Raw genomic sequence first — 144,179 nt, 5'->3', positions numbered from 1 at the left:
GTCGCAGGTTCGAATCCTGTCTTGGGCATGGATGTGTGTGATGTCCTTAGGTTAGTTAGGTTTAAGTAGTTCTAAGTTCTAGGGGACTGATGACCACAGATGTTAAGTCCCATAGTGCTCAGAGCCATTTGAACCGAACGATGTACAAACAAATGGAGCCACTAGCTTAACATAAACTTCAGCACAACTTGCATATTTTGCAAAAGGAATTAGTCGATTCGTACACTGTGTCTGCACGCCAGCTCCGGTTCGTCGTCCAAACCTCTCTTAATATACTGAAACGTAGCTACTGTAAGACAGATGATCGAATCGCTATATAAAAGACGCATGATCCAAGCTAAACCAAAAACTTTTCACCCTGTACATACAAATGGTGATATTAGCTTAACATAAACTTCAGCACAATCAGAATATTTTGCAAAAGGAATTAGTCGAGTCGTACAATTTGTCTGGGTGCCAGCTCCGATTCGTCGTTCAAACCTCTCTTAATATACTGTAACGTAGCTACAGTAAGAGAGATCTTCGGATGCCTATACAAATGACGCATGGTCCACGGTAAACGAAAAACTTTTCACCCTGTCTTCCTAGCTCAACGATTATCAGTTTTCAGTTGCGTTTCATTCTGGAGTCTCTTTTACGAGACTGAACAATTTCCAATTAAATGACAGTAGTATAGCTTCCACTGGTGGCAACCAAATATTCAAACACGATAATGGCTCGGTTAGTGCCGTTAAAATAGCATACACTGAATGTGGGATTCGTAATGCACGCATATTAGAATTTTCGAATTACGTTGTTTTCCGGTGACTACGTCTCTATGGAACTCCACTTGTAACGAACCGTTGTGCCGGAAGAAGAGACGGTCGTCAGCACGGTGGTGGGGTTTTAGATTTACCTGTGGTAGAGGCCGAGTGGATACTACAACACACACGAAATATTAGATCACTTTTCTACTATAACTTGAACAAGATCAAATACTTAACACTGAAACAACCCACACGATTGTCTACCTACACAGATCGGCCAGACGTTACGTCCAGAGACGTACTGTGATACACTCCTGGAAATGGAAAAAAGAACACATTGACACCGGTGTGTCAGACCCACCGTACTTGCTCCGGACACTGCGAGAGGGCTGTACAAGCAATGATCACACGCACGGCACAGCGGACACACCAGGAACCGCGGTGTTGGCCGTCGAATGGCGCTAGCTGCGCAGCATTTGTGCACCGCCGCCGTCAGTGTCAGCCAGTTTGCCGTGGCATACGGAGCTCCATCGCAGTCTTTAACACTGGTAGCATGCCGCGACAGCGTGGACGTGAACCGTATGTGCAGTTGACGGACTTTGAGCGAGGACGTATAGTGGGCATGCGGGAGGCCGGGTGGACGTACCGCCGAATTGCTCAACACGTGGGGCGTGAGGTCTCCACAGTACATCGATGTTGTCGCCAGTGGTCGGCGGAAGGTGCACGTGCCCGTCGACCTGGGACCGGACCGCAGCGACGCACGGATGCACGCCAAAACCGTAGGATCCTACGCAGTGCCGTAGGGGACCGCACCGCCACTTCCCAGCAAATTAGGGACACTGTTGATCCTGGGGTATCGGCGAGGACCATTCGCAACCGTCTCCATGAAGCTGGGCTACGGTCCCGCACACCGTTAGGCCGTCTTCCGCTCACGCCCCAACATCGTGCAGCCCGCCTCCAGTGGTGTCGCGACAGGCGTGAATGGAGGGACGAATGGAGACGTGTCGTCTTCAGCGATGAGAGTCGCTTCTGCCTTGGTGCCAATGATGGTCGTATGCGTGTTTGGCGCCGTGCAGGTGAGCGCCACAATCAGGACTGCCTAATATAAAGGCACATTTGCATGCCGAGCGTGAGTTTCCTCGGAAACGCGAGATATTAATTAAATAAATAATCAGTGACAAATAAATAAAGCCTATGGCACACAACTGCAGCGCTGTGTCGCTGATAAAACAAAAGTACATTTTCGTTAGTCGTATGTTTGATTAAAAAAAAAAGAAGAGCTCTCGTTGAAGTGGTGCGAGAAGCACGTATTTTAGTTTATTGTCTGGCACACCGCCATATTTCATGATATAGAAAATTACTGCGAGTTGCAACCATACTAGGCACTCGATTCTGTAAAGAATTTATATTTATAAAAGTAAGTAGGATTATGAACTGTAGGCTTATTCATTGAATATATCTGATTTAACTAACTGTGTAATTTTTTGTTTAGTAGACAATCACCTCTGTACGACGTTTTGGCATGGCTGGCAAATTATTGTAATATTGAGATTTAGATTATGAGTCCGCACCTACCGCAGCAGTCTTTGGAAACGATTTAATTACGAAGTCCGATTATTTCAGTTTTATTTCACGGTCAACTACGAGTAACATTGCCTTTACGAAAAAGCCATTGTCAAGCGTCTGATACCGAATAATCAAAACCTGACGACTCATAGGAGAGCCAATCAGACAGATAAAAATAATTAATATTTTATTTTATTTTATTTTATTTTATTTATTTTATATTGGCGACTGCGTGTCGGACTTGTTATTTTGTCATTTGTTACATTGTTCTCTTTGTTTCATGTGAAAAATCAACCTTCTGGTCCTGGACTTGACTATATGAGAAATAAAAAAAAAAATCAGAAGATATTTGCCAATTATAAAATTTTGCGGGAAGACGCAAAGAAGCTTCCAGCAAAATAAGGTAAGACGCAGCATCTTTGCATTAGCAGGCTTGACCAGACGTATAATTCAGTGTATTAGCTTTTCAGTAAAATTCTGTAGTGTTTCTTTTCCGCATAACAGTTTCAGTGATAAATTCCATTCTCAGTATTTTTCCTTAAACAATAACGTATGCAACAATACCAATACACGAGTGTACAATATGGCCGACTTCTGTACGATATCATGTAACATGGCCAGCAGCCATTACCAATAATCTCAAATTCAGTTTATATTTTTAAATTAACAGACAGCCATTGTTGCTACGACCGATTCATACTCAACTGTATTTTATTTTAAAATCAGTGTCAAATATTTTCTGGAAACATATATCACGTGTGGCATGGTAATAACTAGAAAACAATACGCAAAAATGGAACAGCAAAGACGTACTATTCAGACGCAATCCGACTCGGACGAGAGACAAATGTTAGAAAATGACTTTACGACAGCAACCGGTAGTGACGATACATCAAATATTGACGCAAGTGTCAACGGAAATTTTGACAATAGGCCGTCCACCACAAAAATTGCAAAGTCTCAGTCAGAGCCCATGTTAATACATGACGTCACGTCTAATGACGCGGCGGGGGCAGAGACCTTGCAAACAGTAAACATTGCCAACATGTTACAAATGCTAATGAAACAAAACGCAGAAAATATGGCAACCTTAAGGATGCAGAACGCGGAAAACATGGCAACCTTAAAGACACAAAATGAACAGTTAAAGACACAAAATGACGAAATTAAATCTGATCTCATAGCAATCAAGGCATGTAATGACACTTTGTGTAAACGTGTGGAACTTATAGACGCCACACTGACCGAACAGATGACTGAACTCAGTACGAAATTTTCCAAGCTTAATACGAGACAAGAAAAGACTACAAATGACGTAGCACTTTTACAGAAACAATTAAAAAACCTTAATGTCACGTGTGAAGCTCTTACTGAACAAATTCAAACATATCCTTCAGTACACGACAACCTTGAAAAACGAATTACTGACGTGCAGAATAAATTTGACAATGTTGAACAACACCTGACTGACATCTTACAATCTGATGCCACAGCTCATTTTCAAAATATTAATAAAGAATTTCATGATTGGGTAGAGAACAAAGACAAACATTTTGATAGATGCATACGTGAAAATTTACCAACAATTGTGCACGACTCCGTAGCGGAATACATCACTAATAACAAACAGCTGATTAGTGACGCAGTACAATCCGTCACTGCACCCATGAGACAATTCACCGATCAACCACAGTCTGAATGTAACGAAAATATCAGTCAAAATGTACAGTTCAGAAACCAATATACATTCGAGTATGACGCACACATACCGCACACCACAAACACACAAGAACAAAACACACCACGACTACAACACATACCACGACGTGCAACCACAAACACAAGCTATTATCATGGTAAACCACAGCAACATTATCGTAATTACTCGCCAGCTGAGCATTGCAGTAATTACAGTGGAACAAATCCATATCATAATGCAAAGGAAGAAGAAAGCTTAATAAAACACAGGCAATTTCAGGCTTTTATCCCAGAGAAACGAACCATTCATCCGGTGATTTTTCTTAAATCTTTTAGTAACGCATTTCCACGCACTTGGAGTGACCGGAAAAAGATTTCATATATTGTCGGTTACATCCAAGGCGATGCAGCTGTCTGGGCATACAGTCAAGCTGACGTATGTACCACGTACAGTGAGTTTGAGCGTGCCTTTCTGAACAAATTCTGGTCGCAATCCGTCCAGGAGCGACTCAGGAGACAAATTTTAGAACCTGAAACTTTTAACAGTAAAAATGGTAACTTACGCAGATATTTTGAAAAATACTTGAACATGGGACATTTTTTAGACGAACCAGTCGCAACACGTGATATACTCCGAGCGTTGAAGGCCAAATTGCCTTTCAACATTAAGGAAAAACTTCTACATATCCCGGATGACGATTCAGATTATTTTTTAACAGCTTTAGATTCGGTTGACATGTTACTTGAAGATCAGCGCTTCGCGCGGCAAAACAGCAGCCACAATGTTTACACTAGTGGTATGCAAAACATGCAGGCTTGCCAACACAATTCTGGCGCGCCCACAGTTGGATACGCGGTACAACAAAAACAGCAAACTCACATGCCGTCTCAGTACGGAAATCAAAATCAACACGCGTATTCCAATACGAACAATAGTTACAACAGTAATAACATTTCATGCGGCAATCCATACAAAAGGCACCGCGGTAATAACTGCAACGGTAACAACGGATACAAAGGTAATAACAAAAACACAAACAGAAATAGAAATAATAATAACTACGAGCCAAGACAGCATCAAGGTTGGACTCGTAACGATCAGTACTTTCATTCAAACTCTGCTTTACCACAGCAGCCACCAGGTCAAAATTGGAGCATACCTTACGACCGACAGGTTAGTTATAATGCGCAACAGCAACAACAACCGCAAAAGTTTGGAGATCATAATAGGCAATATCCGAATGTGAATATAATAGAAATGACACCTGATGCACAACCTCAATCTGTGTCAGTACCTAGTACAAATGCTAATCCAACAAACTAGAAACAGTCACTACTTTGCCCCAGGTCGTGGCTGAAGAATCCTTGGGGGGCGGCTTCAATGTTAATCAGTTATTTGACACCACACTTGAACAACAGAATAATGATATGCCGAGTAATTCTAAACAAAAACTACCTGTTTTATTTATAAGATACAACCACAATAACAATATATCAGATGAACTTTTACAAGACAGTACACAATGTCGTTTAAACACAAATGAAATTGTTTTAGCATCCACTACTGGTGTAGTAGGTGGGATTCCAACTACTATTATCCTAGATACAGGTGCAGCTGTGAGCGTTTTATCTCTTAATTTTTTATAAAAAGATGTGTGAATTGGAACCTGTGCCTGAGTTTCCTGCCCAAAACTGTAAAATAACTACTGCACTAGGTAATAAGTCATGTAGGGTTACGAAGCAAGTTTTTGTAAACGTTAAAATAGGTAATGGAACCGTACAATGGCCATTCCTGGTTGTACAAAACCTTGTGACTAATTGCATATTAGGAATAGATATTATGAGCGAGAAGGACTGCATTATAGACTTCTCCAAAGGTAAATGTATTTTAAATGATAAAGGCAGTGTAATTATTATTGATTTGGACAGGAGAACTCTAAAGCATGACAAACACTGTACTGGGTACAAGGTTCAGTTAGTACTTAACAAAGACATTCAACACATGCAAACACACTCATCTGACGCAGAGCTAATGGACTTGAAAACATTGCTTGATCATAAGATAAGTGAAGCTACAGCTCTCAGTGTACATGAACGTATAAAACTACAGGAAGTGTTATCCAAATATTTACAAGTTTTTACCAAACGATTAGGTGTTATCAACACGTATGTGTACAAGATTGAAGTTAAGCCTCACAAGATCTTCTACCATAAGACATATAACGTACCGTTATCTCAACGACCTGCTGTGTGGCAAGAATTAAAACAAATGTTAGACTGGAAGGTCATTGAACCATCCACCTCACCTTATTGTAGTCCTCTACTTGTTGTCAAAAAATCAAATGGAAGCATTAGGTTAGTGTTAGACGCACGAGCTATTAATGAAATAATTTTACCGGTTCACACAAAACCTGAAAATTTAGAAGAGCAATTACAGAAATTTCTAGATGCAAAATATTTTTCCACAATAGATCTCGCTAATTCGTTTTGGCAGGTGGGTATCACTCCTGATTCTCGGAAATATACTGCATTTATGTTCGGAGGGCGAACCTATCAGATTTGTGTTCTACCCTTCGGACTGAATGTCAGCTCTGGGGTATTCATTACAGCCCTGGATACCGTGCTTGGCGACGATTTAGTTGAGACAGTCACACACTATGTAGATGATATACTGATAGCTACACAATCCTGGAATGAACACATTGACACACTTCAAAGAATTTTAGAAAAATTTGCACAAGCTGGAGTCACAGCCAACCTAAGAAAATCAAAATTTGGTTGCAGTGAGATAAAGTATTTAGGACATATCATTAATTCACAGGGCATACGTCCGGATCCCAGTAAATTAGATGCTATCAGAAACTTTCCTAGCCCTTGAACTAAAAAGCAGTTAAAATCATTCCTTGGGCTATGTTCATTTTTCAGACGTTTTTTGCCACAACCACTTTTGAACAGTAAACATCTGCTAAATCTACTCAGAAGGAATCAAGTTTGGATCTGGTCGGAACAGTGCCAGAATGACTTTAATACAATTAAACATGCTTTAGTGAATGCTAACATTTTGAGCCATCCAGATTTCAATTTAGATTTTTGTATGACTTGTGACGCTTCACGTACTGGCTTGGGCTGTTGCTTATTTCAAGTTGTAAAGAATAAAGAGGAGGAACAGATAAGAATTATTGGGTTTGCGAGTCGCACTCTAACTGAATGTGAGCGTACATACTCCACTACTGAGTTAGAAACACTTTCCATAGTATGGGCATTCAAGAAATTCAATTATTATTTATTTGGAAAACATACGGTAATTTACACCGATCACCAGGCCCTGACATTTTTGTTAACTTGTAAACTTGTACATCCTAGACTATCACGATGGGCAGTTACACTTCAGAACTACTCTTTTGAAATTAAGTACATAAGAGGTAAGGACAATACCATTGCAGACACTTTGTCTAGACTTCCACAAGGTATGAATGATACCAACAGTGACTTAGAAAATATAAATGACTACAGGATTCTCTTAATGCAAGACAAGCAGTATCACCAATATTATATTGATATGTGCAGAAACATGGCTGAATTACAAAAATCTGATCCTCACTGGTATAAGATAATAACATTACTGGTAGAAAAACACAACCATCCTTTGACTCAGTATTACAAGTTACACAATGATGTGTTATTTTACCGCCGACATCCAAATGCTACTAACTGGTGTGTATGCATTCCCAAAGAGTCTGAACGTAATCTAATTTGGCACACACACTTAGTTTGGGGTCATTATGGGACGAAAAAGTGTTTGGCAAAGCTCAGTACATACTGTTATTTTAGCAATATGAGAAGAAAAATTTACAGGGAACTAAAAACATGTGTCATATGTCAAAAATCAAAACCTCAGAATTTATCCACAAAAACAGATTTACATTCTATTTTACCTGGTAGACCCCTGGAAATTCTGTGTACTGACATTAGTGGACCGCATCCAGCAAGCTCTGGAGGCGTCAAATATATCTTAGCTTTTTACGATATATTTTCTAAACACGTAAAACTTTATGCTTTAAAATCCGCCACTGCAAATGCTATAATACGAAGATTCTCAAGTGATTACCTGACGCACGTGGGAAAACCTAAAGCAATTCTGTCAGATAATGCAGCATACTACTCTGGGTACAAATGGAGAAATTTCTTGAAGGACAATAACATTAAAAGTATATTTATTTCGAGGTTTAGTCCACAATGTAACGCGACTGAGAGACTTTTCCGAGAATTAAATCGATTCATGAGGACCTATATTTCATCAAAACATACTAATTGGGTGTCCTACCTAAGTCTTTTCGAAGACGTACACAATAACTTAAATATTTACGATACAAATTACACACCTAACGAGATCATGTTCAATTGCAAACAGAACGATCAGTGGATAGAACCATTACCTAAGTTGTCAGACAAGGAAATCACACCTGAACAGAAAATAAAAGAAGTATTGACTACGCTGACACATCACGCACAGATACGAAACAAACATCACAGAAACATAATAAAAAGAAAACAAAAATTCGAGGTAGGAATGCTTGTACTACTTCGTACTCATCATAAATCTGTTGCACTCAAACGACGCAACGCTAAGTGGCGTCTGCTATATGAAGGACCTTATATAATTGTTAACATACCGCACCCTGGTGCGTATCTGTTACAACATCGTAGAACTAACAAAATTATTGGGCTATACGCACACCGAGATCTTAGAGCATTTCATGCTGAATAATGTAAAAGTCATACCCATCAAAATATTGCTAAGCAACTCGAAAAACTCTGTTGCTACAACACAGATAATAAGTAGTATAGAAATTTTCATTTCAGCGTTCCAGAGTCGCAGTTGAAGACAGAAGAACTTTTCTTTCAACGCCGCGGTTCCACCGAGAAGACTGAATATTAAAGTAAAATTTATGATTACGTAGCAGTGAATGATATATAAATTTTTCACGGAACATTTGTGACTGTAGGTACCACTGACTTGCTATGACACCTGACGAACCGACAGACGTCATCTGTGAAGCGATCTTTTACTTCGAGAAATAGATTAGACGCACATCTCTCAGCAAGAAAAGCATCTACCAGTAGTCAAGGCCACACAGACACACTACACACACGCACAAAACGCGAGGAATCGAACATTTTCTCTCTCTTACTATTTTGAATATTTATTGAGTAGTGAAAACGCCTGGTCTTGCCTACTGATGTAATGAATGTTGTGTCTAACCTATCTTAATTTCAGATGACATCACAAAAAACATCGATATTATCCCAGCAAAACCGCTAAAGAGGATGTAAATATCTGCAATTCATGTAATCAAATATGACACAATGTAATAACCTATAGCTATGTAATGATGATGTAAACATGTTTATGTGCAACTGTATTATGTTTATGCTAAGAAAATATGTGACGTGTGTATGTATTATTACTTATGTTTTTTTTTTAAACTGATGTATAATGTAACTGTTACTGTGTGAAAATTTGAACGATAACGAGTGCCAAAATGTGAAAACTTTTTTTAAAAAAAAAAAAAAATTGCGTAGTGAACCACTATTCACGGACATTAACGTACATTACTAAGTCTGCAACTACGCAGAAACCTATGTGAAAGAAACTGTTAATGACATTCATGATGCATCGTACCTTTGTTAACGCGATGAACGATTTCTTCGATGAGTAACCACGAACATTTAGGTGAGCTATATTTAAAAAAAAAAAAAACTGAATATGTGAAGTGCATAATTCGTGCATCGTCTAGCGACATTACTACAGTACCCAACTTCAAGATGTTAACTGGATTAAATGGACACAAAGTGCCTGTCCAGAAAACAACACGACGGGTGGAAGAATTTTGGTTGGAACTTCAGGGAATGAAATGTTCTCGAAATGTGACGGACACGCTTACCTGGACTGTCCAAGGATCGACGCCAGCTATGTGCCGTCCGAGGTTCTGCAACCAAGCTTCCACGGAATATCGAAAACGAACTGCATATGGACTAATTACTCGACGGGTCACGTCTGATCTGTAATAAACAATGCTTTTTGTCACAACGAACTGCATCACAACGACTATAATGGAAATAGGAAATGGACATGCTTATGTATCAATCACGTTGTTATACAACGATGTTACTGTGATCAAAAAAAAAACTTTACCACGACGATACTAACCTGTAAAAAATTATTGTGCAGCAGATGAATATGAACTGTGATAACGACACCATGTGTATAGGTCAACGCACCTGAAAAATACGGACATTTTTCTTTGAAGCATTTCATTGCAATGCTATGTAACTAAGAACATTCAACAATCTAAAGTTGTATTGTATTATAACAAATATTGTAATTTTAAAACTAAGTTACCTGTCATAGAATGTAGTCTTCATATGTAATCTTGGTGGAATATTTTCTTTGTGCAACGACTAAGAAATGCGCGCGCACACGAACAATATGAACTGCAATACTGTGCCGCGTGATCTAAATTTACGAAATAACGGCAGTGCCGTAGTTACACAGACGCTTCTGCGCATGCGCGCACTCTGTTTTGCCAACATAAGAACTTTTTCGGCGCACGCGCGTCAGTCAAATTTTGTGTATAATATACAGTATAATGTAAGTCATGTAAATAGTTGTAGATAACTTAGATTTTCTTGTGCCTTTAGGTGAATTGCTCGCCTGCAGGTGTGTCCTTTCGCCTCGCAATTCAGGGGGCAATATAAAGGCACATTTGCATGCCGAGCGTGAGTTTCCTCGGAAACGCGAGATATTAATTAAATAAATAATCAGTGACAAATAAATAAAGCCTATGGCACACAACTGCAGCGCTGTGTCGCTGATAAAACAAAAGTACATTTTCGTTAGTCGTATGTTTGATTAAAAAAAAAGAAGAGCTCTCGTTGAAGTGGTGCGAGAAGCACGTATTTTAGTTTATTGTCTGGCACACCGCCATATTTCATGATATAGAAAATTACTGCGAGTTGCAACCATACTAGGCACTCGATTCTGTAAAGAATTTATATTTATAAAAGTAAGTAGGATTATGAACTGTAGGCTTATTCATTGAATATATCTGATTTAACTAACTGTGTAATTTTTTGTTTAGTAGACAATCACCTCTGTACGACGTTTTGGCATGGCTGGCAAATTATTGTAATATTGAGATTTAGATTATGAGTCCGCACCTACCGCAGCAGTCTTTGGAAACGATTTAATTACGAAGTCCGATTATTTCAGTTTTATTTCACGGTCAACTACGAGTAACATTGCCTTTACGAAAAAGCCATTGTCAAGCGTCTGATACCGAATAATCAAAACCTGACGACTCATAGGAGAGCCAATCAGACAGATAAAAATAATTAATATTAATATTTTATTTTTATTTTATTTTATTTATTTTATAAGGTCTCCACAGTACATCGATGTTGTCGCCAGTGGTCGGCGGAAGGTGCACGTGCCCGTCGACCTGGGACCGGACCGCAGCGACGCACGGATGCACGCCAAAACCGTAGGATCCTACGCAGTGCCGTAGGGGACCGCACCGCCACTTCCCAGCAAATTAGGGACACTGTTGATCCTAGGGTATCGGCGAGGACCATTCGCAACCGTCTCCATGAAGCTGGGCTACGGTCCCGCACACCGTTAGGCCGTCTTCCGCTCACGCCCCAACATCGTGCAGCCCGCCTCCAGTGGTGTCGCGACAGGCGTGAATGGAGGGACGAATGGAGACGTGTCGTCTTCAGCGATGAGAGTCGCTTCTGCCTTGGTGCCAATGATGGTCGTATGCGTGTTTGGCGCCGTGCAGGTGAGCGCCACAATCAGGACTGCCTACGACCGAGGCACACAGGGCCAACACACGGCATCATGGTGTGGGGAGCAATCTCCTACACTGGCCGTACACCACTGGTGATCGTCGAGGGGACACTGAATAGTGCACGGTACATCCAAACCGTCATCAAACCCATCGTTCTACCATTCCTAGACCGGCAAGGGAATTTGCTGTTCCAACAGGACAATGCACGTCCGCATGTATCCCGTGCCACCCAACGTGCTCTAGAAGGTGTACGTCAACTACCCTGGCCATCAAGATCTCCGGATCTGTCCCCCATTGAGCATGTTTGGGACTGGATGCAGCGTCGTCTCACGCGGTCTGCACGTCCAGCACGAACGCTGGTCCAACTGAGGCGCCAGGTGGAAATGGCATGGCAAGCCGTTCCACAGGACTACATCCAGCATCTCTACGATCGTCTCCATGGGAGAATAGCAGCCTGCATTGCTGCGAAAGGTGGATATACACTGTACTAGTGCCGACATTGTGCATGCTCTGTTGCCTGTGTCTATGTGCCTGTGGTTCTGTCAGTGTGATCATGTGATGTATCTGACCCCAGGAATGTGTCAATAAAGTTTCCCCTTCCTGGGCAATGAATTCACGGTGTTCTTATTTCAATTTCCAGGAGTGTATAAACCCGTCCAGGCGATAGCAGCGTCCCCTGTAAAGGACGGATTGCTTGTCAGACATTTGCACGATGCATGTACAAATACTTTCACTGAGCGTGCTGTCCGTGTGTAGAATGGGGAAGGAACGTGATTTGAGGCACACTGCGACGGCCCGAGGGCTCGGGAAGAGAATTTCGGAAACTGAAAGACAGGATGGGTGTTCGAGGAGTGCTGTGCTGAGCGTCTTCAACACGTGGTGAAACCGACTGAGGCCACGTCCACAGGTCGTGGGACTGGGCGGCCACCCTTCATTATAGATGTTGCGCGTCTATAAACATCACGGCAACAATCGAACCAGCGAACCATTGACTACGTATTTACACTCCTCCAACACTATCGAGTGAGTCATGGTACCCGCCGTAGAAGTAATTTCGTCGTTTAGATGTTATACTCATGTGTCAGCAACTGCATACAGTCATTTCTCTTACTTTTTTCTTTATAGTCGGTAGAACCGACGAACCAGATACAAGGACAGGAGCGACAGTCCTCCACAAATTCCATTTGTTTCTAATTAGCCCAATCAACATAAACGCTTGCAAGGAACTTTGTGTTTCAACTAATAGTTACAGCCAAACAAACCAATGGACGAAGAGAACCGTGGATATGCGCTCGACAGTTGCACATACCAGCCCCGCTCCTGCGTCCGCGCAAGGTGACCTGTGCCCGCACATTGGAGGCACGCATAACTTTGCACCACTGCATGCGCTCCCTTGCCTCTACCTTCAACGGCCGCGCAAGCCTCGTGCGCAGAGAAATATGCACAGATGTAAACGCACAATTAACAGAAGAGAATGCGTTCCACCAGCGGGGATGTTTTCGAAACACTTCTGGACTATTTGGGGTAAGTTAGCAGGCGTTCTCGTCAAGGTATTTCTGGCGGGTTTTGGGAGAAAGATATCAGATTCATAGTTTTCAGTTACGTTTGTTCGGCTCATGTACGTTAGGGAAGCGTTCTTGTTTCAGTCTATTTTAGTGGCTTTGGTTTTTCGTAGGATCTCTGTTCCACGTTAGGCAGTTCTTCTTCTACCATCTATCATTAACAGATTGGTACGTTATGTGCATCTAAATGGATACCTCAGTTCGTCCGCAGTGAGCGCATTTTTTACATTTCACCTCAAAGTTAAACTGTTGGATGTTCTCTGATTAGAATAGCCTAATAAACCATTTGATCTTACGTTGAGAAATAAAAGCTTGTCATTATGAATTAGGGAAGCTGTCACCATTTGTGCCAAAAGAACCTGTTATTCGAAATACTTTCTCCAACACCACAACCTGTATAATGAAGAAGGGTAGGAGACCTTTTATAGTAAGCCCATTCAGTATTTAATCACATCAGAATGGAATCATATGAGATATGTCCGAATGCTACATGCACTCCACCAAGTCACTGTCGAACACCTGGTTGCATAAGCCTTACTCCGTCACGTGTAATAAGATTATCGTTACCATAAGGCGGCTATTTGTTGTTTCATCCTATTCACTAAATCAACAAGAAAACAAGATGATACAGGCGAGGACAGCAAAAGCAAAGAGATGGTTTCAAGTTAACAAAAGTGTTTCAGTCAGCAGGTTTCCTTCAGGATAGTAGTAATAACGTAAAAGTCAACTTTCATTTGGCGACTTCCTGCCAAGCTTCCTTATTCACAAGAGTTTTTGTAAAGCAGGAGGCTCTGATAATTAATAACATATAATTCTCTTCCATGGTCGACAGAATTCCGCTAGTATCAAATATCCGACGCTGCATAACGGCATTGTTAATGGCTTTATGTGTTCTTTTTGTGGGATTTAATTCTTTCAGAGTGTCTGTTAGTATAAAAATTTATTTAACAAGTGTTCATGTTGACTATTAATAATAAAGGAAATCTTTTTGCTTTCTACTCTTCAGTACCCCCTTTTTGAGGGAGTTTGGTGAACAATGGAAGGAGGAAGGAGAACTGGGCACAGCGGGGACTGAAAAGGTGCATGAAGGCGGAGAGACATTTTCTGCTACAAGAGTCGTTTCTGTCCAGATAAGTACGGGCATCAGTACGACAGCTGTTTCAGAACATCCACCAGTTGAAATGTTCGTGCTAATGCTGCAAGGGCAACGGGAATTAGAGAAAAAATTGATGATCAAATCAAGACCTTTAGTGAGGGACAACAGGCGCTGGATAAAAATCTTGACGGAAAACGTGAAGAATTAGGAATTTCGTTTCACTTTGTAGCTGGAGAGACCAACGCTATCTACAGACTGCATGCAAAAAGACTGCAGTAAGGGATTTCCCAAAGACGGAATAGTAGCGAAAGTTGATGAAGTAGAAGGGAATCTACATGAGTTGTCGGAATGAACTGAAAGTGGCATATAGGCGATCGAAAATCAACTGACAGTGAAGTCAGAGGAGACGAGTACAGACAGTATTGTGATAAGAGAGGCTATTGTGAAGTTTATTGAGAACACAAGGAGACGCTCTAGCCAGTGTGCCAGCAGGTCGCCCAACGAGAGACCTCGCTCCAAAAATATGAGATTGAAGCTTACAGGGTAGCAATGACAACGAAAATCAAACAGATGTAGTTACGAAATCAAGGGTATACAAATCAAACGCAGCCAGTGGCAGTAGATGAGAACGATGAGGTGTTTTCCCTGTTACATTTCAGTCTGAGGTCAACAGGCACAACCAGGAGGCGGTAGACCATTTGCAACGAAAGCAGAAAGATGTGGCTGAACTGTATACAGACGGGCGACTTGTTCATGTTCATGTTACGTCAACTCCTCCACATCTCCTAACCAACGTATTCTTTGATTCTGCCTCTCTCACAGGTCCATAGATTTTTCGTAAGATTTTCCTTTCAAATCCCTTAGGCTGTTACTGTCTGCTGCAATCAGTATCCACGTTTCTGATCTATAAGTCGCAACAGGTAGCACAATGGAATAGTATACTCTTAATTTAGTTGTTCTTGTAATTAGGGAGTTCTTGAGTATCTTTAGGTTTGCATAATAGACTTTGTTTCCTGCCTGTATACTTTATTTAATACATTTTCTCGTGCTGTTATCATTGGTTAGGAGGACACCTAAATAATGGAAGCATCTAACAGCTTTGAAGCATTTATCAGAGCTCTTCAGGTCCTGTGGTGTTCTTCTAGCTTCAGAATTGGACATAACCGTATATTTAGTCTTGTTTTCATTTATAGTAAGTCCAATTCTTGTTTCTTCTGCTTCCATTTGTCATATATTTCCTTAAGCGATGTTACATCCCTTGCCACGATGGAAATATCATCTGCATATGCGCATCTCTGGCTGGATTTTATCATTATTGTTCCTCATTTATCTACTTTTTGTAGGATATTATGCAGTGGTAAGCTAAACAGGACTGCAGAGAAGCCATCACCTTGTTCAATCCATCCTCAAAGTCAAACTGCCTGTTCATTCTGTTATTTGCTTTTGCTTTTGTATCCTTCATTGTTAGCTCGATGAACCTTTCTGTATATCACAGTTGCCCAACTCTTTCAGCCCTTATTACAACGCTGGTCTATTAATACTATCGAAAGCTTACTCAAAATCAACGAACAGGAAGTGGAGATCTATATCATATTCTTAAATTTTTTCCGTTATTTGTCTCCCGGTTCCTGTGTATCTCTTGGGACCTGATCTGAGTTTTTGTTGAGCATATCTTCAAAGTATTCTGCCCACCTCTGCAATATCTCATGTTCATCTCTTATTATCTCACCGTTTTTCGTTTAGGTTGAAAAATTTTTCTCATCTTTCCCACGACATGATAAAGTTTCTGCGTTTCATTTTGTTCCTTTAATTCTTCAATCTCTTTAAACTTTGATTTCAGCCATTCCCTTTCCTTTTCCTTGCATATTGTTTGGACATTAGGTCGTAATTCTTTGTACACCTACACCTTTCATTTCGTTTCTCCCTGTTTCATTCTCAGTCTTGCTTCTTTTTTACGTTCTGTCACTAGCCTACATTCATTATCAAACCACTCATTTCGTGCATTTCTTCTCATCCAGACTATGTTTTCTACTGCCTCTTTCAGCGCTTTCTGGATCTTAGTCCACATATTTTGGATTCCCGTTGTTTCCTCACAGGGAGTCAGTGCATCTCTAGCTTTTGCTTGGTATGCTTTCACAACTTCTGGGTCATTCGGTTTTTCTGTGTCTCAGTTTGTATTTTTCTCCATTCCAGGTTTCAGTGGTTGGTTCAAATGGCTCTGAGCACTATGGGACTTAACCGCTGAGGTCATCAGTCCCCTAGAACTTAGTACTACTTAAACCCAACTAACCTAAGGACATCACACACATCCATGCCCGACGCAGGATTCGAACCTGCGACCGTAGCAGTCACGCGGTTCCCGACTGAAGCGCCTAGAACCGCTCGGCCACCGCGGCCGGCAAGTTTAAGTGTTTCATATAGTTTGTCTCTCACTACAGCTTTTTCAGCGTAGTGGTCTGATTCACAGTTAGGACCCCTGCAGCTTCTTGCATCGATAATTGACGTGGTATGTAGTGCTTTTACTAAAACATGGTCTATATGATTGACTACTCCACTTAGATTTGATTTCCGTGTTCCGAGATGTATTCTTTTATGTGCGAAACATGTGCTCCTGACGATTAGATTATTTCTAGCAGCAAACTGGCATTTCTCCATTCTTGTTACTTTCTTCATGTCATGTGTATCTCCCACATACTCTTCCATATTCGCTTCGCCCAACCTGTGCATCAAAATCTCCCATAACTAAGACCAGATCATACTTTTGTACTTCACTGCTTGCCCTTTCTAGATCATCATAAAACTTTTCCTTTTCTTCTTCTTCTGCTTCCTCTGTTGGTGCATATGCTTTTATTATAGTTATATTTCTGTATTTCCCTTTCACTCTCAGTCTGCTAAGTCTTTCATTTATTGGTTCAAATTCCAAAACACTTTTACCATTCTCCTTTGTTATTATGAATCCCGGTCTGGCTTGTTCTCTTCTTGTGTCTGCTCCACTATACAACAGAGAATACTGGGGCATATTTATCTGACCTTGTCCCTGCCATCTTATTTCTTGTAGCGCTACAATGTGGTACTTGAACTTCATGATCTCATCAGCTATTTCTTTCATTTTTCCAGGTTTCAACACTGTACGTACATTCCATGCTACTATTGCCAAATCTTTTGTCCCTTTTCTTTACCGTGGTCGTGTTTTTTGTGTCTCATCCATCATCAGAAGCTCTTGCTGGGGTTCTGTAATATGTCATTTTTACAGTGTGGGTTTATCAGCCCCACGCCCAAACCCCTTCTTGGAGGACCTGGACTTCTTTAGGGTTTACTGCCCTAGAGATGTTGGCTTCCCTACGGCTACAGAGCCTCCTGCCCTATGTTGCGTGACACACTCCTCAGTCGAGACCAGTAAGGCTTGGGTGACCCTGCCAGTAGCTACACTACCACCGGCATAGCTTTCGACGTCATCGAGGCACACAAACCCTCCCGCCCAGCACTGAAGGTGCCTACGATAAGGCCGTGTTCCCTGGGAGGGTCCACTATCGATTCGCTTATTCAAAAAGAGATGGTGAACCACAACCAGTACCACAATAACCTACGCACTGATTTCCTACAATGAACATAAATCCGTCCACCTGACGGGGAATGGCGTATGTAGTATCACTGAGATTGCTGATAGTGTGTCGAATGGGTAAGGTGTGCGATCTATCTCAGTTTCACTATGGGCAAATTGTGATGGGCCGATAGCACGGTGCCAGCATTTCGCAAACTACACGACTTGTGGGGTGTTTGAAGAGTGCTTCAGTGGTAGGCGTAACCAAATGAAAACTTCGTGAGGTTGGGCGACCACCCCTCATTACATATGTCTGAGGACGTGAGCTAAACAGACTGGTAAAACTGTGGCGGAACTAACATCAGACGTTCATGATGAACACACAGTGCACCGAACACTCCTAACGAAGGGGCTCCGCAGTCAGCAAACCGTGTATGTGTCAATGATAATACCACGAAATCGGCAAATACGACTGAAATGGGCAGGTGGCCATCGGCGTTTAACCTTGGCGCAATGACAGTGTTGCATGGTCTCATGAACTGATACCTTCTCCATTATGCCGATGGGAGGGCGCGAATTCGTCGTTACATCTCCTTGAGATTTGTACTGCAGGGCAGAGGCAAACTGGCTCATATGAATTATGCTTTGGGGAACAAACATGTTGGCATCAGTAGGTGTAATGGAGCTCTTGAAAGGCACCACGACGGCCCAAGAGTATCATAAACTGGTGGCAATCTACCTACATCACTTCATGACTATTATGCCTCAAGACGACATTGGCGATTTTCAACACGGTAATAAGCCATGTCACAAAGCCAGGAGCGTGATGAAGTGCTAGAAGGAACGCAGTGGCTCCCCAGCTTTCCAAGATCTGAACCAGATTGAACACGTCTGGAATATGACTGACCGTGATGTCAGAGCTGTTCGCCCCTCCTCCCTGAATTCACGGGAATTAGGTGACTTCTGTGTGCCAACTCCCTCGAGCGTTCTACCAAGGCCTCATTGCTTTCATGCCATGGAGCATCGCCGCTGTTATCCGTGTCAAAGGTAGGTGGTCATAATGTTCCGGCTGATCAATGTGTCATGGCGGAGCCCATCTGTATTCGTCTTCCAAAGTTGCCATTCAGGCCTTGTTAAAAGAATCAGTATATGAACACATCCCAGGCAGACATCAAAATGTGGCATGGTCAGAAGACTGAAGAAATTGAGGCTCAGGAGTTTCACAAAGTTGTAACAATACGCAGTGGTGTGGAAACTGAGACTATAGTTTATAGAGTCGTTATCAATACTTCACTGGAGGCGCAGACTCCCTGCACATACAGTGGAGATACGGTCCGCAGACTCATACTACAACAAGAATTGTGAGAGTGAGAATAGAAATGACCTAGAAGATGAAAGAGGATGTCAAGTGCTTAGTACTGTGAAGAGAGACAGTTTTTGGATGCAGATTTCAGTAATATAATAGACACTGCTTAAAGACAGTCAGGTAGTTGAGTCAGTAAGGTGCCTCTTTGTTATTGTTAGCATAGATGGTGTTAAGATTCCGCGCAAGCCGTATCATTGTCTCAAATAGTCAAAATTCTACTCTGGGAGACGATGTTTCCGAAGACTGTTGCAGGTATAGAGATTACCCAGCGCCGGCCTCGGTGGTCTAGCGGTTCTAGGCGCGCAGTCGCAGATTCGAATCCTGCCTCGGGCATGGATGTGTGTGATGTCCTTAGGTTAGTTGGGTTTAAGTAGTTCTAAGTTCTAGGGGACTGATGACCACAGTAGTTAAGTCCCATAGTGCTCAGAGCCATTTGACTACCCAGCAGTAAAAAGTAAACAGGAATACTGTAGAATTATCTTTTGAAGATCGTCTGACACAGAGTGATTCAGTGTGTGAGTCAGTCTACATTTTCGATAAATTTGAGTGTACCACCACAAAATAGTGAATTAAGTGCTAATGGGGAATATGTATAATGAGTATGGAAGGAGAAGATCTGAACACATTGATTCTGGAGAAAGGATACATTAGACAGAAGGAGATGTTATGTTGTGGCACTGTGGAGGATAAGGTTCTTTTGACAGCATAAACTGTCAAGAAAACACGATTTTTTTACCCACACGTTTTTCAGCGTGTTTGTTGAACAATTTTAACTTAGGAGGGTTGTGCATCCGTGGTAACTGAAACCCTCCACACAAAGAGGATACGTGATTTAAGCCATACATCCAGTTTAAAATCGTTCACAGAATAACGAATGTGTTGCGACGCTTTTCCTCAGAATTCGAAATTTGTAGTTAGTTGTTAGAACCTTTTATACGTATTTGTAGATTAACGTACTGGCAAGGTCAGTATATGGACTACAAAAAAAATGCGCCAATTAAAGCAGAAAAGGCGAATATGTCCTGATGTGTCGACAGAAGTGCCGACACAGTGTTATTTTGAGGGGGCCGATATGCAAGCTATAAGTTCACGCAGAATATCTTGAAGTCTGAAACAGGACGCTCAATAAATGCTATAAAGAAAAGTACGTTGCTTTTGGAATACTTAACTTTAATCTATCCTTGTTGTATACATCGTTCTTGTTGAGACATGCTTTAGACGATAATTATCAATAGCTATGTAAGGCTAATGGCGCCTTGCTAGGTCGTAGCCATGGACTTAGCTGAAGGCTATTCTAACTATCTGCTCGGCTAATGAGCGATGCTTCGTCAGTGTAGTCGCTAGCAATGTCGTCCGTACAACTGGGGCGAGTGCTAGTCCGTATCTCGAGACCCGCCTTGTGGTGGCGCTCGGTCTGCGATCACACAGTGGCGACACGAGGGTCCGACATGTACTAATGGACCGCGGCCGATTGAAAGCTACCACCTAGCAAGTGTGGTGTCTGGCGGTGACACCACATGCCCCTGTTGAAAAGACTGTGTGAAAAGTATGTCACCCGCTGCCTCATTCTACTTTCATCAGTACCTGTAAAATATTTCATAAAAGTTTTGGTGTGGGAACATATTCATGCTTTGTTTAATACGCAATTCACTTCTCACTCCCAGAAACTCCGCTGACTGTAACTCGTTCACACCCACTATTGCATCGATGTAAGTGGCTCTTACACATCCTCTCCCAATTGCCGACTATCACTCACTCTTTTAGACCAACTCATTATCATTATGTGTTTCATCAGACCATGCAACGCTCAGCCATTGCGCTAACGTCCAATGTAGATGGTCACCTACCCATTTCAAATGTAGTTGCCGATGTCATCGTATTAACGTTGGCAGCTGCATGGTCGTCGGTTGTGGAGACACATCGTTAGGAATGTTTCGTGCACTGTGTGTTCAGACACACTTGTAGTCTGTCCAGCATTAAAGTCTGGTGTTGGTTCCACCACAATTCGCTGCCCTTCCAGTTGTACCAGTGTACCCAACCTACGACGTCCGACATCTGTAATGAGTGGTGTGGCTGCCAAACAACGCGACGTCTGGACGTGGTTTCAGTTTGGTTTGGCCACGTGTTGAAGACACCACAGCACTCCTCGAACACCCGACAAGTCGTGCAGTTTCCGAAATGCTCGTGCCCATCTTCTGGGCCTTCACAGTCTGACATCGCTCGGACAGATCGCGCGCCTTCCGCATTCTACACACGGACAGCATGGTTAGTGATACTACAAACATCTAACAGACTTTCCTTGCCAAGTGATGCTGCTATCCCCTGGACGGGTTTACATCGATAGTAAGTCGGCGACCATAAGGCTTTTGCTGATCGGTGTATATCTGCTAGGAGATGGTGGCACACTTGGCGTGTTGCTTTTGTGACTTGAGTCTAGAGAGAGGTGATGGCCGGCAGCAGATTGCTGTGGCCACGTAGGCAGCTGAGCACAGTACGGCGATCGTCATCAACAGCATTTGGAGCTTCGGACTGTTATGTCGTCTCGTTGTCGCTGTGGAGCTGTACCATGGGAGCAAGGAGAGGATGTTGTTTGGCGGCCGGTGTCCTCTTTCCACGACGCAAACTGCATGCATAGATTAACTGGGTTCTTTATTCATAAAGGGCGAATGTTACTTACCTCCATCTAGTCATTGTGGTACAACCTCTTCTGTATAGTTCACGTTAGCCTCACTGCTGGTAAAGTACAAAGTTCGCTGTGTACTGCCTGTCTAATGCTAGTGGCTGAGCAAACTGCTGCTATTCACGCTGAGCTGCGACCGATGACGCTTGAACCTACTCGGTACGACAGACTGTGAACCGACCCGAACTAACTCGAACTAACTGGCCCTCCGGTCCGTGGCAGCTATCTAAATACTGGCTGCCGAGAGGGCGTTGGTGGCGCTTTTCCTGTGAGTCTGTTTTTGGCCTCTGTCGATCTTCGTGAAACCTCTGTGCCACATGGTGTGCTGGCGCCAGCTTACGTCAGCACATGGACAGCAGCAGAGGAGAGCTTTGACGAGAGCAGACTTAAGTCGGTAGCCGAACTCCTTGCCGTGGGACGCAGCCAGTGACCTCGTTCAGATGGGTGAAGTAGGGCGCTGCCTCGTCGCTGTAACTACACAGTGCGGCGCCGTACCAAACGACTTGGGTGGAAGGCGATTTGGCACCACACAAACAGTCAAGTGTTGACAAGTGTGCAGCTCCCATATCACCTCGTAGTACCTCCCTGTGTGTAAGGTTTCAGTGAAAGTGAGCCACTGAATGCATGAAACCATTAGTGATCGTTTCTTGTATTTGTACTCAAGCAATACTGAGTTTCCAAAAAGTTGGTACTGTCAAATTTTATCTTTACTGTTTACTCAATTCTCAGTTGTTACTGTAAAGCGCCGGCCGGTGTGGCCGTGCGGTTCTAGGCGCTTCAGACTGGAACCGCGTGACCGCAACGGTCGCAGATTCGAATCCTGCGTTGGGCATGGATGTGTGTGATGTCCCTAGGTTAGTTGGATTTAAGTAGTTCTAAGTTCTAGGGGACTGATGACCACAGATGTTAAGTCCCATAGTGCTCAGAGCCATTTGAACCTTTTTTTTTTTTTTGTTACTGTAAATCAAGCTGCTTAGACGGCAACAGCAATGCCTTTCCTTCGTAAGCTTTGTTAATTACGCTGATGTCTTATTTTCACTTTTGAGGTATGTGCTCAATGTGGTATTTTCTTGCAGCTTTGAAAACAATATTCCAAGACCCAGCGAATTAGCACCACTGTCGGGGAAGCTCCAGTGTACCAGAAGGGTGCGGCTTGGCGCCCGCCGTTCTGTTTTTCGCAGAAGTAAGTTGAGCCTGAGCAAACCAGCAGAGCATGTCCTGTGTACTCGTGCACCGTGCGATTCGTTACTTTAACTCTCTGTTTCCTACAACTAATTTACTTTTCTTTGCAGCGCGTTGATCTTAACATTGTTTTATTGCTCAAAACAGATTTTGCTTGTAATATCCAACAACGTGATATTATATGCAAAGTTGAATAATGTACGACCCGTTTTTTAAAATATCAGACAGCAGGTCTGAAATAAAACGAAAAATAACTATGCATGAAAGTACAGCATGGTTATACTTAACCTTTCGCTGCCTGAGAGGGCCCCCAAGGAAAGCAAGTTGTCGTAGGACAATGAAACTTTGTGAAAAGTTTGGTGCGGACATCCGGAAGAGAAATAACGAATTTCCACGTTATAGTGTAACATTTGTTAATTGCGTACCTGTGCGCTCGAGTACCGTGCGATTCGTCATTTTAACTCTCTGTTTCCTACAACTAATTTAATTTTATTTGCAATGCGCTGTTCTTAACGTTGTTTTATTGTGTTGCATCCAGAATTCTAACTCATGGCACCAGTTACTTCTTCAACAATTTGTGTCGCAACTGTAGTACAAACTGAAGCTTGTGTTTGAACCCTATGTCGCCGTATGAGTACAGGCGCTTAACAGCTAGTAATGACACATCCATTACTAACAAAGAAAATCCTGCAACGCGTAGTCCGATCATTCCTATAAAGTTGGAGACCAGTGCGGTAAACCGTTTTCCGTCTGCACTGGCTTAAGCAGCGAGAGCTCAGTTATAACCACCCCTGTAACTGGTCTTGCGATATTACGTAATATTTATAGTCCCGCATAAGCTTTAAAAAGAGAATTGTGTGTGTGTGTGTGCGTGTGTGTGTATGTGTGTATGTGTGTGTGTGTGTGTGTGTGTGTGTGTGTGTGTACGATCGAGAGAAAAAAAGCAGTAATTTTTGGAACTGAAATTATTTAGAGAGTCAGGGTATGGTTTTAAAAGAATTCACCAGCGATGCCAGACTACATTCAAAACGTGTTAAGTGCATGAATTCGGTTACAGTGCGAGTGTGATGAAGCTCGTAGGAATAAACCGAGTATTGTGAAATCACCCGTGAACTTCACTTAACCTGCTCGTATTAACTGTACTAGTTTGGTGAGAGTGTTGATTACGATTACTGTAATTTTAGACATGATGCGTGTCAGCAGGCAAGTAGATAAGAACTTTCTCCAAGTGACACGTGTCGTAACCGTCTTCTCCGACTGCCTTTTGCGATTCAGACGTGAGGTAGCTTAAATAAAAGGAGCGACATACAGTGTAGAAAACTAGGCCAGAAATGTGTGTATATGGGGACAAGGCGCAAAAAGTATCTAGTTTTTTTAAAACATGCGAACGCCGTTTGAGACTAAGACAACGCTCATTAGAGCATATCTTCCACTCTCCCCTCTTCTGCAATCTAGATGACATTAATGGTCTTCTTATGTAGATTATAATGAAAACTGTGTATCCATTTTCAAACTCTGTAAATAAATGATAAAATAATGGTCCTTGAACTGATAGCACAAATGTAATCAGAAGTTTTTACTGTCGGCAACTTGAACGAACCATTACGTGTCCCCTTTGTCGCAGATGTTTGTTTAAGCATATATCAGCCGCAATGGATTGCGGTCCAGCTGCTCCATACGCACATAACATTCCTTGTTATTTGGGAAAGGTATATGTTCCGAAGAACAATGAAAACCCTGATTAGCGCAGATATAACCTAACCGTTATCTCGCTACTACTTTTGCACGACAAATTCTGACAGAAAAGGCAAATGAGTTGTGTCGGCTCGTTTTCCGAGCTGATACGTATCGTTGTTTGTTGGCGCGATCCGTTTTCCTGTTACGCCACCGGGCCTCGGTCGTCTTGTGGATGGTTCTTGGTTTGGAGGAAGATGGAGGCGAGCTGTTGACGGACGGTGGGGACTAAGAGACAGGAAAGAGTGACGAACCCCAAGCGTGCGATTACGGGGCCTGATCGACGGTAGCGCCTCCAACAGGGCGGCTGGTGTGGAGTGTTGGGCTCTACGGTCTACGCTGTTCTTGACTATCTGGGTTTGGGAGTGACAGCCTGCTGATGTGGGTGGCATGGTCACATTGATTTTCCCTGCTATCCGCCCGTCCTACCTTACACTACTGGCCATTACAATTGCTACACCACGAAGATGACGTGCTACAGATGCAAAATTTAACCGACAGGAAAAAATCGCTGTGATATGCAAATGATTAGCTTTTCAAAGCATTCACACAAGGTTGGCGCCGGTGGCGACACCTACAACGTGCTGACGTGAGGTAAGTTTCCGACCGATTTCTCATACGCAAACAGCAGTTGACCGCCGTTGCCTGCTGAAACGTTGTTGTGATCCCTCGTGTAAGGACGAGAAGTGCGTACCATCACGTTTCCGACTTTGATAAAGGCCGGATTGTAGCCTATCGCGATTGCGGATTATCGTATCGCGACATTGCAGCTCGCGTTGGTCGAGATCGAATGACTGTTAGCAGAATATGGAATCGGTGGGTTCAGGAGGGTAATACGGAACGCTGTGCTGGATCCCAACGGCCTCGTATTGCTAGCAGTCGAGGTGACAGGCATCTTATCCGCATCGCTGTAACGGATCGTGCAGCCACGGCTCGATCCCTGAGTCAACAGATGGGAACGTTTGCAAGACAATAACCATCTGCACGGACAGTTCGACGACGTTTGCAGCAGCATAGACTATCAGCTCGGAGACCATGGCTGCCGTTACTCTTGACGCTGCATCACAGACAGGAGCGACTGCGATGGTGTACTCAACGACGAACCTGCTTGCACGAATGGCAAAACGTCATTTTGTCGGATGAATCCAGGTTCTGTTTACAGCATCATGATGGTCGCATCCGTGTTTGGCGACATCGCGGTGAACGCACATTGGAAGCGTGTATTCGTCATCGCCATACTGGCGTATCACCCGGCCTGATGGTACGGGGTGCCATTGGTTACACGTCTCGGTCACCTCTTGTTCGCATTGACGGCACTTTGAACAGTGAACGTTACATTTCAGATGTGTTACGACCCGTGGCTCTACCCTTCATTCGATCCCTGCAAAACCCTACATTTCAACAGGATAATGCACGACCGCATGTTGCAGGTCCTGTACGGGCATTTCTGGATACAGAAAATGTTCGACTGCTGCCCTGGCCAGCACATTCTCCAGATCTGTCACCAACTGAAAACGTCTGGTCAATGGTGGCCGAGCAACTGGCTCGTCACAATACGCCAGTCACTACTCTTGATGTACTGTGGTATCGTGTTGAAGCTGCATGGGCAGCTGTACCTATACACGCCACACAAGCTCTTTTGACTCAATGCCCAGGCGTATCAAGGCCGTTATTACGGCCAGAGGCGGTTGTTCTGGGTACTGATTTCCCAGGATCTGTGCACCCAAATTGCGTGAAAACGTAATCACATGTCAGTTCTAGTATAATATATTTGTCCAATGAATACCCGTTTATCATCTGCATTTCTTCTTGGTGTAGCAATTTTAATGGCCAGTAGTCTATTTGTGGTTGAGGTACTTCTGTTTGTGGGCGTTGGCACCTGTGCCGGAATTGCTCCTGTTAGGCTGGTTTGCGAGCAGTTCTTCATTGCCTACTCAAGCTAGTAAATTCGCCCTCCCCCTCTCTGTATGCCTCATATATTGAGTATTTAAACTGTTTTCTTTTCATTACAATTTGTTCAGAATTTCGGTAATGTTGCCATTATAGCTTGGGTGTGAAATTAATTTGGTTGTAACATGTTCTAGGGCACACATGAGTGACCACTTGGTCAAATATAGAGCCTGACCTTTAAGATGGCAAGTTCTTGCATGCCAGACTTGTGTATGAATTGTAACATCGTGACAGGGAAACTCCAGTGGACCGATCAATGTTGGCTCGTTTTCTGTGCTCGTGTTGGAAGGTCTTGGTAAGATCCAGGCACTTACCCTAAAAGATGTCGTTGGCCCCGGCCGTGTCGTCCACTACCCTCCGATTCACTGGCCGCTTCTGGTCCACGTCGGCTGTGTACGTGTGTGCAGTCTGGTGTTCGGCCTCCTACCTTGGGTAAAGGCTGAGGCGGCGCGGCCTCCTCACCGTCTCTGTAAGTTAAGTTCTTTATCTTATTGCACTCGGACTTAAGTTTAAATCAAGGTGTCCGCTACCCTAAGCCATCCTACCCAAGCATTGCCCCCGAAACTCCAGCCTTGTCTTGTACTGTCGCATGATTTTCAGTTCTTAAATGTTAATTGGCGTAAATTTTCAAGTCGTTGTTACCTTCTGTTCCTAAATTGTAAGTGCCCAAAGGCCTTTCCAAATATTTGTTGCCGGCCGCGGTGGTCTAGCGGTTCTAGGCGCTCAGTCCGGAACCGCGCGACTGCTACGGTCGCAGGTTCGAATCCTGTCTCGGGCATGGATGTGTGTGATGTCCTTAGGTTAGTTAGGTTTAAGTAGTTCTAAGTTCTAGGGGACTGATGACCGCAGATGTTAAGTCCCATAGTGCTCAGAGTCATTTGAACCATTTGAAATATTTGTTCTTGTCCTAGATGCGTAAATTTTAAAACATTGTCAAATTCTGAACTTGTAAAATTTTGAATACTATTACTTTCCTGTTCGAAAAGTTGCTAAATTGCTGGCGCGAAAAGCGTCGTCAAGTTATTTTAATGGTAGTCCTCAATTTGTAAGAGTTTTTGTAAATGAGGGGCAGCTTCCTCACTTGAACTCTACTATCTAAAGACTGATTTTCAAATTATTACGGCAATGCGCTGTCTGTAACTGTACTCAGATTTTCCTGGTTGAAATCTAAAGTTGTTATTTTAAAGTGGTGTTACTTCTCCTAAAAAGGAAACAAATCAAGTTTGGTCCTTTCTGTCCGCCGCCCTAAAATCTATTTGACAGTGTTATTGACGTTTTAAGAATATCTCATTAAATAAAGGATTACCGACAATTGTGAAGCAACAAATGGCCTCCCGTAAATTCAGCCTGCACCTTCTACCCAGCCGTTAAGCTGTTGTCGTATCCTGGGGCGTCCACTACCGTACGGCATTGTTGGCCGGGAGACCCCTCGCGGGGGCGGTTCGGCTGCCACTCCACAAGTTCTCTAATGCCACTGCGGCGACTTGCGAATGAATGAGGATGAAATGATGATGAAAGACACACAACACCCAGTTATCTCGAGGCAGAGAAAATCCATGACCCCGCCAGGAATCGAACCCGGGGCCCCGTGAGAGGGAGGCGAGAACGCTACCGCAAGACCACGAGCCGCGGACTTCATAGAGATAAGGAATAGTTAGTGAAACGTAGAATAAATAAAGTGTATGAGTTACAATTTTAGATTTCAAATTATTTAAGAACGGTCGTCAGCTCAGTGTGTGTACTATATGATCATTAATCGATTACAAACTATAATTACGAACTACTCATTGAATTTTAATCAGGTGAGAACAGAACCAACGGTACTGGCTGGAGCTCTGAGGCAAAAACACAGTTAATACCATGACTTAAACCTAATGAAAAAACCAGCAGAACAATCTGTACTAAGTATATGCACATCAAAGTTAACTGTTTGCAAAACAGTTCACGTAATAAGCTGATCTGCGTTACTCTCTATAGTGCTGTTACTTTCAAAACTGCAAGTTTTCGTAAATAATTGTATTTTATTACAGTAAGTTATTTCTGCAAAGTTCATAATGTTTCATTAAGCGAAGAATAAGTAATTTTACACTACATTATAACGTAATTTGCAAATGTGAGAAGAGTTTGCAGTGCACACAAAAAACATGATATACACTAGTCTGCAGAAACATTTTGTGAGTACTCGTTTGATTTATGCTTTGACTCTCTTGCTGTTTGGCAATACTCCTTAAATACTTGTTCCACCTAGCAACAAACTTAACTGCTGTTAAATGACAGTTTTTGGTAACAATGGAAATGTCGTGTGGCTAGGGCCTCCCGTCGGGTAGACCGTTCGCCTGGTGCAAGTCTTTCGATGTGACGCCACTTCGGCGACTTGTTTGTCGATGGGGATGAAATGATGGTGATAAGGACATCACAACACCCAGTCCCTGAGCCGAGAAAATCTCCGACCCAGCCGAGAATCGAACCCGGGCTCTTAGGATTGACAGTCTGTCACGCTGACCACTCAGCTACCGGGGCGGACACAGTTTTTGGTAATGCCTAGTTTTGTAAATTGCACTTCTTCATCTGAGTTATCGAAATGAAATGAGCTTCTCCCCTTCAGCATTTTCCTATTCTTTCACTGGTGGTATTCTCGGAATCAGTAATGGTGATAGGATAGGAACCTGGTAGGAAAATGATTGAGGTAAAGTTCATTTACACTATAACAGCTGCTGTGTTAAACACTGTTATTCAGTGAAGATAAACTACACTGAAGTGTTACAGTCATGGAATAGCGACATGCACGTATACAGATGCTGGCAGAACGCGTGTGCAAGATATAAAAGGGCAATGCATCGGCGGAGCTGTCATTTGTTCTCAGGTGAATCATGTGAAAATGTCACCGAAGTTATTATGGTGATCATGGCTGCACGACTGTCGACGCGCAATAGTAGTTGGGGCTAGATGCTAGGGAGTTTCTGTCTCCTAAATCGCTAAGGAATTCAGTTACCGAGATCCAGAGAGTCAAGTGCGTACCGAGAATACCAAATTTCAAGCATTACTTCTCACCACGAACAATGCAGCAGCTGACAGCCTTCACTTAGCGAGCGACAGCTTTTGCATACAGTTGTCAGCGTTAGACAACGCCGAGTGAGATAACCGCAGAAATCAAAGTGGGATGTACGGCAAACGCATCCGCTAGGACAGCACTGCGAAACTTCGAATTAATGGGCTATGGCAGCAAATGATCGACGCGAGTGCCTTTGCTAACAGCATGACTCGGCCCCCCGCCTCTCTTCTGGGCTCGTAACCGTATCGGTTGGAACCTAGACGATGGGAAAATCCTGTTCTGGTCAGATGAGTCCCGATTTCTGTTGGTAGGAGTTGATAGTAGGATTCGAGTGTGGCGTTAGCTCTGCGAAGTGATGGACCCAAGTTGTCAACAAAACACTGTGCAAGCTCATGGTGGCTGTATAATGGAGTGCTCTATGTTTACATGGAACTGACGAGGTCTTCTGGTGCAACTGAACCGATCGTTGACCGTAAATAGTTAAGTTCGACCACTTGGAGACCAATTGTAGCCATTTATGTACTTCATGTTGACAAAGAACAATGGAATTTTTATGTATCACAATGCGCCACGTCATCGGCCCACAACTGTTCGCGATTAGTTTGAAGGACATTCTGGACAGTTCGAGTGAATGATTTGGCCACTCAGGTCTCCCAACACAAACTACATCGAATATTTATAGGACATAGCAGAGAGGTCAATTCATGCATAAAATCCTATACCGACTATATTTTCCCACTTATACACTGAAGCGCCGAGGAATCTGGTATACGCATGCGTATTCAAATACAGAGGTATGTAAACAGGCAGACTGCGGCGCTGCGGTCGGCAACGCCTATATAAGACAACAAGTACCTGCCACAGTTATTAGATCGGTTACTGCTGCTAAAATGGCAGGTTATCAAGATTTAAGTGAGTGTGAAAGTGATGTTATAGTCGGCGCACGAGCGATGGGACACAGCATTTCCGAGGGAGCGATGAAGTGGGGATATTCCCGTACGACCGTTTCACGAGAGTACCATGATTATGAGGAAGCCGGTAAAACATCAAATCTCCGGCATCGCTGCGGCCGGAAAAAGGTCCTGCAACAACAGGACCAAAGACGATTGAAGGGAATCGTTCAACGTGACAGAAGTGATGCAAATTGCTGCAGATTTCAATTCTAGGCCATCAACAAGTGTCAACGTGTGAACGATTCAACGAAACATCGTCGATGTGGGCTTTCGTAGCAGAAGGCTCACTCCTTCACCCTTGATGACCCCAAGACACAAAACCTTACGCCTCGCCTGGGCCCGTCAACACCGACGTTGGACTGTTGATGACTGGAAACATGCCTAGTCGGACGAATCCCGTTTCAGATTGTATTGAGCGGATGGACGTGTATGTGTATGAAGATAACCCCATGAATCCATGACCCGAGCAGATCAGTAGGGGACTGTTCAATCTAGTGCACGCTCTGTAATGGTGTGGCGTGTGTGCAGTTGGAGTGATATGGGACCCCTAATACGTCTGGATACGACAGTGACAAGTGACACGTACGTAAGCATCCTGTTTGATCAGCTGCATCCTTTAATATCTATCTCCGTATATCTATAATTGAAACAGACGACTTGGGACGTCAGCTATTATAACGTATGTTAAAAAATGACGGAATTCCTCTAACTGTATTAAGGTGTTGGTTTTATTGGCAACTAGTTTCGATGTTGTTACAACATCACCTTCAGGCCTATACTTGTTGACAGCAACCGGATATGTCTAACACTAGTAGTCAGTGGTCACCTTAATACAGCTGGAGGAATTTCGTCATTTTTTAACATATATTAATGTCTATTGTGCATTCCGACGGACTTGGAGAAATTTCAGCTGGACAATGCGACATCCCACACGTCCAGAACTGCTATAGAGTGGCTGCAGGAATATTCTTCTGAATTTAAACACTTCCTCTGGCCACCGTACTCCCCGAATATGAACATTATTGAGTATCTGTGATGCCTTGCAACTTGCCGTTCAGAAAAGATCTCTAATTCCTCTTACGGATTTATGGACAGCCCTGCAGGATTCAAAGTGTCAGCTCTCAAGCACTATTTCAGACATTAGTTGAGTCTACGCCACGTCGTGTCGCGGCACTTCTGCGTACTCGCGCGACCCCTGCACGATGTTTCTTTGTCTCTTAGTGTACATGGGTATGGAGGCAGCTTGGCCTGATATTTCTGCAGGGGACTTCCAACGACTCGTTGAGTGCTTGCCACATCCAGTTGCTGTATTTTGCCAAAGCCGTCCCACATTATATTAGGAGGTACTCCGTGACTTTTATCACCTCCATGTACTAGGCTTGTTAGCTCTGCACAATCTAAAGGTGATCTTACTTTGATGGGTTACTGCTGCTGTGACGTAAGGCATTACCCGTTGACAGTATATGGCAATAGGCTTGTACTTATCGTCGCTTTCTGTAACAAGTCTGAGCCCACAGTACTCCTCTTGAATATTAATTCCTTTCGATGACAACATGCTATGCCCACTTACGACCATTCCTGGTCATATGCTAAAAATTTTGTAGTTTATCCCCTAAATAGCCGCGCACCGCGCCTCGTCTCCACCGACGACTTCTGGTCCGACTCCCTGCTTGCGCTCCCTGAGACAATACTCCTTACTTGAAACTTATTGTTTGGCTCAATATAATAGCACACTTCCCTGTCTGGAGCAGGGTTTGTACTCCATCACGGTTACGATATTCTTTTTTATTAGTTCGTTTGAATTACTTCTTCGACATTTAATTATATGACAAAATTAATAAAATAATAAAGGGTAAAGACGACAGAAACTATATGGCATTTACACTATGGTTCTAGAATTAATTATGGGAAAGATCTATCAGGCACCGTCTTGTGTGTCTTCGATTGCCATAATGTACTGGCAAACAGCTACACAACCCGCATTATGTTCAGATTACTGTTTATCACAGCTATTGTCACTGGCTTTCGACAGTAGGTTAGATCATTTATTCCTGCAGTAAAAGTTGGAATCGCCACTGGCGTCTACAAGATTCCTGTAGGTATCCCAGGTCCACATACAGGTCCTTAATCACCTCAATAAGCTCGTCGGCCACCAGAGAACTGCTCATAGCATTATATTGTTGGGCTTTAATATGTTATGGGATCCTGATGTTGCGTAATTAAGGGATCTTGACTGTGGCAAATAATGCTGTGGTACCTCACCAGATATCTGTATATTTGTTAGAAGGCAAAACTATTTGGCTTGTCTGCAAAGGTCTTTCAGTTTAAAAATTTTCGTCACCGTGTTGTTTAGACAGAGGACCATGCGGGCTGTCATCTGCATCGCTGGGATCGTGGTAGTATGCTGATGCGGATTGCGTAATTTAGGCCTTTCGAAATGCGATAGCTTCTTCAATCCTAGCGAACCGGTAGTCGATCTCATTGTAGGTTTATTAAAAGGGAAGGGGATGGATAATATGAATTTAGGTGCCTGTGATTCTCCCAAATCATTTAACCAGATACCAACACTGGTCCTTTAAGGTACAGTATTTCATACATCCTCGTTCCACCCGATCCCCATTTCCCCCCCCATCCCCCCTCCCCCCTCCCCCCTCCCACCTCCTCCCTCCCCCCTCCCCCTCAAAATTCAAAGTACTGCTTCTTCTCCCCACATAAAGGCGAATATAAGGTATGGCATGCACAAATCACTGGATTTTTCTCCTTGAAAGAAACGTATTACTGATTAGAGACCTGCATGACCGAGTAAGCGAGCACAAAATACGAAATGGGGCGAGCACACCCTAACTGGATAGGCTGCCCGCACTAGTCCTAGTGACCGAGCATAGAAGCTGTGACCGAATACGTAGCACGTAACTGCAAACACATTACACGTGTCATTATCCGTGTGAGACTGCAGCCAGTATGGGCTTCTCGTTTGTGGTGTGTGTAATCACGCAGCGCGAGGAAGCCAGTGCAGTAAGACAAGATTGAAACCAATGTTTACACATTGGAGAAACGGGAAGGTCTAAAAAGCCAAGTATGGAGTACATTTCTGCTAGTTGTAGACGAAAACAGTTCGTCTACTGGGTACGTATCGTGCATAAACTGCATCACATTATCGTGTTTCCATTCGGGAACCACTCATTTAAAGAAACACAGTTGCAAGAAACCTCACAAAGATACAGCTCCTTCAGGGATACCGGCAGTAATAAAAAATAGTATTACAGCAAACTGTGTTACAATGTGTGCTAAACATATGAGACCTTTTAATGCTGTTTCCGGTGAAGGTTTCAGAGAACTAGGCCAAGAATTAATACAGGTAGGTGCGCATAATGGAGAAGTTAACGTGAACACGTTGTTGCGTCGGTATTCATTCACCCCGTCGCCATTGTTATTCTGTCCATCCTCGTCGCCAATCTTGTTGTGTCTAGGAGCCCTGCCTACTCGGTTCGCTAAACAAACAAACAAACAACTCATATAACGAGTTTTTTACAAAAAAGCAATTACAGATACTTAACGTCGGCAACTACACAAATGTGTCGTCAGCAAATGGCGGCATACGAATTAATAAACTGTTATTCTGTGCATCATCTGTTTATTGAATTTGGCTGTTCCAAAATGAGCAGCCCACGTCTCCCACCCCCTGCTCAGGTACCTCAGCTGCAAGTGATAGATGCCACGCAGCTAACACAGATGTTTCAGTTTCAGACGCAACAGATTGCAACCCTTCTCAACAAAAAAAAAAAAAAAAAAAAAGAAAGAAAGTGCAAATGTGTGTGAAAACTTATGGGACTTAACTGCTAAGGTCATCAGTCCCTAAGCTTACACACTACTTAACCTAAATTATCCTAAGGACAAACCCATACACCCATGCCCGAGGGAGGACTCGAACCTCCGCTGGGACCAGCCGCACAGTCCATGACTGCAGCGCCTTAGACAGCTCTTTTTTTTTTTTTTTTTTAATCTCATTTTGTTCGTTTTCCTTCGTTGTATCTTCTCGACGCGGACGTTGCAAGACACCCGATTCAGTTCGTTGTTGAGCCATTAACTCAGTTTTTTTTATTTCAGAGGACAGTTAACCCTCTGACCGAACACGCTGAGTTACCGTGCCGGCGACCGCTCGGCTAATCCCGGGCGGCGCCATATCCCTCTACTATAAGCAGACATGTCAAAGAACAAGCTGATGCAATACGAAACAGCATAATGCCTTCTGTTATTGCGAAAGTTATTAATAAAACATGTGCTGCGACAGTTGATATGTGGACTGATTCGCATAATCAGATGCACTATTTGACTCTTACAACACATTACATTAACACAGATTGGTCTCTTGTGAACAATTTTTTGTTTACAACAAAATTCCCGGACTTTAAGAAGACGGGAGTAAATATTATGAAAGAAATTGAAGAGAGGATGGCTGAGTGGGACATTTCGCCGGACATGTTGCACAGTTTCGTTTTTGTCTGGGACCAGGGTGCCAATGTAATAAAGGCTTTGGAAAATCACGAAGGGATTCCTTGTGCTGCTCATTGTATAAACACAGCACTTAAGCATACTTTCGATGAGCATAACTTCAAGTTAAATCATGCCCGAACATCGCATCAACAATAAATACTGCAAAATGCATTGTAAGGTACATTAAGAAAAGTGACCTCTGCTCGTCTTCGAAATCATCGTTGAAACACGAGGTCTGCACACGCTGCAACAGCCTGTACACAACGCTGGAATCCTTACGCACTCAGTATAAAGAAGTTGCTGCTTTGCTGGCGGAAAATAACTCCTCTTACAGATTGCAAGGATATGATAATGAGCTTGCAGGAAAAACTGCAAATTTTCTAAGACCATTAAAAGAGGCCATCCTCACACAGGAAGCGACTACAAGGGTAGCGGAGTAAGTGTGGAGTGCACATGTGGGTTTTTTAGGTTAGAGAATTCCCTCCCTAGGCCCGACAAGACGCCTCCTGAGATGCGGCAAGGTAGGAGTAGGCAAAATGCAACAGGGAATAACAAAATTAATGTGCTAATAGTAAACTGCAGGAGCGTCTATAGAAAGGTCCCAGAACTGCTCTCATTAATAAACGGTGTAACACTTCTGTCACAAAATGTAACTGGGTTTTCTCTTTTGACGCTAGTCAACTGACGAGATGAGCATTATGTCAGGGTGAAAATACTAAATAAATTAATTTTTCTCTCTTAACAACATGTGGGCAGGGTGGGTTCTTCCTTGGCTCGGGTATGAGGTAGAATGAAACAGCATTTTTACATAAGATAACTTTTATTGAAGATTTGTACGATGGTTTTCTTACTGGATGTTCTGGCTCGGAGAGCGGCAGCTGTGTCGTTTGCGGAGCCTTCTGCTGCGGAAGCGGCGGCGTCTGATTACGCGTGGCGGTGTGTATCTCGTGTCGCCGACTCAGCCAATTGACTGGAGGCGCGTATCGTGCTGTGGCCTGTTTAAATGTTGAGAACGAAGTCGTGAATCGGATGGTGATACCTTGGATGTGGCTTCCCAGTGTTTCTCTTCTCCAAGCGGCCACGTGTCTCAGTTTTGTGCGTCGGCCAGCGGAGGGGCGCGGCTGGGGAAGGCCAGTGTCCCGGACTCGAACAACGGACTCCCCCTTGCCAGTCTTCGGCTGACAGATCTTCATCCCAGCTCACAGGTGATTGCTGATGTGAGGCCGTCTCCTTCCCATCCTCAAAAGTCACCCGGGTTCGTAAAAATCAGACTTCAAATACCTTTTAACTTCTGTCTTCTGGCGCCGAGGCTGCTGCTTGCTATTCCGTTACAGCGGCGGACTTGGTGCGTCTGTGTATGATGTAGTCTCTTCTTGCATGACGGTCTTCAGCACCGAAACTGACTGAAAACTACTGCTACTCTTCTTGTCGGGCCCACTGCGTCTCGCATATTTATTCACTTCAGTTCACTGGAGGTGAACGACTTCATGGTCATTGCCTCTTCTGTCACGTTGAAAAGTTTCTCGAAGAATCTTCTTAACGTCGGTCATTGGCTCTTGGAATGTAGGCGAGGGCCTTTGCTCACATAACTGAGAAACACGTGAGCCGGTCGGGCGATGGCCTGACAGCTGAATCGACAGCGTCCGCTTATGTGGGGAGGTCGATGACTTCTCCTGAACTTGCTGACTTCACGGTCATTGTCTCTTCTGCTCTGCCCGCTGTTTGCCAGTATGTAAGTCTCTAAACTGAACTAAGTTTTGCATTTATTTTCTAATTTCTACTTCACATTGCTTTCACTAATTTCACTAATTAAGTACCACTCAACATTCCTCAACCCTTCGGAGAAATTCGCCCCCGAATTTGCCACTCAACATTCCTCCACTCTTCACACGGCAAAAGCCCTAACACAAGCAATGAAAACTCTCGACTTAGACGATTACGCACGCTTCACATTAAGTATGTTGAAAACACTTTTTCACTTTACTAAAGCACTGTACACTCATGAATTACATAGTTCACACATAATTCGTTGTAATAAGTGTAACAAATCTTGATGACAATGAATAAACAAAAATAGATTTTTCACTTAGAAAATTACATAGCAACTCCTGTTTATCCTATATTAATGCAAGAATATCTATTCTACAGTATTGTTTATTTTAACATGAGACTGTTTAATAAAGACTGAAGTACAATAAACAAAATTAATACACTAATGCTCAAAAGTAACCACTGAAGTACACCAGTTAAGAGTGTGGTATCCAGTTCACAGGGATTTGATGAAGTGGTATATTAATATTTGGCTTATCGTCTTAAATAAAAGAAAACTGTACAAAGCAGAAACACCAACACAAAGGTTCCAGATATACCTGTTCCTAGCATTATAATTTTAGTTTTGTGTTAACTTTTTAACTTTAAGACATGTTGCATCATGACATTGGCATCAATTTTGCCTGCTGTGAGTCTATGGACATATCTAATGACTCCAGAAGGGAACTGTCAAGGGAGTCATCGAGGTAGGATAGGTTTTGTGTAGGAAATGCTTGCATGGCGTTTTCTGAAAAAAGCAAACAACATGGTTACGGACCTACCAACCGAGCAAAAACAAGGAAAAGAAGGAATACATTATTAACTACAAGATCTACATGTTTCTACATTCAACTTTTTTTTCTTAAAAATAAAACATTATCATTTATTAATTATTTACATTTGTATATTATCCACAGTCTACTATGATTCAACTGCGACATTCGCACCCTTGGTCGAAGATTGTATGGTGCCATGTCTGTATGTTGTGCTGGCGTGGCCACACTTTTTCCTTTTCGGGCACTTCCTCCACCCTTCGGAGAAGCAGACACTATTGCTGAAGGAATTACATCTGGAGCGCCCTTAAAAGGTTTTAAACGACTTGCATGGACAATAGTAGTTTGGGAGGGCAGTTGCAGTTTAACGTTGACTGGTGACGTGATCTCAATAATTTGATTAGGACCTCTGTAGTTCGTTACGAATTTCTTCGTTTTTCCTTTCGCAATGTATGGGACTGACAGCATCACCCACTGACCGATTTTGTAATTTGGATATTTAGCTTGGGCATTACCTAGTCTTTCCTGTCGTTCCAAAGCCTTTGTATTAGATTTTTGAACCTTTTTCCATACATCCTTCATCACGCGACAGAAATCGTTTACTGTTTCTCCGACTTTTCCGTTTTTCTGCCTGATTACATCAAAACGGGACGACATTTTTCTCCCATAGACTACTTCATAAGGTGACATGCCAGTTGCTTCATGCGTTTTGGCGTTGTATACCGACACGATTATTGGTAAATACGTATCCCAATTAGAATGTTGTTTGTTAATATAATAACTAAGCATCTTGCCAATTGTCTGATGAACTCTTTCTGTGCGTCCGTTGCACTGAAGGTGTATCGTAGTTCTGCGTAGTTTACGTATTTTTAGTAAGTGGCATAGCTGTTTCATTAATTCAGACATAAAATTAGATCCCTGATCTGTGATAATAGTTTCAGGTATGCCAAATTTAAGTATCCAGTTGTTAACTAAAGCTTGGGCAACTGTATTTGCTTGCTGATCTGGGAGACTCACCATAGCTAGATAGCGTGAAAAGTGATCTATAATCGTAAGAACATAGTTATTACTAGCAGTTGTTTTATGAAATGGCCCGTAGAAATCCATTCTACAGATTTGAAATGGATATGAAGCATCGGGGAGCCTCTGTAAGGGTGTTTTTAAACGAGAAAGTTCAGCTCGTTGTGCGCATGCAATGCAATTACGAACATACTGCGCAACATCCTGCTTTCTGGTTTGCGACCAAAATCGCTCTTCTACGCGTCTTTCGGTTGTCCGCTGTCCACCGTGTCCTGCAAGGATATGATCACGGGCCTCTGCCATTATTTCTTGTCTAAGGTGTTGGGGAACAACAATTCGCGGTCCAAGTGTCTTTTTACGCATAATACACCATCCTCAAAGCAAAATTGTTTTTGAGTTGCGTATTTTTTGCATTCTGTATCCTCATCTTTCTCCAGTCCTCAGTATCTCGGCCTGTTGCTTCCAAAAGTGCTATTTTCCGACTTAGGCAATTTGCACTCGTGTGTTTTTTGCCTGGTTTATGGAAAACTTCGAAATCCATTTCGGGAAGACATAGGGCCCAACGGGTAAGACGACTAGATGGATCTTTTAACCCAAGCAACCATTTTAAAGCTGCGTGATCAGTAATAACCTTGAATTTCCTACCATAAAAGTAGCATTTAAAGTATTTGATGCCATAAATAACACTTAACAATTCTTTCTCCGTTGTGGAATAATTTCTTTCTGCAGTTGTTAGTTGTCTAGAAGCGTAGGCTGTGGGGTGTTCCGCGCCATTAATGTTCTGACTCAAAACAACTCCCACTGAATGACCACTTGCGTCACAGGATAAAATAAATTCTTTATTATAATCTGAGTAGGCTAATTCTGGACTGTGTGTTAACTTATCTTTAAGGGTTTTAAATACTGATTCACAGACTTCAGACCAATAAAATTTTGCACCCTTTTTCAATAATTGAGTTAAGGGTTGGGCAATTTCAGCAAAATTTTGAACATATTTTCGGTAATACGATGCGAGACCAATGAAACTTTGTACTTCCTTAACGTGTTGTGGTGTCGGGAAGTCCTTAACTGCCGAAATTAATCGGGGATCTGTTTTAATTCCTTTTTCACTAATGACATGCCCTAGGTATGTAACCTCTGTCAATGCAAAACTACATTTTTCCATATTTAATGTTCATTTAGCTTTTCTAAGTCTCTGGAAAACATTACGCAGACGCACAGCATGTTCATTAATGCCTTTGGAGAATACAATAATATCGTCTAGATATACACAACATTGCTGAGCTTGGAGTCGTCGCAATACTCCATCAAGTAGTCTTTGAAAAGTTGCTGGTGCGTTCTTCAAACCGAAAGGCATTCTTTTAAATTGCCAATGGCCTCCAGGGGTAGAAAATGCTGTTTTATACCTATCTTCAGGTGCAACTTCCAATTGATGATATCCGCTACGTAAATCGATTGTTGAAAAGTATTTACTGTTACCCAAACTGTCAATGATATTTGTAATGTTTGGAAGAGGATAAACATCTGAGATAGTTTGTTTGTTAAGGTGTCTGTAGTCACAACAAAATCTATATCGTTTCGTACCGTCGGGAGACTTCTTTGGAATAATTACAATATTTGAATTATAAGGCGAATCAGAATATTCTATAATTCCATCTTTTAGATGCTGTTCTAAAAATTCATCCAGTACTGGCTGTAAGTGATGCGGAACTCTATAAGGCTTCCTATAAAGTGGGGGGCTATTCCCTGTTGGGATCCTATGCTGTGTGATATCTTTTGCTGGCAGTGGACCTTCTGCATTAAATAAATCTTGGAACTCAACGAAAACTGCTTCTATCGCGTCTCTATCATTTCCATTCAAATGCTCAATCTTCTGGCGTAATGCGGTTTTATAGGCGTCTGGTTTCTGACCATCAGCAATATCTGACCAAATGAAATCTTCTTCTTCAGAAGTACTGACTGTAGCTACTAATATTCCCTTATGCAACTCTTTGTCCCCCACTCCGAAATTGTTGATATGTACTGGTACTTTTCTTTCTCCCTCAATGTCTTGGACCCGTACAACACTTCTACATACAAAGCAATGTGATACATCTAATTTCTCATTTTCCTATAATGGCTCTATTAGACACACTGTATCTGTAGGTACCTCGGGGTCAACGGTCATCCAGAAAAGTTTTCCTGAGTCAAATGGTATGTTATCCCGCGAATCAACCTTCAAGGACGTTGCACGCAGTGTAGCTGATTTCGCCTTCCGGTTAGGGAAATCTTGCGGCAGCAGGCCCTTTGCAGTTGTGTCACCTAGCTGAAACACTATTCCGCTACGTTCTACGGTTTGCTGTCTGAGGTCGATTTTAGCTTGATGTTTATTCAGGAAATCCAGCCCTAGGATCGCGTCGTACCCGTCAGTTACCTTTGTTCTACATCTTCTTGAAATTGTACACCGTGAATATAGAAAATCAATGGTGCACACCCTAATGACTTCACTGTACCTCCTCCTACCCCACTCAATCTATACCTTCGAGGGTCATATTTCTTTTCTCCAATGCATTCATTACTCATTATTGATACGTTTGCGCCTGTATCCACCAGTATCCGTGCCTCTTTATCCTGTATGGTAGCAGATAACCAGCATTCCGCCTTCACATTGGCCTTAATGCCATGAAATTTTATTGGGAACGCCTGGCGGCGGCTCCGACATTCCCGTTTGAGTTTAACTGATTTCTATTTCCAAAATCTTTATTAGACCTGCATTGCTTGAATGTGTGACCTATTCTTTGACAATTAATGCATTGAGGTTGTCTGCAGTTTTTTGCTATATGTCCCTGTCGATCACACCTAAAACATCGTACTCCTGCTGAAAATACTACTCGCTTCTCCTTGTATCTGGTGGCAATGTCAATTTCTTCGAAAGCCGCCGCCACAGATACACCTTCCGCTAAATGTTTATGAAACTCTGCCCTGACACAACGAGACGTTTCAAGAGGTAACCCGTGTAAAAATGTATCGAGAGCTCTGTCTTCTGCCTCTTGTAAAATAACTTTATTTGCTTCATCACTCGTTGTCAACTGATAGGTGTTAATATTAACTTTTCTAATTCTATCTACAAAGCTTTCTAACGACTCGTTTTGCCTCTGTTTAATTTTTCCCTATAAAATCTACAGCTGTTCTGTTTTTGAAAACGTTTAAGCAATCCTTTCTTCAATTACTCAAATGTTGGAGCATTCCGTAATGCTTCATTCTATAATACGTGTGCTTTAGCCACTCCTATCAATCTTAACTTTGTCATTTGTAAGAGCTGTTCATCTGACCATGATCCTAACTTTGCAGCTGCTACTAAATCATCAAAAAAGGCTGTTATGTCCTCGCCAGGTTTATCCGAAAAAGGAGTTACTAAGGCTGCTGCTGAGGAATCTAGAGTGGGAGGGATTGAACTGGTTTGCCTAACCTCACTCAACTGTTTAAATAATGTATTATTATCATCTTTAAGCTGTGCTATCTGATTAACTAAGCTCTGAATAGCTTCTTCAGTAGAAACCGCTTGTGGTGCTGACTCTGACTTTGTGCGATTTCGTGTCATCTTTTTACAAACTATTAGTTACGCAATCTTACTACACTGAATGAAAAAGATATTTAAATATTTTCGACAAACTCTTAAAATTATGAGAGAGAGTACACTTCTAAATAAAGAAAATTATCCGACTGCTATGCAAACCTCAGTCCATTCACACATTAAACAATACTAACCGTGGACCTTTAGTGACTGTCATTCACACCTCATATTGAACCAAGGGTTTTTTCTCCGACACCAAATGTAACACTTCTGTCACTAAATGTAACTGGGTTTTCTCTTTTGATGCTACTCAATTGTCAGGATGAGCATTATGTCATGGTGAAAATACTAAACAAATTAATTTTTCTCTCTTAACAACATGTGGGCAGGGTGGGTTCTTCCTTGGCTCGGGTATGAGGTAGAATGAAACAGCATTTTTACATAAGATAATTTTTATTGAAGATTTGTACAATGGTTTTCTTACTGGATGTTCTGGCTTGGAGAGCGGCAGCTGTGTCGTTTGCGGAGCCTTCTGCTGCAGCAGCGGCGGCGTCTGATTACGCGTGGCGGTGTGTATCTCGTGTCGCCGTCTCGCCCAGTTGACTGGAGGCGCGCATCGTGCTGTGGCCCGTTTAAATGTTGAGAACGAAGTCGTGAATCGGATGCTGATACCTTGGATGTGGCGTCCCAGTGTTTCTCTTCTCTAAGCGGCCGCGTGTGTCAGTGTTGTGCGTCGGCCAGCGGCGCGGCGGGGGAAGGCCAGTGTCCCGGACTCGAACAACGGACTCCCCCTTGCCAGTCTTCGGCTGACAGATCTTCATCCCAGCTCACAGGTGACTGCTGATGTGAGGCCATCTCCTTCCCGTCCCCACAAGTAACCCGGGTTCATAAAAATCAGACTTCAAATACCTTTTAACTTCTGTCTTCTGGCGCCGAGGCTGCTGCTTGCTATTCCGTTACAGCGGCGGACTTGGCGCGTCTGTGTGTGATGTAGTCTCTTCTTGCATGACACTCTTCAGCACCGAAACTGACTGAAAACTACTGCTACTCTTCTTGTCGGGCCCACTGCGTCTCGCGTATTTATTCACTTCAGTTCACTGGAGGTGAACGACTTCATGGTCATTGCCTCTTCTGTCACGTTGAAAAGTTTCTCGAAGAATCTTCTTAACGTCGGTCATTGGCTCTTGGAATGTAGGCGTGGGCCTTTGCTCACATAACTGAGCCGGTCGGGCGATGGCCTGACAGCTGAATCGACAGCGTCCGCTTATGTGGGGAGGTCGATGACTTCTCCTGAACTTGCTGACTTCACGGTCATTGTCTCTTCTGCTCTGCCCGCTGTTTGCCAGTATGTAAGTCTCTAAACTGAACTAAGTTTTGCATTTATTTTCTAATTTCTACTTCACATTGCTTTCACTAATTTATTTACTTATCTTAAGTACCACTCAACAATGGTCACAATGCCCACATAGTACTAAGGACAGAAAGTTGGCTGAAAACAGACGTAAATAGTAATGAAATCCTAAACTCAGATTCGAATGTATACTGCAGAGACAGGCTGGACATGGTAATTGGATGTCTCTATAGGCCCCCTGGCTCAGCAGCTGTTGTGGCTGAGCACCTGAAGGATAATTTGGAAAATATTTCGAGTAGATTTCCCCACCATCTTATAGTTCTGGGTGGAGATTTTAATTTGCCTGATATAGACTGGGGGACTCAAACGTTCATAACGGGTGGCAGGGACAAGGATCCAGTGAAATTTTTTTAAGTGCTTTATCTGAAAACTACCTTGAGCAGTTAAACAGAGAACCGACTCGTGGCGATAACATTTTGGACCTTCTGGTGGCAAACAGACCCGAACTATTTGAAACAGTTAATGTAGAACAGGGAATCAGCGATCATAAAGCGGTTACTGCATCGATGATTTCAGCCGTAAATAGAAATATTTTAAAAAAGTAGGAAGATTTTTCTGTTTAGCAAAAGTGACAAAAAGCAGATTTCAGAGTACCTGACGGCTCAACACAAAAGTTTTGTCTCAAGTACAGGTAGTGTTGAGGATCAGTGGACAAAGTTCAAAACCATCGTACAATATGCGTTAGATGAGTATGTGCCAAGCAAGATCGTAAGAGATGGAAAAGAGCCAGCGTGGTACAACAATCGAGTTAGAAAACTGCTGCGGAAGAAAAGAGAACTTCACAGAAAACATAAATATAGCCAAAGCCTTGCAGACAAACAAAAATTACGGGAAGCGAAATGTAGTGTGAGGAGGGCTACGCGAGAGGCGTTCAATAAATTCGAGTTCTATGTACTGACTTGGAAGAAAATCCTAAGAAATTTTGGTCTTATGTCAAAGCGGTAGGTGGATGAAAACAAAATGTCCAGACACTCTGTGACCAAAATGGTACTGAAACAGAGGATAACAGACTAAAGGCTGAAATACTAAACGTCTTTTTCCAAAGCTGTTTCACGGAGGAAGATTGCACTGTAGTTCCTTCTCTAGACTGTCGCACAGATGACAAAATGGTGGATATCGAAATAGACGACAGAGGCATAGAGAAAAAAATAAAATCGCTCAAAAGAGGAAAGGCAGCTGGACCTGATGGGATACCAGTTCGATTTTACACAGAGTACGCGAAGGACATCAAAAGCAGACTCGCTATGCCAAAAAAGGCATTTATGGCCAAGAGAAGTCTACTAATATCAAATACCGGCCTTAATTTGAGGAAGAAATTTCTGAGGATGTACGTCTGGAGTACAGCATTGTATGGTAGTGAAACATGGACTGTGGGAAAACCGGAACAGAAGAGAATCGAAGCATTTGAGATGTGGTGCTATAGACGAATGTTGAAAATTAGGTGGACTGATAAGGTAAGGAATGAAGAGGTTCTACGCAGAATCGGAGAGGAAAGGGATTTGTGGAAAACACTGATAAGTAGAAGGGACGGGATGATAGGACATCTGCTAAGACATGAGGGAATGACTTCCATGGTACTAGAGGGATCTGTAGGGCAAAAACTGTAGAGGAAGACAGAGATTGGAATACGTCAAGCAAATAATTGAGGACGTAGGTTGCAAGTGCTACTCTGAGATGAAGAGGTTACCACAGGAAAGGACTTGTGGCGGGCCGCATCAAACCAGTCAGTAGACTGATGACCAAAAAAAACAAAAAAAAAACGCGAGGGAACTTGCCCTCCTTCTTGCGGTGGTTTACCGTATGTCTCTGGAAGAGCGTAGCGTTCCAAAGGATTGGAAAAGGGCACAGGTTATCCCCGTTTTCAAGAAGGGACGTCGAACAGATGTGCAGAACTATAGACCTATATCTCTAACGCCGATCAGTTGTAGAATTTTGGAACACGTATTATGTTCGAGTATAATGACTTTTCTGGAGACTAGAAATCTTCTCTGTAGGAATCAGCATGGGTTTCGAAAAAGACGGTCGTGTGAAATCCAGCTCGCGCCATTCGTCCACGAGACTCAGAGGCCCATAGACACGGGTTCACAGGTGGATGCCGTGTTTCTTGACTTCCGCAAGGCGTTCGATACAGTTCCCCACAGTCGTTTAATGAACAAAGTAAGAGCATATGGACTATCAGACCAATTGTGTGATTGGATTGAAGAGTTCCTAGATAACAGAACGCAGCATGTCATTCTCAATGGAGAGAAGTCTTCCGAAGTAAGAGTGATTTCAGGTGTGCTGCAGGGGAGTGTCGTAGGACCGTTGCTATTCACAATACACATAAATGACCTTGTGGATGACATCGGAAGTTCACTGAGGCTTTTTGTGGATGATGCTGTGGTATATCGAGAGGTTGTAACAATGGAAAATTGTACTGAAATGCAGGAGGATCTGCAGTGAATTGCCTCATGATGCAGGGAATGGCAGTTGAATCTCAATGTAGACAAGTATAATGTGCTGCGAATACATAGAAAGAAAGATCCCTTATCATGTAGCTACAATATAGCAGGTCAGCAACTGGAAGCAGTTAATGCCATAAATTATCTGGGAGTACGCATTTGGAGTGATTTAAAATGGAATGATCATATAATGTTGATCGTCAGTAAAGCAGGTGCCAGACTGAGATTCATTGGAAGAATCCTAAGGAAATGCAATCCGAAAACGAAGGAAGTAGGTTACAGTACGCCTGTTCGCCCGCTGCTTGAATACTGCTCAGCAGTGTGGGATCCGTACCAGATAGGGTTGATAGAAGAGATAGAGAAGATCCAACGGAGACCAGCGCGCTAAATTACAGGATCATTTAGTAATCGCGAAAGCGTTACGGAGTTGATAGATAAACTCCAGTGGAAGACTCTGCAGGAGAGACGCTCAGCAGCTCGGTACAGGCTTTTGAAGTTTCGAGAACATACCTTCACTGAAGAGTCAAGCAGTATATTGCTCCCTCCTACGTATATCTCGCGAAGAGACCATGAGGATAAAATCAGAGAGATTAGAGCCCACACAGAGGCATACCGACAATCCTTCTTTACACGAACAATATGAGACTGGAATAGAAGGAAGAACCGATAGAGGTTCTCAAGGTACCCTCCGCCACACATCGTCAGGTGGCTTGCGGAGTATGGATGTAGATGTAGATGTAGATGTAGAACCAGATACCAACACTGGTCCTTTAAGGTACAGTATTTCATACATCCTCGTACCATATTATTCCCCCTCCCCCTCATCCCCCCTCCCCCCGCCCTTCAAAGTACTGCTTCTTCTCCCCACATTAAGGTGAATTTAAGGTATGGCATGCACAAATCACTGGATTTTTCTCCTTGAAAGAAACGTAATTACTGATAACGAAACATGGGATTTTTGAAATCAGCAAAAATCTTTCCATCCTTCATAGCGTACTCAGTGGCACAATGACTGTGAAGATTATGGAGAAGGAACATATTTGTAACTGTAGGCTTTCCCGGCGTAAGCTATTGATGAAGGTTTCTCGGATCTCCAGCCGGGTGGTAGCGTTGATATCTCACGAAGTTTCGGGAAGTGTCATATTACCCATCTTCACTCCGCCAGAAGATGGCTAGTATGACACTTCCCGAAACAGCGCGAGATATCAACGCTAACACCCGGCTGGAGACCCGAGAAACCTTCATCAAGGAACAGATTGTTTGCGGCAGACATCCCGCCCACTCGAAGAGTTACGACAGCGTCGGTGTTGTTTTGGACGCTTTCGTCGGCCCTGCAGCCACACATGGGGTCTCAATTCGCACAGTGAAAGCGGCTGTGACGTCAGACGCACGACCTCGGCCGTTGCCTCGCCCGCTGGGAATCCCTGTTCCCGCAGCTGCAGCGCACTGGAGGTTCTCGGCTTGTAGCGTCACATTTTTATATGAGGGCGCTTGACAAGGCAATGAATCCACATTAATCCTACATTAGCATATTGTATAGGCTCACGGCAGACGTTCTACGACGAGGTCGCGTTCTCACTGCCTATTCAGCAACCTCAACCATGTTTTTCATACTCCCTATAGTTACGCTTTACTACCATAAATACATACAGTTCACTTCAACATTATCTACTGTAACTACACTGCATATTTCGACAGTCAACGGTCGAATGAAGAAACGACGTTCATACTTTTGGTTACCATACCAACAAACAATGTTGGTCGCAAAGTTCCTTGATAATTTGACTTAATAAGTTTCTGTGGGGATTACATTAATTTACACAGAAATATGAGATGTTTTACGGCCCTCAGAAATTTTTGCTGCTACGTTATATGACACCCAACCATACCGTTTGTTTATTCTATAAACTGATTTCACTCTATACAATTTTCGGATTATAAAAGTAGCAAGCAAACAACTGAGCAACCCACACGTACAACCCTTCTTCGTGAGACTGAACTACAGGACAGGAAATGTAATCATTTTACGGAGTCCTCACTACTGAATCTCAAAACCAAATGACCGATTAGGCAGCCAAATGGCGAATGCCGTGCTGCAGCAGAGCCTTAATGAACCGGAAAGAGTTTGTGCTACGCACCTGAAACCGTAGCTTCGAAAACCAGAAATAAGGCATCTGTAGTGTACAAAATGCAGTAGGAAAAATCCGTTATACAGACAAAGATTACACAACTCGGAGACAACTGAAAGCCAGAAACTGTGTTTAACGTATATGAAGCTACGCAGAAAGTGGCTGGTTGCTGCATTCCTTTAAGTAATCTATAACTGTGTAAACCTGCTTACTGTGGCTAATCATTGGTCTCTGTCTACAATTTTTGCCTCACACACTTCTTTCTGTTACAAAATTCACCAGACCTTGATGTCTTATCGACTTATTTCGCTAGTGTACACGCAGAATCCACCAACGAATGGAAGAACTCAATGGAGCCAATTTGAAACTACCCCTGCAAATGTATCATAATGAAGCGAAACACATCAAACACGGAATGTTTCGGTATGACAGAAGATACTTAAATTTCCTGGTTTAAATGTAGGTAACGGCCTGATATTACATGTATTTGTGACCTAGATTTCATGTTAGAATGATATACAGTCAATAGTATGTGTTTCGCTGTAAGTAACAGCTACTTCTATGTAAACTATTTTTTGTGACTCAAATTAAATTGACAGTCAAAGCCGGAAATGTTGTCCTACAAAATTATGTTTGAAACGCCGGTACGCTGATGGAAAGCATGTTTTTGGATACAAAGGATCGCTTCTTATTGATTAACTTAATAAAAGCGTAAAGCGATAACATGTATCATGTACACTAGCTGCATCACAAGTTACACTAGAAAAAGTCCGACATTGAACCAGCCCTTGAAGGTGCGTTTATTTTGGGGGAAACTGAGGAAATTTAAATTTTGGTGCACCCACCCTATTCAACAGAATATTCACTCCCTAGACTTCAACTAGTCCAAAATCTAAAGAAACGAGTGGACGTATACTAAACATTCGCACTTTAATGGTTTTAAGTAATGACAGTATTTGGAATAAGTTTACTCGTTGGAATTAGGGTAGTTCTGTAAATGAAGACAAAAGTCTTTAAAAATGAACCGAACACTGTGTAATAGCAATCATGAATTTATAATGCATCCTCGTACATACACTTCTGCGTGTCCAGAAATGTGTCTTGATTTCGTAATGTTTGTCCCGGCTTGTACGACAGGCAGAGATTAGGGCGTTTCCCTAGGGCTAGATAACGTATAACTTTAACTCGACAAACATTCCCAGTTACAGTAAGCACCGTACACTGTGGTAGCAAAAGGTAAATCACAATTCAAGGCAACAATGACAAATATGTTTGTCGTTTGTGAAAGTAGCTGTACGTGGGGCAGTGATAACACTACGACAGAGCAGATGGTAATTATCTATGAAAACACTGAATACAAATTATCAAGTTAATAAGTACTTTAAAACGAATCAGATGGTGCTTGTAATAAGATACTATGGAAAGGGAGTCTCTTATTCGTGTTTAATAAGTTAGTTACGTAAAATACCGGTGTGAAGCTGGCCATCCATGATGCCCTTTTGCCTAACATATTAAAAGTATATTTTATGCTAAAATTTTACACAAATAGTACGTTTTAGGACAAAATAGGTATGCAGTGTCAGAGTCTCTTATTCGTGTTTAATAAGTTAGTTACGTAAAATACCGGTGTGAAGCTGGCCATCCATGATGCCCTTTTGCCTAACATATTAAAAGTATATTTTATGCTAAAATTTTACACAAATAGTACGTTTTAGGACAAAATAGGTATGCAGTGTCAGAATCCGGTTCAAAAAACTTTTCCAACTATTCTTCATTCACACCTGTACGATTAGTATGTGTTGAGAAGGAATGTTGACTTGAGAATTGTAACTGGAAATGGTTCGAGTTTATTGAAAACCTTATGGCATCCGTTTACAGGTAACTTATTGACTTCCCAGTAATTTCCTTTTGATTGATGTGTTTATTCCAGCTGCCCTGGTAAATGCAGGTTATGCCTTAAAATTACATTCGGCTTGAGACCACTGGTTTCTTGCGTAGTGTCAATATACGTGAAGAAGGTTACTAAGAGCTCGTGTTCTGGTATGAGATATACTACCACTGTGAAGGAAACACATCTACAGCAACACTTTCTAGACACTATCAGAAATGGAAAGCAGCAGTCCGATATTTTTCAATGTATGTGACGATGTTCATTACACAACGGGAATTAAATGATTCAACTTTCGCTCCAGTCGGAACTGATGCCTATCATCAACATGAGTGCGGGTAACCACAGACGCGAACACACTTTGGTATCCGTTGTGCTATGGAAGGAAGCAGCTTCTGAATGTTAACTTGAAGCGTTTCATCCCCAGCCTGTAATGTTCTGTGTCAGTTCATTATTTGCTGGGTGGAGGCTGGTATGAAAATCAACGTCTTCAATTGCTTGGTAGAGATTACCTATGGGTGGCAAATTACGGGAGTGGGTACGTCAATCAAGAATGCGAATATTCGTCAACAATTTGTGACTCGAGGTACACTGTAATGTCTTCCATTACCCTGCTGGAACATGCAATTTCTTACCCTACTCATAAAGAGCAAGACAATAGAGTTTGCCATTCTTGTCACATAGTGGCGAACAGTCACTCTCATGTTATCAATTACCAAATTAGTTCTGTTGTCAGAGCCAATAGCTCTCCGGACCATGATTCCAGAAATGGGTATGTATCTCAATAAACGCCGAATGATGTGAACATTCACTACGTCGGCTGTGGACGCGTTGCCATTGATTTAACGCAAACGGCGATCAACACCACAGAACGCCACTTAGTGTCACAACTGACTCTGGCTGTATGTAGTGCGAATGTCGGACGTATGTGCAAAAGGCTGAGGTGACAGATGTCATGGCATACCTCCTAATATCACGTTGGTGCTCCGTTTGCGTGGCTTAAAGCAGCAATTCGACGTTGCGTGGACTCAAGTCGTTGGAAGTCCTCTGCAGGACTATCGAGCCATGCTGCCCTTATAGCCCCCGTAATTGCGAAAGTGATGCCGGTGTAGGATCTTGTGCATGAACTGACATCTCGATGACATCCCATAAATGTGTGAGGGTATTCGTGCCTCGCGATCTAGATGGCCAAAACAGTCGCTCGAATTTTTCGGAATGTTCTTCAAACCAGTCGGGAATAAATGTGGCCCAGTGAACATGAAATCCGTGAATAATTACAAATGTGTTTCAAGTAGCCGAAAATAACCATTTCCAGTCAATGATCGGTTCAGTTGGACCAGAGGACCCAGTCGATTCCACACAAAAGCCACCTGTACCATTATGGAGACACCACCAGCTTGCACAGCTGCTTGTTGACAACTTGGGTCCATGGCTACCATCAGATCTTACTGGCTGAAATAGGAACTCATGAAACCAGGCCACAGTTTTCGAACCACCTAGGTTCCAGCTGATATGGCCACGAGCCGAGGAGAGGCACAGCAGGTGATGTTGTGAAGATATCAAAGGCACTCGCGTCAGTCGACTGCTACCATAGTCCATTAACGCCTCCCAACGGATACATTCGTCTCGTGTCCCACAATCATTTCTGCGGTTATTTCGCGCAGTGTTGCCAGTTTGTTAGCACTGACAACTCTACGCAAACGCCGATGGCTTTGCTCTTTAAATGAAGGCCGGGCTTTAAATGAAGGCCGGGCGGTCACTACGTTATCCGTTGTGAGAGGTAATGTCTGAAATTTGGTATTCTCGCCAAGCTCATGACACTGTGGATCCCGGAATACTGAATTCGCTATTGATTTCCCAAATAGCATATCCCATGTGTCTAACCTCAACTACTATGCCGCGTTCGATGTCTGTTAACTCTCGTCGAGTGGCCATAATCACGTCGGAAACATTTTCCCATGAATCACATGAGTACAAATAGCTACACTAATACACAGCCCTTTAATACCTCGTGCACACGATATTGCCGTCATGTGTTTATGTTCATATCCCTACCATGACTTCTGTCTCCTCAGTGTATATCCATGAGGCGACAGCAACATTGTCTTCAAATACATGGATATACATATTCAATATATGGATTTACATATTCAAAGATTGGGTCTCACTAGGGTTATACGCGCCATCACCTTTGTATCTGAACTAAATTTTCCCAAAACTCTCCCAGTAAACTGAATACGACCATTCGTCTTATCTACTACCGCTGTTTCGTTCTCGTTCCACTTCATATACCTAGGTATTTAACTCACCTCTCTTTGTCAAGCAGCACACGACAAATACTGTATTCGAACGTTACAGGATTGTCACTTTTTCTACTGACCTGCATAAACTTACTTTTACCTACGTCTATAGCAAGCTGCAATGGATCACACCAAACAGAAAATTTGTCTAAGTATCTTCCTTCAGTCAATCAGCTACGTCACTTTCCCATGCACTACTGCGTCATCAGCAAACAGTCGTAGAATGCTGTTCACCCTGTCCGTCGGACAGTTTATTAATACAGAGAAAAGGAACGGTCACCTCTCTCTCCTGTGGCACTCCTGATGGGCCCCTGGTCGCCCATGATATTACATTTCAGAAGCTGGTTTTGCCCGGGCATATTAATTCTGTAACTTCTAAACAGGTCAACGATCGCTGCAACGACACTCACAGCCGGGACCTTGACTTCCGCCGGCAATTCTCGTATCGACTGAGCTATTCATCCGGCATCCACACTAAGCAAGAGCTGGCGTAGTAATACCAGGGTCGATGGCCTTGACTTAACATCTGAGAAAAACGGCATTTGTGTAGATTTGCCAGTGGCCACAGACAAGCAACAGTGCTTGGAATCACCATAAAAATGAATTTGGGACGTACGACGAACGTACCCCTTAAGCAAAATTTGGCGTTAAAATACTGTGGCAGCAGACGACCGACACAAGTGCCCTTACTAACAGCACGACACCGCCTTTACTGTGCTCGTGACTATATTGCTTGGAGGACTGGACGCCTGGACGTCTGGACGACTGAAAACCGTGGCCTGGTCAGAGGAGCCACGTTTTCAGTTGGTGAAAGATGATGATAGGGTTTGAGTGTGGGGCAGACCCCACGAAGTAAAGGACCAAGGTTGTCAACAAGACACAGTTCAAGATGGTGGTTCCTCCATATTGGTGTGGGCTACGTTTACGTGAAATGGACTAGGTCCTCTAGTGCAACTAAAACGATCACTGACTGGAAAAAAAAATGGTTCAAATGGCTCTGAGCACTATGGGACTTAACATCTGTGGTCATCAGTCCCCTAGAACTTAGAACTACTTAAACCTAACTAACCTAAGGACATCACACACATCCATGCCCGAGGCAGGATTCGAACCTGCGACCGTAGCAGTCGCGCGGTTCCGGACTGAGCGCCTAGAACCGCTAGACCACCGCGGCCGGCCATTGACTGGATATGGTTATTTTCGGCTACTTGAAACCATTTGCAACCATTCATGGACTTCACGTTCCCAAACAAAGATGGAATTTTTTATGCTTCTACATTTACGTGATTACTCCGCTACTCACAAGAAAGTGCGTAGCAGAGGGTTGAATGAACCACATTCAAGGTGTCTCTCTACCATTCCACTCTCGAACGGTGCGAGGAAAAAACGAGCATTTAAAATTTTCTGTACGAGCCCTGATTTCTCTTATTTTATCGAGATGATCACTTCTCCTTATGTAGGTAGCTGCTAACAGAATGTTTTCACAATCGCAGGAGAAAAGTGATGATTGAAATCTCATTAGACGATCGTAACGAAAAACGCCTTTGTTTTAATGATTGCCACTCCAGTTGACGTGTCATGTCTGTAGCAGTAGTCGGACAGTAGTAGAATGGTAGTCTGCCTTTCGGCAGGTCCTGTCATGGGTTAAGCCGCTGCCACTTTTGTCTGTCCATAGGCACGCTTTTCATTTCTGAATATTTGCCTCCTTGCCTTCCTTGCCCAGCATTTGTTATCTTCTTTTTCCTCTTCCCCTTTTTCCCTCCACCATTCTTCCTATTCCTTCCTTCAATAAACAGTCCCTCCTCAAACAATGTCCAATCCAGTTCCGTTTCTCTTTCTTCTCTAACTCTTCTTAATACTTCTTCATTTCTTACTCGCTCTTCCCATTTCACTTTTTCCGTGTTCTCCATATCCATATCCCTAGTGCCTCCAGTCGTCTTTCGTCTTTCTTCCTCAATGTCCACGTCTCCGCACCATATAGTGCAACGTTCCAGCTGTAACATTTGGCAAGTCTTTTCCGCTGACAAGCGTGATGCAAATAGTCTGTTAAGTAGACCTGTTGCACCTTCTAAGTGTTCTGCCAATGAATCGCAGTCTTTGTTCTGCTGTGCCCACAACATTATCTACGTAATCGTTCCAGTTAGGTTAATTTGTAATTGTAATCCCTAAGTATTTAGTTGAATTATACAGTCTTCAGATTTGTGTCACTTATTGCGTCATCGAAATTTAGCGGATTTCTTTTAATACTCATGTGATCAATTCGTTTTGGTCATCTGATGACTTTCAAAGACAGTAAATGACAGCATCACCTGCAAACAATCTAGGACGGCTACTCAGATTGACTCCTATGTCGTTAATATAGATAAGAAACAATTGAGGGCATATAACACACCCTTGGAGAACGCCGGATATTACTTTTATTTTACACGACGACTTTCCGTCTATCACTGACAACGGGAGGCCGCAAGTTGTGAAATTCAGATTCGATTCATACTGCGCATAATAAAAGCTCATGGCCAGAGGTGTAATGTGGCAATGCACCAAGATGCACTTCTCAGACGTTGTCAAGAAAATCGACAGTTAAAAGAAACCGTTGCGGTGAAATACTCTCTACGATTAATAATTTTCTGCACCGTCATGGCGCAGCGGTAAGCGCTCGGGTTCGTAATCCGAAGGTCGCCAGATCGAATCTCGCGTCTTGCAACTTTTTTTTATTATTTGTTTTTTGTAATTCAAGGGCTATTTATCCAGGTGGCAAGAGCAAATCAAACTTGGCGTAGGAAATTTGGTAAATATTGTACCATCGATTCATGGGTGCACGATCGCTTCGTAGAGGCTCGACGTAAGTTCCAGCAAGTTACTACCAGAAACCGGCAGCAGTGGGCCTTGGGCGCTGCATGTCAGTTCCCAGATTTCAACTTCAAAGCTTCAAAAACATGGGTCACCGAATTTGAAAAGAAGCATGGGATTCGGCAACGGAAAATCACCAAATCTGTTTCCCGGAAAGAGACAGCTACCCAAGACAAAATTTTGGCCGCAGCGGACACATTTCGGATCCAGACGCGAACGTTGATAACTAACTTCGACAACGATTTCATACTTAATACTGATCAAACAGGTACGTAAAGAGCTGTTCACAAATGTCATATGACATGATGATAGAATATGATAATCTGATATGAGATAACAACACTGGTTTCGTATATTTTTTATATAAACGATATTTTTATATTTTGTTTGTCAGGGTGCCAGTACCAGTCCACGTTCAACAGAACTCTCGCCGAAAAGGGGTCAAAGGCTGTCCTGGTAACCCGACACGACATGAACAAGGTGACGCATTCGTATACGGCACAGTATTCAACCACGATGTCTGGACTAGTCTCGCCTCTTGTTTTCGTATGCCTCCAAGAGTCCACAGGTACGTTTGGACCCAGAGTACAGAAGACAGTCGACGAGTTCGCCAAGAAGTATACCAACGTTGTTATTACATCCTCCAAATCCGGTAAACTAACAACGGGTTTGTTCATATACTTCTTGCGTAATGCTTTGCAACCATACGTACAAAAGAAAGAATTTCTCCTTCTGATCGACTCTTGGGGTGGGCAAACGAACCCGGCGTTATACGATGAGATGTTCCAGGACGTTAAGAAGTTACCAACATGCACTATAAAAGTCATTCTTCCAAAGTGCACTCCTCTGGTCCAACCGTGTGACGTGTATTTTTACCGGCAAGTAAAAAATTTGATCAAGCGCCTTCAAAATTGTGCTTTTTTAATCGAGCGAAACCGTGACATCAACTCCAAAGACGATTGTATAAAAATCCAATCCATCGCTCACCACCAATTGTCTTCTCCGATTTTTGCCGATATGATACGATACGCGTGATATGCATCAAACCTGACGAACGATAGAACAATTTTCCAGAATATCAATCAGGTGTTTTTCCCAACATAATTTAAAAAACAATTGTTCTTGTAAAAACGCATCGTTTATCAGATGTGCTCGATGTCGTGGTGTTTTCTGCTTCCCATGTTTCTCTGATAACTATCACTCTGGTTCGTGCGATACTCCAGCTACTTCTGGTCACTAATTGTTAATTATGTGCGAGTGTATACCGAACTTTTCAATAAATTGTATCCACTTGAATATTATTTGTGATATTGTGTTTTATTTCAAGTATTATTTTTCCACGACAAACGACTTTCAACAACTTATTATCTGCATAATTGTTGCAACTGATTGCCGGGAATTATATATATATACATATATATATACAGGGTTATTACAAATGATTGAAGCGACTTCACAGCTCTACAATAACTTCATTATTTGAGATATTTTCACAATGCTTTGCACACACATACAAAAAGTCAAAACGTTTTTTAAGGAATTCACAAATGTTCGATATGTGCCCCCTTTAGTGATTCGGCAGACATCAAGCCGATAATCAAGTTCCTCCCACACTCGGCGCAGCATGTCCCCATCAATGAGTTCGAAAGCATCGTTGATGCGAGCTCGCAGTTCTGGCACGTTTCTTGGTAGAGGAGGTTTAAACACTGAATCTTTCCCATAACCCTACAGAAAGAAATCGCATGGGGTTAAGTCGCGAGAGCGTGGAGGCCATGACATGAATTGCTGATCATGATCTCCACCACGACCGATCCATCGGTTTTCCAATCTCCTGTTTAAGAAATGCCGAACATCATGATGGAAGTGCGGTGGAGCACCATCCTGTTGAAAGTTGTCGCTGTCGGCCTCCAGTTGTGGCATGAGCCAATTTTCCAGCATGTCCAGATACACGTGTCCTGTAACGTTTTTTTTAAGCAGAAGAAAAAGGGGCCGTAAACCTTAAACCGTGAGATTGCACAAAACACGTTAACTTTTGGTGAACTGCGAATTTGCTGCACGAATGCGTGAGGATTCTCTACCGCCCAGATTCGCACATTGTGTCTGTTCACTTCACCATTAAGAAAAAATGTTGCTTCATCACTGAAAACAAGTTTCGCACTGAACGCATCCTCTTCCATGAGCTGTTGCAACCGCGCCGAAAATTCAAAGCGTTTGACTTTGTCATCGGGTGCCAGGGCTTGTAGCAATTGTAAACGGTAAGGCTTCTGCTTTAGCCTTTTCCGTAATATTTTCCAAACCGTCGGCTGTGGTACGTTTAGCTCCCTGCTTGCTTTATTCGTCGACTTCCGCGGGCTACGCGTGAAACTTGTCCGCACGCGTTCAACCGTTTCTTCGCTCACTGCAGGCCGACTCGTTGATGTCCCCTTACAGAGGAATCCAGAAGCTTTAAACTGCGCATACCATCGCCGAATGGAGTTAGCAGTTGGTGGATCTTTGTTGAACTTCGTCCTGAAGTGTCGTTGCACTGTTGTGACTGACTGATGTGAGTGCATTTCAAGCACGACATACGCTTTCTCGGCTCCTGTCGCCATTTTGTCTCACTGCGCTCTCGAGCGCTCTGGAGGCAGAAACCTGAAGTGCGGCTTCAGCCGAACAAAACTTGATGAGTTTTTCTACGTATCTGTAGTGTGTCGTGACCATATGTCAATGAATGGACCTACAGTGAATTTATGAAATCGCATATATATATATATATATATATATATATATATATATATATATATATATGTGTGTGTGTGTGTGTGTGTGTATGTGTGTGTGTGTGTGTGTGTGTATTTGAATTACAAAAACCAAATAATAAAAAAAAAAAAGTTGCTTGGCGCGAGATCCGATCCGGTGACCTTCGGACTACGAACGCGAGCGCTTACCGCTGCGCCACGACGTTGTAGGAAGTTATTAATCGTAGAGAGTATTTCACCGCAACGGTTTCTTTTAACTGTCGATTTTCTCGACAACGGCTGAGAAGTGCATCTTGGTGCTTTGCCACATTACACCTCTGGCCATGAGCTTTTATTATGCGCAGTATGAATCCAGTCTGAATTTCACAATTGGTGGCCTCTCCTTGTGAGAACTGTGACCTTTCTGACCGGAAATCACGAATCCAGTCGCACAACTGAGGCGATATTCCATAGCCACGCAGTTTGGTTAAAAGACGCTTGTGAGGAACGGTGTCGAAACCCGTCTGGAAATCTAAAAAAATAGAAACAATTTCACATCCCCTGTCGATAGCAATCATCACTTCATGAGTATAAAGAGCTAGTTGTGTTTCGCAAGAACGATATTTTCTGAATCCGTTCAGACTATGTGTCAATAAATCGTTTTCTTCGAGGTACTTCATAATGTTCAAATGCACTATATCTTCCAAAACCCTTATGGATCACAGTGCACATGTCTGTGGGCCACAACTATAAGCAGTTGGTTTGAAGAACATGATGGACAATTCGAGCGAATGATTTGATCATCCACATAGCCCGACGTCAACTCCATTGAACATTCATGGGATATAATCGACAGGTTAGTTCATGCATAAATCCCTGCACCGACAACTCTTTCACAGTTAAGGACGCTATAGGGGCAACATGGCTGGATATTTCTGCAGGGGTTTTCCAACGAGTTTTTGAGTATATGAGGCGTCCAACTGCTGCACTACGTCGGGCACAAGGAGACCCGACACGATTTTGAGGAGGTACCCCATAGTGTATAGATTTATGGAAGTGAACTGTCATGCTATGTATTTCTTGCTAATTACAAGGCAGTAGGAGGTACCCCATCTCTTGTCATGTCATTGTATAGAGTTACGAAATGAAGTGTCCTGCTATGTATTTCTTGCGAATTAGCGACGTTAATGTAGGACTGTGGTACAAGGAAGGTGCATTCCATGCACTGTACTTGACTGATGGCTACTGTGAACAAATAATACGTGACTGTTATCTGCTACTTAATTTTATTTTTGATTTTACGTCACTTCAGTATGGAGTCAGAGCAGCTTCTTCTCACCACGGTCGATCGTCGTTGTTTGTTTACTAGACTCGAGCAAAGAGTTTTGAAATACCACTACCCCTTTCGCTTTGTCATGTTTTGTTTGAGCACTTGGCCCACTTTATTCTGCATTGTGAACCCTAAGTGACACACGAGGCCGTGCTGAAAGTTATTCCTCCGCGATTTTTTTGCCAAAGTTCTTGATTCTTTTTATATAAAACGAACGTTATTGACATTCTACATCGTCATTCTTTATTTCTACATACGTGCAGCCCTCTGCCAGTAGAGGACATGGAATTGCATGGTGTAAAATGGCGGTGTGTAACGTAACGGTTTCGGTGCCTGAGAAAAGGCGAACTGTAATCAAGTTTAGAATTCTCTTCAATAAAGTTTCGAATTCAAAGAGGTGGTCCACGCATGAAGCATCCTCTCCTTCAGTACGATAATGCCAGAACACTCACAAGCGCTGTGACAACTGCAACAATCCGAAGTCTTGGGTTCGACGTCATCGGTCATCCTCCGTTTCGACTCGTCCCATTCCTTCGCTTATTTCCAAAAGTTAAATAATATCTTCGAGGGCTTCATTTTGATAGCGATGAAGTGTTGTAAATTAACTAATTCACACATTCTACAGTGACAGTGTCAACAAACTGTTCTTTCGTTGGAAGAAATGCGTTCATAGCCAGGGTGACCACGCTCGAAATAAGGCATAAAGATGTAGAATTAATAACGTTCGTTCTATTTAAAAAGCTTTAAGAGTTTTCACATAAATAGTTAGGTAGAAATCTTTTCTTCACAACTCCCCCTGATGGGTTTACAGAATTCGGTAGTGTACAGTATTTGAATCACTAAAGCTAATATTTTACGAACAATCTGAATCTCTTGGGAGAATGTTATCAGCAATTACGCTGTCTCTGTCTGCATGGTTGTAATAGTTTAGTATTTTACATCAATTTTGTCTTTTAATGATTATTTCTACAGTATGCTTGTATTGCTGAGTTTAATAGATGTCAGCCATTTGGCGTGAAAATCATGCTTCTGGTCTTCATTAGGAAGATTGATGAGATGCACCTTCCCACGTTGCGCTATCCTATGCAGGCGTCTTCATCTGCGCGCTAACTACTGCAACACACCTGCTTTCTGTAGTCAATCCTTGTGTTGTGTCTAGACAAGACAGCCTAGACACAATGAGAGTAAGCCGAAAGGCACGCGCTTAAACTCACGCAGGCTGGCGTGAGGTCTGAAACAGGATACGTAATGAATGCTATAAAGAAAAGTACGTAGCTGCTGGAATACTTAACTTTAATCCACAATTGGTGAACATTGGTCTTGTTGATACAGTATTATCATCTCAATATAACTTGGTGATGGCGCCTTGCTAGGTCGTAGCAATTGACTTAGCTGAAGGCTATGCTAACTATCTTCTCAGCAAATGAGAGAGTCTTCCTCAGTGTAGCATCGCTAGCAAAGTCGGCTGTACAACTGGGGCGAGTGGTAGTACGTCTCTCTAGATCTGCCGTGTGGTGGCGCTCGGTCTGCTATCACTGACAGCGGGTCCGACGTATACTAATGGACCGCGGCCGATTTAAAGGCTACCACCTAGCAAGTGTGGTGTCTGGCGGTGACACCACACCTTGGACTTCCTCTACCTTCGTATTCTCACACTGTAAGCTCCCCACAGAAATTTTAGAAGAAAATATTTAATAGACATGGGAGCCAAGCGTAACCTCCCTAGCAATTAAATTTAATGACAATAAAAATGAGAATCGCAATCTGACTCAAAGTATAAGCTGTCACGAAAATGATGAAAAACAATTCAGTGCTAATGAAACTTTAGTGACAATGAAAATTCAATTAAACCGAAATATCGGTCTTTGGCCCTGTGCAAAAATCAGAATTAATTTCTTACCTCAGTATAACTGCATGTCAGGTTTCTGCTCTTATTGTTGGCCACTGCTTGGAGGAAATGCATTGCAAATAATATTTTTTTTTTTTTTTGAAATTTAACTGAAACTTTACTTTAAGGGAAATGGAAGGAAATCATTGGTTCAATTAAATGGTCTTTTTGAAAAAAATTCCTTTGAAATCAAAATTGTTATTGGGGCGATTATTGTACAAATTAGTTACAGTTGATTTGCATTATTAGCTGAGCGCATTTAAAAATAATATACCTCATCCTGAATCTTGACCAGAATGCCGTGTCGACGCCCGCCGACTCGTCACACACAACTGTACTCGACTGCTACTACCGACATACTGCTCTGCTCACAGACTGCCCACTGACAGACTGCTCGCAACTGTACTGCACGACTACTACCGACCGACTATTGGATGCAACTGAACTGAGCTACTGCTACCGACAGAGTGCTGCTCGTAACACTCGCGCGGTCAAGCGCAGACTAACCACGATAAAAGGCTCTCTGGTCAAAGATTTTATCATGCCTCACCATCGCTGTTACGTTACATACGTGTTTCATAACCCTCCACTGGGGGGGCAAAAATTTGACAGCGATGGTGAGTCATTTGGACTTGCCAAGCGCGGCAAAATTTTTTCTTTAATTAATGAACTTTTACAATTTACAGAATATTTAGATACATGAATTAAATGTTGGGCACATGCACCGAGTACAAAACATTTCAGACAAAGACAAAATGTGAGTACAAAACATAGTAGCAAATCAGAAAGTTGTATATACAAATTATTTGACAGATAACAAAGTGCACACGCACTGAAAAAATTCTGTAGCATTTTCAGAACAAATAAACAGAATGGCAGAAAATCATGTTGACAAGTGACATGAGTCCACATGCACTGCAGTTGAGAACATATCAGCAAATGACGAAATGTATATACAATGAGTAACAAATGACATAAGTGCATACGCACTGAAGAATTGAACATACAGAATGAGTACAAATCGTATTGAAAAATGAGAAAAGTGCACAGGCACTGAAGTTCAGTAGAAAACATATTAACACATAAGTGCACATGCACTGTAGTTCAGAACATATCATCAAAATAAAAATGTATATACAATATAAAAGACAAGAGTGCACATATACTGTACTTCAGAACAAATCGAAAAAATGTCTTTAGCATTTTCACAACAAATAAACATAATGGCAAAAAAAAAAAAATCATGTCGACAAGTGCCATAAGTGTACTCGCACTGGAGTTCAGCGAATCGAAAAAAAATGTATAACCCATGAACATAAATGATGTTAGAAAATAAATGATTTTCACTATTAGGATAGGAAAGGGAAGGATTGCATCATGGTTGTAGCACTTTAGATTGCACGCAGCTGTTCTGAAAGTCCATATCTTTCCACAGAAGTACAACACCAAGTGACACAATTTGAAGTTCTTTTCCCATCAGAATTTATCAGCGTAGCCAAGACAGTGAACTGTCGTAGTAATATTCCATGTTTTCATTTTGGCAGTACACTAGGTACACCAAACAGTGCGACCATAATAATGTCTTCATCGCTCACGGTGGTGGACAGCATGTCGTGTCAACACCGCGCTCTTACAAGGCACACCAACGTAGAATTAGTGCAAAAACCAAATATAGTGCTCCATGATCATGAGGATGGACAGGACAAATCGACATTGCAGTAATTCAGGGTAGTTAGCTCATAACGTGAAGGACATTAAGTCACATAATATTGAGAATTACAGTAGTAGTTTGCGGCATTCATAGCCTAGTTATTGAACATTTCTGTACCATGTATTTAGTATTACAGAATAATGTTCATAAAATTAAATTATTGGCATCATGGGTAATCGTATTACAATAAACACTGGCAGTCCTAGGCCAATTACAAAGCATATTTAGTATGACAGAATAATGTTCATCAGACGTCTTAATTGAAAAGGAGAGTCAATTATTGGCCTAGCATTAACATAATACATTGAGTGATACAAATTATTGGCACTCTTTGGCCATTTGCCAAAACATGAAAAGTCAACATTGAAAACAAGAGCTCATTAATGGCATAACTAATAACATAATTCATTTAGTGACATTAATTATTGGCACTCAGTGGCCAGCAAGTATTGAATAGAATAAAACATTGTTCATCATTCAGTATTATTCAGATCATTAAGAAGTCATTATTAAAATCAGCTAATTACAATCATAGCATTAATAATCACGGGCATTATAAGTAGTCTCATTACAATAAAACATTGTTCCTCATTCAGTATTATTCAGATCATTAAGAAGTCATTATTAAAAATCAGTTAATTACAGTCATAGCATTAATAATCATGGGCATTATAAGTAGTCTCATTACAATAAACAGTGGCAGTTATTAGCCAGTTAGAAAGCATTATTTTATATATATTTTTTTGTATCATTAAGAAGTCATTACTGAAGTGACATACTATTCAGAGCTAATCAGTATTATTCAGAATTATCATAAACTAGTGACATTATGTGGGACTGGTAATACATTTTTTTTTAGCAATGCATTGCGTTGGGATCAATAATTAATTGCTGAGGCATAACAATATTTGCTTTTGACCTATTGCTGCAAATGAGGATAGGTAACATCATTCGTTATGAGTCAGCTGTAGCAAGGTTATGTAACAAGGCAGTATATGTGATCACATTTATAAATGATAGACACAAATGGGTAAAAAAAATAAAAATGCAAGTACTAGAACAGGTATAATAAGTAACAGGTTTAGTAAGTATCATGAAAAGCTTCTCCTGGAAAAAAAATACAAAATGGATTATTGACCTGAAAGAAGAAACACGTACTATGCTGAAAAGTAGTGAACTTCGAATTAACAGGTAGTGAAATGTGTATAAAAATGTGTTCCATAGCTGTCCTTTCCAAAACTTTCCGTCATCCTACTATGCAATATAACACCTGCTGTCAAAGCAAACTGCAACAAATACTTAAATAACTACATAGCATAAATACATAACTTCAACATTATCCTCATCTGTAAACAAAAAACTTCATTATCCATCACTTCATTATTCATATTATCATAACTTCATTATTATCATCACCTATACAGAAAAACTTCATTATTCATAACAGCATATCCTTCATCATTATTCATCAGCATTCATTATCATCTGCAAAAAAATCACTTCATTACTCATTATACAACTATTCCTTATCTCTAGCATATTTCATCACTAAAACTAAGATGTGTAGTTCTGTCTGACAGCCTGCATCAATCACCATGTATTCTGAAAGAAAAAATTAGTTAAGACTGCTATTCTATGATGAGTATAGTATATTCTCGTTAATGCTTGTTAATCCTGATCCATTTGCTCTTCCTCATAAAGTTATTGCATCTTCTTTCGTTTATTCCATAGGTGAAATTCCCATTTCTGTTGAATTTATTTCTTACACGCATCATTTCTTTCTGAAATTGATGAACAAAGATTAATGTCTTGCATTTAAATCATATACCCACTAAATAATGACTGGTTCATGGTGACATAATTAACCATACAGCATAACATGACAGAAAACGTAATATGTCAAAAGCATAGACAGTGTTCAAAGGCAAAATGTACAGAGAATATCACAATGCAGCAGCAAAAAGAAAAATGTAAAACAGTCACAATGTTGAGATATCATAGGGCAAAAAAAAATGTCAAAGTCAACTGGTGTGTGTTATATCTTAACTATTTCACAGTGCATACAAACAAAACTGGAATACAATCATATACACAAAAAATGGAAAATGTGCACGGTCTGATGTGTAACGACAAGAAAAGCGACCTGCTAACCTTACCTTGCCGGGCACTTGCCAAGAAAAAATACGATAATCATCAGTAATTAGTCATGTGAATATAATTGCATTAGTAAATGGCATCATAGTGTGTTGAATCATAAAGTGTCTTCATTCAATAAAGGGTTTAATATTTGACCAATGGTGGTTGCCTTTCGATTTTCTGGTTCTCAAAGTTTCGACGTGTACAACATTGGGGTGAGGGATGCTGCGAATCCGATATGGACCTGCGTATAGAAGTTCAAATTTACTGCACTTACCTTTTAATTTGCTGGAAAAATAGTGTGTACGCACTAATATCTTCTGTCCAACGTTAAAGTCGCGGCGTGTACAAACCTGTTTTTGCTGTCTTCTCCGGCGCTCTGCGGCACGTTTGATGTTGTTCAGCGCAATGTCAACTATTTCGTGGTGTCTTAGTCGACGACATTTAGGGAGGTTTACTAATTCTTTAATTTTGTTTGGTGGTTCAACGTTTTTCAGTATAACAGACGGAGATAGCATAGTGGATTCATTTGGAATGGAATTAATTACCTCTTGGAATGAGAGTATGTGTGTATCCCAATCAATATGTCTTTTGTGGCAGTATATTCGGCACAGCTTACCAATTTCTTTCATTAACCGTTCACAGGGGTTCGAAGAAGCATGGTACTTGGATATATAAATCGGAGAAATGTTTCTAGCTCGTAACATGCATGTCCATATGCCAGAACGAAATTGAGATCCATTGTCAGAAATTACTTTCATCACATGCCCTACATGAAATAGAAAATGTTTTACAAATGCTTTTGAAACAGTTTTAGCAGTAGCTTTGCGTAATGGAGTGAAAGTAACAAATTTTGAAGTGAGCTCAACAGCGACAAAGATGTAGCAAAAACCTCTGTTAGTTCTCGGAATTGGACCAAAAATATCTACTGCGGCCATATGTTTTAATTTAACAGGTACAATGGGATATAAAGGAGGAATATGTGATGTGGTGTCTGATTTAGCTTTCTGGCAAATTTTACAAGACGCTAAAACTCGTCGTATACGTTTCTCCATGTTGGTAAAATAACAGTTCTGTCTCAGTATAAGAAAACATTTTCGTGTTCCGTAATGTGCGTAACTTAAATGAGTGTACCAGATTAATTTGTTAACCAGTTCGTCAGGAATGCATAATAGCCAATTGTTGCTGTCAGGATGAGAGCGGCGAAACAGAATGTCATTGCGTACAGTGTAATGGTTTCTAATCGTAACATTATTCTTATCTTGCCAAAGGTGTTTAATTTCTTTCCACACGTTGTCTTTATTTTGTTCTTGTGCTATGTCCTGTGATGACGACGAAATAAAGTTTTCAAATGCAACTTGCTGAATATACATGACACTGAAATTTGCTTTGCAGAAGTTGGTTGCTACGTCTTGCTGATTGTTGCTCAGAGAACGCGATAGTGCGTCTGCTATAACATTTTGTGTGCCGGGAATGTGAACTATTGTAAAATTAAATTCTTGTAAATAAAGTTTCCATCTGCTTAATCTGTCGTGAGTGAATTTAGCCGAAAGCAAAAATTGTATCGCTCTGTGGTCTGTGTAAACCGTGGTATGTCTGCCATAAAGAAAGTGCCGAAATCTCGTAAAAGCCCAAACAACACATAATGTTTCAAGTTCTGTAACAGAATAATTTCGCTCAGCAGGTGACAAAATCCGGCTTGCAAATGCGATGTTTTTAATCACTGTTGAGCCATCTTCTTCAATTTCCTGGAAAATGTGTACGCCTAAAGCGGTGTTAGAACTGTCGGTGGCAATGGAAAAATTTCTGGTAAGATCTGGGTGCGATAAAAGTGGTGCATTCAACAAAGCATGTTTCAGGTTCACAAATTCAGAATGTGCTTGCTTATCCCAAGACCAAATACTGTTTTTACCTGTTAAATGGCATAATCTAGGTGTGTCTAAAGCAGAATGATGAATAAATTTGCGAAAAAAGTTAATTAAGCCCAAAAAACTGCGTAGTTGCTTTTTCGTCGTAGGAACAGTAATGTCACGTAGAGCTTGAAGTTTTTCCGGATCAGGTGCAATGCCTTCTGCTGAAATTACGTGTCCAAGAAATTTTATAGAAGTTTTGCCAAAGTGCGATTTACTAAGATTAACTGTAAGTCCTTGTGCATGAAAAGTTTGTAACAGTTGTTCAAGAATCAGATTGTGTTCAGACCAGTTAGCTTCTGCGATAAGAATGTCGTCTACGTACGTCGTAATTCTGTCTTTAAGTTCTGTCGGAAGTATTGTGTTCAAACCGCGAATAAAAGCTGCAGAAGAGACAGTTAAGCCGAACGGTAATTTACAAAATTGATAACAATCGCCAAAACAGAGAAAAGTTGTGTATTTTCTGCAATTCGGATGAAGTTGTATTTGCCAAAATCCCGATTTCAAATCTAATGTGGAATAAATAGCTGTACCGTGAAATTTCTGTAGAAGTTCCTCTAATGTCTGTGGTCGATCAGTTTCATTAATAATAATGTCATTAATGTGACGTAAATCAAGTACAAGGCGAAGTGAGCCATCTTTTTTCTTAACAATATGTAGCGGGTTTATGTACGGACTAACTGCCGGTTCTATAATTCCTTGATCAAGCATATCCTGCAATTCTTTTTTAACCTGTTCTCTGTGGATGTATGGAATGGGATAATGCTTTGCTTTAAATGTGTCGTGCTGTTTCACTTGAAATTCATACATAAAACCGGACATAGTACCAGGAATGTTGTCAAAAACTGGAGCTTGCTGTAAAAGAATTTTGTGTAACTGCGTGCGTTCGTCGTCTGTATTTGCACTGCTCTCTTTAACCTTATCAGAAATCATCTGCATTACGTCGTAGTCAGTTTCGTCTGGAGTATTATAGTTGTGTACGTACGTATCCGTGAACAATGTGGAATTACAGTCAATGTTACGTGTTGCGGAAATGACCTCTATGCGGTTAATTGTTTGTTCTTCCGCAGATAGTGAGTGCTGAAATTCTAAAGCAAGTTGTACATTTTCATCCTTTAACATTAAATAAGAGTTCTGAAAATCAATGACTGCGTCGTGTTGTACCAGAAAATTCGTACCTAAAATAACGTCTGTTGTCAATAAAGGAACAATCCAAAAATTTGAGTGAAATGTATGACCTCCAATACAAAATGATAAATGCGTCTGTAATTTAACGTCTACTCCTTTACTCGATACTGCTCCCTTCACTTTTGTTTTGCCTAAAGGTAATGTCGGATAGGTATTCTCTTTGTTACACTCGTTAAAAGTTTCTTCATTTATTACTGATATAGGTGATCCGGAATCGATTACTGCTGAAAATTTCAATGAACCAATTTTAATTTCGATAACAGGATGTGAAATAGTTTTCTGAACAAATGGTCTTTCCTGCAAAAGAGTGTCTCTGATATCGTCAAAAGTAATTACACTTTCGTGAACAACATTTTGCGTGTCAAAGGTAGTGCTTGTGTTATTGGAAGATGCGATCTGTACAGTATCTAGTCAGATTCTATCTGACGTGTTATTATTATCAGGAGGATGCTGTGGCATTTCTACTATTTGAACAGTTCGATTACTTCTTCCAGACGTATTACGCTCTGGATGATACCTATTGTCTGGATTATTCATGATAATGTGTTGTTGCTAATGTTCTTGCTGCTGAAAAAATCGACTGTTATTAAACGTACGCTGAAAATTGTGCTCATTATTTTTACGTTGGTCATGATAGTCACTTCTATACGGTGCATTGCGATAGGAATTCAAATACTGTGTTTTCTATACGTAGTTATTTCCTTGCTGCCGTGCGTTACTATTTGTTGGATCTGGGACTACACGTGCACGCGGCGAAACATTAAAGTTTGGTTGACCTTGTAGACTGCATTGTTGGTTAGGTATGCTAAGCGGCTGACTTTCATGTTATTGTGGTGAAAAACATCTATTGTTACAAAAAAAATGCGTTTGCTGTTAATTTTACACATACTGATGATTACGATTTTTATCTGTTATTAATATATTCGTGGTAGTTCTGGAGTGCCTAATGAAAATTGTCACATTCGGTAAAAATTTGTCACATCGGGTTTTCATTACTACGTTTCTTAATTCTAGGTAGAGCAATAGTTAAAGAGCTGTTTTGATAGATATAAAGGATAGTAGAAGAGAAGGCAGCAGTGCAGAAAACTAAAGATGAAACAGCACTACTACAGCTCGGGGCCCTATGCTCGCTACGGCACATATTCATTAAAGCGTAATGAATCCCCTGAGGTCATTTACGCACTGGATTTAGCTTTTGCGTTACAGGCAATAGCGGTATAAATTCAAAAGCAAATAATTGTATCCATGTTAATTCCAATTTCTGCATTATAGGCAATGCTGTTGTAAATACAAAAATAAATTGTCGCATCTGGTTCAAAGCTAGCTTCTGCATTACAGGCTATAGCGGTGAAAGCATAAAAACAAATTGTCGTATACAGCTCAAAGCGTGTACCTGTGTTCTGTCATTATTAAATCCTTTACATTTTCTTGCGGATAAAAATTGCTCATAATCTATGTTCTCGTCACTGAATTTGAGAACACGTTCGGGTTTGTGTGAGAATTTGTTTGTCTGTGTCATTTCGTACTTCAAGTTACGTGGCTTTTCAGATTTTAAGTCGCGTGGCTTTTCGGATTTTAAGTCGCGTAGTCTCTGTAAATTGTTCACATTATACACGCTGCGTGAGTCAGACGAATGTTCGCAAAGTGGCGGATTCTGTGACGTATTGGTGACTGAAATAGTTTTCAACTCGGTTACTGTAACACTTTCGTCAAATTGGTTGATCTGTCGTGCACTTTTATTAACAATTTCCGTATTCAGAGTGTGTGAAACTTCCAGTGGCTCTAAATTAAACTCGTCGCGTATCTGTACTGCGTTTTTACTGCATTGTTCAGTAACTGCATTAACTTCGTCTTCATGTAATTCTGTTGTGCCTACACGTGTGCTACTTAATTCTTGTGCAACAGTGCCAACTTCTTCATTACTGTTATTAGCACAAGCCTCAGTATCCTCACGTAATTGTTCTTTATTCTCCCGACATTGCACGGTAACAGCTGTGATCTGCTCACTAACTTGTTTGTTCTGTTCTTTAAGGTCGTCTTGTTTCTCGCTTGTGAGTTCGAAACTTTTATCGATTGTTTCGCTAAGTTGTTTGAAATGGTTGTCTAATTTTTCATTAAGCTGTTTGGAATTTTTGTCTAATTTATCACTAAAGTGTTTGTTCTGTTCACTAAGTCGTTGTTTGAGATTGTTGTTTATTTTCTCACTTTGCTTTTCATTCCGTTGTATGCTATTTTCATTAAGTTCGTTCTTAAACTGTAGCAATACTGCCATCAATTGATCCAAACCAAAAGTAACTGTTACATTCTCAGTGCTCTGTGATGGAGTACATGCAATTGTCACGTTCTGTGTGACCATTTGGTCATTCTGTAATTTACAAAAAGATTTGTCAGTCGAACGTACACTGTCAGTCACTGTTTCGGAATTAAATGAATCCGTCCTACTTTCAGTACACTGTCCATTTTCATTAGAAATATTTGTCTGAACGTTACTTGAATTTTCCAATTCGGGTGTGTTAAGTTGCGCTGCGTTCATTACAATAGGGCGCCCCGCATCATCGATTGTCGTCAAATCAACAGAATACACAATCGAGTTCGTTTGTTCATCATTAAGACAAAAATCATCATGAGTGGTTGGAACGCACTGAATGTCAGTGAACGCAGGATTGTTATCATTACACTGCGTGTCACAATTACTATCGGTCACGTTGTTTAAGTCGGTAATTTCATTCATAATACCTCGCGATACACTATTCACAGTATTTCGCGGCATTTTTACAATAGTCAATTATTCACAAAACAAATAAGCAGAAATGCAAAAGGCAACAAACTCAAATACAACAGAGCAACGAATTGCCGTTGACCTGTAGAAAGAAAGTCACAAGATTAGTAAAAGCGTTGCGCCAAATCCTAATTGCATCTAAGCAAATAAGAGCAGATATCTGACTGTTTTTCAAAAGACTCTCAACGAAATTCGATCCTGGACTGGGTGTCGCCAAGTGTAACCTCTCCACAAAAATTTTAAAAGAGAATATTTATTTATGAATGCTAATGGTCATTGAACTAAGTGTAAGCTCCCCACAGAAATTTTAGAAGAAAATATTTAATAGAAATGGGAGCCAAGCGTAACCTCCCTAGCAATTAAATTTAATGACAATAAAAATGAGAATCGCAATCTGACTCAAAGTATAAGCTGTCACGAAAATGATGAAAAACAATTCGGTGCTAATGAAACTTCAGTGACAATGAAAATTCAATTAAACCGAAATATCGGTCTTTGGCCCTGTGCAAAAATCAGAATTAATTTCTTACCTCAGTATAACTGCATGTCAGGTTTCTGCTCTTATTGTTGGCCACTGCTTGGAGGAAATGCATTGCAAATAATATTTTTTTTTTTTTTTTTTTTTTTGAAATTTAACTGAAACTTTACTTTAAGGGAAATGGAAGGAAATCATTGGTTCAATTAAATGGTCTTTTTGAAAAAAATTCCTTTGAAATCAAAATTGTTATTGGGGCGATTATTGCACAAATTAGTTACAGTTGATTTGCATTATTAGCTGAGCGCATTTAAAAATAATATACCTCGTCCTGTATCTTGACCAGAATGCCATGTCGACGCCCGCCGACTCGTCACACACAACTGTACTCGACTGCTACTACCGACATACTGCTCTGCCCACAGACTGCCCACTGACAGACTGCTCGCAACTGTACTGCACGACGACTACCGACAGAGTACTACTCGCAACTGAACTGAGCTACTGCTACCGACAGAGTGCTGCTCGTAACACTCGCGCGGTCAAGCGCAGACTAACCACGATAAAAGGCTCTCTGGTCAAAAATTTTATCATGCCTCACCATCGCTGTTACGTTACATACGTGTTTCAACACGTCCCTGCATTACCAAATGAACTACCCTTTTAAGGCTCAGGATGTGTTCTGTCAAAGAATCTGGTCTTTTAGTGTCGTAATTTTCTTTTCTCCTCAGTTCGATTCAGTACTTCTTCATTGGTTATACGATCCTCATGTCTAATCTTCTGCACTTTTCTGTAGCACCACGCTTCAGAAGACTGTATTCTCTTCTCGTATGCACTGCATATCATCCGTGTTTACAAAGTAGTCCAGGCAAATAATTTGCTACCGTTTCATTTTATAGTACATGTTAAAAATTTCTCATTCCGTAGAAACACTTGTTGCCAATCTGTATTTTATATCCGCTTTAATTCAGCTATCATTAATTATTTTGCTCATCAAATAGTAAAACTCAGCTACTACCTTCAATGACTCATATCTCAGTTTTTTAATCTAATTGTCTTAACATAACCTGCTTTAATTGGACTTCATCCCATTATCAATATTTAATTTTTATTGGCTTTCATCTCATAATCTCCTCTCATGACACTATGCATTCTGTTCAAATTATCTGAGTACATTTCTGGTAGCCAAATTATAATGATATCCATTATCCATCACCAGTGTTAAGACCTGGTACAGCTGTAAAATATTCTATTTGTTAAAAGGAAATTTCCTTTGCATTTAGGAAATAGAAAATTTTTCGACTATCGCGAATCTTATCACTGATAATGAACATCAACAGTTGTGTACGTTCCGCCAACAAAACTTTATGTTATAATGACATCAGGAAGCTACAAAATTTTTATTTCTTCACCCTAAATTAGGATTCATTTGCTAGTTGCCAAATGTTCAGATCAAATAACGTTGGGGATAGGCTACAATCGTGTCTTACTCCCATCTCAACTAACGTTTACCTTCCATGTCCTTCGACTCTTACAACTGTTGTCTGGCTTCTGTACAATTTGTGCAGAATTTTCCCCTCGCCATTTTTCCGCCTATACCACCAACATTTCAAAATTGTGTATTCCATGCAACATTGTTACCAGAATATTTAGATTCATGTATCAGGTATGGACACAAATTTCTCACAGTATATATTAACTTTATGTTAGCTGGTTTTTCCACGGATACGTAAGTCAGATGTCTACTGGATACATTTTTCTAAGAGTAATATTGTTATTTTATTTGCGGATGCCTGTAAAAGGTCTACTTTCTAACTGAAGGCTTTTGACATGCAGTGTATGTTGGAGCTTTAGATCATCGTCTCTTAAACAAAATTCATGGATCTAATAATTTCACTGAAAAAAACATGGAACAAATGGCATTAATCGGAAAAAGGGCTCTGTCGAATAGTCCACTAACATTCTATTTACTTTTTTGAAACATGAAAAGTTTCTGACGTCAAACTCAAGGGGGGAATTACCACTCGTGACCTGTATCACAGTAAGTACGGATAACATGATGGAGTACAGTGCTCGGTGATCATTCTGCGAAACTACACAGCGCAACAGGTCGCTGGAATTCCCAGAAATGAAACCCTGCTGGCTCGTGAAAAATAAACGTAGGGGTTCGGTGGTGGGGACCAAGGAGAGGACTGGAGTGGTATATAAACACGCGTGGGATGCCTGGTCGGCAGTCTTATTCGCACAGCATTAGCGGCAGCAGGCAGAAGCAGCAGATATGAAGGTCACACTAGCGATAGCCGCGGCGGCCTTGTTCGTCGTCATGGCAACCACAGTGGACGCCGCATCGGGTGAGTCTCACTGCGATTGTGAGGCGCCAGGATAATTAATCATTTCGGATTTCCATTCTGGTACCGTTTAAGCAGTGCTGCTCCTGTCGTTTCCACAGAGAAACAAATACAATCGACGCCCCCCACCGTATAGTTGTATCTCACCAAGTGAGGTGAGCATTGACTGAATCAGTAGAGCTTGTGCGTATCCGGGTTAAAATCACCCTTCACACCCTTCACCTCTCCATAAATCATTTCATGAGGGCTCCAGATTGGGTCCTAAAATAACACCTAATCATCATAGCATTACATCAACGCCTTGGCAATGCAGCGATCCACCTCTCCCTCGCCATCATCAATATTAGGTTGCAGTTGTAGCTGTTGCAGTTCTTTCCACTCAGAACAGTTCACAATATGGATGTTCTGGGCCTGCCTTTTGATACTCTTTGCCCAGTACATTTTTCGCAAACTATTTTTATGAAGTTTTTATGTCAATTATAAAATGTATGACTGGAATATCAACCAGCCACAAATATCATTTAAAAATGTTAATTTAAATCAGGCGATTTCCGGTTACGGATTTATTGCAAATCCACGTTCACATGTCTCTTCCAGATATCTTTCTTTCCTGCTGGGACCTTGTTTTGTACTCGTTTCTTGACTGAAGACTGTAGCAAAGATGGTTCTTGATTTGGTAACTTAAGAGAAATTTTTATCTTTTTAAGTTCATGGAATGATTTTAAACGTAGTAAAACATGAAATGTGCCTCTAACATATTTATTGTATATTTCTGTGCCACTAATTGGTTTTGTATATGCGTTACGCATTTTAAAGCAAAGCTTTCCAATGCGTTCTCAGTTTTATTGACGTTCATCACTATTATTTACTCTATTTTTAGCTTGAATCCATATAGCATTTTCATTTTGGTTGCATCCGTCTACTGTTACCTTCGAATTTTCATTGCAATTGTATATGTTGATTCAAAAGTCATGTCCCATGGGACAAATGGGGAGAAACAGAATTCCACTGACAAACTTTCAGAGATGATAGTACGGACAAAAAGAAGAGAAAATGGCTAATAAACATAGACTGTAGAATGCATACATTAGGAGCTATGAGCACTTCTGCATCTTCGATACTGCAAAAACCTATTCTACCGCCGCATCCTTTTTTTTCCACATTTTGAGAGGCGTTGGTAGAAACCAAAACGAGAAAAAACATGTCCACTAGACAAGGGCTCTAAAGGGCATACCTTACGAACAGTGAGTGCTTGTTCAGTAGGTAAGACGTGCACCACAGAAACGAAGATGAAAAGGTGTACATAGCTCCAAGTACAAGTGGAATATGCGTATATGCTTCTACTTTTTAATCATCGAGAGTCTAAGATGACGTAGGAAACGCAAATAAGATATCTTTAATTGAAATTACGGATTCGAAAATACACATCACAAAATCTTACTTAACGTAACGATAATGGCGACGTGCTATTTAGAATACATTTTAAAAACCGCGGATAGAGGGTATTTCTCACACTAGAGCGTTATGGAACCCTATAGGACAGTTACCGCTGAAGATACACGCCTCCATGTGATTTAAATTTCATCAGTTTAGAATTCCGTGACATCTTTATTCTTATAGGAAATATTTTGCGTTTTAATTCATTCTTCGTGGTATTTTTCAGGATTTCGTAAAAGAAGTAATCGTTACTCTTAAGTAATTTGGAATTTTCGCGCTTAATGCATGGATTCTACAAGCACTATAAAAACGACGATTACTTTCACCATAATATGTGTGAGACATAAACGATTCTTCAAATGTTTTCCGAAGAATGAAATCGTCAGACAAACAGCCACGGATCTTTCTTTGGTATGCGGTACACACAACAACCCAACGGGAACGTACGGCAAACTCCCCTAGCTCTTGTTACGATAAAATTTTATGCAACAAAGAATGAGTCGGGGTGTTTACGAATGGTCTTTCACTACGACGCTCTTACAATATTCTTACTTACGCAGTTGATCTGCAGATTCTTCATCTTGTCCCGAAATCTTTTGTTGAACAGTTTATCGTGTAGTCAAAAAATTTAAAACCGGAGTGGTACAAAGCAGCATTATTGGGAAGTTTAATGTTTCTTTTATTTTCTACTTTTATTTTTGTTTCTTTTATATCAGAGTTCATAACACATCTTCGTACTTCCACGTTGCCAGAGAATGATACTGAAACTGATATGAACGAGTTAGCATGGAGTGTTATTACAACAAGAAATCGACCGACGCTACAATCAAAGGAAAGTTGACGACGGGGAACTGCACCAATTCGTTCGGTAAAACCGCCATTAAAGAAACCGTGTGTTCGCTACAGATGATAGTCATACAAATCATTGCGAATTACATACGTCTAAGATATTTTCAAAAAAGTGTTAATGATGAATGGATTTAAAAAAGATGAGTACCGTAACTGTATTGAGAGAGGTCTCATTTGCTACATCAGTGGAAATATCACCAGTTTGACTAAGACGAGTAGTTCAAGAAACGTCAAGTTGAGTACGAGAAATCTACGGACATATCCAACGCCTAATTTATTTGTACAGTATATTTTATAACTAGTCTACACAAACATTTTTTTCATCTTAATCTTATTTGTGGAGGCGGGTTTGTGAATGCACGTCCAAGTGCATGAAAATCACATTACTGCATTTGTTATTGTTACGAAAGTCGTATTCCTGATGCTTGAATCCTGTATTGACACAAAAATCATAAGCTCGGTGGACATCTGTGCCACAAGGAGCCATTTGCATGTTTAAAAGCTAAGCTAAATGAGGCGTCATTCATCATTTGGTTTTGCAGTTCTTCCAGGTGACGAAATTATAAAATTTCAGGTGCACCTGTTGTTGAGACAATTGCCTTTGATATAAACCCAAACACGTTGCACGGCCTTTGTAACATTGTTGTCGGATTCTTAAAGTGCTTATTTCAATAGTGATACAAGTCCATTTTTGTTCATTTTGAGATACATAGCCCCCCCCATGAACCATGGACCTTGCCGTTGGTGGGGAGGCTTGCGTGCCTCAGCGATACAGATAGCCGTACCGTAGGTGCAACCACAACGGAGGGGTATCTGTTGAGAGGCCAGACAAACGTGTGGTTCCTGAAGAGGGGCAGCAGCCTTTTCAGTAGTTGCAAGGGCAACAGTCTGGATGATTGATTGATCTGGCCTTGTAGCAATAACCAAAACGGCCTTGCTGTGCTGGTACTGCGAACGGCTGAAAGCAAGGGGAAACTACAGCCGTAATTTTTCCCGAGGGCATGCAGCTTTACTGTATGATTACATGATGATGGCGTCCTCTTGGGTAAAATATTCCGGAGGTAAAATAGTCCCCCATTCGGATCTCCGGGCGGGGACTACTCAAGAGGATGTCATTATCAGGAGAAAGAAAACTGGCGTTCTACGGATCGTAGCGTGGAATGTCAGATCCCTTAATCGGGCAGGTAGGTTAGAAAATTTAAAAAGGGAAATGGATAGGTTGAAGTTAGATATAGTGGGAATTAGTGAAGTTCGGTGGCAGGAGGAACAAGACTTCTGGTCAGGTGACTACAGGGTTATAAACACAAAATCAAATAGGGGTAATGCAGGAGTAGGTTTAATAATGAATAGGAAAATAGGAATGCGGGTAAGCTACTACAAACAGCATAGTGAACGCATTATTGTGGCCAAGATAGATACGAAGCCCACACCTACTACAGTAGTACAAGTTTATATGCCAACTAGCTCTGCAGATGACGAAGAAATTGAAGAAATGTATGATGAAATAAAAGAAATTATTCAGATTGTGAAGGGAGACGAAAATTTAATAGTCATGGGTGACTGGAATTCGAGTGTAGGAAAAGGGAGAGAAGGAAACATAGTAGGTGAATATGGATTGGGGGACAGAAATGAAAGAGGAAGCCGCCTTGTAGAATTTTGCACAGAGCACAACATAATCATAACTAACACTTGGTTTAAGAATCATGAAAGAAGGTTGTATACATGGAAGAACCCTGGAGATACTAAAAGGTATCAGATAGATTATATAATGGTAAGACAGAGATTTAGGAACCAGGTTTTAAATTGTAAGACATTTCCAGGGGCAGATGTGGACTCTGACCACAATCTATTGGTTATGACCTGTAGATTAAAACTGAAGAAACTGCAAACAGGTGGGAATTTAAGGAGATGGGACCTGGATAAACTAAAAGAACCAGAGGTTGTACAGAGATTCAGGGAGAGCATAAGGGAGCAATTGACAGGAATGGGGGAAATAAATACAGTAGAAGAAGAATGGGTAGCTTTGAGGGATGAAGTAGTGAAGGCAGCAGAGGATCAAGTAGGTAAAAAGACGAGGGCTAGTAGAAATCCTTGGGTAACAGAAGAAATACTGAGTGTAATTGATGAAAGGAGAAAATATAAAAATGCAGTAAGTGAAACAGGCAAAAAGGAATACAAACGTCTCAAAAATGAGATCGACAGGAAGTGCAAAATGGCTAAGCAGGGATGGCTGGAAGACAAATGTAAGGATGTAGAGGCCTATCTCACTAGGGGTAAGATAGATACCGCCTACAGGAAAATTAAAGAGACCTTTGGAGATAAGACAACGACTTGTATGAATATCAAGAGCTCAGATGGAAACCCAGTTCTAAGCAAAGAAGGGAAAGCAGAAAGGTGGAAGGAGTATGTAGAGGGTCTATACAAGGGCGATGTACTTGAGGACAATATTATGGAAATGGAAGAGGATGTAGATGAAGATGAAATGGGAGATATGACACTGCGTGAAGAGTTTGACAGAGCACTGAAAGACCTGAGTCGAAACAAGGCCCCCGGAGTAGACAATATTCCATTGGAACTACTGACGGCCGTGGGAGAGCCAGTCCTGACAAAACTCTACCATCTGGTGAGCAAGATGTATGAAACAGGCGAAATACCCTCAGACTTCAAGAAGAATATAATAATTCCAATCCCAAAGAAAGCAGGTGTTGACAGATGTGAAAATTACCGAACTATCAGCTTAATAAGTCACAGCTGCAAAATACTAACACGAATTCTTTACAGACGAATGGAAAAACTAGTAGAAGCCAACCTCGGGGAAGATCAGTTTGGATTCCGTAGAAACACTGGAACACGTGAGGCAATACTGACCTTACGACTTATCTTAGAAGAAAGATTAAGGAAAGGCAAACCTACGTTTCTAGCATTTGTAGACTTAGAGAAAGCTTTTGACAATGTTGACTGGAATACTCTCTTTCAAATTCTAAAGGTGGCAGGGGTAAAATACAGGGAGCGAAAGGCTATTTACAATTTGTACAGAAACCAGATGGCAGTTATAAGAGTCGAGGGGCATGAAAGGGAAGCAGTGGTTGGGAAGGGGGTGAGACAGGGTTGTAGCCTCTCCCCGATGTTGTTCAATCTGTATATTGAGCAAGCAGTAAAGGAAACAAAAGAAAAATTCGGAGTAGGTATTAAAATTCATGGAGAAGAAATAAAAACTTTGAGGTTCGCCGATGACATTGTAATTCTGTCAGAGACAGCAAAGGACTTGGAAGAGCAGTTGAATGGAATGGACAGTGTCTTGAAAGGAGGATATAAGATGAACATCAACAAAAGCAAAACAAGGATAATGGAATGTAGTCTAATTAAGTCGGGTGATGCTGAGGGAATTAGATTAGGAAATGAGGCACTTAAAGTAGTAAAGGAGTTCTGCTATTTGGGGAGCAAAATAACTGATGATGGTCGAAGTAGAGAGGATATAAAATGTAGGCTGGCAATGGCAAGGAAAGCGTTTATGAAGAAGAGAAATTTGTTAACATCCAGTATTGATTTAAGTGTCAGGAAGTCATTTCTGAAAGTATTCGTATGGAGTGTAGCCATGTATGGAAGTGAAACATGGACGATAAATAGTTTGGACAAGAAGAGAATAGAAGCTTTCGAAATGTGGTGCTACAGAAGAATGCTGAAGATTAGATGGGTAGATCACATAACTAATGAGGAAGTATTGAATAGGATTGGGGAGAAGAGAAGTTTGTGGCACAACTTGACCAGAAGAAGGGATCGGTTGGTAGGACATGTTCTGAGGCATCAAGGGATCACCAATTTAGTATTGGATGGCAGCGTGGGGGGTAAAAATCGTAGAGGGAGACCAAGAGATGAATACACTAAGCAGATTCTGAAGGATGTAGGTTGCAGTAGGTACTGGGAGATGAAAAAGCTTGCACAGGATAGAGTAGCATGGAGAGCTGCATCAAACCAGTCTCAGGACTGAAGACCACAACAACAACAACAACAACAGTCCTAAAGTTAAATGAGCGCTGAAAAATCTGCAGTTGAGACACCAGAAATATTCAAGTATATATACTTCAATATTTCTGGTATCTCAACGCTTTCTGGTATTTCAGCGCTCATTTAACTTTAGGACTCTGTGCCATTATTCAGTAGAAAATGAAGCATGTTCTTGAATAGAGAATTATTTTTAGGGTGGTTCTCAGCAAGTTTCTTTGTCTGAATAGTTGCATGCTGAATGCATATGCATGACCGAAAACATCATGTTGCTCCATGAAAAGTAAGTAAGGAAACATAATGTAATGACGTTCCTGGCAAAACCGCAGAACGCTTCTTGACAGCTACGAAGATGAATATTAAATCCTGTCTGAGACACTAAACACATTTTCATTTGCTGGTTGGTTTTTGTTCTAGGAGCCGGCCGAAGTGGCCGTGCGGTTAAAGGCGCTGCAGTCTGGAACCGCAAGACCGCTACGGTCGCAGGTTCGAATCCTGCCTCGGGCATGGATGTTTGTGATGTCCTTAGGTTAGTTAGGTTTAACTAGTTCTAAGTTGTAGGGGACTAATGACCTCAGCAGTTGAGTCCCATAGTGCTCAGAGCCATTTGAACCATTTTTTTTTTTTTTTTTTTTTTTTGTTCTAGGGTGTACTCCAGGAGCCAAGAAGAAGGAAGACTGCAACACTTGTACGTGCACTGCAACAGGCGTCTGGGCCTGCACGCGCAGGGGATGTATTACGAAGAGAGGTGAGCGGCTGTCTGCTTCATTTGAGAGTTTCCTTTGTACTTTCACGAAATACTGGTGTTGAGCAATAATTGTGTTGACATTGTTCAATAATTTTTCGTCCATTATAGTGTAGAATGCAAGGTGTAATAAAACATACAGTGTAGCATGCAACGTGTCGTGAAACAATACTGACAAACATCAAAGTGTTGCAAAGTGTCTCATGAGTAACAAATTCAGTGCAGGAAGCCCAACGTCGATTCAGGGCGTTGAACTCACAGGGGCTGATAAGAGAGGTTATGGCAGCTAACGTCAGCTCGCTGGTGGGCCCGTAATCAGGACTTCGTGCAGTGGAACTGTTGTCTGTTATTCAGTGTTGACGAATGACTTCCACAAAGTAAAATAGATACGATAGAGGTGAGTCCTGCATAGATAACCACTGGCCCCTACATTTACAACGCTCTGTAGTGTCACTGGATCACACTTCCACACACGGGATTTTATTAATGGTTTCTTTCAAATACAGGTTGAGCAAATAAACTGACGCTGAAAATATTTCTATGACTAACGCGCAACTCACGTTTGTTAATGAATAGGAGAACTGCCCAGCACAGAAAATTCTGGAAACGCGATTTAGGTGCGCCAATTACGTACTGTCACACGTCTCCAAATGCGCATCTCCCACACGCTCTGTCGCGAGTATTTCACAGCGTCGTTAATTCTGAGTGGGTGAGAGGAGCAGACATGCTTAGGGACCATATGAACGTAATATCAAACGGTGCTCATGATAAAACGACGCATGTTCATTTTAGAATGTTATACGAAGCAGAATTTGTGTAAAACGTGTGTGGAACAGTTTGCGCAATAGCTGAAGAGAGGTGCTTTGCAAAAGCTCCAGCAAAGCCTGCAGTGCAAAACCTAGTGGTAAAACGAAACAGAGTGTGTAGCGAGGAGCCAACCTCTCTTAGGCACCGGGTTCTTTGGACGACGCCACACATTCTACGGTACCAATACTATTCCCACTTCTGAATTTTTTTTAGACTGAAGAAGTTATTCTCTGCCCAGAATTTTCAAAATGCGAAAGTGCGTACACAACCCACAGACACAGGTTCCAATTTCACGGAGGTCACTTCTATAAGAGAGGAAGTTAATCCGCCAGCATTAAGAACCTCTCAGTCATCTATGGCCACATCTATCGGGTGATCAAAAAGTCAGCATAAATTTGAAAACTTATTAAACCACGGAATAATGTAGATAGAGAGGTAAAAACTGACACACTTCCTTGGAATAACATGGGGTTTTATTAGAACAAAAAAAAATATTGCTAGACGCGTGAAAGATCTCTTGCGCGCGTCGTTTGGTGATGATCGTGTGCACAGCCACCACTTTCGTCATGCTTGGCCTCCCAGGTCCCCAGATCTCAGTCCGTGCGATTATTGGCTTTGGGGTTACCTGAAGTCGCAAGTGTATCGTGATCGACCGACATCTCTAGGGATGCTGAAAGACAACATCCGACGCCAATGCCTCACCACAACTCCGGACATGCTTTACAGTGCTGTTCACAACATTATTCCTCGACTACAGCTATTGTTGAGGAATGATGGTGGACATATTGAGCATTTCCTGTAAGGAACAATGTGGTGTCACCGCCAGACACCACACTTGCTAGGTGGTAGCTTTAAATCGGCCGCGGTCCATTAGTATACGTCGGACCCGCGTGTCGCCACTATCAGTAATTGCAGACCGAGCGCCGCCACACGGCAGGTCTAGAGAGACTTACTAGCACTCGCCCCAGTTGTACGGACAACTTAGGTAGCGATACAACACTGACGAAGCCTCGTTTATTTGCAGAGAAGATAGTTAGAATAGCCTTCAGCTAAGTCAATGGCTACGACCTAGCAAGGCGCCATAGCAATTGATAGTTATCGTATGAAGCATGTCTCATCAAGAACGATGTATAAAAATGATGGATTAAAGTTGAGTATTCCAGCAGCTACGTACTTTTCTTTATAGCATTCATTACGTATCCTGTTTCAGACCTCACGCCATCCTGCGTGAGCTTATAGCGTGCATTTCGGCCTTCCCTAGCTATATAACAAACAACATCTTTGCTTTGTCTAACCTTGTTATGCTAATTACTGCTATTCTGATCAGATGAAGCGCCATCTATCGGACTTTTTTGAACTTTTGTATTTTTTTGGTTCTAGTAAAACCCCATGTCATTCCAAGCATGTGTGTCAATTTGTACCTCTATATCTACATTATTCCGTGATTTATTCAGTTTTCAAATTTATACTGACTTTTTGATCACCCAGTACTTAATTACGCGCTAGCCAGCACTTGGTGCACTGCAGAGGGTACTTTTTACCACTGCTAGTCACTTCCCTTCCTCTTCCATTCTCAAATAAAGCGAGGATAAACCGACTGTCTATGTGACACCTTATATACGTCACTAAATGTACGTTGGCGGCAGTGCAATCATTGTCTAGTCAGCTGCAACTGCTGGTTCTCTAAATTTTATGAATACTGTTCCGCTAAAAGAACGTAACTGGTGAATTTGAGATCACAAAGAGTGTTGGATCTGTCGCAAAAATAATTTTCCTTGTACCTATATTATCATTCTGTTTGTCCAAGGCAAATTTTCTTTTTGTAGGTCTTTTGCACATAGTTTCAGAACAAATTGGAAAGAAATTCAGGTATATTAAAGAAGAAATAGGGGAAAAGTAAATATAGGACAATGTTAATGGAGAAGGCCAACTGAGTGGCGTGTCTGTCGAAATATACAGCCACATTCTGTAGAGGCTTCCCGGTTCCCTGAATATGTGGTTACTGTATTGTCGCTTCACAGAGGCAGAGGAGTCGCCCATCGTGAAACGGGAAGCCCAGAGCTGTACACCCAACTCGACCTTCAAGAAGGACTGCAACACGTGCACGTGCAACAGCAGTGGAACGTCCGCCATCTGCACCCAGCTGGGATGTCTCAGCCGCGGCCGTAGACGTGAGTCCATCTCTCTCTCATTTCTGTTCGTCTCACTGCGTATTTCTCTGAGTTATAAATTCTTTCCGTGTATGGCCCTAATTTCACTGAACTGTATTATTTGGCCGTGACACATCAAGCTAATATTGCTTTTGCTTATTCAGAATACTGACCTAAGTACCTGCATACACAACGCAGCTCAAATAAAACTCATGAACGACGTGGCGTGGTAACTGGTGGCTTGCGATTCTTCAGCTGTGTAGTTGAATAGAACAAATAAACTCTGTTTGCCGTTGTCTTCTCTACTATCAGATTAAAGTGACCTCAACTGAAAATGATATTCCCCGGACCTTGGAGGTAGTGGATCTGTTCTCCTACAGCAGGGTCTCAATTAAAGACGTAAATAAATAAACTGCTTAATGGAAGGATTAGGCGTAGACTATAGACCAGTAACAGATGGGCAATATTAATTAAATTTCATATATTCACAATGGAGCACAAAAATGGGAGGTAATCTCATTACATAGAGTCGGATTTTGCCAGCACACAATATGAACCGTACAGCGCGCCGCTTGCTTGATAATTTGGAATCCAGAACGAAAGTAATGAGTCATGAGTAATTACAAATTGCGAGCACGCAGACAGGGGCAGTGAGACAAAGTTTACCTCCCTAGTGATTTTAATTGAGAGCGACTACTCCCTCGCAGTGTATTTGCAGTTTAGCTGTGGATGAATGTGCTACTGACGTTTTATTGCGAATGTCCTGAAAAACAGGGAACGAAATTGTATCGTGAAAAAGGCAGCAACTACCACACTTGCGGTAGTCACAAAGCGATGCCTACCAACGACAGCAACGAACTGAGACCAAGAGGTCGTCTCCCAGCAGTCTTGCAGCCTCTAACGCCGCACAACTGTGTACTTCCCTTGCTAGAATAAGGTCACTGTAGCCAACTTAACTGTGGCCAGAGATATGGTTCACCGCTTAGGACTTCTGCAGAGGGGCAGTTGATGGTTCTGAGTTGGCGCCAGCTCTCTGGGAACACGGTTATGGTAACTGTCCCTCTGCACTGCTGTTGTCTTGATTTGATTTTGGAACTAACGGAGACTGGAACTTCTGCAGATTTACGCTAGCTTGAGTATTTTTAATTAAATGAAGGTGACCAAGAAAATTGGCTATAGATATCCAAGCTCCAGCAGAAGCGATTTGACAGGATGAGCATAATTTGAAGTGGAAAATATTTAATTCAGTCAATGTCTATTGTTTGAAAAAGGTATGATAGTGTAAACAAATGTGCAAGGAAATGTAGATCACACCTGCAGTGATCTTTCGTGTGAATAGTAAGACCCATGGCGTTTTGTAAAATACATAGTCATGTGCAAACAAACAGTGAAAACGGAAGTGAAATAAACCAGTAGCCACAAATCTTTTAAGTTTAAACACAGTAGTGTTCACGTACAAAATTGTTGCACCTGAGTATCTCCTTCCAAACCCACTGGATCGATTTCGACCAAATGTGGCACAAAAATACAAGGCCTCAGAAATATCAGTATGGTGGAGTTTACAATATCCTAGCTCTGATGGTAGTGGAGATACAGGCAAAAACGTGATTTTTTCAGTCCCTGAAGTATAGGCTCCCTGTATCAGAGGCGAATTGTGTGGGAACAGTATCAGACAGCCAAATCAACTTGCTTTGCAGGGCATGTACACGTCAGGGTCAAGAATCAGTTTTCTGGGCCACAACGTGTGGCCTGCCCTATTGTGTTGGAGTTGTATTGGCCTGCTTTATCGACCTGCGTTGCACAGCAGTCTGCACATCAGGGACAGATACATTATTTTCAAGTCCCTGATACGAGCCTGCTCTGTACGAAATGCATTTGTGGGAGTACTATTAGCTTGCTTTATTGAACTGTACAGCAGGTGCTATACTTGCCAATGAGAAAGACTATGGTCAGGCTGAAATGGATAGATGAGGTGAAGTACAAAGTGATGGGGAGAAGGAAATGGACAGAGAGAGGGAAAGAGGGGAAAATGCATGAGGCAGATTGTAGAAGGATATGGGGCAGGTACGAAAGGAAGAGGTGAGGTGGAGGTGGAGGTGGTAAGAGAAATGGAGAGGAGGATGTGGTCAGAGGGAGGAGGAGGAAGTTATGATCCGAAAGAGGGGATGGAGGTAATGGACAAAGATAGCGAGAGGAGACGGATGAAGAGACAGAGAGAGTGGGGAGGAGGATACAGATAACAGCCTGGAGCGTATATTTCACTGGGTGTAAGGATGAATTCAGAATTTTCTTCGTTTTCTCATTCATGTGTAATAATAATCGACTACTGCGTCTTCCTGACTCTGTACTCAACATGCCCAATGTTACAAAAAGACGCTAAGGTGCAACAAACAGTACTCCCTCTCTTCCACACTGCAGTTGTTCACTCCAGGGAAACGCCGAATATGTAGCTGCGCTACCAGCCACTCACCAGCCGGTCACGAATTTAGTTGGCCCGCCGGTTCCGTTTCTTTTGAATCACACCACGTGCGGAAGGCCTAATAGTTAAACTAGAATCAGGTTTAGAACAGTGACTCGAGCACGCCTGTACTTCGCATGCCTTACCAGCTGAGTCACCTTAGGTGGTTCTCCTGCATGGAAAGTGGAGGAATACGACGAGTATTTAGTCTAAAGAATTCATCAAGAATTATTTCTGTGCTATAGACTTGCATTCTTGAATAGTTATTTCCAAAGACACGTCTGGCCAGGAAAGTTTATACTTTTTGGGGGTTATCTGAGTCATCTTAAGAGGAATTTTGGGATGGTTTCTTTTTAAAAGATCGTGGCCGTCATTGTCCATTTTGAGTGTTTTTCTCTCCGTTCTGTGCTTCTATTCTTTGCATCCATTCTGAAGTTTTTCCGCTTTTTCTGACCTTCTGGAGCTTCTGCTCTTTACGTCCACTCCCAATTCAAAAAAAAGTTCAAATGTGTGTGAATTCCTAAAGGAACAAACTGCTTAGTTCATCGGTCGCTAGACTTAAGCAGTACTTAAACTGACTTATGCTAAGAACAACACAAACACCCACGCCCGAGGGAGGACTCGAACCTCCGGTGGGAGGGACGCCTCAAACCGCGTGGCCACTCTGCACGGCATTCTGAAATCATCCTTTTTTTTGTTCATTTTGATCTTCTGTCATTTCTGTCAATTCTCATCTTCTGTTCTTTCAGTCAGTTCTCATTTTCTGCTCTTTCTGTCCATTCTCAGCTTCTGTTAATGCTGTCCATTCTGAATTTCTGATCTTTCTGTGCATCCTGCGCTTTTGTTTTTTCTGCCCGTTCTCAGCTAGCGCGCATCCTGCCGATTCTCAGTTTCTGCTCTTTCTGTCCATTCTAATCTTCATTTTCTGTCCGATCTGAGCTTCTGTGCTTCTAACCATTCTGAGCTTCTGTTCAATCTGTCCATTCAGAGAATTTGTGCTTCTTCTACATTGTATAGTCTTGTCAGTTTCCCTCTCGCCTTTTTGATACTCTGTTTTGTCCATCCTATCCCTTCTGATGTTCTATACATTATTTATATATTTTGTCTTCCTGATGTCCTGTTGTATGACGTGTTACATTTGATATAGAAGCTGCTACTCTTACAAAGGCACTCCTACAACTGTTTCCTACTTTAAAATAAACACGAATGTGAATAAAAACTTCTTGCATTAATTGTGAAAAGTGCTTCAATCTTTAGTTCTTTAGTAAAGATGAATCCTTTATAATGAGCAAAAGCTGCTCTATTGCTCTCAGAGGCAGCTATTTGAGTCCCCTTTGATATTGTGTTGCAGAGGTGAACTGCACTCCAGGAACGACCTTCAAGGACAAGTGTAACACCTGCCGCTGCAGTTCCAATGGCAGGAGCGCCGCCTGCACCTTGAAAGCGTGTCCCCCTGGCTCGTATTAACCAGGTATGCATCCACTATTTTTGACGTTCGGCTTTGTGAATATCAGATCTGAACAACTTAGTGTGTTAATGCTGCAGTGAAGGCTGTCATGCACAATGTTTATGTCAGCACATCTTCCATACCGAGATGCAGCGGTCGGTATATGAGACTACTGATGTTTCATATCCATCTATGGGAGATTCGAGTTAAGCGAGGTGAAATATAAATCCTGAATTTGCAGTAAGAGAATAGCGATTGGTTTACTTTTAACTGGCAATGGAATCAACAGCCAAAGATAATCATGCATTAGGCGTCACATGACGTCTGGCTGTGTTTTACATACAATACTTAGTACATTTAAAAACTCGGAGCACCTTGAGGTTTGCGAGTTTTTGTCTCTGAATATACCTCCCTCAGATGGGGACAGAACGTTAATACACAGTTTCATACAACTATCATGTTCTCTGAAACAGTGTGAGTGAGTTAGCGAGTAAGTGTGGTTTCAATTAGTGAGTGAGTGTGTGTATGAATGGGTGAATGAGATAGTGAATGTGTGAGCGTGGGTGTGAATGACTGAGTGAGTGAGTGTATATGAGTGTGGGTGTGAATGACTGAGTGAGTGAGTGTGTGTGAGTGTGGGTGTGAATGACTGAGTGACTGAGAGAGTAAGTAAGCAATTTAAATTTTGTCTTAGACCTTTCACCTCAATTTATTAATAAGAATTTACAGTGGCCTAAAATATAGAAATATGTCTTTACACTTACATACAGCACATATCATTTTGATGGTCTCTTATCGTACTTGTGTGTGTTTTTAAGGGCGAAGGAGATGCTCCTTATCATACTGTAACAAACTGATAATGGCAAAATATAAATTCCATTTATTTAGTCGTATATGCATTGTTGTCTCAAAATCACTGCACAATAACAGCAACAGAGGAAAGATAAATCTATTAAAGATCTTAGTTGTTCGTTCTTTATACTGATATTTTCCAGTCCAGTGTAATAACTTGTCTTACATTTTTAAATATTATAACTATGCAGTATCAATAGTAAAACCATGACTATGATTTCCGGTTAAGACGCCATGCAAGATGAAACTAATGACTTCTAGACTCAATAAATATTGTTGTGGGTGTCACTATCGTGAAAAAGGCTTTAAAAAACCAGCTACTGAGAGGTTGTCTCACTAACGTTATAACGATTCATTCGTGCACTCCTCAATCTTTGTTAGTTTATTTAATTCCTTTTTAAATAGTTGATACTTTCACAAACGTGGCACTGCGCTGTACTTCCCTATTTAAATATAACGTTGCTTCATTTGTAAGTCTGAGAGTAGCAAGATATGTGCCGATGCAGCTGACATCAGTAATCCCTTCCCTTCCCTCTCCGTCCTCCCCCTCTACCTTTAATTTTCGTGTGGTGTAAATATTAATGGTATTGGTGAAAATTACTAACAGATCCTAACATGAGAAACGCTAAGTATTGTTTACTTAATCTAAATTAAATACTCCTCATACTGGCATGTGAATATTTTGATTTTTCTTTTCAGCGTTCGTCCGTGAAGGTGACAGATTGTGTGATAAGTTCTCTGCAGTCAAAAGAAACAACGCCATTTCTGTGATGTGGACCTCCGTCTTTAATCTCGGCGGCGAATTTTCATCTACTTCCAATTTGTTATTTGTAATTTCCTTATCGTCTTCAAGCATAAAAAATAAACACAATGGTTGTAATCCATCAAATATAGAGTTTGTTTCACATACTCCACCTAACCTATATTTCATTTAAATTCAGTATTTGTATGTTTTAATTTTACTTTTCTGTTCATTTCTTCGTAAAGTTATTATTATTCTTTTTACAATCATCAACTAACACAGTGATGTAGTTCTGTATGGTAATACATATGCTCGACGACTTCCACACCCTTCTGCTACTTGCGTCAGCAGTAGTGTTGGACACCTAATTTGCATCCATTGTACTACACACCAAGACGTATCGAGTGAAACAGAAAGTGAATTATATGTTTGCAGTTTTTCTCATTTGTCGAGCTTCTTCACTATCTTTGTCGCAGTAATATGAACAGTTACATCATGGATCCAAATAAATCAAAATTTGTACTATTCGTCGTCAGATGGTATACAAGACTTTCCATTCCATCTTAGGATAAGCTGATTCTGATGAAATGTATCCACCTAAAGTGGGCAGTAATGCATTATGTAGTGGCTATGGCCAATACATTTTAAGAGGACAAACATAATGCTTAAATAGTATTAAATAAATCGAAAGGGCTATGAACAACTGTAAATGATAATTTGTAGTGAACTGGACTCTCGGCATTACTCTGAACGTTACTTTTCGTAATATTATTTTATTGGCTCCTGGTACACCAAAACTGGTAGCGCTTCCCTTCCACAAATTGATAAGTAATTTAATACACCAAATTACACTGAAATTAACGATCACACTTCAATAAGTAGCGTGACGAGAAATTATCTGTAGTTGAAGTTATCAAACTGGTTTTTAAATATAAAAAAGTAGCACACGCACACAACCATAAACCGATGGAATATATTTTAATGCCATATTTTAACAAGTATACCACAAGCTATTCGTAACTGTTCATGTTCACGGTTGTCCGATCATCACGTATTGGATGAATGGTGCAGAAAACGTACAGCTACGTCTCTATCCATTGGACAGTAGCAACTCAGCCTACGTACTCAACTATTTTCTGGCTGTATTCCAATCCTTGCCTTCCTGCAAAGCTTTGCTACAGCCTCTAGTACGATGGCAGTAATTCCTTATTCCCTGTTGCCTTGACACATGTCCTACCGTCCTGTCCCATCCCCTTGGCAGTGCTTGCCACATGTTGCCGTCCTTGTCCATTCTGAGGAAAATTTCCTTCCTTACCTTATTAGTCTACCTAACTGTCAACATTTGTCTGTAACACCACATTTCAATGGCTTCGATTCTTTCTGTTCTGGTTTTCCTCCAATTCATGTCTCAGTACCAACGACATGGTTCTGAATAATGGACTGCCACAGGGTTCGGCACTAGCACCTATTCTTTTCATTCTGTATATTGCCGACATGCCAGATACAAAATACGTAATTTTGCATATGTGGACGACCTGGCCATCGCGTATGGAGATAAACATATTAACGACCACGACAAAATATTTAATGCAGACATGGAACTAATGAACACCTACTACCTCAAGTGGCTTTTGCATCCAAACCCTAACAATACCACCATCACCATAGTGCACCCTAACAATAAGGACAGAAGTAGAAAACGACAACGCTCTATGAATGGGCAAAGTATCAGGCATGAGGATAAGCCTAAGTACTTGGGAATGAAATTAGATTGCACTCTAGCTTATACGGCACATCTACGAGGTACAAAACAGAAATGCCGTAATGATAGCCTGTCGGAACTAACTGGAACGACATGCGGCTGCGAAGGCAGCACATTGAGGACTTCACCACTATCGCTTGCCTACAGCGTGGCTGAGTATTGCTCGCCAGTCATGTTGAGAAGTGCATTCATAGCCTACGTGGACGTACAACTTAAGGAAACAATGTGGATAATCTCCAGAACACTTCGGGTTACCTCGTGTGCCCGGCTGCCTAGCCTAGCAAACATAGAGCCCCATCAAATCTATTCGAACATAGTTAGCCACAAGATCATATAGAAAATTCCTGGACAATCCAGAGATCTCACACCTCTAAACCGACTTAAATCCAGGCCACCTTTATTCAAAATCAACGAAGAATTGCAAGGCTTCGACTCGAAGACAGTTTGGAAAGAACTGTGGGCTGTAAGTCGACATAAGAATCGAAACTTGAGGGACGACTCCACAAGAAGATCCATGGATTCAACCTCCCAAGGAAATTACGGACAACTTTGAACCGTGTCATGAAGAGTGTTGTTAGGTGTAAGAAATTGATGAACAAATGGGGGCTGGCCGGAGTGGTCAAGCGATTCTAGGCTCTACAGTCTGGAACCGCGCGACCGCTACGGTCGCAGGTTCGAATCCTGCCCCCGGCATGGATGTGTGTGATGTCCTTAGGTTAGTTAGGTTTAAGTGGTTCTAAGTTCTATGGGACTGATGACCTCACAAGGTAAGTCCCATAGTGCTCAGATCCGTTTGAACGCAACAAATGGTGCCTATCGGACAGACCTGAATGTGAGTGTGGGATACACAATCAGTGGACCATTTACTTGTGTGAAGTGCACGGCCATGATGGTGATCTGGAAGACAGACACAGGCTCTCTGGGTGAGTCACAGAGTGGCTCAAGAACGTTCGTAATATTTTATAATATTATAATAAAACATGTAAGGAATATTCTAACTCAGTATAGAGCTATTATAATATTTTAGATAACACATTATGTAATGAATGCCTTTGTAAATGCCCAACCAGTAAATAACGATTATTCTACATTTGTCACTACTGCATGTGAAATCTGTCGTTCTTTGTGGATACTCGATGTCCCCTGGTAGTCTGACGTGACAAAGGCCCAAAAAAATTCTACAGCATTATTACGTGAATAATCTCTGTTGTGCCCTAACCATAGTTGCACTGTATCCGACTACCTAATGAACGATGCCACTTTTTTTGTCTGAAGTTGGTCTTGTGCGATCGTTGGACTCAAGTTCTCTAAACACTGTTGCTTCCTGGTGTTTGCTTCGCATGACTGACTAGTTATAAACTGTGCAGTTACAAGCTGAAACTTGCACTTTTCGCCTTTCTATGGGACCGACATTTTGTCAACGTGTAATTGTATGTTATCACACTCAGACTGAGAGTACTTCTCATGTCTGAACTACAAGGTTCTCTATAAATCACCTGGTCACGTTATTCAAAAATTTACTTATATATTGAACCGTTTCGGGCGGAGAGTATTTTCAGAATGCCCGTATAAAAAGTAAGGTGTCACATACGTGCGTCCTCACTGTCAGTGCTTGAATTAGCACGCTCTTCATGGAAAAAAAATGTCCTGATAACTAAAGATGTGATATACACTACTGGGCATTAAAATTGCTACACCAAGAAGAAATGCAGATGACAAACGGCTATTCACTGGACAAATATATTATACTGGAACTGACATGTGATTACATTTTCACGCAATTTGGGCACATAGATCCTGAGAAATCAGTACCCAGAACAACCACCTCTGGCCGTAATAACGGCCTTGATACACCTGGGCATTGAGTCAAACAGAGCTTGGATGGCGTGTACAGGTACAGCTGCCCATGCAGCTTCAACACGATACCACAGTTCATCAAGAGTAGTGACTGGCGTATTGTGATGAGCCAGTTGCTCGGCCACCATTGACCAGACGTTTTCAATTGGTGACAGATCTGGAGAATATGCTGACCAGGGCAGCAATCGACCATTTTCTGTATCGAGAAAGGCTCGTACAAGACCTGCAACATGCGGTCGTGCATTGTCCTGCTGAAATGTAGGGTTTCGCAGGGATCGGATGATGGGTAGAGCCACGGGTCGTAACACATCTGAAATGTAACGTCCATTGTTCAAAGTGCCGTCAATGCGAACAAGAGGTGACCGACACGTGTAACCAATGGCACCCCATACCATCACGCCGGGTGATACGACAGTATGGCGATGACGAATACACGCTTCCAATGTGCGTTCACCGCGATGTCGCCAAACACAGATACGACCATCATGATGCTGTAAACATTACCTGGATTCATCCGACAAAATGACGATTTGCCGTTCGTGCACCCAGGTCCGTCGTTGAGTACACCATCGCAGGCGCTCCTGTCTGTGATCAAGCGTCAAGGGTAACCGCAGCCATGGTCTCCAAGCTGATAGTCCATGCTGCTGCAAATGTCGTCGAACTGTTCGTGCAGATGGTTGTTCTCTTGCAAACGTCCCCGTCTGTTGACTCAGGGATCGAGACGTGGCTGCACGATCCATTAGAGCCATGCGGATAAGATGCCTGTCATCTCGACTGCTAGTGATACGAGGCCGTTGGGATCCAGCACGGTGTTCCGTATTACCCTCCTGAACCCACCGATTCCATATTCTGCTAACAGTCATTGGATCTCGACCAACGCGAGCAGCAATGTCGCGATACGATAAACAGTAATCGCGATAGGCTACAATCTGACCTTTATCAAAGTCGGAAACGTGATGGTACGCAATTCTCCTCCTTGCACGAGGTATCACTACAACGTTTCACCAGGTAAGGCCGGTCAGTTGCTATTTGTGTATGAGAACTCGGTTGGAAACTTTCGTGATGCCAGCACGTTGTAGGTGTCACCACCGGCGCCAACCTTGTGTGAATACTCTGAAAAGCTCATCATTTGCATATAACAGCATCTTCTTCCTGTCGGTTAAATTTCACGACTGTAGCACGTCATTTTCGTGGTGTAGCAATTTTAATGGCCAGTAGTGTATTATAAGCCCGAGTGACAAATTAGTTCTGGGTGCAGTTAGAACTGTCTACTTCCGTGGTCTCTGTACTGAAGCAGCCGTGGCAGCGAGCTGCCACATGGTGGCCATGCTGCGTGAATGGCGCCCGGAGCCGTGGCCGCTTTGTGTTTATGAGGGGCGAGACGGTAGTGGGTTCGTGCGTGCCTTAAAAAATTTCTGGATTTAAATGACCTAGAACAGACTGCGAACACTAATGTTTTATAGCAACTCTCCGCGTCCTAATGCATCTGACATTAATAATTGGGTACTCGAGGAGGTTACGATTGCTCATGATGATACAGAATGAAAAATGTTCGTATCTTCGCACAAAACCCGCCGAAACGTTCTGGGCAGACTTAGAGGTGTAAAAGAAGGGAACTGTCCTCTCGACGTATCTGGCAGCTTCAAAGACATTTAAATTAAAATATCACGACATTCGCTATTTTTTACCCGTTACCATTGTTACCCATCTCATATAATACAATGCAATGTGTCAAGTAAAGTAATATGATACATGGTATCTTCCCCTCCGGGAACAAATCCTCATCCAGAAATTTTATCACCTAAGGGAAACTAATTTAGTTATTACATGTCCCTCCTGAGCTTTTGGTATTACATAACGTTCCTATATATGCGAATCATCTCGATTTTTGGGGCAGGATAGTGGCTTCAGGCTATAAAAGCTGCAAGATGCAGGTGGGCCAACATCTTGCAACTAAAGACCTCACTACAACGGGAAGAAGGGTTAACTCGTAAAAAAGCCCAATTTAAATGTTTTTGAAGCTGGCAGATAAGTCAAAAGCCATCTCCCTTCATTTACAATCGTCACTCAGTCCAGGACGTACTTATCCTTTTTGTGATATGACAGGAGGATTTTTCATTCTGGTTCCCAACTTCTACTCTACCATAATTTTGACATTAGACCGCCATAACTTGGCAACCGATGTAGCTTTTTGTCGACTCGAGTTACAACTAGGCCGGTATAGGCTTTATTTTGTTTCCAGCTATGATACTTCTATCGTAACAACGAATAAAGTTTTAACAAGATAGGACGTCCATCAATAATATCCTTTTGTCTATCTTACTACAAACTTTACACAAGTCAGAAATATAGAAGCTGAGTACGTAAAAAAAATAAAAAAAAAATGAAACGTGTTTTTTGTAGATAAAATATGGTTGAAAAGTTAGAATTCTTAAGGAAAGTTTCCAGTTTTACAGTCGTAATGCATTATTCATTTGAGTCGAATCACCGCGATCAGTTTCCTGCCATTCAATTCACGTAAGAATGAATTTGACATGCTACATCCAACTCGAATGTTGCCTCGGGCAAGGATGTGTGTGATGTCCTTAGGTTAGTTAGGTTTAAGTAGTTCTAAGTTCTAGGGGACTGATGACCTCAGATGTTATGTCCCATAGTGCTCAGAGCAATTTGAATTATTTTTTTTAAATTTGCCCTGCTACAGCCAATTCGACTTCAGAAAATCGTATCATGATAACGAGTAAAGACTGTTGGATGAAAAAAATTGCTTTTCAAGTCATCCATTCATCTACCTTAACGAAAATTTTGAACCGAGTCGTACAAGTTTAAAGTACAGGAGTGGCACGCTTCGAAAACTCTCATTAAAACGTCCTTTTCTACGTGTTTTCAAGTATAATCCGAACGATGTACAGCCGGCCGATATGGTCGTGCGGTTCTAGGCGCTTCAGTCTGGAACCGCGTGACCGCTACGGTCGCAGGTTCGAATCCTGTCTTGGGCATGGATGTGTGTGATGTCCTTAGGTTAGTTAGGTTTAAGTAGTTCTAAGTTCTAGGGGACTGATGACCACAGATGTTAAGTCCCATAGTGCTCAGAGCCATTTGAACCGAACGATGTACAAACAAATGGAGCCACTAGCTTAACATAAACTTCAGCACAACTTGCATATTTTGCAAAAGGAATTAGTCGATTCGTACACTGTGTCTGCACGCCAGCTCCGGTTCGTCGTCCAAACCTCTCTTAATATACTGAAACGTAGCTACTGTAAGACAGATGATCGAATCGCTATATAAAAGACGCATGATCCAAGCTAAACCAAAAACTTTTCACCCTGTACATACAAATGGTGATATTAGCTTAACATAAACTTCAGCACAATCAGAATATTTTGCAAAAGGAATTAGTCGAGTCGTACAATTTGTCTGGGTGCCAGCTCCGATTCGTCGTTCAAACCTCTCTTAATATACTGTAACGTAGCTACAGTAAGAGAGATCTTCGGATGCCTATACAAATGACGCATGGTCCAAGGTAAACGAAAAACTTTTCACCCTGTCTTCCTAGCTCAACGATTATCAGTTTTCAGTTGCGTTTCATTCTGGAGTCTCTTTTACGAGACTGAACAATTTCCAATTAAATGACAGTAGTATAGCTTCCACTGGTGGCAACCAAAGATTCAAACACGATAATGGCTCGGTTAGTGCCGTTAAAATAGCATACACTGAATGTGGGATTCGTAATGTACGCATATTAGAATTTTCGAATTACGTTGTTTTCCGGTGACTACGTCTCTATGGAACTCCACTTGTAACGAACCGTTGTGCCGGAAGAAGAGACGGTCGTCAGCACGGTGGTGGGGTTTTAGATTTACCTGTGGTAGAGGCCGAGTGGATACTACAACACACACGAAATATTAGATCACTTTTCTACTATAACTTGAACAAGATCAAATACTTAACACTGAAACAACCCACACGATTGTCTACCTACACAGATCGGCCAGACGTTATGTCCAGAGACGTACTGTGATACACTCCTGGAAATGGAAAAACGAACACATTGACACCGGTGTGCCAGACCCACCATACTTGCTCCGGACACTGCGAGAGGGCTGTACAAGCAATGATCACACGCACGGCACAGCGGACACACCAGGAACCGCGGTGTTGGCCGTCGAATGGCGCTAGCTGCGCAGCATTTGTGCACCGCCGCCGTCAGTGTCAGCCAGTTTGCCGTGGCATACGGAGCTCCATCGCAGTCTTTAACACTGGTAGCATGCCGCGACAGCGTGGACGTGAACCGTATGTGCAGTTGACGGACTTTGAGCGAGGACGTATAGTGGGCATGCGGGAGGCCGGGTGGACGTACCGCCGAATTGCTCAACACGTGGGGCGTGAGGTCTCCACAGTACATCGATGTTGTCGCCAGTGGTCGGCGGAAGGTGCACGTGCCCGTCGACCTGGGACCGGACCGCAGCGACGCACGGATGCACGCCAAGACCGTAGGATCCTACGCAGTGCCGTAGGGGACCGCACCGCCACTTCCCAGCAAATTAGGGACACTGTTGCTCCTGGGGTATCGGCGAGGACCATTCGCAACCGTCTCCATGAAGCTGGGCTACGGTCCCGCACACCGTTAGGCCGTCTTCCGCTCACGCCCCAACATCGTGCAGCCCGCCTCCAGTGGTGTCGCGACAGACGTGAATGGAGGGACGAATGGAGACGTGTCGTCTTCAGCGATGAGAGTCGCTTCTGCCTTGGTGCCAATGATGGTCGTATGCGTGTTTGGCGCCGTGCAGGTGAGCGCCACAATCAGGACTGCATACGACCGAGGCACACAGGGCCAACACCCGGCATCATGGTGTGGGGAGCGATCTCCTACACTGGCCGTACACCACTGGTGATTGTCGGGGGGACACTGAATAGTGCACGGTACATCCAAACCGTCATCGAACCCATCGTTCTACCATTCCTAGACCGGCAAGGGAACTTGCTGTTCCAACAGGACAATGCACGTCCGCATGTATCCCGTGCCACCCAACGTGCTCTAGAAGGTGTAAGTCAACTACCCTGGCCAGCAAGATCTCTGGATCTGTCCCCCATTGAGCATGTTTGGGACTGGATGAAGCGTCGTCTCACGCGGTCTGCACGTCCAGCACGAACGCTGGTCCAACTGAGGCGCCAGGTGGAAATGGCATGGCAAGCCGTTCCACAGGACTACATCCAGCATCTCTACGATCGTCTCCATGGGAGAATAGCAGCCTGCATTGCTGCGAAAGGTGGATATACACTGTACTAGTGCCGACATTGTGCATGCTCTGTTGCCTGTGTCTATGTGCCTGTGGTTCTGTCAGTGTGATCATGTGATGTATCCGACCCCAGGAATGTGTCAATAAAGTTTCCCCTTCCTGGGACAATGAATTCACGGTGTTCTTATTTCAATTTCCAGGAGTGTACATTTTAACTTCCACGTTATAGTGTAACATTTGTTAATTGCGTACCTGTGCGATTCGTCATTTTAACTCTCTGTTTCCTACAACTAATTTAATTTTATTTGCAATGCACTGTTCTTAACGTTGTTTTATTGTGTTGCATCCAGAATTCTGACTCATGGCACCAGTTACTTCTTCAACAATTTGTGTCGCAACTGTAGTACAAACTGAAGCTTGTGTTTGAACCCTATGTCGCCGTATGAGTACAGGCGCTTAACAGCTAGTAATGACACATCCATTACTAATAAAGAAAATCCTGCAACGCGTAGTCCGATCATTCCTATAAAGTTGGAGACCAGTGCGGTAAACCGTTTTCCGTCTGCACTGGCTTAAGTAGCGAGAGCTCAGTTGTAATCACCCCTGTAACTGGTCTTGCGATGTTACGTAATATTTATAGTCCCGCATAACCTTTAAAAAGAGAATTGTGTGTGTGTGTGTGTGTGTGTGTGTGTGTGTGTGTGTGTGTGTGTGTGTGTGTGTGTGCGATAGAGGAAAAAAAAGCAGTAATTTTTGGAACTGCAATTATTTAGAGAGTCAGGGTATGGTTTTAAAGGAATTCACCAGCGATGCCAGACTACATTCAAAACGTGTTAAGTGCATGAATTCGGTTACAGTGCGAGCGTGATGAAGCTCGTAGAAATAAACCGAGTATTGTGAAATCACCCGTGAACTTCACTTAACCTGCTCGTATTAACTGTACTAATTTGGTGAGAGTGTTGATTGCGATTACTGGAATTTTAGACACGATGCGCGTCAGCAGGCAAGTAGTTAAGAACTTTCTCCAAGTGACACGTGTCGTAACCGTCTTCTCCGACTGCCTTTTGCGATTCAGACGTGAGGTAGCTTAAATAAAAGGAGCGGCATACAGTGTAGAAAACTAGGCCAGAAATGTGTGTATATGGGGACAAGGCGCAAAAAGTATCTAGTTTTTTTAATACATGCGAACGACGTTTGAGACTAAGACAACGCTCATTAGAGCATATCTTCCACTCTCCCCTCTTCTGCAATCTAGATGACATTAATGGTCTTCTTATGTAGATTATAATGAAAACTGTGTATCCATTTTCAAACTCTGTAAATAAATGATAAAATAATGGTCCTTGAACTGATAGCACAAATGTAATCAGAAGTTTTTACTGTCGGCAACTTGAACGAACCATTACGTGTCCCCTTTGTCGCAGATGTTTGTTTAAGCATATATCAGCCGCAATGGATTGCGGTCCAGCTGCTCCATACGCACATAACATTTAACATTCCTTGTTATTTGGGAAAGGTATATGTTTCGAAGAACAATGAAAATCCTGATAAGCGCAGATATAACCTAACCGTTATCTCGCGACTACTTTTGCACGACAAATTCTGACAGAAAAGGCAAATGAGCTGTGTCGGCTCGTTTTCCGAGCTACTACGTACCGTTGTTTGTTGGCGCGATCCGTTTTCCTGTTACGCCACCGGGTGGCGCCTCGGTCGTCTTGTGGATGGTTCTTGGTTTGGAGGAATATGGAGGCGAGCTGTTGACGGACGGTGGGGACTAAGAGACAGGAAAGAGTGACGAACCCCAAGCGTGCGATTACGGGGCCTGATCGACGGTAGCGCCTCCAACAGGGCGGCTGGTGTGGAGTGTTGGGCTCTACGGTCTACGCTGTTCTTGACTATCTGGGTTTGGGAGTGACAGTCTGCTGATGTGGGTGGCATGGTCACGTTGATTTTCCCTGCTAACCGCCCGTCCTAATTTGTGGTTGACGTACTTCTGTTTGTGGACGTTGGCACCTGTGCCGGAATTGCTCCTGTTAGGCTGGTTTGCGAGCAGTTCTTCATTGCGTACTCAAGCTAGTAAATTCGCCCTCCCCCTCCCTGTATGCCTGATATATTGAGTATTTAAACTGTTTTCCTTTCATTACAATTTGTTGAGCATTCCGGTAATGTTGCCATTATAGCTCGGGTGTGAAATTAATTTGGTTGTAACATGTTCTAGGGCACACATGAGTGACCACTTGGTCACATATAGTGCCTGACCTTTAAGATGCAAGTTCTTGCATGCCAGACTTGTGTATGAATTGTAACACCGTGACAGGCAAACTCCAGTGGACCGATCAATGTTGGCTCGTTTTCTGTGCTCGTGTTGGAAGGTCTTGGTGAGATCCAGGCACTTAGCCTAAAAGATGTCGTTGGCCCCGGGCGTGTCGTCCACTACCCTCCGATTCACCGGCCGCTTCTGGTCCACGTCGGCTGTGTACGTGTGGGCGGCTTGGCGTTCGGCCTCCTACCTTGGGTAAAGGCTGAGGCGGCGCGGCCTCCTCACCATCTCTGTAAGTTAAGTTCTTTATCTTATGGCACTCGGACTTAAGTTTAAATCAAGGTGTCCGCTACCCTAAGCCATCCTACCCAAGCATTGCCCCCGCAACTCCAGCCTTGTCTTGTACTGTCGCATGATTTTCAGTTCTTAAATGTAAATTGGCGTAAATTTTCAAGTCGTTGTTACCTTCTGTTCCTAAATTGTAAGTGCCCAAAGGCCTTTCCAAATATTTGTTGCCGGCCGCAGTGGTCTAGCGGTTCTAGGCGCTCAGTCCGGAACCGCGCGACTGCTACGGTCGCAGGTTCGAATCCTGCCTCGGGCATGGATGTGTGTGATGTCCTTAGGTTAGTTAGGTTTAAGTAGTTCTAAGTTCTAGGGGACTGATGACCACAGATGTTAAGTTCCATAGTGCTCAGAGTCATTTGAACCATTTGAAATATTTGTTCTTGTCCTAGATGTGTAAATTTTAAAACATTGTCAAATTCTTAACTTGTAAAATTTTGAATACTATTACTTTCCTGTTTGAAAAGTTGCTAAATTGCTGACGCGAAAAGCGTCGTCAAGTTATTTTAATGGTAGTCCTCAATTTGTAAGAGTTTTTGTAAATGAGGGGCAGCTTCCTCACTTGAACTCTACTATCTAAAGACTGATTTTCAAATTATTGCGGCAATGCTCTGTCTGTAACTGTACTCAGATTTTCCTGGTTGAAATCTAAAGTTGTTATTTTAAAGAGGTGTTACTTCTCCTAAAAAGGAAAGAAATTGAGTTTGGGCCTTTTGGTCCGCCGCCCTAAAATCTATTTGACAATGTTATTGACGTTTTAAGTATATCTCATTAAATAAAGGATTATCGACAATTGTGAAGCTACAAATGGCCTCCCGTAAATTCAGCGTGCACCTTCTACCCAGCCGTTAAGCTGTTGTCGTATCCTGGGGCGTCCACTACCATACGGCATTGTTGGCCGGGAGACCCCTCGCGGGGTCGGTTCGGCTGCCGCTCCACAAGTTCTCTAATGCCACTACGGCGACTTGCGAATGAATGAGGATGAAATAATGATGAAAGACACACAACACCCAGTTATCTCGAGGCAGAGAAAATCCATGACCCCGCCGGGAATCGAACCCGGGGCCCCGTGAAAGGGAAGCGAGAACGCTACCGCACGAACCGCGGACTTCACAGAGATAAGGAATAGTTAGTGAAACGTAGAATAAATAACGTGTATGAGCTATAATTTTAGATTTCAAATTATTTAAGAACGGTCGTCAGCTCAGTGTGTGTACTATATGATCATTAATCGATTACAAACTATAATTACGAACTACTCATTGAATTTTAATTAGGTGAGAACAGAACCAACGGTACTGACTGGAGCTCTGAGGCAAAAACACAGTTAATACCATGACTTAAACCTAATGAAAAAACCAGCAGAACAATCTGTACTAAGTATATGCACATCAAAGTTAACTGTTTGCTAAACAGTTCACGTAATAAACTGATCTGCGTTACTCTCTATAGTGCTCTTACTGATTTCAGAACTGCAAGTTTTCGTAAATAATTGTTTTTTGTTACAGTAAGTTATTTCTGGAAAGTTCATAATGTTTCATTAAGCGAAGAATAAGTAATTTTACACTACATTATAACGTAATTTGCAAATGTGAGAAGAGTTTGCAGTGCACACAAAAAACATGATATACACTGTTCTGCAGAAACTTTTTGTGAGTACTCGTTTGATTTATGCTTTGACTCTCTTGCTGTTTGGCAATACTTCTTAAATACTTGTTCCACCTAGCAACAAACTTAACTGCTGTTAAATGACAGTTTCTGGTAAAAATGGAAATGGAAATGTCGTGTGGCTAGGGCCTCCCGTCGGGTAGACCGTTCGCCTGGTGCAAGTCTTTCGATTTGACGCCACTTCGGCGACTTGCATGTCGATGGGGATGAAATGATGGTGATAAGGACAAAACAACCCCCAGTCCCTGAGCCGAGAAAATCCCCGACCCAGCCGGGAATCGAACCCGGGCCCTGAGGATTGACAATCTGTCACGCTGACCACTCAGCTACCGGGGCGGACACAGTTCTTGGTAATGCCTAGTTTTGTAAATTGCACTTCTTCATCTGAGTTATCGAAATGAAATGAGCTTCTCCCCTTCAGCATTTTCCTATTCTTTCACTGGTGGTATTCTCGGAATCAGTAATGGTGATAGGATAGGAACCTGGTAGGAAAATGATTGAGGTAAAGTTCATTTACACTATAACAGCTGCTGTGTTAAACACTGTTATTCAGTGAAGATAAACTACACTGAAGTGTTACAGTCATGGAATAGCGACATGCACGTATACAGATGCTGGCAGAACGCGTGTGCAAGATATAAAAGGGCAGTGCATCGGCGGAGCTGTCATTTGTTCTCAGGTGAATCATGTGAAAATGTCACCGAAGTTATTATGCTGATCATGGCTGCACGACTGTCGACGTGCAATAGTAGTTGGGGCTAGATGCAAGGGAGTTACTGTCTCCTAAATCGCTAAGGAATTCAGTATTCAGAGATCCAGAGAGTCAAGTGTGTACCGAGAATACCAAATTTCAAGCATTACTTCTCACCACGAACAATGCAGCAGCTGACAGCCTTCACTTAGCGACCGACAGCGTTTGTATACAGTTGTCAGCGTTAGACAACGCCGAGTGAGATAACCGCAGAAATCAAAGTGGGGCGTACGGCAAACGCATCCGCTAGGACAGCACTGCGAAACTTGGAATTAATGGGCTATGGCAGCAAATGATCGACGCGAGTGCCTTTGTTAACAGCATGACTCGGCCCCCCGCCCCTCTCCTGGGTTCGTAACCGTATCGGTTGGAACCTAGACGACGGGAAAGTCCTGTTCTGGTCAGATGAGTCCCGATTTCAGTTGGTAGGAGTTGATAGTAGGATTCGAGTGTGGCGTTAGCTCTGCGAAGTGATGGACCCAAGTTGTCAACAAAACACTGTGCAAGCTGATGGTGGCTGTATAATGGAGTGCTCTATGTTTACATGGAACTGACGAGGTCTTCTGGTGCAACTGAACCGATCGTTGACTGTAAATAGTTAAGTTCGACTACTTGGAGACCAATTGTAGCCATTTATGTACTTCATGTTGACAAAGAACAATGGAATTTTTATGTATCACAATGCGCCACGTCATCGGCCCACAACTGTTCGCGATTAGTTTGAAGGACATTCTGGACAGTTCGAGTGAATGATTTGGCCACTCAGGTCTCCCAACACAAACTACATCGAATATTTATAGGACATAGCAGAGAGGTCAATTCATGCATAAAATCCTATACCGACTATATTTTCCCACTTATACACTGAAGCGCCGAGGAATCTGGTATACGCATGCGTATTCAAATACAGAGGTACGTAAACAGGCAGACTGCGGCGCTGCGGTCGGCAACGCCTATATAAGACAACAAGTACCTGCCGCAGTTATTAGTTCGGTTACTGCTGCTAAAATGGCAGGTTATCAAGATTTAAGTGAGTGTGAAAGTGATGTTATAGTCGGCGCATGAGCGATGGGACACAGCATTTCCGAGGGAGCGATGAAGTGGGGATATTCCCGTACGACCGTTTCACGAGAGTACCATGATTATGAGGAAGCCGGTAAAACATCAAATCTCCGGCATCGCTGCGGCCGGAAAAAGGTCCTGCAACAACAGGACCAAAGACGATTGAAGGGAATCGTTCAACGTGACAGAAGTGATGCAAATTGCTGCAGATTTCAATTCTAGGCCATCAACAAGTGTCAACGTGTGAACGATTCAACGAAACATCGTCGATGTGGGCTTTCGTAGCAGAAGGCTCACTCCTTCACCCTTGATGACCCCAAGACACAAAACCTTACGCCTCTCCTGGGCCCGTCAACACCGACGTTGGACTGTTGATGACTGGAAACATGCCTAGTCGGACGAATCCCGATTCAAATTGTATTGAGCGGATGGACGTGTATGTGTATGAAGATAACCCCATGAATCCATGACCCGAGCAGATCAGTAGGGGACTGTTCAATCTAGTGCAGGCTCTGTAATGGTGTGGCGTGTGTGCAGTTGGAGTGATATGGGACCCCTAATACGTCTAGATACGACAGTGACAAGTGACACGTACGTAAGCATCCTGTTTGATCAGCTGCATCCATTAATATCTATCTTCGTATATCCATAATTGAAACAGACGGCTTGGGACGTCAGCTATTATAATATATGTTAAAAAATGACGGAATTCCTCTAACTGTATTAAGGTGTTAGTTTTATTGGCAACTAGTTTCGATGTTGTTTCAACATCGTCTTCAGGCCTATACTTGTTGACAGCAACCGGATGTGTCTAACACTAGTAGTCAGTGGTCACCTTAATACAGCTGGAGGAATTTCGTCATTTTTTAACATATATTAATGTCTATTGTGCATTCCGACGGACTTGGAGAAATTTCAGCTGGACAATGCGACACCCCACACGTCCAGAACTGCTATAGAGTGGCTGCAGGAATACTCTTCTGAATTTAAACACTTCCTCTGGCCACCGTACTCCCCGAACATGAACATTATTGAGTATCTGTGATGCCTTGCAACATGCCGTTCAGAAAAGATCTCTAATTCCTCTTACGGATTTATGGACACCCTTGCAGGATTCAAAGTGTCAGCTCTCAAGCACTATTTCAGACATTAGTTGAGTCTACGCCACGTCGTGTCGCGGCACTTCTGCGTGCTCGCGCGACCCCTGCACGATGTTTCTTTGTCTCTTAGTGTACATGGGTATAGAGGCAGCTTGGCCTGATATTTCTGCAGGGGACTTCCAACGACTCGTTGAGTCCTTGCCACGTCCAGATGCTGTATTTTGTCAAAGCCGTCCCACATTATATTAGGAGGTATTCCGTGACTTTTATCACCTCCATGTACTAAGCTTGTTAGCTCTGCACAAGCTAAAGGTGATCTTACTTTGATGGGTTACTGCTGCTGTGACGTAAGGCATTACCCGTTGACAGTATATGGCAACAGGCTTGTCCTTATCGTCGCTTTCTATAACAAGTCTGAGCCCACAGTACTCCTCTTGAATATTAATTCCTTTCGATGACAACATGCTATGCCCACTTACTACCATTCCTGGTCATATGCTAAAAATTTTGTAGTTTATCCCCTAAATAGCCGCGCACCGCGCCTCGTCTCCACCGACAACTTCTGGTCCGACTCCCTGCTTGCGCTCCCTGAGACAATACTCCTTACTTGAAATTTATTCTTTGGCTCAATATAATAGCACACTTCCCTGTCTGGAGCAGGGTTTGTACTCCATCACGGTTACGATATTCTTTTTTATTAGTTCGTTTGAATTACTTCTTCGACATTTAATTATATGACAAAATTAATAAAATAATAAAGGGTAATGACGACAGAAACTGTATGGCATTTACATTATGGTTCTAGAATTAATTATGGGAAAGATCTATCAGGCACCGTCTTGTGTGTCTTCGATTGCCATAATGTACTGGCAAACAGCTACACAACCCGCATTATGTTCAGATTACTGTTTATCACAGCTATTGTCACTGGCTTTGGACAGTAGGTTAGATCATTTATTCCTACAGTAAAAGTTGGAATCGCCACTGGCGTCTACAAGATTCCTGTAGGTATCCCAGGTCCACATACAGGTCCTTAATCACCTCAATAAGCTCGTCGGCCACCAGAGAACTGCTCATAGCATTATATTGTTGGGCTTTAATATGTTATGGGATCCTGATGCTGCGTAATTAAGGGATCTGGACTGTGGCACATAATGCTGTGGTACCTCACCAGATATCTGTATATTTGTTAAAAGGCAAAATTATTTGGCTTGTCTGCAAAGGTCTTTCAGTTTAAAAATTTTCGTCACCGTGTTGTTTAGACAGAGGACCATGCGGACTGTCATCTGCATCGCTGGGATCGTGGTAGTATGCTGTTGCGGAGTGCGTAATTTAGGCTTTTCGAAATGCGATAGCTTCTTCAATCCTAGCGAACCGGTAATCGATCTCATTGTAGGTGTATTAAAATGGAAGGGGATGAATAATATGAATTTAGGTGCCCGTGATTCTCCCAGATCATTTAACCAGGTACCAACACTGGTCCTTTAAGGTACAGTATTTCATACATCCTCGTTCCATATGATCCCCCCTCCCCCTCCTCCCCCCCCCCCAATTCAAAGTACTGCTTCTTCTCCCCACATAAAGGCGAATTTGAGGTATGGCATGCACAAATCACTGGATTTTTCTCCTTGGAAGAAACGTAATTACTGATTAGAGCCGGGGATGAATAATATGAATTTAGGTGCCTGTGATTCTCCCAAATCATTTAACCAGATACCAACACTGGTCTTTTAAGGTACAGTATTTCATACATCCTCGATCCACCCGATCCCAACCCCCCCCTCCCCCCTCCCCCTCAAAATTCAAAGTACTGCTTCTTCTCCCCACATAAAGGCGAATTTGAGGTATGGCATGCACAAATCACTGGATTTTTCTCCTTGAACGTAATTACTGATTAGAGCCCTGCATGACCGAGTAAGCGAGCACAAAATACGAAATGGGGCGAGCACACCCTAACTGGATAGGCTGCCCGCACTAGTCCTAGTGACCGAGCATAGAAGCCGTGACCGAATACGTACCACGTAACTTCAATCACATTACACGTGTCATTATCCGTGTGACACTGCAGCCAGTACGGGCTTCTCATTTGTGGTGTGTCTCTCTCTGTAATCATGCAGCGCGAGGAAGCCAGTGTAGTAAGACGTAAGATTGAAACCAATGTTTACACATTGGAGAAACGGGAAGGTCTAAAAAGCCAAGTATGGAGTACATTTCTGCTAGTTGCAGACGAAAACAGTGCGTCTACTGGGTATGTATCGTGCATAAACTGCACCACATTATTGTGTTTCCAGTCGGGAACCACTCATTTAAAGAAACACAGTTGCAAGAAACCTCACAAAGATACAGCTCCTTCAGGGATACCGGCAGTAATAAAAAATAGTATTACAGCAAACTGTGTTGCAATGTGTGCTAAAGATATGAGACCTTTTAATGCTGTTTCCGGTGAAGGTTTCAGAGAACTAGGTCAAGAATTAATACAGCTAGGTGCGCATAATGGAGAAGTTAACGTGAACACGTTGTTGCGTCGGTATTCATTCACCAAGTCGCCATTGTTATTCAGTCCATCCTCGTCGCCAATCTTGTTGTGACTAGGAGCCCTACCTACTCGGTTCGCTAAACAAACAAACAAACAACCCATATAACGAGTTTTTTACAAAAAAGCAATTACAGATACTTAACTTCGGGAACTACACACATGTGTCGTGAGCAAAGGGCGGCATACGAAATAATAATCTGTTATTCTGTGCATCATCTGTTTATTGAATTTGCCTGTTCCAAAACAAGCAGCCCACGTCCCCCACCCCCTGCTCAGGTACCTCAGCTGCAAGTGATAGATGCAACGCAGCTAACTCAGATGTTTCAGTTTCAGACGCAACAGATTACAACCCTCCTCAATCAAAAAAAAAAATAAATAAATAAATAAACAACTTATGGGACTTAACTGCTAAGGTCATCAGACCCTAAGCTTACACACTACTTAACCTAAATTATCCTAAGGACAAACCCATACACCCATGCCCGAGGGAGGACTCGAACCTCCGCTGGGACCAGCCGCACAGTCCATGACTGCAGCGCCTTAGACAGCTTTTTTCTTCTTTTTTTTTAATCTCATTTTGTTCGTTTTCGTTCGTTGTATCTGCTCGACGCGGACGTTGCAAGACACCCGATTCAGCTCTTTGTTGAGCCATTAACTCAGTTTTTTTATTACAGAGGGCAGCTAACCCTCTGACCGAACACGCTGAGTTACCGTGCCGGCGACCGCTCGGCTAATCCCGGGCGGTGCCACATCCCTCTACTATAAGCAGACATGTCAAAGAACAAGCTGATGCAATACGAAACAGCATAATGCCTTCTGTTATTGCGAAAGTTATTAATAAAACATGTGCTGCGACAGTTGATATGTGGACTGATTCGCATAATCAGATGCACTATTTGACGCTTACAACACATTACTTTAACACAGATTGGTCTCTTAAGAACAATTTTTTATTTACAACAAAATTCCCGGACGTTAAGAAGACGGGAGTAAATATTATGAAAGAAATTGAAGAGAGGATGGCTGACTGGGACATTTCGCCGGACATGTTGCACAGTTTCGTTTTTGTCTCGGACCAGGGTGCCAATTTAATAAAGGCTTTGGAAAATCACGAAGGGATTCCTTGTGCTGCTCATTGTATACAGCACTTAAGCATACTTTCGATGAGCATAACTTCAAGTTAAATCATGCCTGAACATCGCATCAACAATAAATACTGCAAAATGCATTGTAAGGTACATTAAGAAAAGTGACCTCTGCTCGTCTTCGAAATCATCGTTGAAACACGAGGTCTGCACACGCTGCAACAGCCTGTACACTACGCTGGAATCCTTACGCACTCAGTATAAAGAAGTTGCTGCTTTGCTGGCGGAAAATAACTCCTCTTACAGATTGCAAGGATATGATAATGAGCTTGCAGGAAAAACTGCAAATTTTCTAAGACCATTAAAAGAGGCCATCCTCACGCAGGAAGCGACTACAAGGGTAGCGGAGTAAGTGTGGAGTGCACATGTGGGTTTTTTAGGTTAGAGAATTCCCTCCCTAGGCCCGACAAGACGCCTCCTGAGACGCGGCAAGGTAGGAGTAGGCAAAATGCAACAGGGAATAACAAAATTAATGTGCTAATAGTAAACTGCAGGAGCGTCTATAGAAAGGTCCCAGAACTGCTCTCATTAATAAACGGTGTAACACTTCTGTCACAAAATGTAACTGGGTTTTCTCTTTTGACGCTAGTCAATTGACGAGATGAGCATTATGTCAGGGTGAAAATACTAAATAAATTAATTTTTCTCCCTTAACAACATGTGGGCAGGGTGGGTTCTTCCTTGGCTCGGGTATGAGGTAGAATGAAACAGCATTTTTACATAAGATAACTTTTATTGAAGATTTGTACGATGGTTTTCTTACTGGATGTTCTGGATCGGAGAGCGGCAGCTGTGTCGTTTGCGGAGCCTTCTGCTGCAGCAGCGGCGGCGTCTGATTACGCGTGGCGGTGTGTATCTCGTGTCGCCGTCTCGCCCAGTTGACTGGAGGCGCGCATCGTGCTGTGGCCCGTTTAAATATTGAGAACGAAGTCGTGAATCGGATGCTGATACCTTGGATGTGGCGTCCCAGTGTTTCTCTTCTCTAAGCGGCCGCGTGTGTCAGTGTCGTGCGTCGGCCAGCGGAGCGGCGCGGCTGGGGAAGGCCAGTGTCCCGGACTCGAACAGCGGACTCCCCCTTGCCAGTCTTCGGCTGACAGATCTTCATCCCAGCTCACAGGTGACTGCTGATGTGAGGCCATCTCCTTCCCGTCCCCACAAGTCACCCGGGTTCGTAAAAATCAGACTTCAAATACCTTTTAACTTCTGTCTTCTGGCGCCGAGGCTGCTGCTTGCTATTCCGTTACAGCGGCGGACTTGGCGCGTCTGTGTATGATGTAGTCTCTTCTTGCATGACGCTCTTCAGCACCGAAACTGACTGAAAACTACTGCTACTCTTCTTGTCGGGCCCACTGCGTCTCGCGTATTTATTCACTGCAGTTCACTGGAGGTGAACGACTTCATGGTCATTGCCTCTTCTGTCACGTTGAAAAGTTTCTCGAAGAATCTTCTTAATGTCGGTCATTGGCTCTTGAAATGTAGGCGAGGGCCTTTGCTCACATAACTGAGAAACACGTGAGCTGGTCGGGCGATGGCCTGACAGCTGAATCGACAGCGTTCGCTTATGTGGGGAGGGCGATGACTTCTCCTGAACTTGCTGACTTCACGGTCATTGTCTCTTCTGCTCTGCCCGCTGTTTGCCAGTATGTAAGTCTCTAAACTGAACTAAGTTTTGCATTTATTTTCTAATTTCTACTTCACATTGCTTTCACTAATTTATTTACTTATCTTAAGTACCACTCAACAATGGTCACAATGCCCACATAGTACTAAGGACAGAAAGTTGGCTGAAAACAGACGTAAACAGTAATGAAATCCTAAACTCAGATTGGAATGTATACTGCAGAGACAGGCTGGACATGGTAATTGGATGTCTCTATAGGCCCCCTGGCTCAGCAGCTGTTGTGGCTGAGCACCTGAAGGATAATTTGGAAAATATTTCGAGTAGATTTCCCCACCATCTTATAGTTCTGGGTGGAGATTTTAATTTGCCTGATATAGGCTGGGGGACTCAAACGTTCATAACGGGTGGCAGGGACAAGGATCCAGTGAAATTTTTTTAAGTGCTTTATCTGAAAACTACCTTGAGCAGTTAAACAGAGAACCGACTCGTGGCGATAACATTTTGGACCTTATGGTGGCAAACAGACCCGAACTATTTGAAACAGTTAATGTAGAACAGGGAATCAGCGATCATAAAGCGGTTACTGCATCGATGATTTCAGCCGTAAATAGAAATATTTTAAAAAAGTAGGAAGATTTTTCTGTTTAGCAAAAGTGACAAAAAGCAGATTTCAGAGTACCTGATGGCTCAACACAAAAGTTTTAACTCAAGTACAGGTAGTGTTGAGGATCAGTGGACAAAGTTCAAAACCATCGTACAATATGCGTTAGATGAGTATGTGCCAAGCAAGATCGTAAGAGATGGAAAAGAGCCAGCGTGGTACAACAATCGAGTTAGAAAACTGCTGCGGAAGAAAAGAGAACTTCACAGAAAACATAGATATAGCCAAATCCTTGCAGACAAACAAAAATTACGGGAAGCGAAATGTAGTGTGAGGAGGGCTACGCGAGAGGCGTTCAATAAATTCGAAAGTAAAGTTCTATGTACTGACTTGGAAGAAAATCCTAAGAAATTTTGGTCTTATGTCAAAGCGGTAGGTGGATGAAAACAAAATGTCCAGACACTCTGTGACCAAAATGGTACTGAAACAGAGGATAACAGACTAAAGGCCGAAATACTAAACGTCTTTTTCCAAAGCTGTTTCACGGAGGAAGATTGCACTGTAGTTCCTTCTCTAGACTGTCGCACAGATGACAAAATGGTGGATATCGAAATAGACGACAGAGGCATAGAGAAAAAAATAAAATCGCTCAAAAGAGGAAAGGCCGCTGGACCTGATGGGATACCAGTTCGATTTTACACAGAGTACGCGAAGGACATCAAAAGCAGACTCGCTATGCCAAAAAAGGCATTTATGGCCAAGAGAAGTCTACTAATATCAAATACCGGCCTTAATTTGAGGAAGAAATTTCTGAGGATGTACGTCTGGAGTACAGCATTGTATGGTAGTGAAACATGGACTGTGGGAAAACCGGAACAGAAGAGAATCGAAGCATTTGAGATGTGGTGCTATAGACGAATGTTGAAAATTAGGTGGACTGATAAGGTAAGGAATGAAGAGGTTCTACGCAGAATCGGAGAGGAAAGGGATTTGTGGAAAACACTGATAAGTAGAAGGGACGGGATGATAGGACATCTGCTAAGACATGAGGGAATGACTTCCATGGTACTAGAGGGAGCTGTAGGGCAAAAACTGTAGAGGAAGACAGAGATTGGAATACGTCAAGCAAATAATTGAGGACGTAGGTTGCAAGTGCTACTCTGAGATGAAGAGGTTACCACAGGAAAGGACTTGTGGCGGGCCGCATCAAACCAGTCAGTAGACTGATGACCAAAAAAAAAAAAAAAAAAAAAAAAAAAAACGAGAGGGAACTTGCCCTCCTTCTTGCGGTGGTTTACCGTATGTCTCTGGAAGAGCGTAGCGTTCCAAAGGATTGGAAAAGGGCACAGGTTATCCCCGTTTTCAAGAAGGGACGTCGAACAGATGTGCAGAACTATAGACCTATATCTCTAACATCGATCAGTTGTAGAATTTTGGAACACGTATTATGTTCGAGTATAATGACTTTTCTGGAGACTAGAAATCTTCTCTGTAGGAATCAGCATGGGTTTCGAAAAAGACGGTCGTGTGAAATCCAGCTCGCGCCATTCGTCCACGAGACTCAGAGGGCCATAGACACGGGTTCACAGGTGGATGCCGTGTTTCTTGACTTCCGCAAGGCGTTCGATACAGTTCCCCACAGTCGTTTAATGAACAAAGTAAGAGCATATGGACTATCAGACCAATTGTGTGATTGGATTGAAGAGTTCCTAGATAACAGAACGCAGCTTGTCATTCTCAATGGAGAGAAGTCTTCCGAAGTAAGAGTGATTTCAGGTGTGCTGCAGGGGAGTGTCGTAGGACCGTTGCTATTCACAATACACATAAATGACCTTGTGGATGACATCGGAAGTTCACTGAGGCTTGTTGTGGATGATGCTGTGGTATATCGAGAGGTTGTAACAATGGAAAATTGTACTGAAATGCAGGAGGATCTGCAGTGAATTGCCTCATGGTGCAGGGAATGGCAGTTGAATCTCAATGTAGACAAGTATAATGTGCTGCGAATACATAGAAAGAAAGATCCCTTATCATGTAGCTACAATATAGCAGGTCAGCAACTGGAAGCAGTTAATGCCATAAATTATCTGGGAGTACGCATTTGGAGTGATTTAAAATGGAATGATCATATAAAGTTGATCGTCAGTAAAGCAGGTGCCAGACTGAGATTCATTGGAAGAATCCTAAGGAAATGCAATCCGAAAACGAAGGAAGTAGGTTACAGTACGCCTGTTCGCCCGCTGCTTGAATACTGCTCAGCAGTGTGGGATCCGTACCAGATAGGGTTGATAGAAGAGATAGAGAAGATCCAACGGAGAGCAGCGCGCTAAATTACAGGATCATTTAGTAATCGCGAAAGCGTTACGGAGTTGATAGATAAACTCCAGTGGAAGACTCTGCAGGAGAGACGCTCAGCAGCTCGGTACAGGCTTTTGAAGTTTCGAGAACATACCTTCACTGAAGAGTCAAGCAGTATATTGCTCCCTCCTACGTATATCTCGCGAAGAGACCATGAGGATAAAATCAGAGAGATTAGAGCCCACACAGAGGCATACCGACAATCCTTCTTTACACGAACAATATGAGACTGGAATAGAAGGAAGAACCGATAGAGGTTCTCAAGGTACCCTCCGCCACACATCGTCAGGTGGCTTGCGGAGTATGGATGTAGATGTAGATGTAGAACCAGATACCAACACTGGTCCTTTAAGGTACAGTATTTCATACATCCTCGTACCATATTATTCCCCCTCCCCCTCATCCCCCCTCCCCCCGCCCTTCAAAGTACTGCTTCTTCTCCCCACATTAAGGTGAATTTAAGGTATGGCATGCACAAATCACTGGATTTTTCTCCTTGAAAGAAACGTAATTACTGATAACGAAACATGGGATTTTTGAAATCAGCAAAAATCCTTCCATCCTTCATAGCGTACTCAGTGGCACAATGACTGTGAAGATTATGGAGAAGGAACATATTTGTAACTGTAGGCTTTCCCGGCGTAAGCTATTGATGAAGGTTTCTCGGATCTCCAGCCGGGTGGTAGCGTTGATATCTCACGAAGTTTCGGGAAGTGTCATATTACCCATCTTCACTCCGCCAGAAGATGGCTAGTATGACACTTCCCGAAACAGCGCGAGATATCAACGCTAACACCCGGCTGGAGACCCGAGAAACCTTCATCAAGAAACAGATTGTTTGCGGCAGACATCCCGCCCACTCGAAGAGTTACGACAGCGTCGGTGTTGTTTTGGACGCTTTCGCCGGCCCTGCAGCCACACATGGGGTCTCAATTCGCACAGTGAAAGCGGCTGTGACGTCAGACGCACGACCTCGGCCGTTGCCTCGCCCGCTGGGAATCCCTGTTCCCGCAGCTGCAGCGCACTGGAGGTTCTCGGCTTGTAGCGTCACATTTTTATATGAGGGCGCTTGACAAGGCAATGAATCCACATTAATCCTACATTAGCATATTGTATAGGCTCACGGCAGACGTTCTACGACGAGGTCGCGTTCTCACTGCCTATTCAGCAACCTCAACCATGTTTTTCATACTCCCTATAGTTACGCTTTACTACCATAAATATATACAGTTCACTTCAACATTATCTACTGTAACTACACTGCATATTTCGACAGTCAACGGTCGAATGAAGAAACGACGTTCATACTTTTGGTTACCATACCAACAAACAATGTTGGTCGCAAAGTTCCTTGATAATTTGACTTAATAAGTTTCTGTGGGGATTACATTAATTTACACAGAAATATGAGATGTTTTACGGCCCTCAGAAATTTTTGCTGCTACGTTATATGACACCCAACCATACCGTTTGTTTATTCTATAAACTGATTTCACTCTATACAATTTTCGGATTATAAAAGTAGCAAGCAAACAACTGAGCAACCTACACGTACAATCCTTCTTCGTGAGACTGAACTACAGGACAGGAAATGTAATCATTTTACGGAGTCCTCACTACTGAGTCTCAAAACCAAATGACCGATTAGGCAGCCAAATGGTGAATGCCGTGCTGCAGCAGAGCCTTAATGAACCGGAAAGAGTTTGTGCTACGCACCTGAAACCGTAGCTTCGAAAACCAGAAATAAGGCATCTGTAGTGTACAAAATGCAGTAGGAAAAATCCGTTATACAGACAAAGATTACACAACTCGGAGACAACTGAAAGCCAGAAACTGTGTTTAACGTATATGAAGCTACGCAGAAAGTGGCTGGTTGCTGCATTCCTTTAAGTAATCTATAACTGTGTAAACCTGCTTACTGTGGCTAATCATTGGTCTCTGTCTACAATTTTTGCCTCACACACTTCTTTCTGTTACAAAATTCACCAGACCTTGATGTCTTATCGACTTATTTCGCTAGTGTACACGCAGAATCCACCAACGAATGGAAGAACTCAATGGAGCCAATTTGAAACTACCCCTGCAAATGTATCATAATGAAGCGAAACACATCAAACACGGAATGTTTCGGTATGACAGAAGATACTTAAATTTCCTGGTTTAAATGTAGGTAACGGCCTGATATTACATGTATTTGTGACCTAGATTTCATGTTAGAACGATATACAGTCAATAGTATGTGTTTCGCTGTAAGTAACAGCTACTTCTATGTAAACTATTTTTTGTGACTCAAATTAAATTGACAGTCAAAGCCGGAAATGTTGTCCTACAAAATTATGTTTGAAACGCCGGTACGCTGATGGAAAGCATGTTTTTGGATACAAAGGATCGCTTCTTATTGATTACTCGTTGGAATTAGGGTAGTTCTGTAAATGAAGACAAAAGTCTTTAAAAATGAACCGAACACTGTGTAATAGCAATCATGAATTTATAATGCATCCTCGTATATACACTTCTGCGTGTCCAGAAATGTGTCTTGATTTCGTAATGTTTGTCCCGGCTTGTACGACAGGCAGAGATTAGGGCGTTTCCCTAGGGCTAGATAACGTATAACTTTAACTCGACAAACATTCCCAGTTACAGTAAGCACCGTACATTGTAGTAGCAAAAGGTAAATCACAATTCAAGGCAACAATGACAAATATGTTTGTCGTTTGTGAAAGTAGCTGTACGTGGGGCAGTGATAACACTACGACAGAGCAGATGGTAATTATCTATGAAAACACTGAATACAAATTATCAAGTTAATAAGTACTTTAAAACGAATCAGATGGTACTTGTAATAAGATACTATGGAAAGGGAGTCTCTTATTCGTGTTTAATAAGTTAGTTACGTAAAATACCGGTGTGAAGCTGGCCATCCATGATGCCCTTTTGCCTAACATATTAAAAGTATATTTTATGCTAAAATTTTACACAAATAGTACGTTTTAAGACAAAATAGGTATGCAGTGTCAGAGTCTCTTATTCGTGTTTAATAAGTTAGTTACGTAAAATACCGGTGTGAAGCTGGCCATCCATGATGCCCTTTTGCCTAACATATTAAAAGTATATTTTATGCTAAAACTTTACACAAATAGTACGTTTTAGGACAAAATAGATATGCAGTGTCAGAATCCGGTTTAAAAAACTTTTCCAACTATTCCTCATTCACACCTGTACGATTAGTATGTGTTGAGAAGGAATGTTGAATTGAGAATTGTAACTGGTAATGGTTCGAGTTTATTGAAAACCTTATGGCATCCGTTTACAGGTAACTTATTGACTTCCCAGTAATTTCCTTTTGATGTATGTGTTTATTCCAGCTGCCCTGGTAAATGCAGGTTATGCCTTAAAATTACATTCGGCTTGAGACCACTGGTTTCTTGCGTAGTGTCAATACACGTGAAGAAGGTTACTAAGAGCTCGTGTTCTGGTATGAGATATACTACCACTGTGAAGGAAACACATCTACAGCAACACTTTCTAGACACTATCGGAAATGGAAAGCAGCAGTCCGATATTTTTCAATGTATGTGACGATGTTCATTACACAACGGGAATTAAATGATTCAACTTTCGCTCCAGTCGGAACTGATGCCTATCATCAACGTGAGTGCGGGTAACCACAGACGCGAACACACTTTGGTATTCGTTGTGATATGGAAGGAAGCAGCTTCCGAATGTTAACTTGAAGCGTTTCATCCCCAGCCTGTAATGTTCTGTGTCAGTTCATTATTTGCTGGGTGGAGGCTGGTATGAAAATCAACGTCTTCAATTGCTTAGTAGAGATTACCTATGGGTGGCAAATTACGGGAGTGGGTAGGTCAATTAAGAATGCGAATATTTGTCAACAAGTTGCGACTCGAGCTACACTGTAATGTCTTCCATTACCCTGCTGGAACATGCAATTTGTTACCCTACTCATAACGGGCAAGACAATAGAGTTTGCCATTCTTGTCACATAATGGCGAACAGTCACTCTCATTTTATCAACTACCAAATTAGTTCTGTTGTCAGAGCCAATAGCTCTCCGGACCATGATTCCAGAAGTGGGTCATGTATCTCAATAATCGCCGAATGATGTGAACATTCACTACGTCGGCTGTGGACGCGTTGCCATTGATCTAACGCAAACGGCGATCAACACCACAGAACGCCACTTAGTCTCACAACTGACTCTGGCTGCATGTAGTGCGAATCTCGGACGTATGTGCAAAAGGCTGAGGTGACAGATGTCATGGCATACCTCCTAATATCACGTTGGTGCTCCGTTTGCGTGGCTTAAAGCAGCAATTCGACGTTGCGTGGACTCAAGTCGTTGGAAGTCCTCTGCAGGAATATCGAGCCATGCTGCCCTTATAGCCCCCGTAATTGCGAAACTGTTGCCGGTGCAGGATTTTGTGCATGAACTGACATCTCGATGACATCCCATAAATGTGTGAGGGTATTCGTGCCTCGCGATCTGGATGGCCAAAACAGTCGCTCGAATTTTTCGGAATGTTCTTCAAACCAGTCGGGAATAAATGTGGCTCAGTGAACATGAAATCCGTGAATACTTACAAATGTGTTTCAAGTAGCCGAAAATGACCATTTCCAGTCAACGATCGGTTCAGTTCGACCAGAGGACCCACTCGATTCCATACAAAAACCACCTGTACCATTATGGAGACACCACCAGCTTACACAGCTGCTTGTTGACAACTTAGGTCCATGGCTACCATCAGATCTTACTGGCTGAAATAGGAACTCATGAAACCAGGCCACAGTTTTCGAACCACCTAGGGTCCAGCTGATACGGCCACGAGCCGAGGAGAGGCACAGCAGGTGATGTTGTGAAGATATCAAAGACATTCGCGTCAGTCGACTGCTACCATAGTCCATTAACGCCTCCTAACGGATACATTCGTCGCGTGTCCCACAATCATTTCTGCGGTTATTTCGCGCAGTGTTGCCAGTTTGTTAGCACTGACAACTCTACGCAAACGCCGATGGCTTTGCTCTTTAAATGAAGGCCGGGCGGTCACTACGTTGTCCGTTGTGAGAGGTAATGTCTGAAATTTGGTATTCTCGCCAAGCTCATGACACTGTGGATCCCGGAATACTGAATTCGCTATTGATTTCCCAAATAGCATATCCCATGTGTCTAACCTCAACTACTATGCCGTGTTCGATGTCTGTTAACTCTCGTCGAGTGGCCATAATCACGTCGGAAACATTTTCCCATGATCACATGAGTACAAATAGCTACACTAATACACAGCCCTTTAATACCTCGTGCACACGATATTACCGTCATGTGTTTATGTTCATATCCCTACCATGACTTCTGTCTCCTCAGTGTATATCCATGGGGCGACAACAACATTGTCTTCAAATATATGGATTTACATGTTCAATATATGGATTTACATATTCAAACATTGGGTCTCACTAGGGTTATACGCGCCATCACCTTTGTATCTGAACTAAACTTTCCCAAAACTCTCTCAGTAAACTGAATACGACCATTCGTCTTTTCTACTACCGCTGTTTCGTTCTCGTTCCACTTCATATACCTAGGTATTTAACTCACGTCTCTTTGTCAAGCAGCACACGACAAATACTGTATTCGAACGTTACAGAATTGTCATTTTTTCTACTGACCTGCATAAACTTACTTTTACCTACGTCTATAGCAAGCTGCAATGGATCACACCAAACAGAAAATTTGTCTAAGTATCTTCCTTCAGTCAATCAGCTACGTCACTTTCCCATGCACTACTGCGTCATCAGCAAACAGTCGTAGAATGCTGTTCACCCTGTCCGTCGGACAGTTTATTAATACAGAGAAAAGGAACGGTCACTTCTCTCTCCTGTGGCACTCCTGATGAGCCCCTGGTCGCCCATGATATTACATTTCAGAAGCTGGTTTTGCCCGGGCATATTAATTCTGTAACTTCTAAACAGGTCAACGATCGCTGCAACGACGCTCACAGCCGGGACCTTGACTTCCGCCGGCAATTCTCGTATCGACTGAGCTATTCATCCGGCATCCACACTAAGCAAGAGCTGGCTGAGAATACCAACGTCGATGGCCTTCACTTAACATCTGAGAAAAACGGCATTTGTGTAGATTTACCAGTGACAACAGACAAGCAACAGCGCTTGGAATAACCATAAAAATGAATTTGGGACGTACGACGAACGTACCCCTTAAGCAAAATTTGGCGTTAAAATACTGTGGCAGCAGACGACCGACGCAAGTGCCCTTACTAACAGCACGACACCGTCTTTACTGTGCTTGTGACCATATTGCTTGGACTGGACGCTTGGACGTCTGGACGACTGAAAACCGTGGCCTGGTCAGAGGAGCCACGTTTTCGGTTGGTAAAAGATGATGATAGGGTTTGAGTGTGGGGCAGACCCCACGAAGTAAAGGACCAAGGTTGTCAACAAGACACAGTGCAAGATGGTGGTTCCTCCATATTGGTGTGGGCTACGTTTACGTGAAATGGACTAGGTCCTCTAGTACAACTGAAACGATCATTGACTGGATATGGTTATTTTCGGCTACTTGAAACCATTTGCAACCACTCATGGACTTCACGTTCCCAAACAAAGATGGAATTTTTTATGCTTCTACATTTACGTGATTACTCCGCTACTCACAAGAAAGTGCGTAGCAGAGGGTTGAATGAACCCCCTTCAAGGTGTCTCTCTACCATTCCACTCTCGAACGGTGCGAGGAAAAAACGAGCATTTAAAATTTTCTGTACGAGCCCTGATTTCTCTTATTTTATCGAGATGATCACTTCTCCTTATGTAGGTGGCTGCTAACAGAATGTTTTCACAATCGCAGGAGAAAAGTGATGATTGAAATTTCATGAGACGATCGTAACGAAAAACGCCTTTGTTTTAATGATTGCCACTCCAGTTAACGTGTCATGTCTGTAGCAGTAGTAGGACAGTAGTAGAATGGTACTCCGCCTTTCCGCAGGTCCTTTCATGGGTTAAGCCGCTTCCACTTTTGTCTGTTCATAGCCATGCTTTTCATTTCTGAATATTTGCCTCCTTGCCTTCCTTGCCCAGCATTTGTTATCTTCTTTTTCCTCTTCCCCTTTTTCCATCCACCATTCTTCCTATTCCTTCCTTCAATAAACAGTCCCTCAAACAATGTCCAATCCAGTTCCGTTTCTCTTTCTTCTCCAACTCTTCTTAATACTTCTTCATTTCTTACTCGGTCTTCCCATTTCACTTTTTACGTTGTTCTCCATATCCATATCCCTAGTGCCTCCAGTCGTCTTTCGTCTTTCTTCCTCAATGTCCACGTCTCCGCACCATACTGTGCAACGTTCCGCTGTACCATTTGGCAAGTCTTTTCCGCGGACAAGCGTGATGTAAATAGTCTGTTAAGTAGACCTGTTGCACCTTATAAGTGTTCTGCCAATGAATCGCAGTCTTTGTTCTGCTGTGCCCACAACATTATCTACGTAATCGTTCCAGTTACGTTATTTGTAATTGTAATCCCTAAGTATTTAGTTGAATTATACAGTCTTCAGATTTGTGTCACTTATTGGGTCATCGATATTTAGCGGATTTCTTTTAATGCTCATGCGAATAAATTACACTTTTCTTTATTCAAGATCAATTGCCACTTTTCACATCATACAGATATCTTATCGAAACCATTTTGCAATTCTTTTTAGTCATCTGATGACTTTCAAAGACAGTAAATGACAGCATCACCTGCAAACAATCTAGGACGGCTACTCAGATTGACTCCTATGTCGTTAATATAGATCAGGAACAATTGAGGGCATATAACACATCCTTGGGGAACGCCGGATATTACTTTTATTTTACACGATGACTTTCCGTCTATCACTACTATCTGCAAATTGTGAAATTCAGATTCGATTCATACTGCGCATAATAAAAGCTCATGGCCAGAGGTGTAATGTGGCAAAGCACCAAGATGCACTTCTCAGCCGTTGTCGAGAAAATCGACAGTTAAAATAAACTGTTGCTGTGAAATACTCTCTACGATTAATAATTCTCTGCAGCGTCATGGCGCAGCGGTAAGCGCTCGGGTTCGTAATCCGAAGGTCGCCGGATCGAATCTCGCGTCTTGCAACTTTTTTTTATTATTTGTTTTTTTTGTAATTCAAGGGCTATTTATACAGATGGCAAGAGCAAATCAAACGTGGCATAGCAAATTTGATAAATATTGTACCATCGATTCATGGGTGCATGATCGCTTCGCAGAGGCTCGACAAAACTTCCAGCAAGTTACTACCAGAAACCTGCAGCAGTGGGCCTTGGGCGCTGCATGTCAGTTTCCAGATTTCAACTTCAAAGCTTCAAAAACATGGGTCACCGAATTTGAAAAGAAGCATGGGATTCGGCAACGGAAAATCACAAAATTTGTTTCCCGGAAAGAGACGGCTACCCAAGACGAAATTTTGGCCGCAGCGGACACATTTCGGATCCAGACGCGAACGTTGATAACTAACTTCGACAAAGATTTCATAATTAATACTGATCAAACATGTACGTAAAGAGCTGTTCACAAATGTCATATGACATGATGATAGAATATGATAATCTGATATAAGATAGACAAGACAGGTTTCGTATATTTCTTATATAAATGATGTTTTTATATTTTGTTTGTCAGGATGCCAGTACCAGTCCACGTTCAACAGAACTCTCGCCGAAAAAGGGTCAAAGGCTGTCCTGGTAACCCAACACGACATGAACCAGATGACGCATTCGTATACGGCACAATATTCAATCACGATGTCTGGACTAGTCTTGCCTCTTGTTTTCGTATGCCTCCAAGAGTCCACAGGTACGTTTGGACCCAGAGTACGGAAGACAGTCGACGAGTTCGCCAAGAAGTATACCAACGTTGTTATTACATCCTCCAAATCCGGTAAACTAACAACGGGTTTGTTCATATACTTCTTGCGTAATGCTTTGCAACCATACGTACAAAAGAAAGAATTTCTCCTTCTGATCGACTCTTGGGGTGGTCAAACGAACCCGGCGTTATACGATGAGATGTTCCAGGACGTTAAGAAGTTACCAACGTGCACTATAAAAGTCATTCCTGTAAAGTGCACTCCTCTGGTCCAACCGTGTGACGTGTATTTTTACCGGCAGGTAAAAAATTTGATCAAGCGCCTTCAAAATTGTGCTTTTTTAATCGAGCGAAACCGTGACATCAACTCCAAAGACGATTGTATAAAAATCCAATCCATCGTCCACCACCAATTGTCTTCTCCGATTTTTGCCGTTATGATACGATACGCGTGATATGCATCAAACCTGACGAACGATAGAACAATTTTTCAGAATATCAATCAGGTGTTTTTCCCAACATAATTTAAAAAACAATTGTTCTTGTAAAAACGCATCGTTTATCAGATGTGCTCGATGTCGTGGTGTTGTCTGCTTTCCATGTTTCTGTGATAACTATCACTCCGGTTCGTGCGATACTCCAGCTGGTCGTGCGGTAGCGTTCTCGCTTCCCACGCCCGGGTTCCCGGGTTCGATTCCCGGCGGGGTCAGGGATTTTCTCTGCCTCGTGATGGCTGGGTGTTGTGTGCTGTCCTTAGGTTAGTTAGGTTTAAGAAGTTCTAAGTTCTAGGGGACTTATGACCACAGCAGTTGAGTCCCATAGTGCTCAGAGCCATACTCCAGCTACTTCTGATCACTAATTGTTAATTATGTGCGAGTATATACCGAACTTTTCAATAAATTGTATCCACTTGAATATTATTTGTGATATTGTGTTTTATTTCAAGTACTATCTTCCCACGAAAAAGGACTTTCAGCAATTTATTATATGCATAATTGTTGCAACTGATTGCCGGGAATTATATATATATATATATATATATATATATATATATATATATATATATATAGGGTTATTACAAATGATTGAAGCGATTTCACAGCTCTACAATAACTTTATTATTTGATATATTTTCACAATGCTTTGCACACACGTACAAAAACTCAAAAAGTTTTTTTAGGCATTCACAAATGTTCGATATGTGCCCCTTTAGTGATTCGGCAGACATCAAGCCGATAATCAAGTTCCTCCCACACTCGGCGCAGCATGTCCCCATCAATGAGTTCGAAAGCATCGTTGATGCGAGCTCGCAGTTCTGGCACGTTTCTTGGTAGAGGAGGTTTAAACACTGAATCTTTCACATAACCCCACAGGAAGAAATCGCATGGGGTTAAGTCGGGAGAGCGTGGAGGCCATGACATGAATTGCTGATCATGATCTCCACCACGACCGATCCATCGGTTTTCCAATCTCCTGTTTAAGAAATGCCGAACATCATGATGGAAGTGCGGTGGAGCACCATCCTGTTGAAAGATGAAGTCGGCGCTGTCGGTCTCCAGTTGTGGCATGAGCCAATTTTCCAGCATGTCCAGATACACATGTCCTGTAACGTTTTTTTCGCAGAAGAAAAAGGGGCCGTAAACTTTAAACCGTGAGATTGCACAAAACACGTTAACTTTTGGTGAATTACGAATTTGCTGCACGAATGCGTGAGGATTCTCTACCGCCCAGATTCGCACATTGTGTCTGTTCACTTCACCATTAAGAAAAAATTTTGCTTCATCACTGAAAACAAGTTTCGCACTGAACGCATCCTCTTCCATGAGCTGTTGCAACCGCGCCGAAAATTCCAAGCGTTTGACTTTGTCATCGGATGTCAGGGCTTGTAGCAATTGTAAACGGTAAGGCTTCTGCTTTAGCCTTTTCCGTAAGATTTTCCAAACCGTCGGCTGTGGTACGTTTAGCTCCCTGCTTGCTTTATTCGTCGACTTCCGCGGGCTACGCGTGAAACTTGCCCGCACGCGTTCAACCGTTTCCTCGCTCACTGCAGGCCGACCCGTTGATTTCCCCTTACAGAGGCACCCAGAAGCTTTGAACTGCGCATACCATCGCCAAATGGAGTTAGCAGTTGGTGGATCTTTGTTGAACTTCGTCCTGAAGTGTCGTTGCACTGTTATGACTGACTGATGTGAGTGCATTTCAAGCACGACATACGCTTTCTCGGCTCCTGTCGCCATTTTGTCTCACTGCGCTCTCGAGCGCTCTGGAGGCAGAAACCTGAAGTGCGGCTTCAGCCGAACAAAACTTTATGAGTTTTTCTACGTATCTGTAGTGTGTCGTGACTATATGTCAATGAATGGACCTACAGTGAATTTATGAAATCGCTTCAATCATTTGTAATACCGCTGTATATATATACACTCCTGGAAATTGAAATAAGAACGCCGTGAATTCATTGTCCCAGGAAGGGGAAACTTTATTGACATATTCCTGGGGTCAGATACACCACATGATCATACTGACAGAACCACAGGCACATAGACACAGGCAACAGAGCATGCACAATGTCGGCACTAGTACAGTGTATATCCACCTTTCGCAGCAATGCAGCCTGCTATTCTCCCAAGGAGACGATCGTAGAGATGCTGGATGTAGTCCTGTGGAACGGCTTGCCATGCCATTTCCACCTGGCGCCTCAGTTGGACCAGCGTTCGTGCTGGACGTGCAGACCGCGTGAGACGACGCTTCATCCAGTCCCAAACATGCTCAATGGGGGACAGATCCGGAGATCTTGCTGGCCAGGGTAGTTGACTTACACCTTCTAGAGCACGTTGGGTGGCACGGGATACATGCGGACGTGCATTGTCCTGTTGGAACAGCAAGTTCCCTTGCCGGTCTAGGAATGGTAGAACGATGGGTTCGATGACGGTTTGGATGTACCGTGCACTATTCAGTGTCCCCTCGACGATCACCAGTGGTGTACGGCCAGTGTAGGAGATCGCTCCCCACACCATGATGCCGGGTGTTGGCCCTGTGTGCCTCGGTCGTATGCAGTCATGATTGTGGCGCTCACCTGCACGGCGCCAAACACGCATACGACCATCATTGGCACCAAGGCAGAAGCGATTCTCATCGCTGAAGACGACACGTCTCCATTCGTCCCTCCATTCACGCCTGTCGCGACACCACTGGAGGCGGGCTGCACGATGTTGGGGCGTGAGCGGAAGACGGCCTAACGGTGTGCGGGACCGTAGCCCAGCTTCATGGAGACGGTTGCGAATGGTCCTCGCCGATACCCCAGGAGCAACAGTGTCCCTAATTTGCAGGGAAGTGGCGGTGCGGTCCCCTACGGCACTGCGTAGGATCCTACGGTCTTGGCGTGCATCCGTGCGTCGCTGCGGTCCGGTCCCAGGTCGACGGGCACGTGCACCTTCCGCCGACCACTGGCGACAACATCGATGTACTGTGGAGACCTCACGCCCCACGTGTTGAGCAATTCGGCGGTACGTCCACCCGGCCTCCCGTATGCCCACTATACGCCCTCGCTCAAAGTCCGTCAACTGCACATACGGTTCACGTCCACGCTGTCGCGGCATGCTACCAGTGTTAAAGACTGCGATGGAGCTCCGTATGCCACGGCAAACTGGCTGACACTGACGGCGGCGGTGCACAAATGCTACGCAGCTAGCGTCATTCGACGGCCAACACCGCGGTTCCTGGTGTGTCCGCTGTGCCGTGCGTGTGATCATTGCTTGTACAGCCCTCTCGCAGTGTCCGGAGCAAGTATGGTGGGTCTGACACACCGGTGTCAATGTGTTCTTTTTTCCATTTCCAGGAATATATATATCTCTGTGTGTGTGTGTGTGTGTGTGTGTGTGTGTGTGTGTGTGTACATTTGAATTACAAAAACAAAATAATAAAAAAAAGAGTTGCTTGGCGCGAGATCCGATGCAGCGACCTTCGGATTACGAACACGAGCGCTTACCGCTGCGCCACGACGTTGTAGGAAATTATTTACCGTAGAGAGTATTTCACAGCAACGGTTTATTTTAACTGTCGATTTTCTCGACAACGGCTGAGAAGTGCATCTTGGTGCTTCCCCACATTACACCTCTGGCCATGAGCTTTTATTATGCGCAGTATGAATCCAGTCTGAATTTCACAACTGGTGGCCTCCCCTTGTGAGAACTGTGACCTTTCTGACCGAAAATCACGAATCCAGTCGCACAACTGAGGTGATATTCCATAGCCACGCAGTTTGGTTAAAAGACGCTTGTGAGGAATGGTGTCGAAACCCGTCTGGAAATCTAAAAAAATGGAAACAACTTCACATCCCCTGTCGATAGCAATCATCACTTCATGAGTATAAAGACCTAGTTGTGTTTCGCAAGAACGATATTTTCTGAATCCATTCAGACTGTGTATCAATAAATCGTTTTCTTCGAGGTACTTCATAACGTTCAAATGCACTATATGTTCCAAAATCCTTATGGATCACAGTGCACTTGTCTCTGGGCCACAACTATATGCAGTTGGTTTGAAGAACATGATGAACAATTCGAGCGAATGATTTGATCATCCACGTAGCCCGACGTCAACTCCACTGAACATTCATGGGAAATAATCGACAGGTTAGTTTGTGCATAAATCCCTGCACCGACAACTCTTTCACAGTTATGGACGCTATAGGGGCAACATGGCTGGATATTTCTGCAGGGGTTTTCCAACGAGTTTTTGAGTATATGCGGCGTCCAACTGCTGCACTACGTCGGGCACAAGGAGACCCGACACGATTTTGAGGAGGTACCCCATAGTGTATAGATTTATGGAAATGAACTGTCATGCTATGTATTTCTTGCTAATTACTCACGTTAATGTAGGGCTGTGGTACAAGGAAGGTGCATTCCATGCACTGTTCTTGACTGATGGCTACTGTGAACAAATAATACGTGACTGTTATCTACTACTTCATTTTATTTCTTGTTTCACGTCACTTCAGTATGGAGTCAGAGCAGATTCTTCTCACCACGGTCGATCGTCGTTGTTGTTCACTAGACTCGAGCAAAGAGTTTTGAAATACCACTACCCCTTTCGCTTTGTCATGTTTTGTTTGACCACTTGGCCCACTTTATTCTGCATTGTGAACCCTAAGTGACACGGGAGGCCGTGCTGAAAGTTATTCCTCCGCAATTTTATTTGCCAAAGTTCTTAATTATTTTTATATAAAACTAACGTTATTGACATTCTACATCGTCGTTCTTCATTTCTACATACGTGCAGCCCTCTGCCACTAGAGGACATGGAATTGCATGGTGTAAAATGGCGGTGTGTAACGTAACGGTCTCGGTGCCTGAGAAAAGGCGAACTGTAATCAAGTTTAGAATCCTCTTCAATAAAGTTTCGAATTCAAAGAGGTGGTCCACGCATGAAGCATCCTCTCCTTCAGTATGATAACGCCAGCCCACACACGAGCACTGTGACAACTGCAATAATCCGATGTCTTGGGTTCGATGTCATCGGTCATCCTCCGTTTCGACTCGTCCCATTCCTTCGCTTCTTTCCAAAAATTAAAGAATATCTTCGAGGTCTTCATTTTGATAGTGATGAAGTGTTGTAAATTAACTAATTCACACATTCTACAGTGACAGTGTCAACAAACTGTTCTTTCGTTGGAAGAAATGCGTGCATAGCCAGGGTGACCATATTCCAAATAAAGCATAAAGATGTAGAATGTTAATAACGTTCGTTCTATTTAAAAAGCTTTAAGAGTTTTCACATAAAAAGTTAGGTAGAAATCTTTTCTTCACAACTCCCCCTGATGGATTTACAGAATTCAGTAGTGTACAGTATTTGAATCACTAAAGCTAATATTTTACGAACAATCTGAATCTCTTGGGAGAATATTATCAGCAATTACGCTGTCTCTGTCTGCATAGTTGTAATTGTTTAGTATTTTACATCAATTTTGTTTTTTAGTGATTATTTCTACAGGATGCTTGTATTGCTGAGTTTAATAGATGTCAGCCATTTGGCATGAAAATCATGCTTCTGGTCTTCATTAGGAAGATTGATGAGATGCACCTTCCCACGTTGCGCTATCCTATGCAGACGTCTTCATCTCCGCGCTAACTACTGCAACACACCTGCTTTCTATAGTCAATCCTTGGACTTCCTCTAACTTCGTATTCTCACACGTCCCTGCATTACCAAATGAACTACTCTTTTAAGGCTCAGGATGTGTTCTGTCAAAGAATCTGCTCTTTTAGTGCCGTAATTTTCTTTTCTTCTCAGTTCGATTCAGTACTTCTTCACTGGTTATCCGATCCACGTGTCTAATTTTCTGCACTCTTCTGTAGCACCACGCTTCAGAAAACTGTATTCTCTTCTCGTATGCACTGCATATCATCCGTCTTTACAAAGCAGTCCAAGTAAATAATTTGCTACCGTTTCATTTTATAGTACATGTCAAAAATTTCTCATTCCGTAGAAACACTTGTTGCCAATCTGTATTTTACATCCGCTTTAATTCAGTTATCATTAATTATTTTGCTCATCAAACAGTAAAACTCAGCTGCTACCTTCAATGACTCATATCTCAGTTTTTTAATCTAATTGTCTTAACATAACCTGCTTTAATTCGACTTCATCCCATTGTCAATATTTAATTTTTATTGGCTTTCATCTCATAATCTCTTCTCATGACGCTATGCATTCTGTTCAAATTATCTAAGTACATTTCTGGTAGCCAAATTATAACGATATCCATTATCCATCATCATTGTTAAGAGCAGGTACAGCTGTAAAATTTTGTATTTGCTAAAAGGAAATTTCCTTTGCATTTAGGAAATAGAAAATTTTTCGTCTATCGCGAATCTTATCACTGATAATGAACATCAACAGTCGTGTACGTCCCGCCAACAAAACTTTATGTTATAATGACATCAGGAAGCTACAAAATTTTTATTTCTTCACCCTGAATTAGGATTCATTTGCTAGTTGCCAAATGTTCAGATCAAATAACGTTGGGGATAGGCTACAATCGTGTCTTACTCCCATCTCAACTAACGTTTACCTTCTATGTCTTACGACTCTTACAACTGTTGTCTGGCTTCTGTACAATTTGTGCAGAATTTTCCCCTCGACATTTTTTCCCCCGATACTACCAACATTTCAAAATTGTGTATTCCATGCAACATTGTTACCAGAATATTTAGATTCATGTATCAGGTATGGACACAAATTTCTCCCAGTATATAGTAACTTTATGTTAGCTGGTTGTTCCACGGATACGTAATTCAGATGTCTACTGGATACATTTTTCTAAGAATAATATTGTTATTTTATTCACGGATGTCTGTAAAAGGTCTATTTTCTAACTGAAGGCTTTTGACATGCAGTGTATGATGGAGCTTTAGATCATCGTCTCTTAAACAAAATTCATGGATCTAATAATTTCACTGAAAAAAACACGGAACAAATGGCATTAGTCGGAAAAAGGGCTCTGTCGAATAGTCCACTAACATTCTATTTACTGTTTTGAAACATAAAAAGTTTCTGACGTCAATCTCAAGGGAGGAATCACCACTCGTGACCTGTATCACAGTAAGTACGGATAACATGATGGAGTACAGTGCTCGGTGATCATTCTGCGAAACTACACAGCGCAACAGGTCGCTGGAATTCCCAGAAATGAAACCCTGCTGGCTCGCGAAAAATAAACGTAGGGGTTCGGTGGTGGGGACCAGGAGTGGACTGGAGTGGTATATAAACACGCGTGGGATGCCCGGTCGGCAGTCGTATTCGCACAGCATTAGCGGCAGCAGGCAGAAGCAGAAGCAGCAGCAGCAGATATGAAGGTCACACTAGCGATAGCAGCGGCGGCCTTGTTCGTCGTCATGGCAACCACAGTGGACGCCGCATCGGGTGAGTCTCACTGCGATTGTGAGGCGCCAGGATAATTAACCATTTCGGATTTCCATTCTGGTACCGTTTAAGCAGTGCTGCTCCTGCTGTTTCCACAGAGAAACAAATACAATCGACGCCCCCCACTGTATAGATGTATCTCACCAAGTGAGGTGAGCATTGACTGAATCAGTAGAGCTTGTGCGTATCCGGGTTAAAATCACCCTTCACCTCTCCATAAATCATTTTATGAGGGCTCCAGATTGGGTCCTAAAATAACAACTCATCACCATCGCACTACACCAACGCCTTGGCAATGCACCTCTCCCTCGCCATCATAAATATTAGGTTGCAGTTGTAGCTGTTGCAGTTCTTTCCACTCAGAACAGTTCACAATATGGGTGTTCTGGGCCTGCCTTTTGATACTCTTTGCCCAGTACATTTTTCGCAAACTATTTTTATGAAGTTTTTATGTCAATCATAAAATGTATGACTGGAATATCAACCAGCCACAAATATCATTTAAAAATGTTAATTTAAATCAGGCGATTTCCGGTTACGGATTTATTGCAAATCCACGTTCACATGTCTCTTCCAGATATCTTTCTTTCCTGCTGGGACCTTGTTTTGTACTCGTTTCTTGACTGAAGACTGTAGCAAAGATGGTTCTTGATTTGGTAACTTAAGAGAAATTTTTATCTTTTTAAGTTCATGGAATGATTTTAAACGTAATAAAACATGAAATGTGCCTCTAACATATGTACTGTATATTTCTGTGCCACTAATTGGTTTTGTATATGCGTTACGCATTTTAAAGCAAAGCTTTCCAATGCGTTCTCAGTTTTATTGACGTTCATCACTATTATTTACTCTATTTTTAGCTTGAATCCATATAGCATTTTCATTTTGGTTGCATCCGTCTACTGTTACCTTCGATTTTTCATTGCAATTGTATATGTTGATTCAAAAGTCATGTCCCATGGGACAAATGGGGAGAAACAGAATTCCACTGACAAACTTTCAGAGATGATAGTACGGACAAAAAGAAGAGAAAATGGCTAATAAACATAGACTGTAGAATGCATACATTAGGAGCTATGAGCACTTCTGCATCTTCGATACTGCAAAAACCTATTCTACCGCTGCATCCTTTTTTTTCCATATTTTGAGAGGCGTTGGTAGAAACCAAAACGAGAAAAAACATGTCCACTAGACAAGGGCTCTAAAGGGCATACCTTACGAACAGTGAGTGCTTGTTCAGTAGGTAAGACGTGCACCACAGAAACGAAGATGAAAAGGTGTACATAGCTCCAAGTACAAGTGGAATATGCGTATATGCTTCTACTTTTTAATCATCGAGAGTCTAAGATTACGTAGGAAACGCAAATAAGATATCTTTAATTGAAATTACGGATTCGAAAATACACATAACAAAATCTTACTTAACGTAACGATAATGGCGACGTGCTATTTAGAATACATTTTAAAAACCGCGGATAGAGGGTATTTCTCACACTAGAGCGTTATGAAACCCTATAGGACAGTTACCGCTGAAGATACACGCCTCCATGTGATTTAAATTTCATCAGTTTAGAATTCCGTGACATCTTTATTCTTATAGGAAATATTTTGCGTTTTAATTCATTCTTCGTGGTATTTTTCGGGATTTCCTAAAAGAAGTAATCGTTACTCTTAAGTAATTTGGAATTTTCGCGCTTAATGCATGGATTCTACAAACACTATAAAAACGACGATTACTTTCACCATAATATGTGTGAGACATAAACGATTCTTAAAATGTTTTCCGAAGAATGAAATCGTCAGACAAACAGCCACGGATCTTTCTTTGGTATGCGGTACAACAACCCAACGGGAACGTACGGCAAACTCCCCTAGCTCTTGTTACGATAAAATTTTATGCAACAAAGAATGAGTCCGGGTGTTTGCGAATGGTCTTTCACTGCGACGCTCTTACAATATTCTTACTTACGCAGTTGATCTGCAGATTCTTCATCTTGTTCCGAAATCTTTTGTTGATCAGTTTATCGTGTAGTCAAAACATTTAAAACCGGAGTGATACAAAGCAGCATTATTGGGAAGTTTAATGTTTCTTTTATTTTCTACTTTTATTTTTATTTTTTTTATATCAGAGTTCATAACACATCTTCGTACTTCCACGTTGCCAGAGAATGATACTGAAACTGATATGAACTAGTTAGCATGGAGTGTTATTACAACAAGAAATCGACCGACGCTACAATCAAAGGAAAGTTGACTACGGGGAACTGCACCAATTCGTTCGGTAAAACCGCCATTAAAGAAACCGTGTGTTCGCTGCAGATGATAGTCATACAAATCATTCCGAATTACATACGTCTAAGATATTTTCAAAAAAGTGTTAACGATGAATGGATTTAAAAAAGGTGAGTACCGTAACTGTATTGAGAGAGGTCTCATTTGCTACATCAGTGGAAATATCACCAGTTGGACTAAGACGAGTAGTTCAAGAAACGTCAAGTTGAGTACGGGAAATCCACGAACATATCCAACGCCTAATTCATTTGTACAGTATATTTTATAACTAGTCTACATAAACATTTTTTTCATCTTAATCTTATTTGTGGAGACGGGTTTGTGAATGCACGTCCAAGTGCATGAAAATCACATTACTGCATTCGTTATTGTTACGAAAGTCGTATTCCTGATGCTTGAATCCTGTATTGACACAAAAATTAAAAGCTCGGTGGACATCTGTGCCACAAGGAGCCATTTGCATGTTTAAAAGCTAAGCTAAATGAGGCGTCATTCATCATTTGGTTTTGCAGTTCTTCCAGATGCAGGGCCTGCTGACGAAATTATAAAATTTCAGGTGCACCTGTTGTTGAGACAATTGCCTTTGATAGAAACCGAAACACGTTGCACGCCCTTTGTGTCATTGTTGTCGGATTCTTAAAGGGCTTATTTCAATAGTGGTACAAGTCCATTTTTGTTCATTGTGAGATTTATAGTCCTGAAGCTAAATGAGCGCTGAAAAATCTGCAGTTGAGACACCAGAAATATTCAGGTATATATACTTCAATATTTCTGGTATCTCAACGCTTTCTGGTATTTCAGCGCTCATTTAACTTTAGGACTCTGTATCTCAGAACTTGTGCCATTATTCAGTAGAAAATGAAGCATGTTCTTCAGTAGAGAATTATTTGTAGTGTGGTTCTCAGCAAGTTTCTTTGTCTGAATAGTTGCATGCTGAATGCATATACATGACCCAAAACATCATGTTGCCCCATGAAAAGTAAGTAAGGAAACATAATGTAATGATGTTCCCGGCAAAACCGCAGAACGCTTCTTGACAGCTACAAAGATGAATATTAAATCCTGTCTGAGACATTAAACACATTTTCATTTGCTGGTTGGTTTTTGTTCTAGAGTGTACTCCAGGAGCCAAGAAGAAGGAAGACTGCAACACTTGTACGTGCACTGCAACAGGCGTCTGGGCCTGCACGCGCAGGGGATGTATTACGAAGAGAGGTAAGCGGCTGTCTGCTTCATTTGAGAGTTTCCTCTGTAGTTTAACGAAATACAGGTGTCGAGCAATAATTGTGTTGACATTGTTCAATAATTTTTCGTCCATTATAGTGTAGAATGCAAGGTGTAATAAAACATGCAGTGTAGCATGCAACGTGTCATGAAATGGTACGGACAAACATCAAAGAGTTGTAGAGGGTCTCATGAGTAACAAATTCAGTGCAGGAAGCCCAACGTCGATTCAGGGCGTTGAACTCACAGGGGCTGATAAGAGAGGTTATGGCAGCTAGCGTCAGCTCGCTGGTGGGCCCGTAATCAGGACTTCGTGCAGTGGAACTGTTGTTTGTTATTCAGTGTTGTCGAATGACTTCCACAAAGTAAAATGGATACGATAGAGGTGAGTCCTGCATAGATAACCACTGGCCCCTACATTTACAACGCTCTGTAGTGTCATTGGATGACAGTTCCAAACACGGGATTTTATTAATGGTTTCTTTCAAATACAGGTTGTGCAAAATGAGACTGACGCCGAAAATATTTCTATGACTAACACGCAACTCACGTTTGTTAATGAATAGGAGAGCTGCCCACCACAAAAAATTCTGGAAACGCGATTTAGGTGCGCCAATTACGTACTGTCACATGTCTGTGAATGCGCATCTCCCACACACTCTGTCGCGAGTATTTCACAGCGTCGTTAAGTCTAGCAAGGGGAGGCCGCCAATTGTGAAATTCAGATTCGATTCATACTGCGCATAATAAAAGCTCATGGCCAGAGGTGCAATGTGGCAAAGCACCAAGATGCACTTCTCAGCCGTTGTCGAGAAAATCGACAGTTAAAAGAAACCGTTGCAGTGAAATACTCTCGACGATTAGTAATTTTCTACAGCGTCGTGGCGCAGCGGTAAGCTCTCGGGTTCGTAATCTGAAGGTCGCCGGATCGAATCTCGCGCCATGCAATTTTTTTTTATTATTAGTTTTTTGTAATTCAAGTATATATATATATATATATATATATATATATATATATATATATATATATAAAGTATTAATGAATTGCTTATGCATGTTGGTGAAGGCGGATCGGTCTCCAATTGTACCGCCTCCATTTTTCCGTTTTTTTTTTTTTAACAGGGTGTACCAAAGCTCTCCCGTCCGCACTGATTTTCGACAATGTTATAAGTTGCGCTAGGGACCGCATCTACCTTCTGTCGAAGCTAGCAGGCAACTACGCTGTTATGCGGCGGCTCGTTTCGGCCCATTCAACATCTGTCATTCAAGTGTAACGAGCGAGTAACGGAGTTTATATTTCATACCTGCCACAGCAAATTTGTGTTCGTGGGGTCTCTATTCTATTTCGAACGTTTGACTTACCCTATACGTATTCGTTTCGGAATATCGTTTCTACGTCTTCCGTTAACTATACGTGATTAACATTATGAAGACAATTAATAACATTTGTGAAATACAACTTTGTTTGCGGAAAACATAATGATGTTCGAAGTCGCCAGTTTTTCCACGACAAACGACTTTCAACAACTTATTATATGCATAATTGTTGCAACTGATTGCCGGGAATTATTTATTTATATATATATATATATATATATATATATATATATATATATATATATATATGAATTATGAAAAACAAATACTAAAAAAAAAAAAAAAAGTTGCATAGGGCGAGATTCGATCCGGCCACCATCGGAATACGAACCCGAGCGCTTACCGCTGCGCCACGACGCTGTATAGAACCATTAATCGTAGAGAGTATTTCACCGCAACGGTTTCTTTTAACTGTCGATTTTCTCGACAACGGCTGAGAAGTGCATCTTGGTGCTTTGCTACATTACACCTCTGGCCATGAGCTTTTATTATGCGCAGTATGAATCGAATCTGAATTTCACAATTGGCGGCCTCCCCTTGTAAGTGGGTGAGAGGAGCATACATGCTTAGTGACCATTTGAACGTAATATCAAACGGTGCTCATGATAAAACGACGCATGCTCATTTTCGAGTATTATACGAATCAGAATTTGTGTAAAACGTGTGTGGAACAGTTTAAGCAATGGTTGAAGAGAGGCGCTTTGCAAAACCTCCAGCAAAGCCTGCAGTGCCTAAACTTAGTGGTAAAATGAAACAGGGTCTGTAGCGAAGTGCCAACCTCTCTTTGGCACCCGGTTCTTTGGACGACGCTACACGTTTTACGGTACCGATACTGTTCCCACTTCCGAATTTTTTTTTAGACCGAAGAAGTTGTTCTATGATCAGAATTTTCAAAATGACGAAAGTGTATAGACAGCCCACAAACACGAGTTGCTATTTCACGCGGGCGACTTCTATAAAGAGGAAGCTGCTCCATCAGCGTTAAGAATGCCTCAGTCATCTATGTCTACATCTGCTTATGTACTCGCTAGCCACCGTATGGTGCATTGCAAAGAGTACAAAAAAAATAGAGAAAAAACTGACTGCCTGTATGGCTCCTTATACACTCTACTTTCTCTTCACTAAACGTACGTTGGCGGCGGTAGAATCATTATCGAGTCAGCTGCAAATGCTGGTTCTCTAAATTTTCTGAATATTGATCCGCTAAAAGAACGTAAGTGGTGAATTTGATAACACAAAGATTGTTGGATCTGCCGCAACAAATGTTTCCCTGTACCTATATTTTCATTCTGTTTGTTCCAGGTAAATTTTCTAATTGTACGTTCTTTCGTAAATAGTTTCAGTACAAACTGGAAATAAATGCAAGTAAATTAAAGAAGAAATTGTGTATCGTAAATATAGGATAATGTTAATGAAGAAGGAAAACTGAGTGACTTGTCTGTCTACGTATACAGCCACATTTTGTAGAGGCTTCCCGGTTCCCTGAACATGAGCTTAATGTATTGTCGCTTCACAGAGGCAGAGGAGTCGCCCATCGTGAAACGGGAAGCCCAGAGCTGTACACCCAACTCGACCTTCAAGAAGGACTGCAACACGTGCACGTGCAACAGCAGTGGAACGTCCGCCATCTGCACCCAGCTGGGATGTCTCAGCCGCGGCCGTAGACGTGAGTCCATCTCTCTCTCTCTCATTTCCGTTCTTCTCACTGTGCTTTTCTTTGAGTTACAGCAGTTCTTCCCGTGTATGGCTCTAATTTTAATGAACTGTGTTACTTGGCCGTGACACATCGGGCGAATGTTACTTTCGTCCCTGAGTTTTACACACTAGTGAATTACCGGTAACTGTGCTGCCGTACAGTTCTCGTACTTTTGTTTCCGATCTCATCAGAAGGAATAACAAGCAGACTTTCACTAGCTTTAAATGCTTATGCTTATTCAGAATACTGACCTAAGACACAACACTCACAGAGCAGGTCAAATGAAACTAATTAACGACGTGGCGTGGTGACTGGTGGATTGCGAATCTATAGCTGTGTAGTTGAATAGAATTCCGCAGACGACACGAATGTAGAGCGACTCAACAGTAAATGAATCGCACCGTTGTTGACCAACCTGGTACAATTGAACTGCAAGTAATAAATAAACTCTGCCTGCCATTGTTTTCTCTACAATCGGATTAAAGAGACCTCAACTGAAAATCATTTTTTCCCCTGTGCCGTGGAGGTAGTGGATCTGTACAGCATGGGCTCAGTTGCCGAAAAAAAAATAAACTGCTTAATGATAGGACTAGGGGTAGACTATAGACCAGTAACAGACGGGCAATATTAATTAAATTTCATATATTCACAATGAAGCACAAAAATGCGAGGCAATCTCGTTACATAGAGTGGGATTTTGCCAACCCAAAATTTTACCGTACAGCGCTCCGCGTGCTTGATAATTAGGAATCCAGAACGAAAGCAATGTGCCATGAGTAATTACAAATTGCGAGCACGCAGACAGGGACAGTGAGACTAAGTTTACCTCCCTAGTGATTTTGATTGAGAGCGACTGCTCCCTCGCAGTGTATTTGCAGTTTAACAGTGGACGAATGTGCTATGAACATTTTATTGCGAATGTCCTGACAAAAGGTGAACGAAATTGTATCGTGAAAAATGCAGCAACCACAACACTAGTGGTAGTCACAAAGTGATGCTTACCAAGGACAGCAGCGAACGGAGGCCAAGAGGTCGTCTCTCAGCAGTAACCTCTGAACCCACACAGCTGTGTGCTTCCTGCGATAGCAAATGTTCACTGGAGCCAACTTAACTGTGGGCGGAGATGAGGTTCTTCGCTTACGCCTTATGCAGATGGGCAGTTGGTGGTCCTGAGGTGGTGCCAGCTCTCTGTGAACAAGGTTATGGTTAGCGTCCCTCTGCGCTGCTGTTCCCTTGATTTGGTTTTGAAACTAACGGAGACTGGAACTTCTACAGATTTACGTGATCTTGAGTATTTTTGAATTAAATGATTGGTGACCAAGAAAATTTCCTATAAGTTTGCAAGCTCCAGCAGAAGCGATTTTACAGGTTAAGCGTAGTGTGAAGTGGAAACAGAAATTCAGATGTAAAGTGTGTAATACAGCGAACATCTGTTGCTTGAAGAAGTTCTAGCAGTGGAAGCAAATGCACAAGAAAATGTAGATCACACCTGCAATGCTCTTCTGTGTGAATAGTAGCACACAAGTCATTTCGTTTATTACATTGTAATGTGCAAACAAGCAGTAAAACCTGAGGTAAAACGACTTAGAAGACACAAATCTCTGTTAGGTGTAAATAATGGTGTTCACATACAAAACTGTTTTATTTATATAAAGAAGAGTGTATGTATGTTCCAGAACGCCTCCCACACGGCGTGGATCGATTTCAACCAAATGTGAGACTGCAACGTAGGTCTCACAAGTATCAGCACAGTGTGGTTCATAAAATCCTAACTGTGACAGTAATCGAGATACAGGCAAATAAGTTTTTTTTTTTTTTGTCCCATGAGGTGTAGGCTCCCTGTATGACAGGCGTGTTGTGTGGGAACAGTATCAGAGAGCCAAATCTACTTGCTTTGCAGGGCAGCGTACATGTCAGGGACAAGAAAGAGTTTTCTGGGCCCCAACACATAGGCTGCCCTGTTGTGTTGGAGTTGTATTGGCCTTCTTTATCGACCTGCGTTGCACAGCAGCCTGTACATCAGGGACAAATAAAATATTTTGAAGCCCCTGATACGAGCCTGTCCTGTCTGAAAGGCATGTTGTGGGAGTAGCATTAGCTTGCTTTATTGAACTGTACTGTGGGTGCTGTACATGCTGATGAGCATGGCGTGAGTCAGGCTGAAATGGATAGAAGAGAGCGGCAGAGTGATGGGGAGTCGAAAATGGATAAAGAGAGGGAAAGAGGGGAAAGTGCATGAGGCAGATTGTAGAGGGGTAGGGGCAGATAGGAAAGGTAGAGGGGAGGTGGAGGTAGTAAGAGAAATGGAGAGGAGGATGTGGTCAGAGGGAGGAGGAGGAAGTTATGGTCTAAAAGAGCGGATGTAAGTAATGGGCAAAGACAGGGAGAGGAGACGGATGAAGAGAGAGAGAGAGAGAGAGAGAGAGAGAGAATGGTGAGGAGGAGACAGATCAAGGTGAATAGGTAAGGTGGACAGATAGAGGCAGAAGCGGAGGACACACATGTGGGTGAAGCGAAGGGGAAAAACTAGTGATTCCATGAAAAGCAAGGTGTTTCCTGCTTGTTCCAGCTGCTTAGCTGAGATAAACAGTCTGAAGCGTATGCTTCACTGGGTGTAAATATGAATCCAGAATTTTCATCGTTTTCTCATTCTTGTGTAGCAATAATAGAGTTCCACGTCTCCCTGACTCTGTACTCCACACGCCAAATGTTACAAAAAGACACTCAGGTGCAACAAACAACACGCTAGCACAGGGCAACTGCAGTTTGTCACTCCGGAGAAGCGCTGAATGTATAGTTGCGCTGCCAGCCACTCAGCAGCCAGTCACCAACTTATACGGCCTGCCGGTCCGTTTCTTTTGAGTCACACCCAGTGCGGAAGGCCTAATAGTTAAACTAGAATCAGGTTTAGACGGGGGACCCGAACACGCCTATACGTCACTTGCCCTGTCAGCTGAAGCATCTGAGGTGGTCCTCCTACATTTCCTAGCTCCAGGATATTATACCGCTCCAACAATAAAAGTGGAGGACGAGAATTTATAAAGATTCCTTTCTGTGATGTAGACGCATTCTTGAATAGTTACTTCCAAAGCCTCGTCTGGCCAAGTTGGTTTAAGTTTTCAGTGGGATATCTGCGTATCTTGAGGTGATATCTGGGGTGATTCCCTTCTAAAAGTTCGCGTCCGATTCTAACCTCCCGTCATTGTCCATTCTGTTTTTCTGTCTGTTCTGTGCTTCCGTACGTGGTATCGATTCTGAAGTTTTTCCGCTTTTTCTTACATTCTGGAGCTTCTGCTCTCTCGGTTCATTCCATGTTCCTGTTCCTTTCTTCTATTTTGAGATCATGCTTCTTCTGTCGATTCTGATCTTCTGTTCTTTCTGTCAATTCTCATCGTCTGCTCTTCTGTTCATGCTGTCCGTTCTGAGCTTATGTTCTTCCTGTACATCCTTAGCTTCTGTTATCTTCTGCCCATTCTCCGCTTCTGCGCCTTCAGACGATTCTCAGCTTCTGCTCTTTCTGTACGTTCTAATATTGTTCATTTGCTATCCATTCTGAGCTCTTTGCCTTCTGAACATTTTGCACTTCTGTTCAATCTCTGCATTCAGAGAATCTGTTCTTCCTGTACAGTCTGAGCTTCTTTTCCCTCTTTCCATTTTCCGCTTCTGTTCTGTCCATTCCCGTCCCATCCAATGTTCTATATGTATTTTATTTTTCGTCGTTCTCATGTCTTATTATATGAAATGTGACAGTTAAAGTATGACATGTTACAGTTGCAGCGGATGTCGCTACTCCTACAAAAGCGTTTCTACAACTGTTTCCTGCTTTATAATAAACACGCATGTAAATTGAAAACTTCTTGCAATAATTGTGAAATGTGCTTCGGTTTTAAGTTCTTTTTTACTATGAGGAAAAGCAGTTTTATTGCCCTCAGAGGCAGTTATTTGAATCTTGTTTGATATTGTGTTGCAGAGGTGAATTGCACTCCTGGAACGACCTTCAAGGACAAGTGTAACACCTGCCGCTGCAGTTCCAATGGCAGGAGCGCCGCCTGCACCTTGAAAGCGTGTCCCCCTGGTTCGTATTAACCAGGTACGCATCCACTCCGTTTGACGTTCGCCTTTGCGAATGTCAGATCTAAACTAGTTAGGGTTTTAATGCTACAATTAAAGCTGTCATGCCCAGTTTTACGTCAGCATAGCTTCCGAACTGAAAGGTCGCGCTGGGTGTGTGAGACTTCTTTGCCAACGTTTCACACCCATCTGTGGGAGGCTTCAGAGACCAGAGTTAAACGAAGTGAAATACAAATGGTGAATTTGCATTAAGAGAATAGTGCCTGACTTACTTTTAATTGACAACGATGTCACTGGCCAAAGGTTATCACGCATTAAGTGTCACATGACGTATGTTTGTGAGTCACATTCCACTCATAGAACACTAGTGAACTCAGAGGACCTTGAGGTTTGCCAGTTTCTGTCTCTGAATGTATCTCCCTCAAATGGAGACAAAACGTTAGTAAACATATTCATACGTCGACTATGTCCTCTGAAACACGACGTTTTAACTATTCTTTGAGATGCTGGCCTAGGCTGTTTACAGTGCTGCAAGTTCTGTAGTCCCTATTTTAACGATAAAAACTCTAAATACCAAGTAACTGTAGACTTAGTGTGTGTGTGTATGTGTGTGTGTGTGTGTGTGTGTGTGTGTGTGAAAGAGATAGAGAGAGACAGTGCGTGAGTGAGTGAGTGAGTGTGTGAATGTGGGTATGAGTGAGTGTGTGGGTGTGAGTGTGAAATGAGGGAATAAGCATATGTGTGAGTGTGAATGAGTGAGTGGGTGTGTGTGTGACTGTGGATGTGAATGAGTATGTTAGTAATTTATATTTCGACGTAGTATGAGTGAGTGTGTGGGTGTGAGTGTGAAATGAGGGAATAAGCATGTGTGCGAGTGTGAGTGTGAATGAGTGAGTGGGTGTGTGTGTGTGTGTGACTGTGGATGTGAATGAGTACGTTAGTAATTTAAATTTCGACGTAGGCCTTTCACCTTAATTTATTAATAAGATTTTATAGTGGCCTAAAATATAGAAATAATTACACTTACATACAGCACATTTCATTCTCATAGTTTCTTATTGTACTGGTGTGTATATTTAAGGGCAATGGAGATGCCCCTTATCATACTGAGACAAACTGCAAATGGCAAAATATAAATTGCATTTTTTTCAATCTTAGAAGCATCTTTGTCTCAAAATCACTGCACTATTAGTAGTAACAGAGGAAAGATAAATTTATCAAAGATTTTACTTACATGTTCTTCATACTGATATTTTCTATTCCAGTGTAATAAATAACCCAACATTTTTTAAATATTAAAAAACTAATTTCCGGCTAAGACTCCACGGAAGAAGAAACTAATGAGGCCTTGACTCAATAAACATGAAAAAGGCACGAAATACTATAACTATTGAGAGAACGCTTTACTATTCTTACAACGATTCATTCTGTGCGTTCCTCAATCTTTATTATTTATTTATATGCCTTTTTAAATAGTTGATACTTTCACAATCATGGCACTGTCCTGTACTTCCTATTTAAATATAACGTTGCTTCATTTTTAAATCTCAAGGTAGCGAGGGGACTGGGGACTGTGGGACTGTGGGCCGGCCGTGAGGCGTGCAGAGATAGTCTTCACAATTGCAGTAACATTGCATCCCGGATGACGCAGGGATTAACCACTGCCTAGTGAGCAGGAGATACCGGCTTCGAGTTACGGTTTGGGAGACATTTTCACTCGTCCTCGCTGATTCCGCGAAATGTGCCGATGCAACTGACATTTGTAATCCCTTCACTTCTCTCTCCGTCGTCCCCCCCTCTACCTTTAATTTTCATATGGTGTAGATATTATTGATGCTGGTTAAAGTTACTAACAGATCCTAACTTAATCTGAATGAAATGTTCCTCATACTGGCATGTGAATGTTTTGATTTTTCTTTTCAGCGTTCCTTCGTGAAGGTGACTGATTGTCCGAGAAGTTCTCTGCGGTTAAATGGAAATAACGCCATTTCTGTGATGCAGAATCTCTGCAGCGAATTATTTTCATCTATTTCCAATTTGTCTTTTGTAATTTTCTTATCGTCTTCAAACATGAAAAATAAACATAGTGATTGTAACCCATGTAATACAGAGTTTGTTTCACGGCCACCACTTTACCTCCATTTCATTTAAATGCAGTATTTCTATGTTTCAATTTTCTTTTTCTGTTCATTTCTTCGTAAAGTTATTATTTTTCTTTTTACAGTAATCAACAATACAATGGTCTACTTCTGTATGCTAATATTATACTGTCCGCACATGTTCGAAGGCTTCCACACCCTTCTGCTACCTGGGTGAGCTGTGGTGTTGGACTTCTAATTGACGTCCTTTATACTACACGCCAGGACGTATTGAGTTGCGCAGAGAGTGAATGATATGTTTGCAGATTTTCACACTTGTAGAGACAAATATCGAGCTTGTTTAGTATCTTTGCCTCGGTAATATGACCAGTTACACTGTTTGATCAAAAGTATCCGGACAGTTACGCTGTGTGATCAGAAGTATCCGGACACCGGGCTGAAAATGACTTACAAGTTCATAGCGCCCTCCATCGGTAATACTGGAATTCAATATTCAGCCCTTTGCCTTGATGACAGCTTTCACTCTCGCAGGCATACGTTCAATCAGGTGCTGGTAGGTTCTTGGGAAATGGCAGTTCATTCTACACGGAGTGCTACACTGAGGACAGATATCGATGTCGGTCAGTGAGGCTTGGCACGGAGTCGGTGTTCCGAGACATCCCACTGATGTTCTATAGGGTTGAGGTCAGGACTCT

General features: G+C 42.2%; 1 protein-coding gene across 1 annotated transcript; it reads left to right on the top strand.

The window, feature by feature from the left end:
- Positions 1-73,975: 73,975 nt before the first annotated feature.
- On the top strand, positions 73,976-143,447 carry LOC126419380 (laminin subunit alpha-5-like). The gene is made up of 9 exons (XM_050086568.1): positions 73,976-74,129; positions 81,061-81,162; positions 83,988-84,137; positions 87,926-88,038; positions 130,617-130,725; positions 134,131-134,232; positions 137,135-137,284; positions 141,285-141,404; positions 143,309-143,447. Exons 1-8 carry the CDS (start codon positions 74,057-74,059, stop codon positions 141,398-141,400), a joined length of 915 nt encoding a protein of 304 aa, XP_049942525.1. The 5' UTR covers positions 73,976-74,056; the 3' UTR covers positions 141,401-141,404; positions 143,309-143,447.
- Positions 143,448-144,179: the final 732 nt, after the last annotated feature.

This window comes from Schistocerca serialis, chromosome 9 (genome assembly GCF_023864345.2).
Source record: "Schistocerca serialis cubense isolate TAMUIC-IGC-003099 chromosome 9, iqSchSeri2.2, whole genome shotgun sequence".
Lineage (NCBI taxonomy): Eukaryota > Metazoa > Arthropoda > Insecta > Orthoptera > Acrididae > Schistocerca > Schistocerca serialis.
The sequence above is the reverse complement of the archived record's forward strand: the minus strand, read 5'-3'. Positions and strand labels throughout refer to the sequence as shown.

Bases quoted from the DNA above. Each gene is read 5' to 3' on its own strand.
- LOC126419380 (XM_050086568.1), top strand. From the start codon at position 74,057: ATGAAGGTCACACTAGCGATAGCCGCGGCGGCCTTGTTCGTCGTCATG. The intron at 74,130-81,060 runs GTGAGTCTCACT...TTTTTGTTCTAG, and splicing joins CACAGTGGACGCCGCATCGG to GGTGTACTCCAGGAGCCAAG. The intron at 130,726-134,130 runs GTGAGTCTCACT...TTTTTGTTCTAG, and splicing joins CACAGTGGACGCCGCATCGG to AGTGTACTCCAGGAGCCAAG.